Here is a 144179-nt window from a genome sequence, read left to right on the forward strand (position 1 = left end):
TTCTTCTCCTTCACCTAAAATGTCACAGGGAAAACCACATATACTCATGGACTACGCATTATGTTTCCCAAATGGGGCAAATGGTAGCTCCCTGGGGCCATTTCAGGTTGGGGAAAAGAGTACAAGGAGGAAGGTCTAGGCCATCTCTACCTGCAGACCCCAGTCCTGATCTGAATGGCACAAGATACACCTGGGGAGGTTAGAACTCCAGAACATGTCAGTTGACTAGACCCAGGAGCATCCTTGGGGGAAAGTAATATGAGATCAGGACCAGATTAACAATTAGGCCAAGTAGGCATTGGCCTATGGATCCCCACACCTTTATGGGCCCCGAGCCGTTTTTCCCCCCTGTTTGCAGCCCTCTCAGCCTGCACATGCAGCCAGCAACTGAATCGCTCTATGCCCAACTTGCCTGGTGCAGCTACTGCTGGCATTGTCAAGTTTGCCTCTCTGCTTTCCCCTGCAGCTTTGTCAAAGGGACTTTTGAGAAGGTGCCTGCAGGCTGTAAAGTAATTCTGGCTGGCTTAGTGTCAGGGTGTGACCTAATATGCAAATGAGTTCCTGCTGGGCTTTTTCTACAAAAAGCCTTGTGCAAAACAATGGTGATGTCAGGGTGTGTGGTCTAATATGCAAATGAGTTCCTGCTGGGCTTTTTCTACAAAAAAGGCCTGATTGTACCTAATTTACCCCATTATTTCCCAATGTTTTTTTTTGGGGGGGGGGAATACAGAATAAATCCATTTGGGCAATTACCTTGTAACATTACATGCCAGATCAAGGCATGTAATGTTATTGACACTGTTGTGTGTTTCACTGTGAAATGTTACTTCATCAGAATAATCTCTTGGTCCCGTTCAGTCCAGATTTTGCACAAAGCCTTCTCTGGAGTGGGAGGAAGACAAGTGGGCAAAGGACATGTCGTGAATGCCACAAGGTTGTTTTATATTGCATAAATACTAGATGTAGAAATGCTTCCAAAATTTTTCCTTGTCCAAATTTCTCCCTTCATTTTTTTTTCAAGATCTACATTACCTGGATTTGTTTCTCCACAAGAATTGACACATTAGATATCTACCATAGCACTAGGCTGTATTTGCCTTTTTTTCCCCCTTTACATACTGTCACTCTCAGTTTCTTGCATTCCTTGATGGTTGATCCCTGTATATTCTAGAAGCACATGTGTTATGTTGATAAAAAACTGCTAAAAAGTTTTTTAGCAATTATTTTGGGATACTGTTTTTACCCATATGCTGGAGAGCATCTGTAAACCAATGTGCAACAAAAATTCTGAAGCAATCATAAATACATAGCCTCACATCTCTTTTTTTAAAAAAAACTTTCCCAATGTACTTTAACTGGGTGGTACTCTAAAAAAAATAATACAATCTAGATGGATCACTAAAATTACCTTATAGCCTTTCATAGTCACTACCACATCCTTCCGATATTAACTCTATTGCTCCCCTTATTTCAAATTCTTTTTATTATACCCTAGAATGTAATGGACCATAATAGATATCATCTTTATTGATCTGTAATTCAATTGCACTTTAGCGATATATAACTTCCTTGCTTTATCTCTTGGGTAGCAAGACAGCAACTTAGCTCCACATCATCAAACCCAAATATTCAGAAAAATAGAGTAAGCAGGGAGGATCTAGTTATTTTTCAAATCTTGATGCCAGTCCTTCGGACAAAAATATTATAACATGATTGTCATGAAATAGCCTTCTACATCTTCCTATACATCCAAAAACCAAAGCGCTTGCTCTCTTCCTCCCCCCTTCCCACCTCTATGAAATTATACTCCTTTTTGTTTCTTGTACATTATTATGGGAAAATGTCCCTACAGTCTATGGGCACTTAAACTAACCCTGCAATAATTACTAGGAAAGGTAATATTTATTTTATTATTTTTATTTTATGATTTATTTTTTCAGCCTGGCAACTCCAGGTTCAGATCCCCATTCTGAAGTTCTGTGTGACCTGAGGCTAGTCACTCTTTCTCAACCTACCTCACAGGGTTGCTGTAAAAATCAAAGGAGAAAGATCTACACTGCCCGAAGCTTCTTGGAGGAAGGGAAGGATTAAAATGTACTAAATAGGCAATCGAAATAATCCCGCCAATTATAGGCCCATAAGTCTTTTAAATATAATAAGTAAGATCTATACAAGACATCTTTTAGAAAAACTAGAAATATGGATGGAACAAGAAGAAATTATTCCCCTGGAACAGGCTGGATTTAGGAAAGAAAGGTCGACAATCGAGCACTGCCTGATATTGCAACAGTTAATTGGGAAGTACTCTGCCAGAGGTACAACTGCTCTATATGCTGCTTTTATTGATTTAAAGGCAGCATTTGATTCCATTTCAAGGCAACGATTGTGGCAAAAACTAGCGTCTTCTAATATTGATAAAAGGCTGCTATTTCTTATTCGTGGACTCCATGAAGAATTATTTCTTAGAGTGAGATGTAATATGCAGGGATTACTTACAGAACCAATAAAAACTCAGAAGGGTGTAAGACAGGGTTGCCTTTTGGCCCCCATCCTATTTAACTACTATATCAGTGATATGGTGGAACATATGACTGATACTAAATTTCACCCCCCAAAGCTGGCTCTTCGCCATCTTTCAGTACTGCTATATGCAGACGATGTGGTACTGTTATCTAGAACACCTATTGGGTTGCGGAGAGCATTAGACAGCTTTGTTAAGTACTGCGAAAATGAACGGTTGGTAATAAACTTTGAAAAAACAAAAGTGATGGCATTTGGCAAAAAAGCCAAGAAGAGGTATTGGACTATGAAAGGGAAGAAAATAGAACAAGTAACAAAATTTACTTATTTGGGAATGGTAATTCAGAATACAGGTGCCTATACTGAACATTGTAATATGAGGGTGGAGAAAGCTGAGAAAACAATGTACGCTATCCTGAGATTTTTTCGCTCTAAGGGGGCCTTCTATGTTCCGGCAGCACTGAAACTGTTCCAATACAAAGTGTTAACACAATTGCTCTATGGTATTAACCTGGGCATTTCGGCTAAAAAACTGAAGGCTCTCGAGAAAGTGCAATCTAAATTTCTTCGTAACGTTTTGCAGCTTCCGCCAGGTGTGTCAAATGCCCTTTTGCGTTTAGAAACTGGGCAAATGAGAATTGAGGCCAGAATTATGTTATCTTCGGCATATCAATGGCTAAGGATCCATAAAAACAAAAAAGGCCTCTTCCCTTTAATAACTCAGGACCCCTATAGGCCAAGGTGGCTGCAATTGGTCAGAAGCAACTTAGAAAGTATAGGATTCTCACTTGAAAACCTCTTGGCGCAGAGCTATGCCAAAGCAAAAAGTATTATCAAACAAAGAATCTGCGATATAGAGAGACAAAGGGATCTAGAACAGGCCCCCTCTTTTTTAGCAGCTACTGAGACCAAATATGTTATGAGGACGGCCAAGTACTTTTTTTATTTGGAGGTACCAGCCCACAGAAGAGCCTTTACGTTGGCTCGATGCGCAGCCATGCCCTCAAAGGTGCTAGAAGGGAAATATAGAAAAGTCCCGTATGAAGACCGACGCTGTCCTTGTGCTATGGGAGAGGTGGAGTCGATGACTCATATGTTTTTTCGATGCCCTTTCCACCAAGTACAGAGGGATAGGTTAGTTTCCCCGTTTGTAGTTAAACCAATGGCAGACGCGGACGAGGCATGTTTGGAGAAACTTTTGGTGGATGCAAGTCCAACTATCTCTAGACAGATAGCCAAATTTTGCCATTATCTTGTGAAGTTCCATACTAAGAAACAAGAAACTGCATGTCTTGTATGATCTCTTGGAATTTTAGTTTATAAATGTTTTTATATACTCTGATTTAAAGGATTTATATAAATTGGAACTGACTTGAATTTTAAAATTGGTTAAATTATATTTTAGTTATCTTGGATTGTATAGGTGGGGAAATGTTTATGTATTTTATTATATTTTATGTTTTTTTAGGAGGGTATTTTATACTATCTTAGGTATTTTAGGAGGGTTTTATATGATGTGTTATAGTTTTTATATTGGTCTATGACTGTAATAAAGTTCATTCATTCATTCATACTAAATAGATTAATATCAGTACAACCCTATAAAATAGGTTAGGCTGAGATAGAATGATGACTCCAAGTTCATTCAATGCATTGAGTGGAAATTAGAACCCAAGACTTCCAGGTCCAACATTCTAACCATTACTGCACAGTGGCTTGTTCAGTTCTTAAAGAGACAATCACCCACAAGCAGCAACTGCAGACAACTAATACAGCTGCACATCTGGCTATGTAAGTGAATGTCCACATCACGGTGCATCTGTGGCTATCGTTGCATTCTCAGGATGCCTCTTTTGATGCCAAAAGAGTCATGCAACTCCTACTTTTTTTTCTTGCCACTGTATTATGTTTATTAGACCATTTTCTTGACTGCCTTTTTATGCACAGTTTTTTCTGTATTCACATTTTTTTCCTGCATTATTGGATCTGTGCTTTATGGCTGCTTTTGGTTGCTTGTATCTATTGTTGATATCTGAAGTTGGCATTTTATGACTGAACTCATCAGCCACCTTGACTACTTCTTATGGGAAATTCAGCTAATAAACATCTTAATTTAATAAATAAACAACTACGGCTGGATTGGGGCCAGTTTGCTTTTAAAGGAGGAGGTGATGCACTTGATCGGGGGCGGGGGGGAGGCTACCCACCTGCCTTTTGTCCCCTTGCCTGAAAACACATCCCGAAGTATATAGGTCACAAACAGTAAGTGGACAGTGCAATTCTTCCATTTTTTTGCTTATTCCTGACCCTACTTTTCTTCCTGCTTCCATTAAAATAATTATTTGCAGTTCTAAGAACAGATGAGGCATTCTTGTATGTCTAATATGGAGGGATCATTTGCAGGTGGTACAGAATGGGAATTGGATAGTCTATTCTTTCTCTGTCCTCCCAGGTGGATTCTACAGCCAAAGGGCTGAAATATATCTCAGAAAAATCCATTCTAGTTTCCATCTTCTAAATAAGTAATGAGATGCTTCTATTCCCTTGCTTGCATTCCTTCCATACAGGGCAGCGATTACAAGGATTGTATCCAAAGTTGTGTATAAATATGGATTTTAAATTGGATAGAATTGGAACAAAGGGCAGAGTGGGGCATGGTTCAAGATGGCTAAACAGATTCTCCCTATTCAGAGGCTAAACAGTAGTTGCTGGTGGCTTTTGAGTTCACCATTATGTGAAGTGGACCATTGGGCTCATCCAGCAATACTTTTCTTATGGTCACTGGGAAAAGGCAACTAGCTTGTAATGGGACTCTGGATTGATGTTGTGTTCATATTCATTGTTTTCTGATTCTATTGGGGGTGGGCATTATTTACCCAGCTGGCATTGCATTTACCCTATTATTATTCCCTAGGCTGCTTGCTTCTGACTCCTTCCTAGAAAGATCAGAAGTGATATGCATGAAATCAGGGTTCACATGGCAAATGGGATGACAGCCATCCCACTGTCTGGCCAATCAGAGTTGGTTGCATGCATATGGGGGCAACTGAAAGCAAGCAAGTGATAGCAGCCCTAATAGCTCACCATAGCCTGATCTCATCATAGCCCAGATGATAGGACACCTCCAAGGAAGACTAGGGCTGCTATGCAGAGGAAGGCAATGACAAACTACCTCTGCTCATCTCTTGCCTTGAAAACCCCATGAGGTGGAACTTCATGGGGTTGTCATGAGTCGGTTACAACTTGACAGTGCTATTAAATGTTTTTGCAAGGAAACATTGCTGAAATGGCAAGGCCATTTTGTGCAGTGATGAAAATGTTCATGGAAATAACTGACATAGCTTCAATTCTGCAGTGTTGTTAAATATGGAATTGTGTATGGCAAACTGCATTTACTAGCAGTTGGCAGGTTATATGAGTGGCTGGCACTTTCCCTGGAAAGATCAGCACTGTGTAAAGAGAAGACAGTTGTGCTGTCCTGATTCACGGCCTATGTTGCATTTCAGTGCAGCAAAGGAACAGGCTCTGTTCTTTTATAGCGTATGAATATGGGTGACTTTTCCTATCTTGTTTGTGCCTCTCTGATAAGTATTCTGTCTGGGCTCTGCTCTGGTTCATTAATATTTCAGCTCTTTCCCATTCTGCTGTATTCTGCCAGGAGCAGCCAAAGTTGCCAAAAAAATTCATAGTGAATTGAGGGTGGGAGGGAGAGATATCAGATGAGCACGAGTGGAGTACCAAGGGGAAGGGCAGTCCACCCCAGGTGCAGCTTGAGGAAGGCCCTTGAAAAGGGTTCCAGCTGAAGAAACATTTTTGCTTTTATTTTTACACTGCAGTTCTGGTTGCAGCCACCAGGGGCACAGGGAAGTCTGAGCTGCACACAAATTTCTACAGTCGGCTACACTTCCTGGCTTTCTCCAAGACTGAAGCAAACTTGCTTAACAACAACCAATTGCCAGCCTGCTGGCCATTTGCTCCAATAATCCAGACTTTCTCTTGTCCTTTCCTTGCACCCAACTCAGCTAGATCTTGCAAAGCAGTAGTTAGAGTGTTGCAACAAGATAAAATAACCTTTCCCACCTCTGAACATCTCTTGCCTTGAAAAACCCTTTGGGGTTGATATAAGCCAGGTATGACTTGATGGCACTTTTCACCACAACATCACTGTGAGACTTTCTGTTTTGCACAATTTTCATCACTGGTGTTCCGAATTTATTTATTTCTTTTGCAGGATTTGTGCAGCACTTCTAAGCTATTGGGGTGCAGTTGATGCAAATATTTCACTAGAACAGTAGAAGGGAAACAAGGTGACTGCAGTTACATCCTGGTTAAAACAATTTTATTGGTAACATATGGTAATAAATCTATTTCTTACATCTTTAAAAACTTCTTTTATCTACCCCATATATTACTTTCTACTCCCCCCTCCCCCCATTACTTGACCCCCGCCAGTTTTATTTACTTAAAATGCAAATATTTAAAGGTACCCTTAACTATTAAAACAAAAATTTATATTCTTCTTCTTTTTAAAACTTAATCGTTATCAAACATTGTCCAATGTCCTTTTATTTTCCACTCTTTTTCTACACATCTTCTAAACTTTTTCCACTCAGTCTTAAAAACTTCTAAATCATAGTCTCTTAATATTCTTGTTAATTTGTCCATTTCACTCCATGTCATAACTTTTATAATCCAATCCCATTTATCTGGTATTTTTTCTTGCTTCCACACTGCAGTTACATCCTGAGCTGGGAGAACTTGTGTCAGAAACTTGGGTTTCCCAACAAAAATGAAATGCAGTGGCATCCTTAATGAAGCAATGCCCCCCACCCCGAAGAAATGTTGTTGCAACTGCCTACAGTTCTATCAAGAATATTTTCACCAGTACCACAGGGCCACATATACACATCAACACTGCAGAAGAAACCCCACTTCATGCAATCAAATGTGCCTTCTAGGTGCCTTCAAGGTGCCTTCTAGGCAATTTTATCAGAAACATATGGGGGGGGGGGGCTGAACATTAGTACTGAAAGTTGCAGAAAACTATCTCTGCTCTGGTTCCAATATGAATTCTACAAATAGTCCTGGACCCCGTGAAACCAGAACTTGGAGGAGAGGAGTGCAGAGTAAATCAGGGATGCTTGATCAGACTTCTGTTCAGATTGCAGTTGTGTCCCAAATTGCAAACTACACCCAAGGGGGGAAAATGCCTTTTGGGGGTTAGAAGTCAGATCTTGGATGTTTTACACATCACATTCTTGCTTTGTTTTACTAAAGCTCTCTCCCTCCCTGATCCAGTTGCTCCCTATGCCAGGCGGGCGGGGGGGGGGGGGGGGGAGTGTGTGTGTAAAGTGCCATCAAGCCGCAGCTGACTTATGGTGACCCCAGCAAGGCGCTTTCAAGGAAACTGAGGAGTAGAGGTGGTTTGCCATTGCCTTCCTCTGCAGAGTCTTCCTTGGTGGTCTCCCTTCCAAGTTCTGAGATCTGATGAGATCAGGCTATACCATGCTGCCTTCCCTCCCTGCAAAAAAATATTAACTTAGGGGGAAAAGGCACTTACTTTCATTATCTCATTCTTACAGGATGGGGAAGACAGCTTGCTCGCTAGCATATTTCTATCATGCCTTTCTCCAAGAAACTTAGGGCAGAATCCCTGGGTCTTCTCACAACAACTCTGTGAGCAGGATAGTCTAACTGGCCCGATGTCACCCAGAGAGCTTTATTGCACAGTAGGGATTAGAACCCAGATCTCCCTAGTTCTATCCCAGCTTCATAACCACTATGCTACAGAGGTCCTCACAAGTCTCTTTCATGTTCCAGTTTTGCTTATATTGTCTCCTGGCTTGATTGACAAAGCCAAACATGTTTGCATTCATTCACTTGTTCTTGGATTTACATATTCTTGCAGTGCTAGCTGGGAACTGCAGTTTGAGCCACTGAGCTCTGAGTATGCCCCAGCATAATGAGTGCTGCTGACTGATGAATGGAACCACCCATGGAGGTGCAAAAACAGCACATGAGCTCTCAGTGTAAGCTGATCCAAGATACTTAAATGTTTTCTCACATGGGTGCCTGTGAACTGAAGTCTGATCAAGTAAGTTTGGAGAATGTGTCAACATGATTAATGCCTCCAACTCTGCAGGCACGACATCACCACACCACATTCATTCTAAGGCAGGTAATTTTAATGATACAGGACTTGCCCATGATGACTGGGGGCATACATCGTCCAAGCGAGCCAGCCACTGTGAGCGTGCCTCATCAGCCACAAAGTGGCCAGCCACCGTGCTAATTGCTGCCACTTCGCTGCAGCTGAATTTTTCCTCAGCCACAGAGACAATTCAGAAAGAATACAGGACAGAAATGGGGATTATGGAGTTGCTTTAGTATGCCCTCTGACTCCATTTAATTTCCCCTGCCAGCAACTCGTTTGGGTCTTAATCATCATTAGGGGTTTTTCTCCAGCAAACTCTTGAAAAATTGCAACAAATAGGCCGCTCGGTGGTTTGATGTTGTGGTTTTTCATCTTTACTGTCTATTGAAATAAATGATCAAAGATTTCTACTGGTTCTTTCCAAGAGACAAAGACAAGCCCCATGGAAATGCTTCTTCTCCCCTTCCCCCCAAAGTTGCTATAGATGTTATTGATCAATACCTCAATCTTGTATACCTCCCCGCAGACCCTTAGAAAGCTGAGGTCATGCATTACAGGGAATTATTTATGGATCTCATGTCAGTTACAATGTGTCGATTTCCTGGTCCTTCATCTGGGAATTGCTCTAAAAGCATAAGTGTGTGTGTGTCCATCCCAGCCTTTTGCCGTCTGTGTCCCAGTACAATCCCTCACCCTGCTGCCTCGGAGTGCATCAGCACCCGTGTGGAGATAGAGGCACCAATTAAGCAACACATGGGATGCTGCCAATAAACTGGTCATTAACAATGGATGTCCTTTGCCTACAAACAACAAGCAGCTGATCACGGAGGTTGCTAAATGCAGGACAATAGAATATGGGGAGGGATCATGATCTTCATTGCTTCTATGGAAATTTTCAAGGGGCTTAAGGTTTTAAGTAGACACTTCATAATTTCCCTATTTTGGTCCCCCTGTCTGTGTTGAGTAATGGATAATGCTGAATTTAGTCTGGGTAATCTCAAATCCTCATTCTGCCCCACCCCCCAAAAAGACATTGGAAAGTTGGGAATTGTCACCATCTTGAGGACTAAGGCAACTGAAGGGCTTTTGTGAGTATAAAAGGTAGGAGGGATGGTATCCTGGCAAAAGGAAGGGAGAGGTTCAAATGTGGTAGAAATTCAGTGAATATACTCCATTGGTTTGATAATCATTGTTTCTGACATGGGTTCTTCCAGTCAGAGTGAAAAAGCAGCCATCTCTTCCCTGATTATACTCACAATGTTCAATAGGGGAATGCCTATTCAAATGGACCCCTGCTCTTGCATCTTTGCAAATCAATGACAAATGATGATAGAGCAAAAATACCAGGAGATATACCTGGCAAGAAAAGTGAGTGCAAAAAAAAAAGGCTCACAAGATATGAAAACCAAAGGAAACAAATGAGACTATATCAGTGGGCGATTTCCCACACAGCTTACCGAGGAGCGAAGTCCCTCCTCACCGCGCAGCGTCTGCTCGGATTTCCCACCAACTGTTCCGCAGGTTCAGGAAGTGCCGCACCTTTTGCGTTGCTAACGTAAACTAGGGTTTTAGCAATTTCCATTTGAGACGCAAAAGGTGCGGCACTTCCTGAATCCGCGGAGCAGTTGGTGGGAAATCCGAGCAGACGCTGCGCGGTGAGGAGGGACTTCGCTCCTCGATAAGCTGTGTGGGAAATCATGTCTCTAATAATGATAATTTATCATCATTATTGTATGGCATTGTGTGTAGTATAGCCAGCAGATCCTAAGATTATCTGACAGCCTGAAGTTTAGATTTTTTAGTGTTATGCACCACTAGGTGGTGAGCTAGACTTGCTTTTTGGGTTGGGAGAGCTCTGAAAGAGCTGTGACTAACCCAAGGTCATCCATCTGGCTTCATGTGGAGTAATGCAGAATCAAACATGGTTCTCCAGATTAGAGTCTGTCACTCTTAACCACTACACCACACTCTAAATTCACACTCTCCAAAGGAGTGTATTAAGAATATCAGAGACAGCTGCAGAGGAGGAGGACGAGGAGATTGGATTTATACCCTGCTCGTCACTCAAAGTGGCTTACAGTCTCCTTTTCCTTCCCCTCCCCACAACAGACACCCTGTGAGGTAGGTGGGGCTGAGAGAACTTTTTAGAGAACTGCTCCTGACAGAATAGCTCTGACAAAACTTGTGAGTGACTCAAGGTCACACCAGCAGCTGCATGTGGCGGCATGGGGAATCAAATCTGGTTCTCCCAGTTAAGAGTCCACATACTTAACCACTACACCAAATTGAAGAAGGAGAAAACAGAACTGCTATGCATGGGCCAAGGGCATAATCTGTCTGCAGCACAGTGCAGAGATCTCTGCCCTGTGCTCATGAGAATCACCTTCCTCGTTACTTGCACCAGATCTATGTGGCCCCCCATTCAGTCCTCTTTTCCAGGATCTTTGTTTGACCTTGAAAGCTGAGTCATTGACTCCCAGGTAAGACTGGATGGGTGGGGGATTATAGGAAACCATACCTGGGTCTCCATTCCCAAGAATGGCTGGGCCTTCTGTTGGGTGTGCATGCCAAGCCAGAGGTGCAGGAACATGACTCTGCCATATACGAACCCTTCCACCTATGGCAGCCCAGGTAAGGATGGGCAACCACACCTGTGCTTTTTAAGGCTACACTTGATTCCTGTTGTAAAGAGCAAGCATGGCATAGTGGTTGCAGGACCCTGCTTGGATTTGGGATACTCAGGTCTGAATCTTTGCTCTGTGATGAAATCTCATTGGGAGACCTTGGTCTAGTTGTTCTCTCTCTCTCTCTCTCAGCCCAGCCTACCTCACAGGACTGTTGTTATGAGGAGTATATGGAGGAGGGGAGAACAATCTTGTAAGCCACTGAGGAGGAAAGTGGGTTACAAACATCCAAATACATAGAAAAACAAAATTAGGAAGAGACTCATGCGCTGCAGAATTGAGAAAAGCTGAGCAGACTGAAATTCCCACTTCAGCTGAACAACATATCTGCTGTATTTTTAACTCCAGAAGCAGACACCAAAAACCACTCATTTAAATGAGTTATTTGGTTGATTGTTAGATTTCTCCTGGGGGGGGGCTCCCCCTTGGGGGTGGTTCCCTACCTTGAGCATCAAAATGTCTCAGGCCCCACTCCTTGCTTCTGGCCACCTTGGTCCTAACGTTGCAACTGACAGGATATTTGTAGCCCAATTTCACTTTAGGAATAGCTCCAAATTGCCAAATGAATCCCTCCTTTCCCCACCCTAGTCATGAACCTCTAATTTCTGTGGCAATGCATTACTGGAAGAGCTGGCTTTTTCCGCATTGATTGGTTTTGGCGCCAGACTGTCTAAGGCTTTCGGGGGCTGCTAGGTTAAAGCTGTCATGGTTAATGTACGTGTCTGAATCAGGAAATGGACTGAGCTTCATAATTAGTTAGGGATAAGTGAAGTCTGTTAGGGAAACGTCAACCTGAAACCGTAATGTAATATTGAATACTGTTTTTTCTTGCATTCTGAATCAGAATCTTCCTCTTGCTCTCTCTTGTGGCTATACCATGGAATGCATGAAAAGTTTAAATAATAGCCCTGGGGGTGGCATCCATTTTTATCCAGCCCTTCTTCCCAGGGGCTCAGGATGGCATCCTGTTTTATCCTCAGAACAACTTTGTGAGGTAAGATAAGTACAGAAAGTGTGACTGGTTTCAACTTTGTGCCTACACACAATGTCATCTTTGTATAAATGTTATGTGTAATGCCAATACATTGGCAAACATATTTTTAAAAAATCATTCCTAATAGTAAGATACCCCAATTACTGACCTCAGACCAAGGGAAAGGAAGACTCATACCCTTATCAATGGCTGTAGTGTAAAAGTGGTGAATGCCCCACAACAACCCTCAGGGGCACAGGCTGATGACATCATGGTGATGCCCCACCCATCTTATGCTTCTTTTACTGCTCAGTTGGCAGTAGTCTCCTCCTACAAGCTCCTCATCATAGACCACTTCTGGCTACAGGGTCTGCTCATGAGCATATCTTCCAGCGCTTCTGCCAAGAAAGGTGCAAGTAGCTCTATAAATGGAAGAAAATCCTTGATCTTTATCAGGAAATTTATAGGAAAAATTCCATGGACAGATTTGTTTTTAGTCTGTATAATCTGTGGTTTTAAATGTCTTTTAAAAAAATTAATTCCTATAACCCTGCCTACCAAAAATCCCAGAACTACTTTATAAGACTGCATGCATGAAATATACCGCTAGTTGTACTGTACTGTGAAAAGTAACCCAACAAACAGGTTCAAATTATTTGTAAACAGCTGAACTGATGAATGAAATATTGGCTTCTTGTTCATGACTGGCAAACACAACGTGAACTGATCTGGCAGGTGTTTGAGCATCCAACAACACATTTGTCAGGACGAGCACCGCTAACAACAGGCAGATTAAAACTTTCAGTAATACGAACCATATTTACTCAAAAAGAAGACAACTCTGAATGTAAGATGACTCTCTTAAAATGTTCTACTTTAAAAAAAAAATGGAACAACATAACTCTAACTTGTATGCAAATATAAGATGACTTCTGGGTTGAGGGGAAGGGGGTGTTTGCTTGTTCGTTGTTTGATGGCATAACCATTAAAAAAACCTAATCTTGCATTTTGATTGGTAAATAGTGTCATAATGGGGAGGAGAAATAGGAGTTTTACAAGGTTGTCCCTATTTTCAGCTATCGAATGTTAGAGGTTATCTTGTCCAACTAGAGTTGGCTTTTTGTGATCCCTAATAGGCAGGAAAAACCAAGACACTTTACTGAGTCCCTGGCATCTCCAATATTTCATACATGAAAATAGTAACAGGCCTGAACACTCCCTCCCCAATTATTTCATTTTACTGACAGATCTGCTTCGTGCTGAAGAAATTAACTCTGCAATCACCATTCTTCCATGATTAAAAAGTCAGAGAGGCAAGATATAGCAGAAAAACCAAATTGATGTATACTACTAGATCACTGATTCAAAAGGGTTAGTGACAGCAGAGTCCTGCACAGTGTCTTTCTGTTCAGGTCCATGCACCTCTTTGCATGAGCCTGCACTTGACACAAAATGTGTCTATTTCCCACTCTGATGTTTAACTGCTTAGTGTATCGGGAGGGAGGTGTGGCTGGACAAATAACAATTCTAGCAGTTTACACTAGCAGAGCACCCTCAAAATATAAAACTAGGAACAAAATGATTTACCGGAAAATAGGAAACACCTCCTGGGTAACCACAGGCAGCTGAGTATGTGTTGCACTTGACCTGAGCGATGACCTCCTTTTGGCTTTTCTGTTCAGATAGCCTGAAAAGATCTGATGCAAGCCTCTGAACAAAGTAGGTTGCTATTGGTTCAGAAGGAAATGTACTACAGAAAAGAATAATGCAGTTGAAGTTTTTTAACAGGAGATGTCAGGTTTGCATCACAGATAAATAGTCAGGCCAGGGTGCACTTCTGTGGCAAAGGTACCACAATTTAGATAAGGCAGGGTTAAGCAACACAGAATTCTAAACCAGGCCTGCACAGTGGGCTAGCTGTCCATCAGCCACACTCAGCCCTGGCCACATATGGTGGGCCACTGGGTTGGGGACGGGGGTCAAGGGACCTATTTATGGCAGCTATTGCTAATTTGTTAGAGTTTGGTTTTGGACTGGATTTGTGCACAAGTAGAAGAGGATGATGTGTGGAAACAAACACACACCCCAATCACACACGGACATCAGTTGCTTAAGCAGGGAAAAACCTCCATGAGGAAGTACTCAAGGACTAAACTAGATGCATTCCTGCCACTGAAATAGCAGTCCTTTGCCTCCTTTTCTTTCCCCCAGTAACATTTAGTAATACGAAACAATGTCATGCAAATCATCACAGTATTGGGAGTTCCCCCGTCAATGGCAGTCAATGAACTGGAACAGTGGAGAGGAACTCGGAGCAGGATGACATCAAATCACATACTCTGTAGATGTTACTGGGGGAGGAGGAGGAATGCTGGAAATTTGCAGAACCAATTACACTTATTGTTATACCTGTAGAGTGATATAGTGTTATGAAACTGACACATTAAAAACATATATTGAAAAAGCCCCAGTGGTTCAGAGGAGATGGGATGGTGGCAGCAGCAGTTGGATAACAGAGGCAGGAAAACTGCTGCATGGAAAGCCCTGTTGCCACAGTGTTATGGCTGCCACAATGGCAACAGGGCAATCACACAAGGCTGATTTGGTGCATCGTATGTTGTATAGGCTTGTAGCACACTAGATACAGTGTGCATGTTCCATGTTAATTAAGCATCATGTGCAAAGGGGAAGCTCAGATTCCCTCCCCACCTGCAGAGGGTAACAGTCCAACAGGAATTTTCCTGATAACATTTATGGACCATCTGCCTCAACCATAGATGGCACTAATGGCTTAGTTCCAAGGCTGGGTGGGCTGCTGTTTGTTCTGGGAGCCCTGAATTCTCCAGATATTCCCATTTATATACAGCCAGGCGGTATATATTAACAGGAAAGACAAACTAATGTGTGTGTTTTTTCAGGAAAAGTCTGGACTTTATATAAGAACATTTTAAATATAGATATCTTTGCAAATACATACGTTCAATAGATAACAAAAATAACATTTTAAATTTCCATTCACCAAATGCACACTCACTTATATTAAAAATAACATCTCTAACGGGGGAAAAAAACAGAGCAGAAAAAAAATCATTTGGAACATTATTATTCCAGTGAAAAGGCACGATCCGGAAGGAGCTGTCCTGCATAGGCCCAGTGAAATGAGGTGCCATGCATGAGCAGCAGAAGAAAATGTACACCCCCTGTTGCATGAGTGAGGAACACAGAGATTAACACAGGGATTAATAATGAAAAGGACAAGGATGCCTTCCGCATGCATTTGCATTTCAAATACTTGACAGCTCATTCATCCCATCTGTATTTCAATGGCAAAGCATTATTTCAATGGCAACTGGCAAGGGATGGGGGGACTTCTGAGAGTACATGACTGGCCCAAGGTCACCCAGCAAGTTGCCATGAGAGACCCAGGGATTCGAACCTGGGTCTCCCAGATCCTGGCCCAACACACTAACCACTGCTAAATATGTTTCCATTTGCTATGCTTAAAATCCTTTCCAATATTTCATGCTTTTGCATCTTTAATCAAAGACGATCCCACTTCATTCAATGGAATTTTTCAAAGTAACCATGTATATGTGAAAAAATACATCAAAATATATCTGTGAAAAAATACAATACAATGTATATGTGAAAAATACGTTAAACATAAATCTTTTGTACTCCCCCCGCCCCACCTATGAAGGCTTTCCCATGACTGGATTTGTTTACCTGCCCCCCAAGATCACATCAAAAAGTGCATCTGATTCCACAACCCCTGCACAAATTTTCTACACTAAACCACACCGAAGAAGATATAAATTGCACCTTGTAATTATGCCCACAGCAATGTATTGCCATTCCATGTACCAATCAAATTATTCACAAATCAAGTATCAAGTGAAAGAGGTCTTTGGGGAGTAATGTCTTTAGTGTAAACACTCTAAATGCATAGACCACTAAAAATTAGCCTGAAAGGAATCCCAGATGATTCAAGTGCTAACAATGATGCCCTTTACCAGGCCAAGGTTGCCAGCTTGCGAGTGACTGATCTGCTCCCCAACCATCAGCAGCAGCAGAAGCTGCAGACATCTGCAAGCAAACCTTTTTCACAACATGGAGAAAAGCGTCATCACCTGCAAGTGGTTAAACCCATGTGAAACGCACAGGAGCAGGGATGGGTAAAAAGGGTGGCAAACATTGCCCACTGCAATAGTTCCTCAGCAATTGTCAAGGCACAAGAGGCTCAGAATGTGAGCTTTGCTTCAACGCTTCCTGAGAGCGTGAGAGAGGTGTCTTGGAGAAGGCTGAAGAAAGATAACTATTTCCCCCTAATTCAAGCAACTTGTATTCCTGGAGTCATGGTGAAGGGCCAGGTCACGCTCTTACTCCATAGCAAGTCCACTTGAGAAGCAGTCTGTTTCCAGTTGCATTCAGCTTAGAAAATCTCTTGGAAAACCCGTGCAAAACCTTTGGTCTGGTCCATGGTTGGCAGTGAAAGTCTACAGACTAGGCACAGGCCATTGCTAAGTTTTCAAATCTTAAAGCTTTCAGATCTTAAAACTACATGGCTCAGTTCCGCAATTCACAAAGAACTCCCGATGCACTAGGATCTCTCAGGTCATGATTCTATCACTATGGATATAACAGAGGCGGGCTGAAGAAGTTCCCTTCTGTTTTCTCCCCTCGAGAGAACTCCAGATGACAGCTAGCAAACATAAATGCTGCCATTTCTTTTGTAGGAAAAAACATTAGAACCGTAGAAAGACATTGGCCATTCTGTTTCCTTTGCAGATGGAGGAACCAAGGGAAAAGAAGAGCCTCCTTGAAATCCCAAAACAGTGTTCGGTCGGATCCTTCATACTTTAGGGTTACTTGGAGGTTTCAAAGCCTATGGGAAAAACAAAGAGGTCTCAACATCAAAACAGAAAGCAAGGGATTCTGGCAAACTAAATGTGCAATCCTAAAAAGAGTCCAAGCATGATGGGAGACTGAGTTTTATTTGAGGTCTAGTGGGGCCCAAACCAGGCAGCAAGTTCATTACTAGGGTTCCCAACCTCCAGGTGGTAGCTGGAGATTTCCTGGGATTACAACTGATCTCCAGGCCTGTCATGATCCTGGACCTAGTGAGGCCTGCAGGCTCCAGAGAAGCCTGCCTAGGAGTTACTGGGGAAAGCCTACATTTCCCAGGATCACCTCTGTGGGTGGCAAGGTTTTGAAGGGGAACTAGCCCAGAGAGGGGTGGGACCTGGGAGCAGAGCACAAAAAGGGCCAAACACAGACAGGGTGTGTTCTTTCCTGGAGAGGCTGCAGACAAAGAGGCCCTCTGTCTAGAGAGGTTGCAGACAGAGAAGGAGTGCTCTCTGGAACAGGCAGTAGGAAGATCCCTCACCCAAGGGAGGTGGTGAGTTTTGGTATTAGAGTAGGGACTGTATAGCTAAACGTCAGGGCTTTTGTTTATTTGCACTAACCTTTACTGTTTCATATTCACTACAGCACTAAATCTTTATCGCCCACTTATTGTTTTTATGGCACTAATAATAAACCATTTTTGTTGTTATACTGCCTGGATTATCAGTTCTCCTTGGTCACAGTTAAGAGGTATTTATTAATAAGGAAGACAAGGATGGTTGGGTGCTCTGGGTCCTCCCATGCAGACCCAGAGTGGTGGCAGCCTGTAGGAGGCCCAGCCAGGCCCCTGCTGTGTGACAAGCCACAGAGAATATAGCTGCTTTGGAAGGTGGGCTCTATGGCATTATACCCCACTAAAATCCCTCCCCTCCCCTCCCAAAACCCCACCTCCTCAGGCTCTACCCCCAAAAATCTCAAGGTATTTCCCAACCCATAGTGGCACAACTCCATCCATTACCCTGATCTGACCTATGTTATTTCAGAAATATAGTTACCCCACCCCCCGCCCGTTCATAAATCATGAGATTGTATGAATGTATAGGATTGCTTGAAGGAGAGTTTGTAACAGTCTCTTGAGAACTTATAATAGGGCACCATTTTTAAATACACTAAGTCCCATTAGACTCAGCAGGGCTTGTTTCTGAATTACCACTGTTCAGAAAATGCTGCCAAGGGATACAGTTTTCAGCTTTGAAGGTTTCCATGGCCTAATACCTGCATCCCACCATTCCATCCACTGCCCTCATGTTCCAAAGGTTGCCACTGAAAGTGAAACAGTGGCCAGTGGAGGGGCTGGTTAGCTCTTTCTTTTCTGTCATTTCCTCACTCAAAATCAATTCCTTCAATAGAAAAGAGTAAGCATCCACTAATAGAGCAGAACAGATATATTTATTGTATATAGCCAAAGGCTGTCACAATAAAAGATTTAAAAACATGGTGATAAAAATAGTCCAATGAAACTAAAACAACATGTAAAAGAATTTGGTGTAAGATAAGATACCAGAGCAACTTAATTTTAAATTACAGAAATAGAGTTCAATTAAACTCATCCATAATAGAACAAATTAATCATAAATAGGGATGGAATTCTAGCAGGAGCTCCTTTGCATATTAGGCCACACACCCCTGATATAATCAATCCTCCAAGAGCTTACAAAAAAGAGCCTTGTAAGCTCTTGGAGGATTGGCTATATCAGGGGTGTGTGGCCTAATATGCAAAGGAGCCCCTGCTAGAATTCCACCCCGATTATAAATATTGGTATACAATAAAACTGTAAACATCTAAGACAGTACCTTATAACGACTAACAAAATTTGTGGCAGGATCCAAGCTTTCCTGAGTCACTGCTCACTCCTTGTTGTGAGCAGAGCCTCACGAAAGCTCATATCCTGCCACAAATTTTGTTAGTCTTTTAATGTGCCACTGGACTCTTACTCTTTTCTGTTGCTACAGACAGACTAACATGGCTACCCATCTTGATCAAGAGAAAAGAAGGTTCATCACTGTTTCACCTTCAATGGCAGTTTCCAATACATGAGGGAAGTAGCTGGATTTGCGGGGGAGGCATGTTAGAACATGGAGACGTTTCAAGGTGGTTGGAGAAAGCAGTTTTGAACAGTAAACCAGCAAGAGGGAAAGGTTAGTAGCTTCTTCTCCATTCCTTCCTCTGAAAGTGTCTCCCAAGAGTGCTTGTTAATTAAAAGTCAGTTCATGCTTCTCCTGAATATCATGGAGACTGTAATCTTCTTGGGGGCAGAGATTTGCTTGGGGCAGAAGCCGCTGCTTCTGAATAAGAATGACAGGCAACTCGCAACACCATAAGCATGCCTTTAATACTGTCCTACATTTCCTCGGCAGCATCTAGCATTTGTAAATGCCAGAAACGGAGCACTCTGTTATATGGAAGTTATTTTCCATCACCAGAAAGATTATGTTACTAATTTACTTATTTTTCTCTAAAGAATCTCAACTATGTTGATAAATCCTTGCTAGTAAAAGACAAGTAACCACAGTTACAAAGAAGAACTGAGCTCCCCGCACCTCACCGTGGCATTCACAGTTGTGCAGAGGGGAGGGGGGCTTGGTCAAACCTGCCTAACCAGTTTCTCCTCTTCTGCACAGCTCTTAAAAATACAGAAGCCCAGGGTCTGTTTTGGGGCACCCCTTGGAGCTTGGAAGTGGAGGAAGAGTTCCCTTCCTGCACATGGTTTCCTTTAGGGCTTTTTTTGGAGAAAAAGCCAAGCAGAAATTCATTTGCATATTAGGCCACACCTCTGATGTCACCATTGTTTCACACAGGGCTTTTTTGTAGAAAAAGTCCAGCAAGAACTGGTTTGCATATTAGGACACACCCCCTGATGCCAAGCCAGTCAGAGCTGCGTTCCTGCTCCAAAAAAGCCCTGGTTTTCTTAATTTCATGGCAGTCTCTAGAGCAATGTTGAAGGCCCTGAAAGTTCCCTCCAACAGGCTCTTCCTGTAGGCAGGGAAAGCTAGAGTGGGTTGAGGTGCTGGCTCACTCTTCCTCACTGCTTGATGTTCTGTGAGGGACAGAGCTTCAGCCCCATCAGACATCCTCAGCAAGGAGAGGTCCTTGCCAGAGGGTGGCATCTCCTTGCCAAATAGACCTTACCGGAGGCGGAGGTGGAGGAGCCGGTTTACACTGCTTGAAGGCAGGAGAGGGAACTGGCTTAACTGCTGCTACCTGTAAAAGAAGTACCATATTTTTTTCTGGTCAGAACCCTTCACATCAAATGCTTTCAATTATTTTGGCCTAACCAGAAGTGAAACAGTCTTCGTTCCAGGACTGTACTATCCTCATTGCTCATGAGGGAAGTGATTTCTTAGAAAGCACCTTCTGTAAAGACCACACCACACATGACAAAGGGAGCTCTGACTCTCGAAAGCTTATAATCTGAAAATCTTGTAGGCCTCTGAGGTGCTACTGGATTGAATCCAGCTCTTCTACTGCAGGCCAATGTGGCTAACCTCTGAGACCCTGTGAGAAAAGCATCCATTGCAAAGGGAAGCCTTGAAAATTAGTATTGCAGGAGGTGCAGATTTTTCACTGGTGCTATTTCAAACATTATAAAAAGCGGAGGTGGAGCCCTGACCTGAATAGCCCAGGCAAGTATTTGGATGGCAGACCTTTCTTGGAATACCCGGGCTGGGATGCAGAGGCAGGCAATATCAAACCATCTCTCTGAAACATCCTAGCCCCACTAGGGTCACCAGAAGTCACCATGACTTCCAGGCACGCAAGCACACACACACACACCAGCTTTTTAAAAGTAGAGCCAGTACTCTCCTAGAAACACAGCATTGTTATGGATGAATTCTAAGAGGCGGGTATACGATAAGAAGAGCAGAACGCAATAGAAACCCTTCTTTCAACAAGGCATCTCTTTGGGAAAAGCTATTCTTGAACATAAATGCTAGACACAAGGCTTGCGAGGCACTTTCTATGGATTTCTCCTGTTCTAATCTTGTATTGTTCCAAAATTTCTCTCTGTGATATTTCACTCCTTCTAAATTCCTGTTTGAGTAGGAGAATTTCTAAAATTCATTATAGAACTGGAATATGTGCAGTTTGCTTTCCCATTTCTTCAGATTCTTTTTGTGTAGTGTTTTACACTCACTGCTCCTTTGCATTGGTATTCAAAGAATGTGGACACATCACAAGGTTGACCTTGCTTAGCTTTTTGAGATATGCAAAAGCAGGTTAGACTAGCCCAGTCAAAAAGCCACTATAACCTAGGATAGCAAAATTTTATGAGTTCCAGACTAATGGGGAAATCCCACAAAGATGAACCAATATCCTAAATTGAACTCCTAAATTGAAATTACATCCAGGGTTGCCAGCCCCCACATCCCAGCGGGGGTTTACCTGCTTTTGGGGGTGCCATGATCCTAGGCTTTGCAAACTCTATGGTTTTGAAGGCAAAAAACCCACAGTTTTGCCCCCAAACCAGAGCATCACATGCAACATCACCAATGTGATGATGTCACTTTCAGGTGACATTATCACACCAGGGATATATGCCCAGCAGAACATCCCCCAAATTCCCCCACCAGGAGAAAGGGGGTAGGGCATTCTCAGGACTATTCAAAAGTTGACTTACTGAATTGCCTGTAACAGGAGATAAAGCTGGCTTGGCAGTTGGCACAGGAGGAGGTGGAATATTTGGTTTTCTGATGGGCTGGAAGAAAAGAAAAAAGAAATGGTCTTATCCAACTACATTTGCACCAGATTTAGAAATCAAGACAGCAAACATTATCTGGGCTTAGACTCAGACTTGAAAGGCAAATCAATTTGGAGTGAAAGCTGTCAACTTCTTTAGAAGAATGAGGCTGACTTCTTCTCCCCTTATGTCCAAAGACTATGTCCACGTCCCAGACTTCACTTGGTACAGCAGCAAAGTGTATATTCATGGGTTTCTCCAATAGTGCTACCTGCACCATCATCAGGTTTGGAAAATGGTGCAGGGGGAAAACTAATGACTTGTGTCCCTTCTCCTACAATCATGATCTAAATTGGGAGCTGCATGTCACATTCTTTGTGAATAAATTTTCAGTATCCAGGATGCAATACAACATAAAATTCACTTTATTAACTATTTATATAACTTAGAAAATCAGTATTAGAAGGAACAAAACTGACTTGCTGCTTCAGCCATGACTCTGTCCCAACCATCTAGGATCTGTATTATGTTAAGTACCACCCACTTAAAGTCCTAATGTCCTCATACTGCACGTGTTAGAAATGAATAGAATCTGCACCTCACACATGACTGCTACGTGGGACACAGGATTTGGAATCTTAGCCCACGCTGTGTCCCAAGGAACCCTGGACATTGTAGCTCTGTGAGGAAGGGTTAAGGATTTCTAACTGTGAATGCTGGACTAGATCGGCCCTTGGTCTAATTCTGCAGGGCTGTTTATATATTCCTTGGTCACACACTCAGATTCTTCATGTTCTTACCACTGGACTTGAAATTGAACAATGTTCTTACCATTTTGGCATTTTGGTAGCCACTCAGACTGTGCTGGGATTCTGCACCTGGAATTTTCTAAGGAATAATAGAAAGACAAATTAGATGGGAGTTACTGAAAAGGGGAATTCAAACACACACACACACATCTTACATGTGGAATAATAATGTTAAGAAGAAGGTTTTTATTTCACCTTTTCTGTGACATGTAATCTTTTCATCTTTTAATTTGCAAGGGTTTATTATATGGCCATATTCTTCATTTTTTTGAATTTTAAGGGCAGTGTTCAGTAGTGAAAATATACTGGGTTGGCAGACAGAGAGGTTGCACATCACTTTTATATTTCATTTTGTTTATTCTGTTTTATTATATTAGCCATATTTGTTATGGTCCATGTTGTAAGTGATAAAGATTCAATGCTCTTTCTACTTACAACACAAAGTGGTGGTTTGTTTGCTTGTGGTGGAGGTGGTGGAATCAGTAAACTTGCCGGGTTGACCTGAAAACAAGGCACAACGGAAACATTTTTACTTATTTACCTAGTACTTAGTTGCTGAACTGTTTAAACAATGTGCAGTTTCTTACCTCTGGAGGAACAGGTACAGGGCTCATATGTTGTCTTCTCTTTTGCTCTGGTCCTGAGAAGCCAGCGTTTGCAGATCCATTCATGTTCTTCTGGATGCTGTCAGAAAACCACTAAATATCAGCAAGGGCTTAAGGAAGGGGCTCAGTGACAGAGCACAGGCTTGAGCTGTAGAAGGTCCTGGGTTCAAGTACTTGAAGGACTGTCATACAGAGGATGGCGCAGAATTGTTTTCTGTTGCCACATAAGGTCTGACCAAAACCAATAGGTTGAAATTAAATCAAAAGAATTTCTAGCTAAACATTAGGAAGATCCTCCTGACAGAGTGGTTACTCAGTGGAACAGGCTTCCTCGTGAGGTGGTGGGCTCTCCTTCCTTGGAGGCTTTTAAACAGAGGCTAGATGGCCATCTGACAGCAATGCCGGTTCAGTGAATTAGGCAAATCATGAGAAGGAGTTGCAGGAAGGTTTGCATCAGTGCTTAGATCTTGTGGCCCTTTCTTACACACCCAGGTAAATGCTGATTGACACCACTTTGGGGTCAGTTAGCAATTTTTCTCCAGGCCAATTTGACCAGGGATCCTGGAGGGGTTTGCATCTTCTAGGCATGCAGCAGCCACTGGGAATGTATGTTTATGTGGGAGATATTTGTGAAGTTCCTGCATTGTGCAGGGGGTTGGACTAGATGACCCTGGAGGTCCCTTCCAACTCTGTGATTCTGTTATTCAATTCCTGACATCTGAAGCTTTAAAGAATCACAAGGAGCAGAGGGAAAGTCCTTTCTCTGGTATATGGATCAGCGGCCAAAGCAGCTATCCAAGTTCTAAAAATTTCAAAGTTTGGGCCAATCCAGATATGGTGAGGAAGATACATGGGCTGTGCATCAACTTTACTGGAGTTGCAAGGATTCCAACTGTAGTTGATTTGCAATGCAAACAGGCTGGCTTCTTTTGCTAATGAAAACTGTCTCCCCCAAGCTGTTTTTTACAATACAGGGACCCAAGACCCAGTACCTTTCTCCCCTGCAAAGCTAAAGTAAGCTGAGGCTGATTTTGAGTATGGAAAAAGTTAAATCCTCCTTCCCCCTGTGCTGCTGCTACACTCACATTCGGAGCATCCCATAGCTACAGTAATGCCAAGAACTACAGAGATGGAAAGGAAGGGGAATAGTACATAGGAAGAAATAGCAGGACAGGCAAAATGGCAAAAATGCTTCCTTTCTCCCACACAGACTCCTTCTGGTTTCTCTACTCCTATAAGGTACCGAAAACTGTTCTCCAATGCATCCAGGACTAGGAACTTGCTTCCATTTTTAAATAAACACGGACCATCACATTTTTCTCCAGAATAGTTCAAATTCTCTGCCTCCCAACTTATCGCTTGAATGCACCACAGAATTCACATACATGCAAAGGGGACACTTTTTACCACTTCCTGTGGCAGATAGCTGACTCCCCTCTTGTGCTCCTTCCCTTTTCCTGAAGGAGCAGCATTTCAGGGGGCATCCATGGGAGGACATCCCTCTCATCTATGGGAATCTTTTTGGTGGATCCAAGTCTACATTTCCTGTTTGGTGCTCACTGAATGAATAACTAGACAACATGTTGGGAGATCTGCGATTGGATCCTTCAGATCCAAAAAGCAGGTGCATGGGTTCAGATCAGGCCATGGTTCAAGGAGACACCTTAACCTTTCTCCCTCCCATACATGTTTTTTCTAATTAAACCCATCACCAGTGGGGGAATAATTAGCCCCAGTGAGGGAGAAAAAAGACTGGCAAAAAGGTGTCCTGGGATTGCTGGAGCCTCCAAGTGATGCAAACACATCATAATTCATTTGACATGCCTGAGCGCAATGAAGCTTTGTCTCGTGGCTGCAAACCTAAAGGTTTTTAGAGCTCAGCATTAAATGGGCTAGTTTTTAAATAAACTAATGTGGCTGTTGCATCACCACTCTACGATGTGGCTTCCCAGACTGTTCCTGCCCCCAAAGAATATTTTGCAGATCTGACCCTTTTTTTTTTTGCTGAACGGCTTTACCTTTGGCTTTGTTTCTTCTTCATAACATGGTAACGGTACAAGACAAAACCGATGACTCCTTTGAAAGCAAGGATCACCAACACAGCAACAATGATGATGATATCTGCAAAGGTGGGAAATGACAAAGAGTTCTTAATTTGTTCAGGATAAGTTATGTGAAAAATATGTCCAGCAGCCCACCCCAGAAATTTAAACTGCATGTTTTCATGCTGGAGACAAAGAGATATAATATAAAATCAACCACTAGAGGGAGTAAAGGATATGCAGAACAGAAAACAGATCCACTATATCAGGCATCACTTGACCTGCAACACTACCAAGCAGAACCATTGAGACAGTTGGGGGAGGGGGATCATGCATGCGGTCATGAGCTTTTCGAACAAGGGTGGAATTAAAACTGGAAACTTATACTATATGAGACATCATCCTTTACTCTCTTCCAAAATGAACCATCTCTCATTCACTCAGAGGGGGATTACATCATAGTATGACTCACAAAGCATGCATCTTCAAACATAGACCTTTCCCACCAACCTGTGATAAGTGGGAATTTATCTTCTCAACAGCCATTTGTGAGCTGGTGAGAGTTCATCAGGATTGCATCCAACTGGATTGGGTACGTTTGCTTTGATTCTTGGGATGCCTTTCCTACACAACCTAATTTTTTATATATATATAATCGCCAACATGAGTTTTTTCAACAATAACAATAAAAGATGGAATAAATTATACTGGTCTTGGGTATAGAGCCAAACTATACAGGGCCAGCCCAAGGGTGTTTGGCTCTTTGGCTAAACCACAACACACACACACCCCGCCGACACACTCATTGAATAAAGAGAAAAATTAGGTCTAGAACAAACTTTTATTTTATTTACTTCACATTCAAAATTATCCATACAAACTTCAAAATTGACATTTTATTGATTTTTTTTTTCAAATTTCATTGCACCGAACACCATTGCACCGCATAAAGTAATCCACCGCAACTGACAGTTCAACTTTTTTTGAGATGTACAGTGCTTCTAGTTAGCACAACAACAGATAGCATATTAGAGAAAAGAAATTTGCTTCCATCTACTATGGTGGTGGAAAGCCAACTTATGGCAAACCTGTACGGGTTACAAGATGTTGGCCGCAGTCACACTCACCATTAAATCCATCCCTAACCCGTCGCTATTATACCCCACAGCTTTTTTACAACGAATTTCCTGATCAGACATCCCTCCATCCTTCAGTTCTAAGCAGCATTGGTCCCGTCGTTGGTTGATCAGAGGTCTCAACCGGACCTCATTTTTTGAGATGGCATTCCGCACTCGTGCAAGTGCAGTACATGGGATATTGTGCTTGTCTTTTTTTTTTTTAAAGGTGCCAGAAAAGGTGGGCGATCTGCCCCCCCCCCATTTAAACACCCAGAAAGGAAGGGGAAGTCCAGGAGTTCTCTTTGCTGTCTCTCCGCCTGGCAGGGAGACAGCAAAGGTGGGTGATCTTCCTCCCCCCCCCCATTTAAACACCCCGCCGTGGTGTTTAAATGGGGGGGGGGGAGCACAGCAACTCTCTTCGCTGTCTCTCCGCCTGGCGGGGAGATGGCAAAGGGGGGTCATCTTCCTCCCCTGGCAGGAAGACAGCAAAGGTGGGCGATCTGCCTCCCCCCCCATTTAGTAAAGGACCCCTGTGCAAGCACCAGTCGTTTTCGACTCTGGGGTGACCCTGCTTTCACAAAGTTTTCATGGCAGACCTTTTACGGGGTGGTTTGCCATTGCCTTCCCCAGTCATCTATACTTCCCCCTCCAGCAAGCTGGGTGCATATTTTACCGACCTCGGAAGATTGGAAGGCTGAGTCAACAATTGCTGGCGCAATGATATCGTTTGGAGTGGGCTCTCGCAGGAAAGCAGATGTGTGCTTGCGACAAGTCGGCTACAATGGAGCGTTCAAACATAGAAAGTACGCGCGGGAGTCGTCGGAAGCATTCTTATTCTGGATTTAATGTACTATCAAAAAAGTCCGCGTCTCAGTCATGGCAGTTCGGGAAATGAATGAGCCAACGACCATTGCCAGATGCTGATGTTTGGACAACGGCATAAAATCCGACATGCATCTGGCTTTCATCCATGCCCATCTCGTCAGTTTATGTGCGTCTGACCTTGGCCATTCAGAGGTGATTTGCCATTGCCTTTCTCTGCATAGTGACCCTGGTATTCCTTCGTGGTCTCCCATCCAAATACTAACCAGGACTGACCCTGTGCACCTTCCGAGATTTGATGAAATCAGGCTAGCCTGGGCCATCCAGGTCAGGACCCTTAAAGCCTAGCGCCCTAGGCGACCACCTAGTTTGTGTGCATCGTCAGGCTGGCCCTGATACAGTAAGAAACAAAGGCCTGTTGCCAAAAATAGCAACCCTATGAGAAGTCCTCCCTCCCCCCACAGTGTAGAACAATTCAGTCCCTCCCCTGCCGAGCGATTTGCCCACTCAATGTTTTCCCTGTTTTTGACTTTTAGCAGTATCCAATTACACGGATCAGGGAAGTATTCATGTCAGGACATACAGTAAGTAGCCCTGCATTGTTCTTGAACTCACATCTGTTTGCTGTGGGGTCGTCACAGTTTGGCGGTGCCCATCCTTCTTCACATTGGCATTGCAATTCATGGTCACAGACCTAAGAAGGCACAAATCTCACATTAGTCTTCATGATGGACACATGAAAGGGAAGCCAACAATAGGTTCTCACATCTGTTCTGAGCTTTTAAGGCCTTGCTTGAGCAAAGTGAAACTAAATCCAGAAATATTCTTCCATTGGGGCAGGAGCTTTGGCCGCCTCTTGTCAAAACACAAGAATGGCTATGGAACATCCCTGGGCATGAGTTCTTTGTTTGTCTCAAACATTCATCCATAGCTTGCATTACTCACTTAGACACAAAGCAGATTTCAAAATTTAAAACATATAATAATCAGTATAATAAGATTATATTACAAAATTAGAAAACAATGATGTTGACATGATGGCTTTCAAACATTGGGTTTCAAAGTGGCTAGCACATTTCTTGAAAACACATTAGCAAAGTAAACAATGCAGTGTTAGCAACCGTAGCACAGCAACTCAGAACTCACTGCACCAACATATCCAAACTAATCGCAACTCATATTCACTGGCCTCAGAATACGACCTCAATACAAAGGTAAATGTTACCATTCCCAAATCATGAGCAATTCATCTCTAACATTAGTACATAAAAAGCCTTTTGATGCTCATTTTTCTAAACAAATTGCATTTATCCAGTTCTGTGGTTAATAAATTGACATGTCAATGCCTCTTCTCTTATTGCTCTTGATGGCACAGGCTGAACTAATGAATACCGTGTTTCCTTATGGTACTAAGCTTGATGTTGTTTGGGGCTGGGGACTGGGATGGAGAAAGATGAAGTTATGATAAGAACAGAAGAGCCAAAAGCTGAGTCAGTGAAGCTCTATGGTCCACTGAAAAAAACTGAAAGGATAACAAATATAGGTACATAGTGCTATACAAGGGTGGCCAAATTTGCTTAACATAAGAGCCACATGGAATAAATGTCAGGTGTTTAAAAGCCACAAGACATGATCAGATGTCGGAGGGAGGGAGGGGTGGAAGGAAATTAAATGTATTTTCCAAGCTGCTGGCTGGCTTGGCTTGGAGAAGTGATTTAAAGAAAGAAAGGCAGCCAACAGGGCAGTGGGGGCTTCAAGAGCCACACAATATGTGTGAAAGAGCCACATGTGCTGTACTGATGAGGAAAAGGATCGCAGGCAAGCCTCAGGATGTTAGTAAACCTTATCAAAGATCAGCCAACATTATTATTCCTCTGATCTTGATGAATAACTAATATGTCAGTCTTTACCGCATGTCCTTGGCACTGGGCAGAACAGTTGGTGGATCTGTAGGCTCTCTCAATCTCCATGCATTGTCCCATGCTGCAGACCTGCAAGTCAAAGACCAGGTGATAAAAAAACAAAACAAAACCCAACCCTAACTTTTTAGAAAACAGCATGCCATTTCCAGAACCTAAGACCAGGGCGCTATATAAAATGTTTTTTAATTTGCATACAGCTACAAAAGCCAGCATGTGCAGAAGAACTCGGGATGAAATGTTTTCTCTTTTATAGTTCCTAACTTTCTTCTGTCCTGTATTTCAGTACCCCTAAATTCTGGCTTAAGAAAATTTCTGATTCCTGAACTAGGTTATATACAGGTTGACACAGTTTCCAGTTTTTATGTTTCCCTCCCACACATCTCATACATTATAATATGGAATTTGTATCAAACACTACAGAAAAACAAGGCTGTTATGATTATGCAAACAATTGCGTCATGATTCTTTTCGTGTGGTGTTTTATTGACAAGCACATAGAACAAATGCACATTTTGTTTGATGATAAAGCATTAAACAAAAATAATCTCAATGAGCTGTACAAATGAATACATCAAGATCACTTTTTGAGCAATTGTTAGCAATGCACATGTACACATTCATAATACAGGACACAAGACTTGAAGAAAATAAACTATACTGTGTGCTGCCCCAAATATGGAAATAAAAAACAGAACAAAAGAGTTCTAAAATTCAGAATCATTATGTAAATGGAACTAGAAAATATATTTTTAGTGTAAGGAAATGTTGCTGAAAATCAAGATCAAGACAATTCATATCATGGTATCGCCCATTACTATGTATGGATGTGAAGTTGGACAATGAATAAAGATGACCGGGGGGTGGAGGGATTGATTCATCTGAAATGTGGTGTTGGAGGAGAGTTTTATGGCTACCATGGACCACCAAAAAGACAAGTGGATTCTAGATCAAATCAAGCAAGAAATCTCCCTAGAAGCTAAAATGACTAAATTTAGGCTACCTTACTTTGGTTACTTTATAGGAGGGCAAGATTCACTGGAAAAAGAAAATAATACTAAATACAGTAGAAAAAAATGAAGAGCCAACATGAGATGGAATGACTCGATGAGAAAGCCACAGCTGTTAGCTGTAAGGCAGTTTTTGAGGTCATTCATTCATAGGGTCACCACCATAAGTTGGAAGCATCTTGACAGTACATGACATGTACACACACTTTCACAAACATTATAATAACGGCATGCCAAGCAGCAGTAGCCTCACTAGCTGCACATTTGAGGTAGGCCTTTCAGAGTGAGTCACAGATGGCGCTTTACTAACCATGCCTTCTCCACATTTGGTCCCAGGGGCAACCATTCCATTATCTTCTTCGCCTTTGCTGGGGAAACTGCCTTTACAGGAATCAAACGATACGAGGCTTCCAGTCGAAGGCATTCGGGAACCACCAGTGCAGTATAATTTGCCACACTTTAGATCTCTTGATAGGAAACAAGAAATCATCATGAGTTTGAAATAAAATAGCAAAGGAAGGTCAACATTTTCATTAGCTTGGAATTGCTTTCTACCAGATAAACCTTTATCAAGAGTTCCTAGTGGTAACTACATGGGGCTGCCCTTGTCCCAAATCCAACAACTCCATCTAGTGCAGAATGCTGCAGCCAGGTTGTTAATGGGAGTTCTTTTATGGGAGCACATTCAGCTTGTGCTGAAAGCGAATCCGATAGTGTACCAGATTCGCTTCAAGGTGCTGGTTATTACCTTTAAAGCCCTATATGGCCAGGGTCCTGCATACCGTAGGGACTGCCTTTCCCCATATATGCCCCAGCGAGCACTTCGGTCTGGAACCCAAGACCAGTTGATGGTCCCCAGCATCAAATAAGCTAGGCTTGCGTCAACAAGAGCCAGGGCCTTTTTCCATCGCTGCTCCTAGCTGGTGGAATGAGTTGCCGGAGGAGGTGAGGACCCTGCGAGAGCTCACACAGTTCCGCAGGGCCTGCAAAACGGCACTCTTCCACCATGCTTTTTCATAATGACATCTACAGCGATGGATTGAGCCCAGAAACACCACCAGTGGCTTGTCTGGGACCTCCAGAGGTTTAAAAATTAACCAGTCTGATTACCACCACTAATATCTTGTTGTCTGAATACATTGAATTAGCACTAGATGTTTTAAATGTTTTACATGTTTTAACATTTTTATATTTAATGATGTTTGTATTTACTGTTAAATGGCTGGGCATGCTGTTGCTGACCCTCGTGTTGTTAGCCGCCCTGAGCCTGCTTTGGCAGGGAGGGCGAGATATAAATTAAATTAAATTAATAAAAAGAAAGAAAGAAAGAAAGAAAGAAAGAAAGAAAGAAAGAAAGAAAGAAAGAAAGAAAGAAAGAAAGAAAGAAAGAAAGAAAGAAAGAAAGAAAGAAAGAAAGAAAGAAAAAGACTCCCATTGCTTACTTTTTTCCACACGGTATATATGTGCCATTTGCTTTCTTGCAGTGTCCATAATACACCCCATTCTGGTTTATATTGTAACAAGAATCTGCAGCTACTGTGGCCCCTAGGAGGAAAAAAATTCCATTATCAAGGAATAGAATTATAACTGTATGAACAGTATTTATTTAGTGAAACATGTTTATCACTGTGCTCTCCAATAGGCATCCAAAGCAGCTTGCATAAATCACATAACACAGTTGATAAAACCCATACTAATTATTGTCTGTGATAACACTGAGAACTCCTGGATCTAACTCTATGCTTCCTACAGGAATTTCCTTGATCTCTGGTTTTTACTATAGAGTTTCAGGAAAACTGCTTTGTTTATTTGATGAATTTATATGCTCCAGAGCCCTGCTTGAAGCAGCTGACAAGTAAAAACAGTACCATAAAATATCATAACTTGTCAATACAAAAGGGGAAAAAAAACAAGCTATTAAAAACCAGCTAAGGGCATACATATAGTATAAAATAACCACTGAGCATCCTAAAATTATCCATAAAATAGCAAAAAAAAAAAAGATATACAATGAAGAGTTGGATTTATACCCCACCCTTCACTGGGAGTCTCAGAGTGGCTTACAATAACCTTTCCCTTCCCCTCCCCACAACAGACACCCTGAGAAGTAAGTGGGGCTGAGAGATCTCTCCCATAACTGCTCTTGAGCAGAATAGCTATGAGAGAACTTGTGGCTGACACAATGTCACACCAGCAGCTAGATGTGGAGGAGTGGGGAATCAAACCCAGTTCTCCAGATTAGAGTCTGCTGCTCTTAATCAGTAGCTCTCTAATCCCCTTAGTTAAAACTAGCTCCTTTTATCTCTCTAATCCTCTTAGTTAAAATTTTGGGTAAAAATAAATGCTTTTGGGCTAGCACCTAAAAGACAGTATGTTAGGCACCAGGCAAGCCTCAATGTGGAGAGCATTCCAAAGGCAACCACTGAAAAAGGCTAGCTGCTACCCACTCACCTCTGAGGGTGGGGGCATAGAGAGCAAGGCTCAGGAGATAGGTCTTCATGATAGTTCTAAACTGCTTTTAAAATTCAAAGCGGCAACTTTAGAAATCTCTCACCTGCTCCCCAAAGAGCAGTGCATTGGTTCTGCAAGATAGGACACTGCCCTATGTAGCAGTAACCTTGGTTGTTTCTGCAGGGGTATCCATTCACACGGAAGCGATCAGCTGGACATTGATGAGAGAGGCCTGTGCACAATTCTGGCAGATCACAGTCATGCTTAGCTGCCCGGCATACTGCTCCTGCTCTTCTGATCTGTTGGACAAAGAGAAAGGTCCTCCATTCCCTCATAGTTTGTTACATTTATCTCTAGATGTTAAACAGAGATTAACATTCAAAGCTTCTGATGTCAGGTCAAGTAAAGAAAGATCAGCATCCCAGTACTGTGGCTTGGGAAATTCCTAGGGGAGGTGCCTGGGGTGGGTGGACTTTGTACAGGGGAGGGAGTTCAATAAGGATATAATGCATAGAGTCCATCCTCTGAAGCAGCCATTTCCTCTAAGGATCAGTTCTAGCTCTGGGAAAACTCCAGGGCCCTTGGTCCCAATCTCTCCTCCCCCCAAGAAACTGAGAAGCAGGAGAAAAAATATCCAGAAAATGGCCTCCACAGTGACCCTCTAGGAATTTACTTGTCTCTATAGTTTACCACAGAGACTAGGGAAATTTCTAGAGCATCACCCAGAAGCGATATCACATCCTTTCTAAACTCCATCTTTCCCAGACACTGCCCTCAAAATTTCCCCTGCATTTGCTGAGGCTATACTGGCAACTCTAGAGCCATTTCTTCATCTATATATCGTTTATAAGTGGCTATATATCGTTGAAATGTGGGATCCATTCCTGATGATGAAAGGCATAGACTGAAGGGACCCTTTTTTTTCATGAACATCAGTCCCTGCTGTGCTGCAGTGATGTCATAGATGTATGCTAGGACCTGATCTAAAAAAAAATTGGACCACAAACAGGCTGAGGTCCTGTTCAAAATGCACAGGTAAGGATTTCCCAACTCCAGGTTCTGTGGAATCCCCTGCAGCCTCTGTTACAGGGAAGTCCACATGGTGTCAGTACAAGTTCATTACAGCTCCTAAAGATTATATTGTATTCTGCATCAGTATAACAGTACACAGCAACATATTCGTTTTTGTTGAATCAGAAGAGAAGATTAACAATTGTGTTTCACAGTACTTTTGATTACAATAAGTCTCAGAGATATTTAAAAATTCTCATCTGTCTTCATTTCCTAAACAACAGGATAGAGATGGGTTCTAGATAGTGTTGATTGCAAGTTCTAGCATGGGAGGGAATTCCTGAGTTCATTATGAGTTGAATCAAACCTTATTTGAAAACCAGGGTCTTTTCGTAATGGGTTCGCTGCCAACCAGCTCTCTTTTCCCTAGAGAACCTATCTTTTCAATGATTGGAAAGAACTAGAGGGAGGCTAGAAGGTCATAGAAGAGTCTTGCAGGTATCATTCTTAAGGTGTGGGCACTCCTGAGCATGCCCAGAAGGATGTATGACCTTTATAGTTTCCAGCACTTTCCTCTCTATGAGAAAGCCCAAGCCAGTGATGATACAAAGTCAAGACTTACCTGGCAATTTTCACAACACTCCCCATATCCACACTTAGCACCTGGTTTCAGTTTACATGTAGCAGCATCACAGCAGCTGTTTGAACATTCCTTAAAAGCAGAAACAGTAAGATCATCAATGCAGCACAGTGCTTTTGCCTGGCCTCTTCCAGTTAGAGTTCCTTTTGGAGATTAGTGTATACAGAAAAATGTATTGCTACAGCATACTTCATCTTACATGATTCATTAGCACAAATCATTTACAAGTTTGTTTAAATATTTATAGTCTCACCACGATTCAATGCAGTTAAACAATGTAAACTGATAACAGTCCCCCATACTAGAATGAGAGCGTGCATGTATAAAATGTTGTTAGATGATTTAGGACTCTTGATAAACAGCTAGCATAAGGGCTTTATTGTAGGGAAAAACCAGCAGGAACTCATTTGCATATCAGGCCACACCCCTTGATGTCACCATTGTTTCACATAGGGCTTTTTGTAGAAAAAGCCCAGCAGGAATTCATTTACACATTAGGCCACACCCCCTGACACCAAGCCAGCTGGAACTGCGTTCCTGTGCATTCCTGCTCACAAAAAGCCCTGGCTAGCACAGATGCCATCTGCGATGTGCATGTTCACCCAATAATGAACTGTAATTTGGTCACCAGGTACAAACATCAACACTGATGTTTCTTTTTGAAAGAGTTTTTAAATCTGCTGAAATTGCAAAATGGAATTTCAAGCCTGTACAAAATGCACCATCCATTTCACTTCATTATTTTGTCTATATTAAGGCTTGAACTAATGGCAGGTTAGCCTAGAGATGCTTCAGAGGGAAAAGCTGTGCAGACCTTGAACTTGTCTGACCAAGGTTTGTAGCTCCAGAGCCCATGCACTAATGATTTACTCAAAGGCTGTATTACTTTTTCTGACTTCTCTCTCCCTTTCTGTTATTAACTTGACCACTTATGGTGAGCCAAAGAAAAGTTGTTCAGTATAAAATACATTTTACCCATTGCACATACATTTCACACTGAAGCTTTCAGAAGGTACTTGTTTCCCTCTCTCTAACCAATGTGAAGAATGTGGAATGGTATAGCTTGATTTCATCAGATCCTGGAGGCTAACCAGGGGTGGTACTTGGAAGGAAGACCATCAAGGAAGACTCTGCAGAGGGAGGCAATGGCAAACCACCACTGCTTCTCCCTTGTTTTGAAAGCTCCTTGTTGGGACCACCAAGTTGCTTGCCACTGCTGGCGTTTGTATACATATCCAACAAGAAGACCCCCCCCCCCCCAAGCCTTATTGTGAAATACATGCTGTTCTTGTTTTGGTTAACTACAAATGAGGGGGGGGGGGACTAGGGAAGAAAAAAAATCAACCAGACAAAATACCTAAACTATCAGAGTTTGATCAGACAAACAGAGCTTCTTGTTACACAAGCATCAACTGCAATTTGGATCCTTGAAATGAACGAAAAATAAACCAAAACTAACCACATATTCTGCATAGACAGCCAGTGTATGGTGTAGTGTTCAAACTGCATAGAAACTGCAACAGCAAACACTCCGCAATTACTTCACTCCATCTAGAAGACCCAGCTTGCCACAGAAGCTTGCTGGGTGACTTGAGGCCAGTAACCATTTTCTTTGCCTAGCTTACCTCACAAAGCTGTGGTGAGGACAGAATGGAGAAGAGGAGAACAATGTAACCCATTTTGGGCCCACACTGGGAGAGATAGGCAGAGTATAAATGGAGCAAATAAAATAAAAATATGTGTAGTTTATCATTTTGCACTGTAGACTAATGTAGAGCTTTCAGGGAAGTGATGTATAATTCATAACATCTGTCAGCATTATGACTGAGATATGTTCATATTGTGAACAACTGAATTTCATCAGCATCATTATGTTTTATTGCTGAGCTCACCATGATGTCAGCCATGAGAACTTGCTCCATCTCTGCCCAAAAGTAATAAAAATTCATATCTCAGAATTAAGATTTTGGACCTCTTTAAGAATTTGAATTTAATAATTTGGGTTGCATATTCAACTCCACTTTAGCTCAAAAGCATACATATATGCTGTGCAACAGCAAACACTCCACAATGACTTCCCACTTCAGGAATTAGAAGATTCTAGAAGAATATCACCTTGGTACATCCCTTTCGTAGCAAATGTTTACAGCAACATACCTCAGGAGAGCCACAGTCACATTCCTCTCCCTCCTCCACAAAGTCATTTCCACAAACTGGTGTTGCAATGATGTCTTTTGGCAATGGCATGTTGGTTATACATGCTGGTGTCCGATCCATAATGTATTTCTGAAAATCCTGGAGGCTACAGGAGCTGAAATCCCGGGGAGTTTGGTAGCTGGTAAGATGAACAAATATATAGTATGTTAACTACTCGAGGCAGCAAAACAGCATAGGTAGAGCTGAAATCCAAGAGAATATGTTTGGTGAATCAGCCCAACGCATTCATCATCTTAACTGAATTAAAAAAAAAAACACTGCATGTTTAGGTTGAAGCCCTGCAAGGTTTATTTCTGAGTCATGAATATTTTTTGCTAGCTCCTTCTTATGTCTGTGTGATACAAACATTCAGCCTCTCCATGTGTCACACCTCTTCTTATGTGCTACTACTTGGAATTTTATTATGAAAACTCTGTTTCGTGAAAGGCAGAATCCAAGATGGCGGACTGGTTTCTTTAGGCTTAGCCCAAAGATTCAGCGCTCAGCCCATATTAATGAGAATCCATAATGCAGAGTTTTCTGATGCAATTTTTTCATGAACTTTCAGAAACTCCTTTAGAATGCAATACTAAAAACAATTTCTTAAGAGTAAGCTCCACTGAAGAGACCTGAGTAACATTAGTTTGCTCCCTTAACCAGTTAGCCAATGTTATTCAGCAGATCCCTTTGAACTGTTGTTCAGGTTTAACAGTGTTACCTGATGAACCTGGTGACCAGTGTTTGTTCCCTAGAAAGCTGAACATAACAAGAGAGGACAAATCCAAGATGGCAGCATATTGGTTTCTTTCATTTCATCTAGCAGCTCCCTAGTGTATTTGAATCAGTAAGAATCTATGGGCAATCTAAGAGCCATAAAAAAGATAACAACTGATTTGCACAATGTGCATCAATATAATGCCATAACACAAATATAGACATTTTAAAATAAAAAATGCAAATTTGAGCATTTTTTTTGCAGTTTCACATACTACAGAATTGTTGGGAGAGCCAGTTTGGTGTAGTGGTTAAGTGTGCGGACTCTTATCTGGGAGAACCGGGTTTGATTCCCCACTCCTCCACTTGCACCTGCTGGAATGGCCTTGGGTTAGCCATAGCTCTGGCAGGGGTTGTCCTTGAAAGGGCAGCTGCTGGGAGAGCCCTCTCCAGCCCCACCCACCTCACAGGGTGTCTGTTGTGGGGGAGGAAGGTAAAGGAGACTGTGAGCTGCTCTGAGACTCTTCGGAGTGGAGGGCGGGATATAAATCCAATATCTTCTTCTTCTAAATAAAATGTGTTGGAGTAAATGAAATAATGGGTAAGGTCTGATCCTTAGAATCACCTGAACAGCTTCTAGGGATGCTTCTGAAATTATCCTCATCTGAATTTCTCCCCAGATTTTGAATGGTTTTGTTCCCAAGGCTGTTCCAGCACTTCTGCCCTTTCAGAGCAGGGAGAAAGACTGTGGTTTGCCTTGGCTGGTGTGAAGGGAAAATGGATCACCTGGACACTTCCTGTATGTATAGCATCAGGCTGGCATGGAGGAAAATGTTTTGTTCCCAAAGTGGAGGTGATACATCAGGAATCTTCCACCAATTCATTTTTTATTTCCAAATTTTGGACAAAGTTCTCTGCATGCATTCTTTTTAGAAGCTTTCAGTTCTTTCATGTTTTCACTCCTCTGCATGACCAAACAAATTTACCTTGCTTGATTTTTCCTATTACAAGCAAAGCAAGCTTCTGATAGAATCACCTCAGTGCCTGTTGTTAAAGTTAGTTCCAAGTGGCTTAGGTCACTGCAGCTTGCAGTTGCTTTGCCCACTGCAAGAATTAAATTGTCCTGATTGGTGACTGAAGCCTGTATCCCACAGAATGGTGACTGAAGCATGTAACTTCCCCCAGAGTCAAGGTCATGAAAGTAAAGTGGCCTGCTTGAATTGCAAAGCACAGCTCATCCCCTCTTTTCACCTGATTGGTCCCTGTGCAAATAGGAAAGGTACACAGAGACACTACACAGTAGGTTTCAATTCAAACATGTCAAACATTTTTTTCCCCTTTTATCTAAGCATCCTTTAAAATTGGAGATGGCAGATGAATGACAAAATGCAAGGTGCTGTGATAAGGAAAGAAAGCTGTGTAATCATGCAAATTCATTTGGATGCAACAGGAATAGCTCAAACTATCAGCTCTCTGATTGTGTCCAGCAAGCAAGAGCTGATGCAAACTTGATGGTTTCTCAAGCATGGCTAATTGCTTTATTGCAGTGTTTTATTCTGTGCACACATGGCATAATAAAAACATATGGACTGGAGAAAATATGCTACTGTATTTTGGGCAACTGAACTAATGTAAACCAAATTATTTATATTATTGTTGCATTATATTACAGTGGGAAACATTAGCTACAAAAGCCCATCCAAATTAAATTCTATTGTTTATCAGATTTGCAACAAAACCAAAGCAATTGGAATGAACCTTGGTCACCCAGTGAAACTTGAGCAAAAAGTACAAAGAACCTGCAAAATGCCAAAGGCTAGAAGAAATGAGTTTCTCAAAAGATCAGACAAACTTGTGCCAGAAACCACAGTACCTGTTTCTTCTGAAAGCAAATGTTCTGTTAGCAAGACCTTCTATGTGAAATACCAAAAAATTTAGAACTACATACCACAAGTTCAGTTTAATCAATCATGCCTTGAGTTTTGAGAACATTATGTAACTTTTGCAGAAGCATTCTCAAGGAACAGGCTTTCTGGATTCGACATGTCCTAAAACAGGAAGCTGTGGCCACTGTGTGTTTGCCACAGAGCACACAAGACCATTAAGAAGTTACATGTTGCACAAAGGCTGTAGGAGTCTTGCATAAAAGATCACAGAAATTTCTAGTCCTTTGGTGATCAGACAACCAAGAGCTAGAGCAACTAACATTATGCTGTTAGTTGGTTTCACTGAGGACCGTTTTAGATGAGGAGGGAACAGGTGAACAGTCTCCCAGCACAAAATGTTTTCATAGCGTAGCTTGGCATTCCTGATTGTATTCCCAATGCATAGCAGTGGAAAAACAAACACAAAACTAAATGAATTACATTTTCCCATTCTTTCTCATTCGTTTTGGTTTTTCCCCATCTGCTTCTATAGTAGGAACAACACAATGAAACAAATGGGGCTGGTTTTCTACCTGTTTTCCAAACAAATACATTCAAACCTTTTTCTTTTTTTTTTATAAATAATTTTTATTCAACACCACAGAAAGACGAACATAAAATAGAGTTGTATAAGGTTCCAGCCCAGATGGACACCCCAATTATTGGGAGCTATGCAGTGGACAAAGGTCCATAACCTACTCCCTGCAGAAGCCAGAGCTTGCTACATTATTTATTTATTTATCTATTTATCTATTTATTTATTTTTATTTTATTAGATTTATATCCTGCCCTCCCCATAGTGGGCTTTACTACCAAGGGCAGAGGTGTTAGGATTCTGGAAAATCTACACCTGGATCTCCCAAATGTTTTCTCTTGGAACCAGGGGAGAGGTGAAGATTCAGACTGGAACAACAGTGCAGGCTCTTCCCCCAGACAATGTTCTCGGCCTCAAGTGCCTCTGAAAAGCTACTGCCTGCCCTTCTGGGGGAATCATATAAGTTACCTTCATGTTGCCCAAGGGAAAGTGTTTAAAGTCAGAATTACATGTTTGGGGAGGAGGAGGATTAAACCTGCCTGCCATGCTTTGGCTCTGATCAAAATAACTCGGAAACTACTACCTACCAACAAAAGACATATCTCCAAGAATCTCATTTAGTCTGACCCTGGTAATAAAGTTAAATCACTTTTATCCATTACAAAAATAACAAGGCCTCATCTGGGCAGGAGCCGTGTACTATGCAGTGCTTGATTAATCCAGCCCCATATTAGAAAACAAGCAAATTTTTGGCAGACTCCTTTTTGCATGTACTCTCACCTGAGCTGTGCTGCCATAATACAAGAGCCTGAACTGCACGTACAGAAACTGCTGTCATGATTCATGCCAAAGTTATGGCCCATTTCATGGGCCATAGTGGCACCAATCGCAATTGGGTTTGTGTTGTGATCCTGTGGAAAGGAGAACAGTGAAACTATTGTTAGACTCCTGGGAAACAGAAAAGGGCTGTTATTTATCAATGACACATACCCACAAGAGATAATGTCCTGGCCCAAGTTTAGCTGTTTGTATTTGACAAGGTTCCATGCCTCTCTCGGATGAAATCATCCAGTCAAGGGGAATGAAAGGGAACAGGTAATAAACAGCCGAATAAATGCATTGGAGGAAGATCAGTCACATTTCTTTCCAAGGAAGTTTCATTATGAGGAAGACCTGCTGCAGCTACCAAGTGCCAGTGCTGAGGCCATCCAAGGGAGGCATGGCTGTAATCAACCACCCCCTGAATAGTTTCTGGACCCAGGGCTTATGGAAAACCCACTTCCTAGAAGCGTTTGTGTGACATTTTAACTTGAATTTTGTACTGGATGTCAAGTTTGCTTTTTGGCTTAAAAATGAGCTAAAAATTCCTTCTCTTGTGAACCTGAGACCTGCATCAGAGACCATTCTCTGGGTCTCCCCCATCAACAGAGGTAAGCTGGGTGGTGACCAAAGAAAGGCCCTTTTCTATTGTTGATCCACAGCCTTGGAATGCCTTCTTGCAGGAGATCCCCTTATCAATGGCACTGGAGCAGCTGTCAAAGAATCTTTCTGTGTGCTTTGGGAGACTCTGATTCTGAGTCCTCCATCATTGTGTTTTAGGATTACCTTTGAGTTGATTACCTACTGCCTTGTCTCTGTTCTGTCATATTTTAACTTGATAATTGGTTATTTGGTCATCATGATAAAATGGAATTTGGCCAGGTTGATTCTCTAGTGTAGGGCTCCCCAAAGTGTTGTCGTGGCACCCATTGACACCTTTCCTGGTGTCTACCAAGAGTTTTATAGAAAGTGGGAGGGGCCAGGTGGGGCTTTTGCCCAGCAGAGTTTTTGATAGGCTGTGCAATTATTTAAAACACTCGAATTGGCAGCAGCTGCCACCACAGCACAAGAATCTTCACTGTGTGACTGGCTCCTATTTCTGTGGCCACCATTTGGTGGCTGCACAAACCACCGTAGGCTCAAAAAAACTGGGGTGCCCTACACTAGCATCTTTAAACAACTTATGGGAAAGGCAGGATATAAATCAGTTAAATATATCAATTAAAAATATAATAAAGAACCAAATGTAGCCCACCAAATAAAGAACCAACTATAGCCCAACAAGTTATATGTAGTAGCCATGGTTCGATAAACCTCATACTTTGCCTGACAATCTGAGATTGCAAGAGAAAAGTTTGTCAAGCACCTGCCAAACACCAGAGTACAGGGCTGGTAAGCTGCATTTGTCTTGACATATCACAAATTTTGCCAGACTGATCAAGATTCAAGAGACAACCATGCAATGCCAGAATTCAGAGCAAAGGAAAATGCTACACAGCCAATTGCAAAATTACTATAGCATATATATCTTTGAACTGAATTTACAAAACTCAATAATGTGCTGCATTTATATATGTCTTTTTAATATGTTGACATTTTCCAGTCCATGAGCCATGAGGAAAAGCAAGATATAAACACTTTGATAAAATAAACCAGCCAAAGGAATCTAGTTCTCAGTGACACTGAGCATATCCACATCACAGATTAATTCTAAGTCAACATCACCTCAAAGGGGATGGTATTCTTCAAAGAATTTGAGAATTCAGGTTTTGTGAGGAAGAGATGATTGATAATTATATTACATTCTCATGCCTAATGGGGCACACATGCTTGTCCACCAACACACAAACTAAATTTCCTGTGGTTTTATGGGAAGATGGAGTCATGGCAGTCCAATTGCTTTAGGCATGTAATACAGATGTGCCTTTTTATTCAACTTCCTTGAGCACTAGTCTGCAAGAATTGGTTTGTCTACTTCCAAAATCAAAACCAACCTGAACAACCCCTGAGGAGTGGGCATCACTGCACATGGTTCCCACATAGGCCAGCCCTACTGTTGGTCCATCGAAGTCAATCCCCCTGGAAGGAAAAAAGGGGTATAAATCAGATTGGGGGGACCTGTAAAAGCCATCTCAATTATTACATTACTTGTAAAACCTAGGAGTGCCTGAGGAGTGCAGACATGGGGAGGGGAGGATGCTCAGTGGGGTAATGCCATTGAGTCCACCCTCCAAAGCAGTCACTTCTCCAGGGACCTAATCTCTGCAGTCTGGAGAGCAACAGCAATTCCTGGAGATCTCGAGGCCTCACCTGGAGATCGGCAATCCTAGGTTTCTAGTGGTCCCTTGTTTCATCATGAGACACATAGCAGCATTCTGCAGTTGGCTGCATCCACCCCCTGTGACTGCCATGAGACATACGTGAGTAACTGGGCATTGTCATTCCTCTTCCGCTTCAGCAGAACTGACTTCCTCCACTCTGAAAATCGGTCTAAAGTGGTTCCAGCAGAAACATCCACAACAATCTTGTCCCCATCAGACCAGATTTCTAAGCCAATCAATGCTACATGAATGTTTAAGGCTTTGTAAACCTGTGGGAGCACAGAACATGAAAACACTCTGTGGTTTTTTGTATCTGTTCGTTTTTGCTTAGATGCAGATGAAATTGCACATGTTTTAAAATAATGATGTAAAATGTCTGCCTGAATTGCTGCATTGCCTGGCTATACCTCTTTTGGAAACTTAGCCTGAGAGATGCCTCTTTAAGTCCAAGCACAGAGTTTTTGTAACAATTTTGAGATCTCTCTGGTATTCAAAAAGCATACAAAGATAGCTGCTCTGACCTGGATAGCCCAGGCTAGCCCAATCTCATCAGATCTTGGAAGCTAAGCAGGGTCTTAGCAGTATTTGGATGGGAGACTTCCAAAGAATAGCAGGGTTGTGATGCAGAGGCAGGCAATGGCAACCACCTCTGAACATCTCTTGCCTTGAAAACTCTATGAACACACTATAAGTCAGCTGTGACTTGATGGCACTTTCCACTATCACAAAGACAGCTAGATCCAGCTTTGTTCTACTGTTTGTGTAGGCTGAGTTCCCACCAACGTGGTCAGCCTGTATCTTTGCCACACCACTTCAGAATGCAGGTAGCAATTCATATTATGGAATGTCCCTCCAAAGGGGGGTGGGAATCAGCATGCCAAAGAGAAAGCTAGGCTAGAACCTTTCTTCCTGGCATCCTGGCTTTCTGTGTGGTGGGATAATTTTTGTTTGTCTGGATGAGCATCAAATTATGAGAGCCCCTACTTGCCATCTGAGAGTATGGTCAAGACACAGATCTTATGTTTCTGCTGTGCCAATGTGTGGTTTAAGAAGTGATACTGGTGACCATTAAAATCAATTTGCTAGTGCAGTTTGTTGGCACTTACAGGATCCTAAGTAGCAGGCTGTGAAAGGCCTCCATCTAACTTTTCAGAGAACTTCAGTCATTCAGCTTGGATGGCAGTGGGCTATACAGCCCACTGTATTTTATTCAGTACTGCTAACTCCTGTTTACATACCAATAAAAACCAATCTTTGTTTGTTGTAAGTGTGGATAATGTTGCCTTCACCCATAGCTGATGTTCATTGAACGGTCATCTGTGTAGACAAAGGAACTGCACATACACAAGTTGCTCTGCAGTACTCATCTCAGAATACACAAAGTCCACAACAATGAACTTTAAAGACTTCTTGAGTATCTCTCCTTTTAACACACAGATGGCCAACTGACTTGCCAGATCCAGCACCTAAGCATTAGTCTTACCAAATGCAATAATAATAATAATAATAATAATAGAATAAACAAAAAGTCATCTTACCATGTTTATATAATTGACTATTTCAAATACTCTTGTCCTTACACCAGTAATATTGCGGCTATATTTCCTAAACTGCAAAAACAAGCATCAAGAGATGCCAAGAGAGAGAGAGAAAATTAGGCGTATAAGGGAATCACATTGAGCAGCCTGAAGCTCCTCCCAAATTCTTTTTGATTGGATATCCAGATTTAGGCATAATATTTTTCAGGGTGCTATTTGTGCAGCACTTTTCATTGCCTGGAATTAGGGCACATGAAGCTTATACCCAGAATTAAACTTTGTTGGTTTTAAAGGTGCCACTGGACTCAGACTTTGTTCTGTTGCTTCAGACCAACACAGCTACCCACCTGAATACTTCCAGATTCTCCCCAGGAGTGGTGTAGCATGTCAGCAGCATCGCTAATGCTGTACATGCAGCCTACCATGAATTAATCTCATTTTAATTTAGTATTAAAAACTTAAAAAAAAAAACTTCTCTAGGACATGTGGATTTGCAATATCTGAACCAATACCTGAATCAGGGAGAAATCTTGGAGTTACATACTTCTACCATTTTGGGTAGAAGTATGTACACTTTTACATACTTCTACCATTCCAACTGAAATGTACACTTCTGAAACATAAGGTCATTAGATCCACTGTTGCCTTCCGCGGCAGCAGAAAACATCTTGAAGTTAAATTCCTCTACCATTTGGGTTGAGCATGAATCTCAGTCACCTCATGGTTAATCTGAATTTTACCTTCTTCATATACCAGCTAAGCTAAATAGCAAGTCTACTGTGATTAATATGATCATGATTAATATAAGACCACCAGCAAGTGACACTTGCAATGGAAAAGGGTCAAATGGCTCCAGTCCTCTAGATGAGTCCTTCTTCCAATGAACCCTAGAATTCTAAAGTTGAAAGGGGCTATACTGAACATCGAGTCCAATCTCCTGCTCAACACATGAAATCCAAAGCTAAGGTATTTCCAACAGATGGCTACCCAGCCTCTGCTTGAAGGCTGGTAGTCAAGGACAGCCCTTCTCCCACATCATTGCATCCATTGGCCAACAGTTCTTCCCAGCAACACGTTTCTCATCATGTTCAACTGAAATGTACACTTCTGAAACATAAGTTCATTAGATCCACTGTTGCCTTCTGTGGTAGCAGAAAACATCTATTTACCCTCTTCCAGGTGACAGCCCTTCAAGAATTCAAAAAGCATGATCATGAATCCATCCCCTGCCCTGCCCAATCTTCTCTAGGCTAAACTGTTCCTTCAACATCTGCTTTTGTTTTCCAAATGTTTGTTTGGGGAGGGATGGTGGCTCAGTGGTAGAGCATCTGCTTGGGAAGCAGAAGGTTCCAGGTTCAATCCCTGGCATCTCCAAAAAAGGGTCCAGGCAAATAGGTGTGAAAAACCTCAGCTTGAGACCCTGGAGAGCCACTGCCAGTCTGAGAAGACAATACTGACTTTGATGGACCAAAGGTATGATTCAGCATAAGGCAGCTTCATATGTTCATAAATGCCTCAACCATCTTTGTTGCCCTCTTCTGAACCTATTCCAGTTTATCTACATATGTCTTAAAGCACAGCACCCAGAATTGCACACAGTACACCAGGTGAGGTCCAACCACTACCCTGTATTACTTTTCATGACTTGGATCCTTCTATCAAGGCAGCCAAAAAGCACATTAGCCTTTTATTTGCAGCCATATTACATTGGCAACTCAAGTTCAGCTTGTGATGAATAGCAATCCTGAGATGTTTTTTACATGTACCACTGCCAAGCCAGGTATGAAAGGAGTCCTTTCACTAGGAGAAGTCATCTTCCAATGGAAGGGAACCGTTGGATTCAGCCCAATGAATGGAGCTACCAATTTGTTCCAGAAGATTAGGATGCTGATTCTGCCACATAGATCTCTGGACGGGACTGTGCATTTATTTAGCTGCATTTTAAAATTTATTCTGATTTAGATACCTCTTATTGCAGGATATATTGCACAGAAAAATCAAGATATATTGATCCTGTGTGACCTTTCCAAAACTGTTCTAAACCTCCCAAGGCTTTTGTGAGTTTACATAGTATGTTTGTACAAAAGAAAACCAGATTCATGGTCCCAATGGAGTCTGCTTCAAAGGTCACAGCAGACAGAGACCTAGGCTTCTTCTGAAAAAAGAAACAGCTGACTTTGTGAAAATTATTTTAAAGGAAATTGATTTAGGGGCAGATGACATTTCCAATTTATGCAATCATTTAAGGGGTAGTCATTTCCTTTTGACAACTCTGACCACAGAGCCAACCCACAGCCATATATAGCTACATTCTTATATTGGGAGGAAAAACTGCTGAAAACTGTGCACTTATCATGTGACAGAAACTAGTAACTAATCCAACTGGTTTCATGAATGACTATAATCAAGTATTAGCAATGGCTTTCTAGTGAAATGCATAACCAAATAAGGAGTTTGTATTGAATTTAAAAATTGTAAATATGACCCTTACAGCGCAATTGTAATATATATATATATATACACCCTCCTAAATCCATTGAATTCAATAGAAAGGTGTGACTCTGCTTCAGATTGCATTATTAGCATCCAGTCTTGGCATTCTGGAAATTTACCCTCCTTTTCCCCCAGTCATCAGTTAACACAGCATCAGCCAAACAGATCATTAATCTAAAAAAAAACATATAGTACATACACTTCTTTCTTTTCTTATGGAAGATAGGCACAATCAAAGCTGTTTGATGAGGGAAAATAGTGGGTGTGCTGAAGTCTCCCAGAGAACTCAGTTGTACTTTTAAAATGCTGAACTCTGGTGGAGACATGCACTATGGAATTAAACTATGGAATTACAGAAAGCTAGTACGAGGTAGTGGTTAGAGTGTCAGATTTAAGAGACCAGAGTTCAAATCCCTATTCAGCCACAAAGCTCAGTGGGTGACTCTGGGCCAATCACATTCCCAGGGTTACTATGGAGGGATCGAGAGCCATCTGCGTTGCTCTGTGGTCCTCACAAAATGGTGGGATAAACATGGCTAGAGATAATTCACTACCACAAGAGAGAGGTGATGGCTGCTAACTTTTTAACATATAAATTCAGGTGGGTAGCTGTGTTGGTTTGAAGCGGCAGAACAAAATTCAAGTACAGTGGCACTTTTAAGACCAACAAAGTTTTTTCCAAGGTATAAGCTTCTTTGTGCACACACACTTCTTCAGATACATTGAAACAGAAGTTACTAATCCATTACATATAGGTACATGATGAGCAGTAAATTAGCATACAACATAATAAAGATGTTTAATAGATTCAAGGACCAAAATACCAAGCTTAGTTTATATGGTTACCTTTTGCTTGGGTTTAATTCCAAGGGAAAACATAGTGATGCAAATAAATATATCAAAATTGGAGATTGTTGGGCAGATACACCCTTCTTAACTGTGGAGTGCTGAGAGTAATTAACTGAGACCCTGCCATTACACTCCATCCATCTCCTCTCAAGCATAAAAGCAACCTTACAACATCCTGATCTTTGAAGTGGGGTGACTGGCTGTGCAGTGTATTTTCTCTCTCTCCAGAGAAATATATTCCAATACACCATTCCAAATTACATTACATTTTATTATTCGTTACATTCTATTACAATATGCTATTCTAATTTACTATTCCAAATAAGAAATAAAATAAAATAAAATAAAATAAAATAGGATGTAAAGCCCTTCTGAGTGACTGGTGAGAATACAGATGTAAGGACTGAATGAGGTTAACATATGTAGTAAGATAAGAAACCAATATCCCTGTCCTCTACAGTGGAATCCCCAGGACTTAACAGGGATATTAGTTTCTTAGACAAAGTTTCTGAGACGAAGAACAATATAGAAACATAATAAATAAATAATCCCAGAAGCTAAAAAGCAGCCAAAGATGTCAATCACATTGATGTTTGACTTGTGAGGTTGCCAAAGTGCTGCCAGAAACAGAATCTGTGACTAAATGGTCTGATCTAGCCCGAGAATTATTATGTTCAGATACCCTCCCATTAAAAATGGCAGCCTGTAAAGAATTATAAAAGAAAACCACTCAATAGAATACTTACCACTGTGTTGTCCACAGCTATGTAAAGTTCAACATACTTTCTGGCCTGCAAATATGCTTGTTTCTAAAGAAAAATATAAAGTAATGACTTTTGACAGGTATGGTGATGCACCACCCACCCACCCCTAAGCTAATGAGGAATGCTGGATCATCAGATAATCAAAAGATAATCAAAAGTTTTACAACCTAGGCAAAGCACATGAACATGGAACCACTGAATTGTTCCATTTATAAGGCTAGAGGGTGTTAAAGGTATAAAATCTAAAGAATGTTAGTTTCCACTTCTCATTGCTGAATGAATAATTAAACGGTGAACAGGAAATGGTGGCTAGCAAGATTTTTCCCCACTAACATTCTGCTGAAATATGACGGTTTAAGGAATATTTTTTTTCTGTGAGTCACTTGGTGCACATGTAAAATATTGTCATGTTTATATATTGCAAACTGGAGTCATTTATGCAAATACATAGAGGTCTCAGAGTCCCCTGCATATGTACACAAGCATTATACTGTTTCTCATGGTAAAGCAGGAAGTGATACTTTGCTTGAGGAAGCATTGTCTGAAAGAAAATTTATTCCGTCGTTTTCTGTGGCAGCTCTTCTCAGCCATTGTTTCCCCCTCACTGTTGCTGTTTTGGTACCATTTTTTCTCCTACTTTCTCCTTCCTAGATTGATCCCAGCTAATCAGAAATCACATAGTCAATATGATGACATCCCACAGCCACACTGCCAATGAGATCCAGCTACCTGAAGGTGTCACTAAGAGTAAACAAGCTAGTTGAGGAATATATAGTTCCAATATAGTTCCTATATTGTTTGGACCACACTCTGAATGTACAAATATACTCTTACCCTCTTTTCAACACAGTGTCACAAATATTACTGGAAAAAGTTTGAGATGCTGACAAAAATGTTTACAAATGGATTCTAAGTACTAGCCTGTTGTTCCTGCTGTATGGAAACAGCCAAGTATGCCCACCTCCTATGAACATATAAGTGCCTTATACCTATCAAAGAGTTCAGGTTTTCACGGCTGGTAACATCATTAGGGTTTGTAGAATCTTTCAAGATCAAGTGCCGTGTTCTACTGGAGAAAGTTTTCCTTCCAGACGTTTCGTTCTCAGCTGCGGAGAACATCCTCAGTGGCGTTGCAGCCGGAGCAGGCGCTCTGACCTTCTTGGCACTGAGTGGGGCCAGGGCTGCTGGAGAGCTGCTATTTCTAAGCTGGAGGGGGTGTGATGAAAGGGCAATTGGTTTGTGGATGTGCCCATTGTTTGGTGGGGCTTCCTGGAAGGGTAGTGATAAGGAAACTGGCTGTTGAATGTGACCATTGTTCTGTGTTAATTGCTGGGAGGGTTGGAAGGGGTTTGAAGATAAGGAAGATGGTTGTTGACTGTGCTGATTGTTCTGTGGAATTTGCTGGTTGTTCTGAGACTTTCTGCAATTTATAGTCTGTAGGGTGTTTTGCAGAGCTGGGTACCAAGATTGGTGGATGAAAATGCCTTCTTCCTTTCTGTTAAAATTGTGCTGGTGTTTGTAAATCTCAATAGCCATCCTCATATCCAGTTCACCATGGAGAAAGAAAACAATGGTCAACTTGCCTTTCTTGACGTCCTCATTACCAGGAAAGATGACGGAAAACTTGGCCACGCTGTATTCAGGAAACCCACACACACCGATCGCTATCTAAATAAGAATTCCAATCATCATCCTCGCCAAAAACGTACAGTTGTAAAAACCCTCATTCACCGTGCATCACGCATCTGTGAACCAAGCCAACTCCCACAGGAACTACACCACCTCAAACAGTCACTGCAGGCCAATGGATACTCCCAACAAGAAATTAGAAGAGCCCTCCATCCCAGGAGACCATCCACACCAAATCCCGAGCCACACACAAATGTGGGTACAGCCTTCCTGCCCTACATAAAATCTGTCACCGACCGCATTGGCAAAATTCTCAAACGCCATAATGTTGACACAGTCTTCAAGCCCACACAACAGATCCTCCACATGCTGCGCTCGGCCAAAGGTATGAGAGATCCACTTTCAACCCCTGGAGTCTACAAAATACCCTGCTCCTGTGGTGCAGTCTACATTGGCACTACCCAACGCAATATCAACACCCGTCTCACCGAACACAAGAGACACTGTCGCTTGTTTCATCCAGAAAAATCAGCTGTAGCTGAACATGCACTTCAAGAAGGAGACCACATCATCCACTTTGAAAGAACTGAAGTCCTTTCTACGGTCTCACATTATCATATCCGCCTGAACAGAGAAGCTATTGAGATTTACAAACACCAGCACAATTTTAACAGAAAGGAAGAAGGCATTTTCATCCACCAATCTTGGTACCCAGCTCTGCAAAACACCCTACAGACTATAAATTGCAGAAAGTCTCAGAACAACCAGCAAATTCCACAGAACAATCAGCACAGTCAACAACCATCTTCCTTATCTTCAAACCCCTTCCAACCCTCCCAGCAATTAACACAGAACAATGGTCACATTCAACAGCCAGTTTCCTTATCACTACCCTTCCAGGAAGCCCCACCAAACAATGGGCACATCCACAAACCAATTGCCCTTTCATCACACCCTCTCCAGCCTAGAAATAGCAGCTCTCCAGCAGCCCTGGCCCCACTCAATGCACAGCAGCCAAGAAGGTCAGAGCGCCTGCTTCGGCTGCAACGCCACTGAGGATGTTCTCTGCAGCTGAGAACGAAACATCTGGAAGGAAAACTTTCTCCAGTAGAACACGGCACTTGATCCCGAAAGATTCTACAAACCCTAATGCCTTATACCTGTTCAGACCTTTGTTCCACTGAGTACAGTACTGCCTAGTCTGACAAGCAGACATTCTCTAATGCACGGGTGTCAAACATGCAGCCAAGGGTCCTATCAGGTCCACAAGCAAATCAAAAGTAGGTTTGCAACTTACAGGTACACACCTGAACAACACCTGAACAGCATAAGATTGCTACAGTACAGACATTATCTCCAGTTTTTGATGCAGTAATTCAGAACAAGAGGTGTCAGTTATCAGAGACTGTGAAATAAAGAAAATATTGCAAGAGTGCTAATGTTTTAAGCATATTTTAAGATTTTTTTTTAAAAAAAATCTTTGTCTGTTTCTGCTACCTGGCATTACATTTCATGACACACATGGTTCGTCCTGACAAGGTCTCATTTATGTCAGATCCAGCCCTCATAACAAATTAGTTTGACACCCCTGCTATGTGTCATGCAAAAGCTCTTTCTTGCTCTGCTGCCTGAAAGCCTTTTGAAATGGTGTTGCCAAGATTAAACCTTGGGTTTTTGTATGTGTCCTCCCCGGTTTATTGCCTCCTTGCCTAAATTGTAGAATTTATGAAGGCATGTAATTAAAGACTGGGGGAAACATGACATAGAATTAGATGGACCTTTGGGTACATCTACTGGGGCTTTCTTCATTTTCTAACAAAACTTCCTTGGGTGAAAATACCTGATTATTTCAAGGACTGCTACCTTTTTAACTTATTAATCAGTCAATTGTTTACATATATTTTTATATCCTTGTATAGGTACTTCTTTTAGAAGAAGAAGAAGAAGAAGAAGATATTGGATTTATATCCCACCCTCCACCTAATGTCAGAGTCTCAGAGCAGCTCACAATCTCCTTGATCTTCCACCCCCACAACAGACACCCTGTGAGGTGGGTGGGGCTGAGAGGTCTCTCACAGCAGCTGCCCTTTCAAGGACAACTCCTAACAGAGCTATAGATGACCCAAGGCCATATCAGCAGGTTAAAGTGGAGGAGTGGGGAATCAAACCTGGTTCTCCCAGATAAGAGTTAACCACTGCACCAAACTGGCTCTCTTTTGGGAAAAGAGAAGAGGAAAAAATTGTGAAGGAATGGTGGCCACTGATCACATACTTGGAAGGAGTCAAACACATATGAGGATAACTATATTCTGCTTTTAAAAATTGACTGTTGGATCAGATTCTAAAATTTGATATGTACAGTAATATACAGATGCTGGAAGGGAGGCTGGCAGGACAACCTTCTCCTTTTTGTCTAAAAATAAATCTATGGGGATCATGTAGGTCCACCACAGGCAGACTCCCCAAAGTGAAGAAATTCTCGAGAGAATATTTCCCATTCCACCTGCTGTACATGCATTTTTAAGGAAATGAAGATGATGATACTGGATTTATATCCCACCCTATACTCTGAATCTTAGAGTCTCAAAGCAGTCACAATCTCCTTTACCTTCCCCCCCTCCCCACAACAAACACCCTGTGAGGTGGGTGGGGTTGAGAGAGCTCTTACAGCAGCTGCCCTTTCAAGGACAACTCCTACAAGAGCTATGGCTGACCCAAGGCCATCCCAGCAGGTGCAAGTGGAGGAGTGGGGAATCAAACCTGGTTCTCCCAGATAAGAGTCCGCACACCTAACCACTACAGCAAACTGAGACACCTGTGTGCACCAGCCCTGTCCATGAGATTAAAGTCATATTGAAGCTCAGAGATTGGGGAGGGCTAGAAAAGGGCACAGGTGGTGTACACAGGCTTTCAGTTTTCTGTAATTCCCATTCTCACACAGCATGGAGGGAGTGAAAATGGGATTATATTATGCTTTATGGGGATACCCCCATATTCATGGGTTATGCCTTCAGGGGATTTGATGAAGCCCATAGTTTTATTTAAATAAAAAAGAAAATAAATGGCAGCTTCAGTATTTTCTTGTGTCTCCTTAGTTTATATTCCCCATTTTAATGGTGTTGTACAAAGGCAAGGCTTTCAAGCTGCTTTAAATTAACACCAAACCAAGACAGGTTTTTTGTTTAAAAAATCACTTAGGGTTTGATCAATCATAATTTCTCCCAATTCCAAAAAATATAATTTGGAAACAATGTCAAGATTACAATGCAGTAATTGCTCTCAAACCGTTTTCCAAGTTTGAAGCTGTGGGGTGAGACTTACCTCCGCACTGGTACTCATCCTGGAGGTCTTTTTGAGGGGGTCTTCTGATTCCCACGTAGTCTTGGTGACCCCACAGATCTTGGGGGTCTCATCATTTTTGAGACTTTCATATTTGTAGACTGCATGTGCTTCACTGTCTAAGGGCTCAATTAGATACCTCTTGCCGCGGCTCTTGAAATATCCTCTGTAAAGCATTTGAACAACATTTCATTATAAGATGATCAGGAAAGATTCCCATTTCTATTTCATTGATCTATCACTCAATTAAACTAATTAAGCATAATTAAATCAATTTAATTGCCCTCTCAATAATACATCATGCAGAAAAAAGGAAAAGAGTTTACAATGTAAAGATTATCTGATTCACGCATTGTAATAAAAAGTCACAATGGTTTTAGCAAAGCACATGTTGTATGTGTAACTTTGTATTTTTACATTCCAGTAGATTAGGCATGTTGCCAGTTTTCTAACAAATGAGTTATCTGTTCTTCTACCTTCTGATTCATATTACAGCTGCTGATCTGACTGTTGACACAACATCCTACACTCCTCATGGACACTGGGAAGGACCCACCAATAGCACATGATACATCAATGTGAAACTGCCTTACATCAAGTTATCCCCTCAGTCCAATTACCTCAGGATTGCATACTCAAAAGTGGCAGCACCTCTGTAGGTTGATAGATAAAGGCTTCTACTTTCCTAGTGCCTGCTACCTGAGATACTTTTAAACTGGAGTTAAACTGGAAACCAAAGAAGTTCTGCATGCAATGCTTATGTGTATCACCAAGCCATGGTCCCAGGTCTATGACAGGCCATGTAATTCCTGGTTTCTTGCATGCAGGAGGTTCCCGCATGCAGGAGGTTCCCATTCAATATTTAGAACCTCCAGGTTAAAGTATCTACAGCAGCAGGGAAAGGTCATCTGCTAGTCAAAGACATCAGTCTTTGGCTGCATCGACCAATGGTCTGGCTCACCCTAAAGCACCTTCATGTTCCCTTACTGATTTTTAGTCATCAAGCCATTTTTTTCTTCTCTTCTAAATCACTTTTATCCTCTACCTCTTTTGACCTTCAAAACCATTTGGCCTTCTCCATGACTTTTTTCACTTGTTCCACATCCTTGAAGATATACGTTATTAAGTCATTACAGCAGCAGAAGTATATGATTTTTCAGATTCTCAGGAGTGTGCCTTGCTCTGTTTGTTTTCTAGAATCTAAATGTCACGCATTCCTATGTCTCACTTAGCTTAAAGCAAGTTCCTAGAAATCACAGGTCTGAAGATAAACCTGAAAACTTATAGGCAATTTCTGCAATTTATTTTATTTATTTATTTTTCTGCATAAGGCTTCAGTGGCCAGGGATAGAATGAGCATCTCCCTTGTATTAATGCATGTGCTTTCCTCCTGCCTTCTAGTCATGTTCCTTATTTGTAAGCTCCCACCTTCTTACGTACAAAGTGTATGCCAATTCTACTGCTTTTTTGTCACCCCAGTCCACAGAACATATAATGTGCAGTTGGCAAACCTCATTTCAAAACCCAGAAATAAAATCACAACCAGGTCTGAAGCAATCAAATTTACAGATTACATCTTTCCCAACTCCTAAAGCAAGAGTAATATCAAATGCTGTAACTTCTTCAGGTTGGCCTTTCTGGGGAACTTTTAAGGTGTTAATTGAAAACTTTGTTGTTTAGGTTCTGTTTTGTTTTGTAACGGCCAATGGCTATACACAATTAATTTTTGACTGACTGACTGAACTCCTAAATTGGCCCTGTGGTTTAGCACTATCAAAGCTGGGTTTTAGGAGCCCAGTTATGCTTCAGACCCGGAGGTCACATTCTCCAACCCTGCAGGCTAAGGGGTCTGCTCAACAGTCAGAGAACAGCAGAAAGCCCAGGCACGTTTGAAGACTCATTCTCCTTGTGGATCATAGGAGTTCAACATCTTCCAATGTCTGGATCTGGGAACTATAGTCTACCATTCATTGGCATAGATCCTTGGCCTCATATAATAAGGTTAATGATTGAAGACCTGGATCTTTGGCAATATAGAGGCAGCAAAGCTGGGAGATACTCTCAAAATCATCTAAAATTGCTCTCCTGGAGTTGCTGCTGTGTATGGACTGTTTTAAATTTATATCCCAATAAATCTGGTTCTTTTGCGCTAACAACCCATACAAAACAATGAAAATATTTTCCAGAAGTCCTTTGACGCATCTTACCTTAAGCCATGGCACAAGCTGATGCTCACAGTTGAGCCACTATCATTTGGGATGTGACCTTCATAATAGCAGTGATCCTATATGATGACAGAGATGCACAATGTTAGACTGGAATTGATTGCTATTGAGGGAGCATCAGTGCAGTTCCATTCTACTATGTAATACTATTGGCTGATACTTTTTCAGATTCATCCCTAGTCTTTCTCTACCATTGGTCTAGCCATCTCTCTTTTATATGCCATTTTCACACTATTTTATGCCATTTATGTAAATAGACATCACTTTAATACTGAATCACAGAATGTGGGTTGGGAAAACAATCTCAATTTCATCATACTAAAGTCCACCACTCTGAACACAGGTCTCAACATCCTTGTCTACCCTCTACCCTCTCACATACACACACACACTTTTAAATCAGAACTTACTGTAACTAAAACACATGCTAGATTTCTACCTTTGACTCATGTGCTTAAGCACCATTCTCCCCTTGTACACACTAACAATGCAATCCTAGGAAGAGTTACAATCTTCTAAATGGGCTTAGAATGGTGCATTTCAGAATTCACATTAAATACTGGCTTCTCAGATACCCTTGCCTGAAAATATGGGAGCATTCATTCAGTTGAAGTAGGGTCCAGCACAGCAGACTCATTTCACTTTCCATATTTGGGGAACCAGCTTTAATTCCTCCCCCACCCCTAAGTTCAGATGCACAGAGACAAAAAAAAAAAAAGCTAAAGAGAGAAATATTCCCATCTCTTCTACCTTCTCTCTCTCTAAAGCTGCAAGTTCTGGCATACCAAAACCACCTTAACTTTCAACATTGGAGCCAGAGAACTAGAGTTGCCAGGTCTGTGTTAGAAAATACCTGCAGACTTTAGGAGTAGATCTGAGAGTGGGTGGGGTTTGGGGAGGGGAGGGGCCTCAGCATGGTACATTGCCTTTGGTGCAAAGTTTGTAAAGGCAAGAAGGCTAACTAACCTGATCTCAAGGACATTGTAAGCAACACAAAGCCACATAGAAACTGGCAAATCCAGATGGTACAGGTCTCTCTCCACATATCTGGACCTTTGTGTTTGCCCATTAAACCTTGGCTGCAATAAAAATTTCCACTCTTTTCATAACAAGCTATACCTAAAGAAGGCTGTTTCTGCTCAAAATGTTAAATCTCTGATTGTTTCCACTGACTTTTCACTATGCAAAACCAAACAATGGTGAGTAAAAAACAAAAAAAGAATAAGAAAGTAATTAAATGTTCCACTATCCATGTGAAAGCCACAAATTTGTGGAAAAGTATCCCAGAGAGGCAGCAGACTTGAAGAATGGCATCTCCAGAACCACACAACTGCCTCAAGCAACGTCTGGGTGCCCAATAAAACCAGCATAGTATGATGGCTAAAAGACTGAGCTGCAAAATAGAAAGTCTCAGGTTCAAATTTTGCATTAACTCATTGTGCCTCAGGTTAGGTCAGAGGTGAGTGAGGGGTCTCAGGCAATAGGTCTTCCAGAGGTGAATCTCCCTCCTTCCCTGGACGCACAGACCCCTCCTGGAGTCCTGACATTTTATTTATTAGATTTTTTTAGATGCTACTCACTCAAAGAGCTTTGCAGCAACTTACAGTATTAAAACCAATATGGTAAAAACAACAACAAAATAACAAATATAAAATATTAACATTAACTTGACTTGAACCACATCCTGGCACTGGGATAGTGCTGAAAGTACTGCTGTCAGCTGCTTATCCAGCAGGAGGAAGAGCTAAGTGTCATCAGCTTATTGATGGCACTCAGCTTCAAAACTCCTGACAATCTCAGCAAGAGGGTGCACAGATATGTTAATTGGAGAGTGGATCAAACCCTGTAGGACCATGCAATTCAGGTCTCATCAGGAAGACCTTCCTGATAGCAACCCTCGGAAAGCATCCCAGGAGAGGCAGGGTGGTTGATTAGAACCAAATGGTCAGCTGTATTGAAGGCTGCTGATAGATCCAGAAGGATCAACATCATTGGCATGCCTTTATCCAGATGTAAATGGAGATGATCAACAAAAGCAAGCAGTGGTATCCCAGACCCCTATTAAAAAGGGTCCAGGGCAGATGTCTCATCCAGGAAAACCTGCTCAACCACTGATCACTCAATTACTTTCCTTAGGAAAAAATGGATTAGACACTGGCAATAATTGGTCAGCTCCTTTTTATCTAAGGAGGGTCCCAATTTTGCCATGGCCACCATGAAGCCTGAGGCTGCACCAAGTAAATAAGTCTCTGCATGGATGTTAAAGTCTTTCAAGCTTAGCAGAACACAGTGTCCACTCAGGCACTGCTTCTGAAAGGACTCCCACCCTTTCCCCGACACCCCAAGACAGGCCAACACATTCAAGGTCAGCAATGTTTATTTATTTTATTATTTATTTGATTTGATTTATATCCCGCCCTCCCCACCGAAGCAGGCTCAGGGCTGCTCATAACATAAAACTCCACAGTAGTAGAACAATACATCCTATAAAATAGTACATTCAATAAAATTATACATTCAGTAATTAAAATAAGCATTTCATTTCATTTGATGCTAAGATCTAAGTATTGCATCATTCCATTTTCAGTGCGACGGCATTCCATCTACGATGTAGGCTCCATGTTAATTAAAGGGCAGCTGGAAGAGGATGGTTTTGCAGGCTCTGCAGAACTGGCCAAGATTCCACAAGGTCTGCACTTCCTCTGGCAGTTGGTTCCACCAGTGGGGGGCAGCAATCGAAAAGGCCCTTTCCCTGGTGACTTTCAGTTTGACCTCCTTTGGCCCGGGGATTACCAACAGGTTTTGAGAACTAGATCGGAGTACCCTCTGGGTAATATATGGGGAGGGACGGTGGCTCAGTGGTAGAGCATCTGCTTGGTAAGCAGAAGGTCCCAGGTTCAATCCAGGCAAAAAGGGTCCAGGCAAAAAGGTGTGAAAAACCTCAGCTTGAGTCCCTGGAGAGCCGCTGCCAGTCTGAGTAGACAATACTGACTTTGATGGACCAAGGATCTGATTCAGTATAAGGCAGCTTCATATGTCCCTAAGGTAGACAGGTCCTCGACCATATAGGGCTTTAAAGGTAATAACCAGCACCTTGTAATGAATCCGGTACACTATTGGCAGCCAGTGCAGTTCCCACAGCCCTGGCTATATGTGCTCCCACTTAGGGAGCCCCGATAACAGCCTGGCCGCCATGTTCTGCACTAGCCGTAGTTGGTACAAGGATCCTCTGGAAGGGAATACAGTCTCAGATGAGGATTGCCTCTGCAAACCACCCACTTTATCCACCTTATTTGATGTTGTTGAAGGATCAAGTATCCTGGGGGAGTAAGCTGGGCACCTCATCCTCACCCACCCAGGTCTCAGTTAAAGTTTGCCAGGTCAACATATCCCTTCAGGATAGTCTTACTAACTTGGCATCAAGGCTAAAGAAAAGAGAATTAACTGGGCCTGCACACCATCATTCCTTGGGACAGAGATTGGAAGAGGGTCCTAGCATTTCCATATCTCGCCACCCTTCATGAAACAAATCTTCTCGCACCACCATCTTAAAAGAATAGCCTAGCCAGCAGGACGCATCATGGGCAGCTAGGAAGCCCTGGACACCCATTTGTCTTTTTTCTAATTCAAATACATGCTGGCAGCAGTCTTTTTGCTAACTAAAGGATATTTAGTTTAACATGACTGTTTGGTTTTTGATCATGTGGAAATGTCCAAGCAGGAACTGCTGACCCCAATTAAGACAGTGGTAAAACAGTGTGGTAAGAAATAGGGAAAAGACACAGTGCAATTCTTGCTTAATTAGTGGCAGGTTAAAAAACATGGGAATTTCCCAAAGAGTTATAAAACCTAATTCATAGACTGCATGAGTTGGAACTGTTCATTTCCCATGTTTCATGTGGCCAGATTTTTTTTTAGCATGGAATTTGTTAATGCTAATCAAAATGTATATATGTATGTATGTATTTGTTCATTCATTCATTCAAGGGAAATGCTGCCTCTTCAGAGACCTTCTTCAATTTAAAAGCTGGGCTTTCTTTTATGGTTCATAAGCATTCCAGTCAAAATTGCAGTGATCTTTTTCCCAACTAAAATAATGAACTCTGATGGTAATGCATGCTCAGGGAGCATAAGAGAGAAAGCAAGAGGCACAAAGCGGGAAAATAAACCATCACAGGAGCACTTATACTGTCATTATAGAAATTTTAAAATAAAATAATGGTGCAATCTAGTCAAAATTAAGCATTTGACCAAGTTCTACTGATTTTAATGATAAACCAGGAAACAAATCTAAGACCAGAATGCAGCATCAACCTTAACCACGAAGTTCCTCTTAAACAGGACCATATTCAGCTTGTAGTGGAACACTGGAAAGGAAGGGTCCACACAGACCTCTGCTGAAGAAGCATTCCTCAGATGGGGCTCAGCTATTGAAAACGCCCTCATGGTTGCCTAACTGTATCTCTAATCATGGGGGCTCACAGATTAAAGGACCACTAGTGATGACCCGGGTTTTGGGAAGCTCTATATGGGTGAAGGTGATCCTTGAGATGTTGTAATCCGATGTGGTTCTAAAGGTAAAAAACAACAGCACTTTGAATAAACTAACAGGCAACCACTCCAGTTGAAATAAAACAGGAGTAACAAACTCCTGTCCTGATCTCGTCAGATCTCCAACGCTAAACAGATCTTGGTCCTTGTCAATATTTGGAAGGGAGACAATCAAGGAATACCAGGATTGTTATGCAGAACATCTCTTCCCTTGAAAACCCCATGGGATTGCCATAACTCAGCTATATCTTGACAGAGAAAGAAAGAAAGAAAGAAGAAAGAAAGAAAGAAAGAAAGAAAGAAAGAAAGAAAGAAAGAAAGAAAGAAAGAAAGAAAGAAAGAAAGAAAGAAAGAAAGAAAGAAAGAAAGAAAGAAAGAAAGAGGGAGGGAGGGAGGGAGGAAGGGAGGAAGGGAGGAAGGGAGGAAGGAAGGAAGGAAGGAAGGAAGGAAGGAAGGAAGGAAGGAAGGAAGGAAGGAAGGAAGGAAGGAAGGAAGGAAGGAAGGAAGGAAGGAAGGAAGGAAGGAAGGAAGGAAGGAAGGAACCTACCTCCTGGTAACTTCTACTTGAAACCTTGCATCTGTATTATGAGCCAATTGCAGGTTTCCAAACTCTTCAAATTCAGCCTCCTGTAGCATAGGTTGTAATAGTCTGATCTGAATGTAGTTAATTTGACTTGATAATGTTCTTATACATTTTAAAGGGGCTTGTGTATTACTTTAGGGAAGATAATGGCTGAAACACCACACTATGACTATAGACACAGGCTGAAAACAGAATCTGTTTGTCAGCATGCTAGAAAAAGAAGAATCAGTGGAGATCTGCAGCTAATTTAAAAAAGGAACTTGACACAGTGGCTGCCTTTGTATTATAACTGCGTAACTGATTTTTATGGGTAAAGGAAACCATCTGGAATAACCCGCAAAGCATCTGCTGTGGGGGATGCCCACAGGGGCTGAATATCTAATTTTAGAATGTCACAATGGTTTCAGCAGCAATATCTAGGCATAATCGGTTCCCTGGTCTTTCTTATAGGAATTTTAACTGCAAGTAGACATGGTAAATGGCAGCCTCTGAACAGCTAATGTTTCTTTTGACAAAGGAAGATTTCTTTTAGCTAGCCAGTTTATGTCAATTACTGAGCCTGCAGCTTGAGAAAGGATTATGAAATAATGCAGAAGTTACACACCATGGCCCTGATTCAGTATCCAGTAGTTGCACTTACGTCTCTTTGAAATCAATAGTACTAAGTGTATCTTAAGCCATTTGTCCCATTAACTTCAGTGGGGCATAGCTTCTCTGGACTGGGACCAAGGAGACTGATATGCAATTAATCATCCCATCTCAAATTTGACACAGGGCAATAGCTTTCAGGGTGCCCTGTCTATTGAGTCATGAACCCCTACAGAGCTGCCATTCTTTTTTGTTGCTATTCTGGAAAGGCCTGCTTTGTAAAGAGCAAGTGTTCCCTGCGTCCTCCTTGTCCTTGCAAATGGCAAAGCAAGGTCACTCAGAGGTAGGCTTGCCAATCCCCAGGTCCCAGCCAGCTGGGGGAAGCCCCCCCCCCCCCAGCTGCCATGTGCTTTTCCACCTTGGAAGACTTAGAAGACTTGGGAAGGGCTTGCTTCTTGAAAGATGTGCATACCTTTAAAACTCTGGAACTAGGCTGAATGGGGGCAGGGCAAGCCTGGGGGCAGGGCAAGCCTGCAGAACAGCATAATTGTTGGGAGAAAGGGAAGGAATTAGGCAAGCAACCAGCTCCCTCTATTTATTTTGCAGCCATTTCAGAAGTCTTTGCATAGTAAAACAGAGAGAACGTCTGTTTTTCCTGTGTTAGTCTGAAGAACTTGGTTGAGTGTACAGCATTCAACAACTCCCATGGTGAGTAAATTGCCCCAGTGAGACAATAAACTGTGTGTTTCCAAACTGTGTTTATTTTGGCTGCTGTGGGGGGGGGAGGGAGGAAGTGGAAGTGCAGCCAACTGATTGGAAAACAAGGAAATGAAGACTGAATTCAAGGGAACTGCACTGCTGTATTTTTTTTTTTGTTTCTTTATCTTAGGGAATGAGAAAGTATCCCAGCCCCACCCCCTAAGTCCCCAGGTATTTTCTGAGTTAGACTTGGCAACCCTATTCAGAGATAACCTTTAGCACAGGCAGAGTCATAAAGCCTCTTGCCTTCTCACTATCACCCCCACCCACACACACACACACACACCTGACCATCTACCTCACTCCTGCCAATCAGGCCTTCAATATCCCATCTCTCTTCTTTCCCCTCACACACACATACACTCCCTGTCTAACTGATTACTCTGCTAGTAGTGAAGCAGGACTCATTCTAGCATCTCTCCAACCAAAAAACAGGAGCTTGCCCCAGAGGGCTTTATGATGCTGTAGGTATCTCTGAGACAATCTTCCATTTGTTGGTAGGGGAGACAACTGGGGAAAAGCAAAAGATCCTGTAAACGTGGCTCTCCTCCAAGTACCCATCAGGAAATGGGAGATTGTCACAGGTGTTTATGTAATGTTGCAAAGACTGTGACAGGAGAACTCCCATTTTCTGGTGAGGGTGGATGAGCCAAACTTCTCTTATTGGCTATGTGAACATTGATGAGCAGGGCTTTTTTGTAGAAAAAGCCCAGCAGGAGCTCCCCTGTGCATTCCCCAGTGTGCCCGCTGCAGTGGGCACGTTGGAGAAGGCTGAAGCCATTGGGGTGTGTTTAAAGAGGCCTCCCTGCTCATCTTTAAAGATGCCCCCAACAAAGCCCTGCTGAAGAGTCATGTGGGCTTTGGTAAGTGTCCTACCCTGCTGATTCCAGTACTGATAACAACAAGTAAGTGTCTGCCCCAGAGACCTTAGATCCTATATGTAATTTGACAGTAAGGTGAGGACAAGGGTTTATAATGACAAAGCTAAAGCAAGAATGGGCGCAAGAACAAAAGACAACTGAGTTTGGATCAAGATGCCCTTTCATGTTGTAAGCTGATTAACTGCCTTCCACATCTTCCTGGAGTTGCAGTCACATGCAGGTGCACATATGCACACTTGCAGTACATCAATCTATGTCAATAATGTCTCTGCAATGCAGAATTCAAAAGCTGACACTGCTGCTGAGCAAACACAGGGTGCTAACAAAGGTTAAAGTGTCCTCCCCCCCCATCAAATCCATTTGCAGTGAATTCATACAGAATACAGTGCAGCTAATCACACCACAGTTGTGGCATGCAAAGACTTGCCCTCAAATAAAGCTGAATCAGAGTTGCTCTAAGCCAGCGTGGGACTGAATGTATGCTAGAACGAAACACCACCTGCAGTACTTTGAGGCCAAGGGACATTATTTACATTCAGTTTCAATTTGTTGTTACACCTCATAACCCGTTGTTATGTAGAAGAACAGATTATCAATGAGGAGGGAATGTGGCTGACAGAGAGCCATCTGAGGGAAACTGTCCAGTTATTAGGGAAGGGCAGGAGATCAAAGGGGAGGGAGTGTACAACGTTCCCTTCAACTAAAACAAGCAGTTCTTCTCATCAGACTAGTCTCCCTGGAGGTCAGCAATATCTCTGTAGCTCACGACCCAGGGAAGAAATTTTCAGATGCGATTCATCCACACAATGATACCCTGATTAGCAAGGCATGAAACAGAGACTCCATATTCATCCACAGTTTCCACTTCACGATTCTTTTAAAGCCCCTCAGAAGGCCTTACGCACACATACACAATACACCCAAAGCTATAATTAAGGCAGTAACCATAGAACAAAAGTAATATCAAAGGCACAACTATACCACTCTATCAATCAGAGTGGAGAATTTCACATTTCAGGAACAATTTTAGGGTTGCCAAGTTTAACTTGGCTCTGAGCGAGGTGTTGTTCTGCACACACAAAGTGCATGCAGCATGATGACATCACCCAGAAGTGACGTTATTGTGCCAGGCACATCATGCACATGATACTCTAGCAATCTGGCAAAACAAATCTCTATGGTACCACAGAGTTTTTACCTGATTGCTAGAGTGTTACACACGTGATGTGCCCGGCCCGATAATGTCAATTCTGGGTGATGCCATTACACCAGGCATGTCACGGCACACTGGAGCTCTTCAGAGGCGGGGATTCCCCACCGGCCTGTTAAGGGGGGGAGGGGTTGGAGACCCTGAAATCAGGGAAACCCTGCCCCTTGCAGAAACTTGAAAAGCCTAAACAATTTGGAGGTAAAATGTGCACGAGGATGTGTGGTAAAATATTTGGCCTTTCTGTAGGAATGTATTTGAATTTCTGAGCCCTCTAATTTCAGCCCTCAACCCCCCCACTTTCATTTTGCTTTCTCACTTGTGTGAATCAAGTCAGTAATTATTTTCCACTTATTTTCAGTTCTTTCCACCCAAACTGATCCCACGTAAATTGTGTTCCAAAACCCCAAAATTATTCTTATATGTATGAGACAAAAAGTGTGTGTTAAAAAGATGCAACATGCAAACATAACACAAAGAAACCTACACATTGAAGCAAAACAGAAAACAATCACTCATACCTACATATCAGCTGCAAATGTGCAACAAAGTGTGCGCTAAAAGAACAATTTGGATCCAGGCAGGGGTTTTTTTCTGGAAAAAGAGGTGCCAGAACACTCTAGAGGGAAATGAAGGAGTAACACATGTGTCCCCCGCATTAACTTTTAAACGTTTTTTGAGAATCTTGTTTCCACAAAGAGGTTTCAGAACTCTGTTCCACTACGTTCCCCCAGAAAAAAAGTCCCTGATCCAGGAAATGATCCAGGGTATGGAACATATGATACAAAGAAGAAATTGGAATGAGTGTTTTGATATTGAAACTTCAAGGACAAGAAATGCAGACACCATTTTTAATACACACACATATGACTTCCTTTAGGATAGAAAATTTTCTGAACTTTACCTCAGTTTGAGGGCTGGTTGTGATTTCTGTGCCGTTGTGGGAGTAATGAGTCTCAGTGTAGTCTTTGGAAAAAAGATCCCTGGAAAGAATACAATGGTTTTGTTATTCAAGGCAAAATTAATCTGAACCAAAGATAATTACACGCTATGCCTGCAGTCATCCTTTGCCAATGATACTGTACCTCTGTTTTTAGAATCAGAAAAATAAAGGAAAGGGGTATGAATATAAGTTTCTGCATGATATACAATGAAGCAAAAAGAGAAGCAAGTAACAAATTTTTAAAAACACTCTGATACCTCGTGGGCTTGTTACTTAGTGGTTTATCACTAGAAATAATTGTAGTATTTTAAGGTCAACATGTATGATATAACGTTTATATGAGCAGTGAGGTCATTCTGAAATTGCTCTCATCACATTCAGACTGAACACACCTGATCTTCTTCATGGCTCAGCTCAAGGTGAGGGGTGTCTTCTGCAAACTTCAAGAAGAACCACTGGTTGCCTAACTCTCATAACATCATTAAGAAACCTACTTCTCACAATCCCCAGAACAGTTTGTTTTGCTTTTTACCAAATCCTCTTCTTAAAAAGCTTGATAGTGACAAATGTAGAGATAAATATAGGAATGTTCGGGTGATTCTTTTCAATAAAAATGAAAAGCTGCAAAAGCCAACCTGACTAAAACACTGCGGGTCTGAACCAACTACTTCCTGATTCCTAACCCCTGTATTAACCAAACTTCACTCGGCCAGGCTGTTAATCTTGCAGCTGACTCCCTTTTGACTACAACAGCGCAAGCTGGCCAGACAAGGCAAGCTTGTTTGTATCCAAGACATCATTTCAAGGCAGGCCCGTTCTTTGAATCTGAATTACTTAATAAATTACTTAATAAAACGTGATGCCCTGGCCAATCCAAGGGACCAAGAAAGCCTGTTGAGCTGGTTAGTTATTATATGGATACTGGCCAAGCAGCAATTGTACTTCTCATTATCTTATTTATATCTTAGTTTACAGTTCATGTTAGCAGATTATAAATGCTCCGCTGTGAGGGACTATCTAGGCAACTGGTAATGCTGCTTTTTTGCAAGGCCCTGAATAAGGAGATAGAGTTAATGTGGATACATTTTGTACAACTTTCCAATCACCACATTTTTATATTGGCCCTTTCAACAAAGACGGCATATATTATTTCCCCTCTTTCCATTTTATCATCAAAACAACCCAATGAGGTAAGTTAGGTGAGAAGACTTGTAAAAAGGTCTTGAGATAATTTTTGAAGTATTTTCCTGTCATGGTTTTCCAAAATAATGTGGGAACTCTTAGAACAGCAAATGCAATATCATGTTTAAGTAGGGTTGCCAGCTCTGGGTTGGAAAATACCTGGAGATTTGGGGGAGTGGAGCATGGGGAAAAGAACTGAAGAAAGGGTTTGGAGGGAGAGGAACTTTGGGAGGTTATAATGTGAACTGGCAGAGACTGAACAAGAGAGAGATCTTGGAGTCGTGGTAGATAACTCACTGAAAATGTCAAGACAGAGTGCGATTGCAATAAAAAAGACCAACACCATGCTGGGAATTATTAGGAAGGGAATTGAAAACAAATCAGCCAGTATCATAATGCCCCTGTATAAATCGATGGTGTGGTCTCATTTGCAATACTGTGTACAATTCTGGTCACCACACCTCAAAAAGGATATTACAGCATTGGAAAAAGTGCAGAAAAGGGCAACTAGAATGATTAAAGGTTTGGAACACTTTCCCTATGAAGAAAGGTTAAAATGCTTGGGGCTCTTTAGCTTGGAGAAACGTTGACTGCGGGGTGACATGATAGAGGTTTACAAGATTATACTTTTCTCCCTTTCTCACAATACAAGAACTCGTAGGCACTCAGTGAAATTGCTGAGCAGTCAGGTTAAAATGGATAGAAGGAAGTACTTCTTCACCCAAAGGGTGATTAACATGTGGAATTCACTGCCACAGGAGGTGGTGGTGGCTACAAGCATAGACAGCTTCAAGAGGGGGTTAGATAAAAATATGGAGCAGAGGTCCATCAGTGGCTATTAGCCACAGTGTGTGTGTGTGCGTGTGTGTGTATTTATTTATTTATTTGGCCACTGTGTGACAGAGTGTTGGACTGGATGGGCCATTGGCCTGATCCAACATGGCTTCTCTTATGTTCTTATGTTATACGAGCCATCCTTCAGAGGAGTAATTTTCTCCATGGGAAGTGATCTCTGTAGTCCGGTGACCAACCAGAATTCTGAGAAATCTCCAGCCACCACGGGGAGGGAATGCAATAAGAGATAGAATGTGAGGGGAAAGCCACTGGCTGCTACAAACACCAATTACTAAGAAATTACAACATTCATAAATGATTTTGTAATCTAATTTGTATTGCAAAAATTTAATCTATCATCATACTGCTATCAAAATATAGCAAATCTAATATAAATAAGTAGGCTACTAATCACCTATAAAGTTTACAGAAAGCATTTACAGGAAGAAAATATGTCCTTATATGAAATAATCTTCAGCCATCTTCAAAGGCCATTCGTTGTTTGCAAGCCAATGTGTGAACTTATGAGTAAATGTCACCTTCAAAGAAGGAATAAATCAGACTCAATAGCCTTCCAGAAAAATTTCCACAGTCTTTCCAAATGAGATAATTACATTCCACTTATATGTAACAAGTAAGTAGTAAGTAAGTAAAAAAATTTATTTGTATCCCGCCCTCCCCGCCTAGGCAGGCTCAAGAAAAGGGAGGCAACAGAAATCTCCATAGTTCTGGCCAACAAACCCATCAACCTGATCATTTGTTTCCCCAGGATGGGATCTTGATATACTGAAGCCATCAATTCACAAAAAGCATCAGCTACCCACACACTCAAACTGGTAACAAAACTTAAATGTCACCATCTATTAAAAAAAAATACAATCAATCATGCATTTGGAGATTTCTATTGTCCCCTATTTGGCGAATACATCATTAAAATATTCTGTCAGTTGTTAATACTGCCAATCTTCAGTTCTTTTCTTAGGAAGTGTCCAGAAATTAAATTTCAGAGCAGGTAGCAAATGTTCCTTATCTCTGTATCAGATACATGTAAGTGAAAGGATGCACATGAATAGGAAAAGTGTCATATAATGGGAGCCCTAAAACATCATGTGGTGCATAGGTGTCATTTTATACACTGAAGCTGCTGAGGTATGTTTTCATTCATTAGTAACGTATCATAGGACAGTTACATTTCTCTTAAATATGTTTACCACATTTGCTTTTTTGGATTATGATTCAGTCATGGGCAGGCTGGTGCAGAGTTAATAAAAAGAATTATTCTATTAAAATGAAATGCTATTAAAATGAAAGCCTATTTACAGTAACATTACCAGTAGAAAAGAGATATTAGCATAGGAATGAGCTTAACAAGCATAATTTCTGCCAGTAAAAATTTGGGATGCTCTTGGAACTTACTTATTTTTTTCTAGGTGAAGGACCACTTTTGTTCCGTTCACTTTAATCTCATACTGTACAGCATCTTCATACTTGACCTATATTTAAGAGTATTAATGTCAATGAGTAATGGTTGCTTACATGTGTAAAAAAAAAAGTAAATCAAAATAATTACTACATATTTTGAACAAGTTAACTCCTGTGCAGATGTCACAATTGAACAGACTGAAAGAATGCACTTGGAAAAGGGAAGAGGATTGGACCTGTTGTCTCCCATCTGCATCCAGCATAATTTCTGATCTCTGGTGTAACATTTAGGGTGCTGGACTGGGTCTGGGTCTAACCAGGGTTTACATTTCCACTTTAGCCATCAAGCTCACTGGACAGCCCTGGACTAGACACTGTGTTTCACCCACCATACCTCACAGGGTTCTTATCGGGATCAAATGGAGAGCCAGTCATGTACAGTGTTGTGAGATCCTTGGAGGAAGGATGGTATAAAATATGGTAGTTAGAATGTAAATATATACGCTCATGGACTCTGCCACTTCATCAGGCTCCTACAAAAAGAAGCATCCCCAATTCCATGGGCAGTCTACAAGTGCCAAGCCAGCAGGAATACTTCTCTAACTCCTCCTTCAAACACATTCAATAAATCTGATTATAAAGTAGAGTTGCCAGGCCTCCCCTGCCTGCCAGTGGGGGGGGTGGGGGGGTAGGGCTGCCAGATCCAGGTTGGGAAACTCCTGGAGATATGGGGATGGAGCCTGGGGAGGACACAGACATCAGTGGGGTATAATGCCATAGAGTCCACCCTTCAAACCATCCATTTTCTCCAGGGAAACTGATCTCTGTATTCTGCACATGAGCTATAATTCTGGGGGATCCCAAGGTCCCAGGCTGGCATCCCTAGCATTATGCCTTGCTGAGTCACTTACCTCCCAAAACCCTGCTTTCTCTGGCTCCACCCCCAAGTCTTTAGGAATTTCCCAACCCAGAGATGGCAATGCTAAATAACAGCACAAATGGTAATACTTCCAAACACCACCAGGAATTGTACTACATGGCATCTATGATGTAGTGTGTGTGTGTGTAGTCACAACGGTGTGGTTTTTATATATATCATGTATCTAAGATATTTATATGTCTGCCATTCTTCTGACAAATTCAGAAGCCAAGAAAGGAAATAATAATAAAAATGCTATTAAAACTGTATTAAAATCACATAATTAAAACATTTAAACAATAAAAGACATTGAAGTTACATTAAAATCACCCCTCTAAAATGTACTCTGTGCACTGCCAGAAAATATTCCCTTTGGCCCAGACTCAGACTTTGGGCTGCCAGTTGACCACCTGCAGTGTGGAACCCTCAGGACTTGCATGCTTTCAGTCACTGTCAAGCGACTGAGTTGTTGGAAAAAACTGGGGGAAGGATGCTGAAATCATGGATGCATCGAAACAAGCCCAGAGGCAAACAACCACAAAGTCTGTATCCTACTTGGACAAGGACTGCCTTTATTAAGTTTTTATTGAGACTTTGAAATATTGGAAGTGGTAGCTCGATGTATAGTGCTCAAATTGAAGGTGTTTAGGGAGTCAGCATATGTAAGACATTCTAAGTTCTGTCATTGAGTGTTACAAATACTATGCAGCTTTTTTGTGGTTATTTGCCTCTGGGCTTGTTTTGATGCTTTTGTGTACAACCTTCCTGTTATTTCTGAAATCATGGATGCAGGAATACTACTTTCTATTGCTGCAATTGAGGATAGGAATTTCTTCAATCTCTATGACCTTTACTATAGAGGTTAGGCGAATTCTTTGGTTTTAAACAATTTATTGGTAGCATATGGTTACAAAGCTTATCTATTCCTTAATTTTTTCTTTTTTCACATTAACCCATATGACATTTCCATCCCCCCTCCCTCCAATGTTGACTTCCCCGAGGTTATAAGTTCAAATCCATACTAAAGGCACTTCTGACTGCTCAAAGTTCCATATATATATTCTTACAACTAAAAAAATGTCCAATATTTCTTTACTTTCCAAGTTTTCTCCATATATCCTTTAAATTTTCTCCACTCCCTTTTGAATATCTCTAAATCATAGTCTCTTAGTGTTCTGGTTAATTTGTCCATTTCACACCACGATAAAACTTTCATGGTCCATTCCCATTTCTCTGGTATTTTTTCTTGCTTCCAAAGCTGCGCGTACAAAGTCCTAGCAGCTGATAACAGGTACCAAATTAAAGTCCTGTCTTCTTTTGGGTATTTTTCTAATTGTAATCCAAGTAAAAACGTCTCTGCAATTTTCTTAAAATCATAGCCCAAAATTTTGGTGATTTCTTGTTGTATCATCTTCCAGAATTCTTTCGCTCTTTCACATGTCCACCACATATGGAAGAAAGAACCTTTATGTTTTTTACATTTCCAACATCTATCCGACATTTTCTTACTTATCTTAGCCAATTTTTTCGGAGTCATATACCACCTATACATCATTTTAAAACAGTTCTCCTTAATGCTTTGACAAGTTGATATCTTCATTGAGTTCTTCCAGAGGTGCTCCCATGTTTCCATTTGTATTTCTCTATTCACATTAATTGCCCATTTGACCATTTGAGACTTTACTACTTCTTCTTCTGTAGACCATTTCAATAATAACTTATATACTTTTGATATCAATTTTTCATTGTCACCTAACAGGACTCTTTCCAGTTCTGTTTGTTCTCGTCTAATCCCCTCTGATTTTATGTCATTTTCCATCAAACTTTTAATTTGTTGCATTTGAAACCAGTCATAATTGTTATTTAGCTCTTCTGAGGTTTTTAATTCAATTTTGTCTCCTTGAATCTTAAGCAGTTGGTTATATGACATTTCTCTTTTTTCTTCAGAATCGGCTGTTATTTTTATTACTTCTGCTGGCACTATCCATAATGGTTTTCTCTCGTCCCCGTATTTCTTGTATTTTATCCAAGTATTTAGTAATGTATTTCTGACATAGTGGTGAGAGAAAAAACCATCCATTTTATTCTTCCCATAGTACATGTATGCATGCCAGCCGAATCTATTTCCGTGAGCTTCTAACCACAGAGGTTTTTTGTCTAACAGCATTATCCAATCTTTTATCCATGTCAAACAAACTGCATCGTGGTATAGTCTTAGATCGGGAAGTTGAAAACCTCCTCTCTCTTTGGCATCCGTTAAGATCTTCATCTTAATCCTTGGTTTCTTTCCGGCCCAAATGAAATCAGAGATTTTCCTTTGCCATTTGTTGAATTGTTTTGCTTCTTTTACAATCGGGATGGTTTGAAACAAATACATTATCCTTGGCAAAATATTCATTTTGATTGCAGCTATCCTGCCCAGTAAGGACAAGTTGAGTTTATTCCATTTCATCAAATCTTTGTCCATCTTACACCACAGTTTTTCATAATTGTTTTTGTATAAATCAATGTTCTTCATTGTTATCTCTATTCCAAGGTACCTAACTTTGGTTGTGACTTCACAACCTGTCACCTTTTGTAGTTCTTTTGTTTTATTTGGTTGCATGTTTTTACAGAGGAATTTCGATTTCTCCTTATTTATGTATAATCCTGCTAGTTCTCCGTACTCTTTTATCTTAGCTAACAGCAGTGGTGACACTTGAACCGGATTCTCCATTATGAACACTATATCATCTGCAAAAGCTTTATATTTATAAGAGAATCTTCTAATTTTTAGACCTTCTATTTTTTCATCTTTTTGAATTTGTTGTAACAAAATTTCAAGAGTCATTATAAACAACAATGGTGATAGCGGGCATCCTTGCCTTGTTCCTTTACTCACTTTCAATTCTTTGGTAAGGTCTGCATTTATACACAATTTTGCATGCTGATCTGTATATATTGCTCTTGTCATTTTTATAAATTGTTCCCCTAAATTAATTTTTTCCATTACCGCAAACATAAAGTCCCAATTTAAGTTGTCGAAGGCTTTCTCTGCGTCAACAAAAAATAAGGCCACTTCTTTTTCCGGGTGCTTTTCATAGTATTCCACAACATTAATAACAGCTCTTACATTGTCCCTTATTTGTCTTTTAGGAAGAAATCCCGCTTGGTCTTTGTTTATAAAGTTGGTCAGGTATTGTTTCAGTCGCTCTGCTAAAATTCTTGTATAGATCTTATAGTCATTATTCAACAATGAGATTGGTCTATAATTTTTTACATTTGTGCTATCTTTATCTTCCTTTGGAATCAGAGAGATTACAGCTTCCCTCCAGGTCTTTGGGATTTTCCCTTCTTCTCTTATCGTGTTTAACAACTTCAACAGTTTGGGTGTTAATTCATCCTTAAGAGATTTGTAAAATTTTGACGTGAATCCATCTGGCCCTGGAGCTTTACCCTCTTGCATTGCTTTTATTGCTGCTTCTATTTCAATTTTCTCTATTGGGTCATTTAATATCTTTTTCATATGTTCCGTCAAAGGTGCCACCTGAATGTTTCGTAGATACTCTTCCACTTTTTCTTTACTTACATTCACACCCTTGAATAAATTTGCATAGTATTTAAAGAATTCTCTTTTAATTCCTTCTTGATCCACTACTGTTTTCCCATTTGCCATGATTTTATTTATAGTCTTATTTTCTTTCCTTTTTTTTAATTGCCAGGCCAGGTATTTACCAGGTTTGTTTGCACTTTCAAACGATTTCTGTTTCAAATTTTTTAAATTCCATTCTAGTTCTTTATTCAGCAAATGTTTCACTTGGGATTGTAATATCGTAATTTCTTTTATTAATTTTTTCTTCCCTGGTCTTTTTTTTAAGTCCTTTTCTTTTTTATCTATTTCATTTTGCAGTGCTGACAGCCTTTCTTCTCTTGCTCTTTTGTCTTTATTATTCAATGTGATTAATATACCCCTCATTACTGCTTTATAAGTGTCCCATACTGTTGGATATTCCATATCATCCGTTTCATTTATTTGGAAGAATGCTGCAGTCTCCTTTTCTAAGAATGATACAGTGTCTTTATTTTGTAGTAAATCCTCATTAATTCTCCATCTTCTTGATTTTCTTTGCAATTTTGTTGACCAGCATATTGGATTATGGTCCGCCCAAACCTTTGGAAGAATCTCAATTTTTTTTGTTATGAGGCCCAAGCTTTGGGAACCCCACAACATGTCAATTCTGGAAAAAGAATTATGCCTTGCTGAGAAAAATGTATAGTCTCTTACCTCAGGGTTGAACTTTCTCCAAATGTCTTCTAGATTTTCCTGTTTAATCAACTCAAAGAAAGAATTGGGCAGCTTCCCTTCTTTATCATTCTTCTTTGGACTTGATCTGTCAAGGTTGTTTTGTATTGTCCCATTAAAATCGCCCATCATCAATACCTGGTCATAAGTCTCTTCGTCCATTTGTCTATTTATGTCTTTAAAGAATTTGTCTTTCGCTCCATTGGGTGCATAGAGTCCTAGTAGTAACGTTTTTTTCGCCTCTATCGTCACCTCAACAGCAATATATCTTCCTTCTTTGTCTTTAAAGATTAATTTTGGGTCAAGTTGTTCTTTAATGTAAAAAACCACCCCTCTTTTCTTTTGCTCTGCTAGTGAAAAAAATTCCAACCCCAAATTTCTATTCCACAAAAATTTACTGTCCTTGCGTTGTATATGAACTTCCTGTAAACAAATTATATTACATTTTTGCTTTTTAATCCAATGAAATGTTCTCCTTCTTTTCTGTGGTGAATTTAGTCCATTTATATTCCAAGATAGTAATTTGTACTCCATTATGATGTTGGTTCTTTATTTTCTTCAAAAAAGCTATGCATCTCTTGTTCGCTTCTTATTGTAATCCTTTTGCCATTTTGTTCAAATCCAAGACCCTCTGGTATTATCCATCTATATCTTGTGCCCTCTGCACGCAACTGATCGGTTAGCTTCTTGTACTTTTTCCTATCGCTGATCACTTCTCTTGGTAGCTCTTTCATTATTTTAACTCTGCTCCCTTCTATTGCCCAGGCTTTTTGGTACCCTTTCCTCAAAATTTTCTCTGCCACCTCTTTTGATCTTAATCTTATGACGATGTCTCTTGGCAGACCTTTATTTTTCGCATAAACTGAGTTGACTCTGTAGGCACCCTCCAACATACTCTTAAATCTGTCAGGGTCTTCTTCTATGTACTCAGTGATGATATCCACCATATAGCCTTTTAAGTCTGTATCTTCTTTTTCAGGTACCCCTCTTAGACGCACTTGTGACTCCAGCAACTTACAGTCGTGTATTATGACCTTTTCTTGAATTTTTAGCAAGGCAGAGGCCTGTGTATCCACTTTCATCTCTACCTCTTTCACTTTATTTTGAGTCTCTTCCTTAAAATTCTCTATCTCCTTCTTAAGGTCTCCAACTTCTTTTTTAATATCTTTTTTTATTGCCAAATGCAATTTGTCCATAGCTTTTAACATTTTTGCCTCCAGAGCGTCAAATTGAGACTGCATCTTATCAAATGATTGGGCTCTTGCACGTGTTGTTCTTTCTACTGACATATAAAAAATCACCAAACCTTAAAAAAATCCCCACATAAAATTTAGCATCCAATCCAATAGCTTAGAGCCAGTTCTTTCAGATGAGACTAGTTTCGTTTTTCTCCCTTCTTCCTGAGCAAAGATATTGAATTTTAACAATTTTGACAGTTTTTCTCCCTTTTAAAATGGCAATCGTTATTTCTCTATGGTACAGTTCCAGCCTAGAGAGGTCTCTCTTCGTCTTTCTTGATCTGAGTCTTGGACTCAATTCCTTCCTAGTTCAAAGGTCGGATGTCACAGCTCTTGTTGTCCTTATAGGCTCTGATTTATTGTCCAGCCCCTTTTAGTTTCACTTCCTGTCACAGCTTAGACTGATCTCGTGTCTAGTCTCGCAGTTTTTTGAGCTACATGAAGAAACCGCAACCACAAAAATCCACAACAATATGTCTTTTCTCCAAAATATCTTTGAAGGCAATTGTTTTTACGACGTTCAATTTTCACAAGCTGAATTATTTTCCTGCTATGCCCCCCCTCAGCTCAGTTCATTCTAGGTTCTACAGTTTATGGGCATATATACACGGCAACTCTCTTTTCTTTCTTCTGCGTCACCAGCCTCCCATTGCCAACTTTCACTCCAGCCAAACAGGAAGTCAAAACCGAGGTTAGGCGAATTCTTAAGAGTTTCACTGATGTGGTGACATTTCTTCCTGGTGATCACCTGGAAGTGACATCACCATGTCAGCAACACTCTCCCTCTTCATATTCCACCCTATAAAAGTTCCCTGGAGATTGCCAGCACAGGTATGATTGCCAGTTCTGGGCTGGGAAATTCCTAGAGATTTTGGGGGGGAGCCTGACAAGTGTGGGGTTTGTAGAGGGGACAGACCTCTGAGGGTGTAATGCTATTACTGTCCAAAGACCACTCTCCAAAGCAGCCATTTTCTCTAGGGGAACTGATATCTGTAGTCTAGAGATTAGTTGTAGTTCAGGAAGATGTCCAGGCTTCACCTGGAGGTTATCATCCACAGACACAGGATGGGCAACATCTTTCATACTGTCCCAAAAACTCTGAAGAATAGTTCTGGCCAGAAAGCTAGGAAGGCAAAAGCAACCCTTGACCTCTTCTGGGGTGCTGCTCCACAGGCATGGAGCAGCCACCTAGAAAGTCCAAGCCCTGCCATTGCAGACCACACCTTAACCGGAGGGTCACAGACAGCAGACTTTGCTGGAGTGGAATGAGATGCCTCATGAGAATATGCAGACATGAGTGATCCTTTAGGCATCTGGGCTCCAGATCATGAAGAATTTTAAAGATAGGCCCCAGTGCCTTGAACTGGACTCAGAAATAAATAAGCAGCTAGTGAAAGGGCTAGCCCCCCAAAACAGATGGGCTGCTGAAATTGGCACCAACTGAAATTTCCAAATATCCTCAAGTAGAGTCGCAAATCCTATAAACCTAAAAATTACATAACCTAAAAATTATGCAACTCCAGGATCAGATGACTCCCCCCTGGAGAGCCAGTTTGGTGTAGTGGTTAAGTGTGCGGACTCTTATCTGGGAGAACCGGGTTTGATTCCCCACTCCTCCACTTGCACCTGCTAGCATGGCCTTGGGTCAGCCAGAGCTCTGGCAGAGGTTGTCCTTGAAAGGGCAGCTGCTGTGAGAGCCCTCTCCAGCCCCACCCACCTCACAGGGTGTCTGTTGTGGGGGAGGAAGGTAAAGGAGATTGTGAGCCGCTCTGAGACTCTTTGGAGTGGAGGGCGGGATATAAATCCAATATCTTCTTCTTCTTCCCTGCCCCCCCACCCACCATGAACATCACTGTGGTGGAAATGCAATTGCAGCAGCAGGGGGATCAACCCCTGGGTGTGTGATAAGCCTATCCTTAAGGGCAGCCCTTGTTGAAGAAATGAACAATTCACCAAAAACTCCACCGTCCTCAGGCTTCACCCTCAAAATCTCCAAGAATATCCCTACCTTGCACTGGCAGCCCTCTGCTTTGAGTATGAGTCCCAAACTCAGGGCCAGTACTTAGCAACCATAATGGCTACCCTAAAATCCAGAGAAGCAGCTGATGAAAAACTATAAACCCTGTTGGGTATACAAAGTGGCTACTAAATTAGTCTCCTGGACTGTAGCCCAACAGCCTGAGTGTACACTTTCAGGAAGGAGATCAGTCTTTGATCTCAGTGATTTTGTTTTTAAAGGTTTATATTTAAAAATCGGGTCTCACGTGCACCTTGACCACACCTGTCAAAAATAAAGTGAGGAGATGGGAAGAAAAGACAGCCTTTTCTTACCTTTTGGTGAGAGTTCTGGCTTCCTTCTACATCTCTTTTCTGCAATGTATGGATTTTTTGTGGATATACTACTTCATAGACCTTTACCCCGGGTAGTTTCTTCATTGAGCTTCCTTTTTAAAGAAAAAAAATTAAATGAATTGTTTGCTTTGTTATGAAAGTCTGCATTTGCTACATGCAACAGTGCTCAGTCTATTTGTAATTCAATCAGAAATAAGGTAGGGATCCTATTTCAAAAGGATGCCTAAGTACGAAGGCTTTGGTATAGTTTCCCTGAAGGTGGGGGCTCAGTGGCTTTCATGGTGGCTGCTGAACTCATCCTCCTGCTCAGGATGGCTGAAGGAAAGTCTAGCAGCTTGAATGCAGCCAGTGAAAGCAAGCCAAATCCCCATTTTGCAGCTGTTTGATAGGACACCAAACTTCCCAGGTCCAGCATTCTCAGTTGATCATAATTCACACCTGCCAGTGCCTCAACCATTCCATGAAATGGAAGCGCTTTGGAGATGGTGCTCAGAAAATCTGACTGATCATATGTCAGCTCAGTTCCAAGATTGGTTCACTCAGTGTCTCCTGTGCTATGAAGGTCAGCTTCATGCAGTTTCCAACCTCCATGGGAGACCTAAAGATCTCCCAGTATTACAACTGATTTCCAGACTACAGAGCTCAGTTCCCTGAGAGAAAGTGGCTGCTTTGGAGAGTGGACTCTATGGCATCATGATTATACCACATTTTCTGCCCCTCCCCACACTCTGCCCTCCCAAGGCTCCACACTGAAAGATCCAGAATTTCCCAACCTAGCGCTGGCAACCCTGACCCCACGACCTGATGGGAAAGCACTAGAATTGGCAGATACGGGTACAACAACAACTTTGGACCTTTACACTTTGCACTTTCAACCATCATTTTTTTCCTTACTTTCCCTTCTCAGAGCTAACAAGTCAACCTTGTGTTTTCTTGCTCCATTCCCATCTTCCCCATCTAGAGCAAATGGAAGCTCCCTGGGCAATGCTGGATTTATTATAAGGGGCCTCTCGGTGCAATCCTTTGCAACTGGGTTTTCCTGTTTCACACAGGAAAATTCAGTTGCAAACAACTGCTAAAGTGCACTGCAATCTCCTGCTATTACAACTGATATACACATTACAGAGATTGGAAGGTGTAACCTATGGCATTTTTCCCAAGTCTCCCCCCCCCACCCCACCTTCTCAAACCCTGCCCTCCTCAGGCTTCACCCTCAAAATCTCCAGGTATTTCCCAACCCAGGGCTGTCAACACCTAACCCTGCCACCTGGGATGGATTTACTCACTTCTATGATTTGTCCAGCACCTTACACAATGTTATCAGGGCCAGCCCTGCCACTAGGCAAACTAGGAGATTGCCTAGGGCACCAGCCTTCTGAAGGTACCAAATTGAGTGCCCACCATAAGAACATAAGAGAAGCCATGTTGGATCAGGCCAATGGCCCATCCAGTCCAACACTCTGTGTCACACAGTGGCCAAAAAAATTATATATATACACACACACACACACACTGTGGCTAATAGCCACTGATGGACCTCTGATCCATATTTTTATCTACCCCCTCTTGAAGGTGGCTATGCTTGTGGCCGCCACCACCTCCTGTGGCAAGTGAATTCCACATGTTAATCACCCTTTGGGTGAAGAAGTACTTCCTTTTATCCGTTTTAACCTGACTGCTCAGCAATTTCATCGAATGCCCACGAGTTCTTGTATTGTGAGAAAGGGAGAAAAGTACTTCTTTCTCTACTTTCTCCATCCCATGCATTATCTTGTAAACCTCTATCATGTCACCCCGCAGTCGACGTTTCTCCAAGCTAAAGAGCCCCAAGCGTTTTAACTTTGCAACTCATTGACATTATCAGTGCACGGGGGGGGGGGGGGGGGTGGGCACAAGAAGCCTTCCTTAGGGTACCAGACAGTCTAGGGACAGCCCTGAATGTTATCAAAGTAGATGTTTGTGTTAGCTTTTGTTGTGTTTGGACCCTGGGATATTGTCATTGTTGACAGTTGGATCAGAGCTCTGAGATCCTTAAAACTTTCCTGACTTTTACAATTGGAAGTTGAGCTCTGGCTAAGGTAAGCAAGAGACTTGTAAAGTTAATGATCTCCACACTCTGTCACTCAAATCATGTCCTTGAATTCCTTGTGGCTACTTCTAGCTATATTAAGTTATCTCACAGTAATTACCATTAGCCTGCAGGCAATCTCAGATTGTGCCTTCAAAAGAATTTTAACTCATTCTTCCATAGAAGAATGATCTGTTCTAACTGCTCATTCTGCTAGTTTTTGTCAATATTTCATTACTGATCTTCTTACTAAAACAAGTCTGTGGCTCTTAACGATTAATAGATTCATTGTAGCTTTTGAAGCCTACTTCCCCAGTTGCAGATTTAGGGCCAAATAAAAGAATATTTAGGAAACAGAATCTCCAGCATATTTCTGATAGCCAAACAGCAGCAACAGGATGATTTGGATCAAGGGGGTGGGGTGGGTGAAGGAGCGATTATTAGCCTTTCCCACCTCCTTCTCACCTTGTTCATTCTTCCTCCCAAGGTACTTTTTGTCTTGTTGAATGAAATATAAAGGTTACCTTATATTGCTCCTGTGTTTCCCCCCAATAGTGAAGATAGCAACTCGGGGAGAAGAGTACATTCAAGATAGATGAAGTGTCATGTGAGAAGGATTAGTCCAGGGATGTCAAACATGAAGCCTGGGGGCCAAATCAGCCCCCCAGAAGGCTGTTATCAGGCTCCCAAGCAACTGGCTGTCATCTGCTTCCTTCTCCCTCGCTCTTGCCTCCTTCTGCATCATAGTTTGCTTTGCCAGACTTGCTCAATTGCACAGCAGAGCTACAGCAAAGCCTCTATTTTCTCCATTGGCTGAGGCTCCTCCATTGGGGAGGAGAGGGAAAGGATAGCTAGCTTTGCCAGGCTTTCTCAATTGCACAGCACAGTTACTGAGCCAAGCCTCATTTCCTTCTATTGGCTGAGGCTCTTGTTCCTCGTGTTCCCCTGGGGAAGGTGGGAAAAAGCCAGAGCTTCCTTTGCCCAGTTCCCTGGATCACACAAGAGAGATACAAAGAAAGTCTCTTTAAGACCAACATGTGCTAATATTTTAAGCATGTTTTAAGTTTTTTTTAAATCTTTAATTGTGCTTGTCTGTGTGCTTTATAAAGTTTATATCTCTGCTACCTGGCATTACATTTTATGACACACATAGCCCAGCCAGACAAGGACTCATTTATGTCAGATCTGGCCCTCATAACAAATGAGTTTGACACCACAGGATTAGTCCCTTTCTTGTTATGTCATGGCTTCAGCCCAAGTCTACCTCTCCCCTTCCAAGCATGTCATCTAGTTTAGTCCTAATCCAACTACTTTCCCGGACTTTACTTTGTTTCTGCATTGTCTTACTACAAAATTATTTAACAACTTCTACTACAAAATTATTTAACAACTTCTTACCTACAGATGCAAAGATCTTTTGACCACTATGAGTTTTTAAAATAAATAAATAAATAATGGATTATAAATTTAAATAAATAATAGCTGGGCTCTAAAAGTCCTGACCTAGATAGCTCAGGCTAGTCTGATCTCATCAGATCTCAGAATCTAAGCAGGGTTTGGCCCAACTTAGTATTTGAATAGGAGACCACCAAAGAATACCAGGGTTGCTTTCAGGCAAAGACAATCCTGCTACGTACTCCCCCCGATCAAGTCACAGCTGACGAATGGTGACCCCTTAGGGTTTTCAAGGTGGTCTGGGGGTGGTTTGCCTTACCTGCCTCTGTATACTAACCCTGGTATCCCTTGGTGGTCTCCCATCCTATTATTCCTTGGTGGTCTCACATCCAAAACCATCAGGGCTGAACCTGCTGAGCTTTTGAAATCTGCTAGCCTGGGCTATCCAGACCAGGGTCTGCAACACCTCCTACTTACAATACCTGTTACTTAATATCTTTTATCTAGAGATGCAAGGAATTGGAACTGTGAGCAGCTTCTACATGCACATCCACACAAGACCACCGGCATGGATTCATCCAGCCCAGTACTGTCTCTCTAACTTTTCTTTCTTACTTTTATCATCTTATTTACTTGAAATCTTTCTTACTTTTATCATCTTATTTACTTGAGTGCAACTGTTACCCAGCCTGAGGAAGAATTCTGCAAAACTAGAAAGCTATTTCACAATTTAGTTACTTCTAGTTGATATTACACTACCGCTGCTTTTTGATAATCCATTTATGTGATTCACAATAACAAGTAGTCAGTACAAGAAACCAATAAAATGCACTCGTATGCAACATATATTACAAAAACCTAAACCTAGAAAGGAAGGACAGCATTTCATTAATTCCTTTTTTTTGCAATTTTAAAAAAATAGGCACTAGAATATCATTATATCAGCATGTCATTGTAACAAAAGGTGTAGCAGGTTCTCTGAATTCCCAGCTTAAAGTAATTCTCAGTCAATCAATAGTTTATTACGATCCAAGATCAGAAGTCAAGAAAGTCATATCTTTCCTTGTAAAGATATGCCTTTTTTCCCCTTACCCCTCTGCAAGGGAAGGTGCTAGTACATTGTGTGTGTGTTTTAAATGAAAGCTGAGGATTTAGGGAACCCACAACACCTATTATTACAATGGTATATAAACATAACAGTATTCTAATGCTAATTTTTTAAAGAAATGAATCCCCTGTGGCAGAGGAAGGAAATGGTTGCCAAAGGGACAGGGTCAAGGAAAATAGTTGCCATGTGGACCAGAAAATCTGAATTTTTATACCCATACAGCAGCCATTCAGGTTTTACTGGGACCTTTCCCAAAACTTTGAAGCAAAGCAGGTTTGAGAACTATCAAAGAAAAGCCAGGGCAGGGCCATCCCATCCATTAGGCAGTCCTAGGCGTGCCCTTGGGGCACTGAGTTGGGCCCTCCCCCCCACCCACACCTCCTCAGTGAGGCAAATGGGTGAGTGCAGTGCACAGCACCAGAATGCACATGCACTTCCAGGAAATGGGGCAGGGTCTCGTCTCAGGCACCAGGTGCCCTGAAGCTGGCCGTGAGCCATGGGAACCACTGGGGGTAAAGGAATGCTCCAAGATGCTATTGGAAAACAGTAGGGGGAAGGTTCCCAAAAGCATCGAACTCAGGGCAGAAAACCCATGCAGAAATGGCCAACATTGTCACCACAATAGCTGATCTGTGATAGTTTAACATTACTTAGGTGAGACAGGGCTGATCCTTGGCCATTCATTGGCTGGTAGGATTGGCAGTCCCCGGGTCCCAGTGGGGGTTTCCCTGCTTTTGGGGACTTTGGGAACCCCACCCTCAAACAGGGACATCGTTTCATGACATCCCCAATGCAATGATCTCACTTCAGTGTGATATAATCACACCAAGGACATCATGAAGCAACACTTTGTTTTTTGGGCAAACTCCATGGTTTTGAAGGCAAAAACTCATGGGCCATTTTCGCACTAGCGTTTACTCCGGCGTAGCACCCCATTTACCTCCGGATCTTTTCCTGGTTTTCCCACCTGTTGCTCCGGCGCTGCGGTTTGCTCCGGCGCTGCAGGGGTTTCACGCCGGAGTATCTAGATCCACCTCCTTCCGGAGTTTTTGAAAACCTCCGGATCCACTTCGGATCCACTCCGCGGAGTTTTCTGTGGGAAATCCATCCACGCCGGATTGACTGCTGTGTGGGCGGCACCCTCTCCCTTTCCGTCCTCCCACCCCATCCACCCCCTTGGCCAATCATCAGCCTTTCGCGGCGCTTCCCCAAAGTGCCGGCACGGCCATTTTTTTTTTAAACTTCACAGTTTTGCGTAATAGCGATATTTCAAAATTAACAAATAGAAAAAAAAAACCCTCCTGGAATAGCCTCAATTGCCACTTCAATTGGTTTCGTTAGAATTTTTTATTATTATTATTGACTTTAGTTGCGTTATTTCGCTGTTGCGTTTTCTCGATAATGCGAAAACGACCATTGTTGGGGGGGGGGGGAATCTAGTGCCGGTGCGGGCCAAAGCGTTCATGTGTGTGTGTTTTAAAAAGGGAATGCCTCCCTCAGCTGTGCCACCAGGATTTCTGGACCTGCACAAAATCGCCATGTATAAAATGGGAAGTTGGAGTCCTGCATTCTTCTCCCTGGCTACATTCCGCTCGGTTAGAAAATAGACGCGACCTCGCTCTTCACACGCGCCACAGAAGGGGAAGGAGAGAATGGGGCGGGGGGGGGGGGAGCTCTGGCAGCAGGAATCAGTCAGGTCCCCGTTGCAAGCGCCAGCCGGGGAGGGGAAAGAGAGCGGAGGAAATCCCAGCTTCGCCACCCGGGAGGGAGCTGCCACACACACACACACACACACAAACCCTTCGCAACTTCAGAATTTGGGGGGGGGGGAATCTAGTGCTAGGATTCTCCACTGTGAATGCTTCTGTTAATACATAAAGGGCTGTGGAGGATTCTACAGCTGCAGCCAATCCATAAGCAGCAGCAGCACACGTGATGCGGTTTGTCCACGAAAAGAAGGGGAGGGAACAGCTCGATGTTATGTTAGTACGTCCTTACGCAACCAGACTTGTGCTTAAAAAAAAAATGATTGACAGGGCATCGAACTCAAGTTGATGCCAGTGGGAAAACGATTTGAGCCGGGGCTTCAGGGAAGGCGACTCCGCAAAGAGTCACTAGTGGGAAAACGAGAAAAATGATCCGGACATAATTGCGCCGCGGAATAAGGGGACCAAACGCTAAGTGCGAAAACGACCATGGAGTTTTGCCCCAAAACCACAACACTGCATCATGTGACATCGCCAATGTAATGACATCATTTCCAAGTGACATCATTACATTGGGGACGTGGCATGCAACATCCTGCCCACTCCTGGAATACCCCCAAATCCCTCCACTGGAACAGCAAGGGGACCTGGCAACCCTGGTGGCTGGGTCCCTGCCACACTCAGAGAGAGAGATGATAATAACATGGCTATCTTTAAAAGAGGGGACCAATGAGGACAGTACTGAGGCTGTGAAAGAGGGAACCAGTAAGAGAGAGAGGAACAAGGTGCTGATAACCTCCTTCCTCCTAACTGTGAGTCAGCAGTTGATGTCTATTGGTGATGTCAGGAGGCAAGCCTCCAACCTTCCCATGACTGTTTCCTCAGAAGTCATAACTGGGGCCACAAGGGAGAAAGCCTTGCCCTATGTTTCTGGCAGTCTAATATTCAAAAGAGGCAGATGGATCAAGGCTTTCACAGATGAAGATAATAATAGAGTAGGCATTCTATAAAGTACCCCAAGGATCAAGCTATATAAAACATTAAAGGCAAAAAATGGCCTCTGTTATACTTTTCCTTTGAAGAAAGACATGGCAGAACTCAGGCTGATGGCAACATTTTAATTCTATTACACAAGGAGCAGCTCAGTACAAAGAGAAGGCTGCTCATCTGTGAACAGGGTTACTACCTTCCAGGTAGCAAATGGAGATCTCCCACTACTAAAATCAATCTCCAGATGACCAAGATCAGTTCCCCTGAAGAAAATGGCTGCTTTGCAGGATGCATTCTGTGGCATAATAGACTGTTGACATCCCTCTCAAACTGTGCTCTCCCCAGACTTCACCCCCAAAATCTCCATTTATTTCTCAACCCAGAGCCAGAAACCTAATTGTTAATGGTCTTAGTAGCCAGCTTGGTGTAGTGGTTAAATGTGTGGACTCTTATCTGGGAGAACCGGGTTTGATTCCCTGCTCCTCCACTTGCACCTGCTAGCATGGCCTTGGGTCAGCCATAGAGGTTGTCCTTGAAAGGGCAGCTGCTGGGAGAGCCCTCTCCAGCCTCACCCACCTTGCAGGGTGTCTGTTGTGGGGGAGGAAGGTAAAGGAGATTGTGAGCCGCTCTGAGACTCTTCGGAGTGGAGGGCAGGATATAAATCCAATATCTTCTTCTTCTTCTAAAAGTTTGCTGGTAGAGAGGTATAAGAGAAGGGGGACAGTGCCATTTGTTTAATCCTCTCCCTACCTAAAGACATGCTACTAGACAGGGCTTTCTCTGAGGTGATAGGTTCCCCAAACACAGCCTGTTTTCTTCCTCATACTGTAGTCTTCTGACAGAAGAAAAGCTAAAGTGAGAGGGAAGCTTCCTCCTTGGAGACAAGGAATGACCCACTGTAAAGAAACCGCTACTCTGCCTAAAGACATGCTACTAGACAGGGCTTTCTTTGAGGTGAAAGTTCATAGGTTCCCCAGACACAGCCTGTTTTCTTCCTCATACTGTAGACTTCTGACAGAAGAAAAGATAAGGTGAGAGGGAAGCTTCCTCCTTGGAGACAAAGAATGACCCACTGTAAAAAAACCACTACTCTGGGTACAGAGTTAGGTACTTTTTTTCTCACTTCAAAGAATGATGGTAGAGAAATCAGCTGGCCTCCCTCATTGTTGTTGGGCCTCGAGCCTCTTTGTGCTGGATGCCTCTAGTTGTCCACCTGTGATGGATTGTTGGGGTGCCATCTGATATAGTAAACTGATTGTGAGGTTTTAATTTGTAGTAGTGGATTTTCAATTGTAATATGTTGTTTTTATTGTATATTTAACTGGTGGAAGCCACCCTGAGCCCTGCTCAGCAGGGAAAGGAGCAAGATATAAGCTGAATAAATAAATAATATAAATATATCCTGCTTAACCTCCCCATCCCATTCTGTGCAGTCCAACTCACTTGTACCTCACAAGGTACACTGATTTCTCAGCATTACTTCTTTCACTGTATTAAAATACTTACGAAAATTTTGTGGTATCACAAAGTCCACTTATACTCATAACAACAGCATACATACACACACACACACACAAGATTTCAAAGTAGATACTGAATACTGAGGGGTGAGTGTTTGTATATTTAGAATATCTGTCTCTCAATTATAAAAAATAATAAATGAGATGAATTAAAAACAAATAATAAAACAGTAAAATGTAGTTAAAATTGAGAAATGCAGATGACACCACATGGACGGTTTAAGAACAGTGAAGACCTGAAACAACTACTGATTAAGGTTAAAGCAGAAGGTGTCAAACCAGGATTACAGCTGCACAACAAGAAGACAAAAGTAATGACTACTAAGGAATTATACGAGTTTAAGGTTGATGATGAAGAAGTTGAAATGGTTAAAGTTTTTCTATTTTTTGGCTTCATCGACCTAACGGGGCAATACAACCAAGAAATCAAAAGAAGACTGAGGCTAGGAAGAGCAGCCAGGCAGGAACTAGAAAAGTTCCTTAAGTGTAAGGAAGTTTCACTGGACACCAAGATCAAGATCATTCATACTATGATATCCCCTAATGTATGGATTTGAAAGCTGGACAATGAAGAAAGTTAATAGGAAGAAAACTGATTCATTTGATATGTGGTATAGTTTTGTGGATACCATGGACCACCAAAAAGATAAATGAATTCTAGATCAAATCAAGCCAGAATTCTCTCTAGAATCTAAAATGACTAAAATGAGAATGAGACTCACCAAAAAACCCAACAATGCTAGGGAAAGTTGAAGGCAGTAGGAAAGGAGGAAGACCCAGTATGAGATAGATTAACTCAATAAGGAAGCCACGGCCTTCAATGTGCAAGATCTGAGCAAGGCTGTTAATGATAGGACATTTTAGAGATCATTCATAGTCACCGTAAGTCAGAAACAATTTGGATGGCACATAACACACAACAGCAGGTCAACAGCAAAACATCCATATAAAAGACATTCAAGACTGCTGCCTTGCTGACAGAGAGCCCTGTTCTTGTTCCAGATCTCCTTCATAAGTTATTTTTAACCACACAACTCATTTTTATCCATGTAACAGCAATAAAAAGATCAAAAACGATATGAGAAGCTGTCAGTTAATCATAAACTCAGCTACAGAAAGGCATTAAAACAGATGAACATAGTGATGATGTAGGATAAAACCAAACAAAGCATCTCCAAAGTAAGGTAGTTCCAAAAGTTTCTGAAAAGCCAAAAGAGAACAAGATGAACTTCCTGGAGTGGAAGATTGCACAGAAGGAGGCCACAACCAAAAGAGCCCTGTTCCACATATCCAGCAACCCCAACTTTGCCAATACAGGCACAGAGAGAAAGATACACAGTGAATTACAGAGAGCTCCTACATGGCCAGAGGCAGTGTTCTGTTGTTTCCCTTTGTTATAGAACCATTGCATCATTTGACCTGTGTGTAGGTGTGGGCATGATAGGAATACCACTTTTGATGGAGGTTACCAGATCATGAAAAGGAAATTTCTCTGCCTCCAGCTTTGGTGAAAAATGGGATTGGCCACTAATAGGTTTACTGAGAGTTGAGTTACGGGTGAGTAAAGGCTGGCTTAGAAAGGAGTTGAGCCCGGGGGCTGGCTGAACAGGGAATGATGAATCATCTCTTTGTATAGTATTAATATTAAGTGAAATTGTGTTGTATACTCTTTTAGATTAATACACCCCTTCCACAGTCCTGTTCTAACAATGGCAGCAGAAAAGTCCCACATTCCCTGTGAGTTTGTACATGACCCAAGGTTTAAACACTTCCTAGCTGATTCACTAGATCACATTGAAAAGTACCGTTTAAGGAGGAGAGCAGCTGTCCTATTACCTTAATGCTGAATTACTGCTGGGTATGCAAAGAAGTAATCACAAGAAAGGGTTTTAACAAAGCTGACTGTTTTTGTTGCCTGAACTATAGTTTTTGTGGCATTCTAGGATAGAGCCCCATGGTGCAGAGTGGTAAAGCTGCAGTACTGCAGTCCAAACTCTCTGCTCACAACCTGAGTTCGATCATGGTGGAAGCTGGGTTCAGATAGCTGGCTCAGCCTTCCATCCTTCTGAGGTCAGTAAAATGAGTACCCAGCTTGCGGGGGGGAAAGTGTAGATGACAGGGAAGGCAATGGCAAACCACGCCGTAAAATGTCTGCTGTGAAAATGTGATGCAATGTCACCCCAGAGTTGGAAATGACTGGTGCTTGCACAGGGGACTGCCTTTACTTTTTTTACCTTTAAGATAGTCTGAGTTTTTGTTCAATCTTACTAGCTTATATATATATGCATAAATAGATTGTTCCAGTATTTGGGATGCTCATTGTTTGCTTGCTCTAGGCTTGCTAATCCCCAGTCAGGGGCAGGGGATCCCCCAGTTTGGAGGCCCCCCCCTGCTTCAGGGTCATCAGAAAGCATGAGGGGGGGGGGAATGTCAGTTGGGACTCCATTATACTCTATGGAGACTAATTACCAAGGGGTATAATGGGGCGGAGGGGCTGTTTTTTGAGGTGTAGGCACAAAGTTTTCAGCTTAGCATCTGGTGCCTCTCCTCTAATCCTCCCCTCAAGTTTCAAAAAGATTGGACCGGATTGCCAGAACCAAATGGACAGACTGCATATGGATCAGTGCAGATGGTTGTTTCTCTCCTTTATAGGGTTGCCAGGTCTGGGTTGGAAAATACCTGGAGACTTTGGGGGTGGAATGAGGAGAGGATGGGTTTTGAAGAGGGGAGGGGCATCATCATGGTACAATGCCATAGAGTCGCCCCTTCAAAGCAGCCATTTTCTCCAGGAGAGCTGATCTCTGACAGTTAGAGATCAGTTGTAAAAGCGGGAGATCTCTAGGCCCCGCCAGGAGGCTGGCAACCCTGCCTTTGTACATCCAGACTGATTCACAGCCTATAGGTTTCAGGCTTGCTAAGCTTGGCAATCTTTGTTTGCCCTTTTCCTTAACATGACAAAATGGTTGCTAGATTTCCGAGAACTGGAAGTTACTTTCCCATTTCACAATTCTGGCAAAGCAGGTCTATCTATACTTCCCCTCCCCTCCCCTTAAACCCACCCTTCCTCTCAAGAGGTTATCCACCAGCCGCCCTGAGCCATTCGTGGGAAGGGCGGGATATAAATCTCGAAATCTCGAATAAATCTCGAATAAATAAAAGCCAGGTTTCTGTAGTGGTTTTTTGGAGGGATGGGAGACGTACAGTTTCTTCATTCAGAATTGTGGCTCAGCTTAGGACTGTACTTTTCTGGGTAGGTCATACATACACATGCCTGCCAGGTAGATATGTCATTCATGAATGTATTACTCTAGGAGGCACATGTATATTTACAACTCCCCAGACATAACACCAGCTTGGGGCTATGCAATGTGATTAATGACTACTTTACAACCACACCCTTGCACTGGAACAGATATGCAGTGAAATTCAGCTCCTGCTTGAAGAAAACTAATTAGAGGGCAGATGGGTTCACACTATTAGTCAGCAAATAGGAATGCAGATAACTATGCAGTAACATTCTCCCATTGGCCCTTGTGTGACTCCTCCACAGGAACTGTTTTAACTTGTAGAAAGAGTTGATCAGTTTGGTCTTCTGCTGTTCAGAAGAAGAGTTGCTGATCCCCAGTTGGAGGCAGGGGATCCCCCGCATCATGGTCATCAGAAAGCAGACGGGAGGGAAATGTCTGCTGGGCACTCCATTTTACCCTATGGAGACTGATTCCCATAATGGAGAATTGATCCATGGGAATCTGGGGCTCTGGGGGGGATGCTTCTTGAGATAGAGGCACTAAATTTTCAGCATAGCATCTAGTGCCTCTCTTCAAAACACTCCCCAAGTTTCAAAAGGATTAGATCTGGGGTTCAATTCTATGAGCCCCAAAAGAAGACAATCCTATCGTTCATGATTCCAAATGGATGGAAGGCATTTAAAAGGCATGTCCCTTTAAATGTGATTGTCAGAACTCCCTTCAGAGTTCAATCGTGTTTGTCACACCCTTGCTCCCAGCTCCACCTCCAAAGTCTTCTGGCTCCAAATATTTCTTGAGTCGGATTTGGCAACCCCATTCAGTATTTAGTAATGGACTGTTTCAGCTGTCCAAGTGTGCAAGGTATGAACTCCAACAGGTCTTAAACTTATTTCACTTTCATGGAATTGTAATGTTATGAAAATAAGGAGAGTTTTATTACAGAGCCCCAAGCTCTCTCACAAAACTACAGTCCCCCAGTATTTCTTGAGGGTGGCCATGACAGTTTCCAGCGGCCAATTGGTCATTTCTGTCTGACCTCCTCCACTGTCCTGAGCTGGCTGCTTCTGACATGACAGATAAGCAGTATCATGAGATACATTCTGGGTCCTGAGGAAGTGATGGCATGTGAATTGGCCATAACGCACACTGCAACAAACATTAACAATGTAAAGAACTTTCAGTCATGGGTGCTCCTTTAGATTCAGTGGGAATTGGGGCAGAATTCCCAGCAAGACTGAACACCTCATTTCTGGATATAGTCAACACTGAACCAGGGGGGAAGCGTGTTTTAACAGTCAGTGGTTACGATCCCGACATCGCTTTCCTGGGAGTAAGTCTGCTAAATGAAATAGGACTTACTTCTGAGTAGACCTGCTTAGAATTGCTCCCTGTGTTGCTCATAATACTAGCAATGAAGGTCAAATGCTCATCGTTTTATTCATGCAAGGGCAAGTGTATTTCTGAGGTGCATAGCTAGCACCTGGGTTCATCCAATTGTTTACAACAGTTTATAAAACTAGTGAGTTGCCCAGAAATATAGCTGTTCTTAAGGAAAGGTCACATGGGCTAAAGAACAGCGGTGCCGTAACTCCTCACTGTCCCTAAACAGTGCTTGGGCTTTGTCTATTTTAAAAGTTATTATTATAATAATAAGCAAATTCAACTTAGCTTATGTTTTTAGTAATAAGCAAACACCAAAAACATATTTAAATGCGCAAATATTCATTATTTCAGAGAAATCCAATGAACGAGAGCTTTTGTTGAGCAGGAACACCCAGGAGCACAGTTCCAGTTGGCTTGGCCAGGGGTCCAACTCAAAAAAAGTTCTCTGGCAGAAGGAAAGCACTAGGCAGCCACATGCTCCCAGACCACACGCTCCGTCCTCTCTGCCACCTCCAGCCTCCAATGGGCTTGCGAAGAGAGCAAGAGACACAGAGCCGCCCATAAGTGCCCCCTTCCAGGAGAAGCTGGACCTGCTGCTGCCCACTCCACCACATGTGGGTCTCTCTCTCCAGCCGTTGGGTGTTTGTGTGTGTGAAACAAAGTCTCTCATTCGGCTGTGTGAGAACACACATCCATGAAATGCAGCTGATACCATTGTAATGTTCTGTGTCAATATGCAGAAAGTAACTTACTGAAAGGATGATGTCACTTCTGATAACATCAGTGGGTGCAGCCTAATATTAAAATGAGTCCCTGCTGGACTTTTTCTACAAAAAAACCTCCTGCAATGGACCATTACAAAGAAACACTATTTTAGTTCTTCCTTCTCTATTGCATATAAGAGGATTGAGGAACATTGATTAGGAGGGGCCATTTGTGAATGGCCACTCCAGTGCTGATATAACAGATTCCAATAGGCTTTCTTCCAGGTCAGAATGTATGAGTAAAGCTGGCACATTACAGATCCTTCTGTTTGTGGGTGTACACAACCTATTTTGGGAATGCTAGTTTGAAAGTGAATGATTCAATAATAATAACTAAGCATGCCGTCTGCTGACACAAGATATGATCTGCAGAGTGCAAGGACTCATTGCTTCACAAAAACTACTGTAAAAACATAAGAACATAAGAGAAGCCATGTTGGATCAGGCCAATGGCCCATCCAGTCTTGTGTCACACAGTGGCCATTATATTTATCCATCATATATATATATATATATATATATATATATATATATATATATATATATATATATATATATATATATATATTCACACACATACTGTGGCTAATAGCCACTGATGACCTCTGCTCCATATTTTTATCCAATCCCCTCTTGAAGCTGGCTATGCTTGTAGCCTCCACCACCTCCTGTGGCAGTGAATTCCACATGTTAATCACCCTTTGGGTGAAGAAGTACTTCCTTTTATCCGTTTTAACCTGACTGCGCAACAATTTCATTGAATGCCCACGAGTTCTTATATTGTGAGAAAGGGAGAAAAGTACTTCTTTCTCTCCTTTCTCCATCCCATGCATAAACTTGTAAACCTCTATCGTGTCACCCCGCAGTTGACGTTTCTCCAAGCTAAAGAGCCCCAAGCGTTTTAACCTTTCTTCATAGGGAAAGTGTTCCAAATCTTTAATCATTCTAGTATATATTTTATCTGTGCTTCTAGGATTGTAGTTTTAAATAGCCTCCAAGCTTCCCCAAGGGTTTTGACTGTATTTACTTTTCCTTTCAGTTTCCTCTTCACATGCCTCCGCATCTCAGAAAATTTACCCCTTTTAAAGTTAAACGTGGTTGTGCTGATCTTTTGGGGCAACTCCCTATTTATACAAATGGTGAAATCAATAATGTTATGGTCACTGCTTCCAAGCGGTGCAATCACTTTTACATCTCTCACCAAGTCTTGGGCATTATTTAGGACCAAATCCAGGATCACCCCACCCCTGGTAGGTTCTGTGACCATCTGCTGCATAGCACAGTCATTGACAGCATCTAGAAACTCAATCTCTTTCTCTCGACCTGAACACATATTGACCCAATCAATCTGCGGGTAGCTAAAATCACCTATTACGACACAGTTTTTATGTTTAGCCGCTATCTTTAATCCTTCCATCATATTATAATTGTCCTCTATCTTTTGATTTGGTGGGCGATAACAAACTCCCATAGTTAAATTTCCTTTTGGGCCCTCTATTTCGATCCAAAGCATTTCTAGAAGGGAATCTAATTCTCTGACCTCAGTCTTACTGGACTGTATACCCTCTCTGACATACAGAGCCACCCCACCTCCAACCCTTCTCTCCCTATCCTTCCAATATAACTTATATCCAGGAATCACTCAGTGTCCCACTGATTCTCCTCATTCCACCAAGTTTCTGAAATTCCCACAATGTCTATGTTTTCCCCCAACACTAAACATTCCAACTCACCAATTTTACTTTGAACAATTCTAACATTTGTATACAAACATCTATAATTTCCCAGGCAAGTTAGGCCCGCAACCTTCCTCCTGCTGCCTCGAGACTTTGAAGAAGAAGAAGAAGAAGATATTGGATTTATATCCCGCCCTCCACTCCGAAGAGTCTCAGAGCGGCTCACAATCTCCTTTACCTTCCTCCCCCACAACAAACACCCTGTGAGGTGGGTGGGGCTGGAGAGGGCTCTCACAGGAGCTGCCCTTTCAAGGACAACCTCTGCCAGAGCTATGGCTGACCCAAGGCCATTCCAGCAGGTGCAAGTGGAGGAGTGGGGAATCAAACCCGGTTCTCCCAGATAAGAGTCCACACACTTAACCACTACACCAAACTGGCTCTCCAGACAGTCCATACTGTTTGTCACCATCTCAGAGGGTTGTACATGGAAGTTATGTTAGTGGCATTTGAACTGTTATTGCTGCTGGCTTCTGCCTGGCAACCCCTAGCAACTCTGTCTGGCAACCCCTAGCAATGTGACTGTCTCCTATGGGCTCTCTCATATAGCAGTAGGTTAGGCTGAGAGAGAGCAACTGACCCAAGATCACCTAGCGAGCTTCTATGGTAGAGTCAGAAATTGAAACTGGTCTCCCAGACAGTCTAACCACTACAATTTGCTGGCAAACAGCAGCTCCCTGGGGCCATTTCAGATTGGGAAAATAGTATGACTGAATCTCCTATCCTCACACACAGCAGTCCCCCACATGTCTGGGGATTAAGTTCCAAGCACAGTACTTGGCAAGACATGATAGAAACTGGGAAAACTGAAATGTAATATATAGATAGGCCATGGTATAACACAATGTGTGATCTGATATCATTTCCGTGTGTGTCTCCATAGTCTAGCTTCACACAACTACCATCAGTGTGGATGTGGGAAAACTATGCAAAGATATTGCACCACATATTGTGTTATATTATGCATTGCTGGGAAGAGAGGAAAAAGAAATGCAAAGACATAGCTGTACGTTTTTTGTGACATCCAGTTCCGCCTAAAAGTTTGTGATGCAATGCTACAATCTTCTCACTTTCACAGATTAGCAGCCACTCCAGAGGATGCAAGATTTTGAGGTTCTCGTCTCTTTTTCTAGCTGAGAAGTTGCTAAGAAGCAACTACTTTGGGTTTCTCTGCCTCTACTGTGGACCTCTTGGGAGGTTCTGGTTTCTAATTGATTTTGTAAAAGCTCCAGTCCTAATCATGCATCTACTGTTTTGCCACATGGAGAAAAGGATGGAGTCCACATAGCAAGGCTGCCTGTGGATGGTTTGTTGTATGGAGACAGTCAACCACTTAAAGCTTCCATATGGCAACCATAACAGTGAGTTCCAGCATGCTGTTGCCCGTGAGCATTTGTGAGGCCTTTGCTGTTGTGTGCCCCTCCCAGGAAATCCACCTCTGAAAAGACTCAACCACAAGTTATCATCCCAGAGCTTTAAGAAGCCAGTGAAGGCATTCTTTCCCCCAGGTCTTTTAATGGTTGTTTCCAAGGTTTTTAATAGTTATTGTTTAATATGTTAGTTATACTGATCCTTATCAAATGCTTGCAACATTCATCAAGAAATTATGGACTGGATGGGTAGGTTATACATGTAAAAATAAATTTAAAAATCAGTTTTGCCTTCATCAGATTGAATGCAAACCATGAGGTTGGCTCTGCCTCTGATCGTGCTCTTCAACTCACAGAAGAAGTCCTTTTGTTCATACAAGGATGAATGCTGCCACAAACAGAAGGGCTCCTCCCATGAGTGGAAGGGCATCTTTGGATCCAATCCAAAGAAATTAAGAGAAATTACTCCCTGGTGCTGTGTTTATGGTCCAAATCTTTTCATTGTTGAACTGAACCTGGTTAAATATTTGTTACATTAAACAATGACAGACATCGCTCAGGTCCTTCTCCTCCCCTCCCCCCGTTTCTTTTGTTATTTCAGAAAATGAGAGTTAGAACAATGACTTCAGACAATCACATTATAAGAAGTCATCTTGCTGAGAAAATGCATATTGGCAGCTTTGAATACTCTCGTATTCTTTATAAATTCTCCATTGTGTTGTTATTACTAACCTCCTGAAGATACTGGAAATGACTCTTCCTTACCTAGTGGTCTCAGTTAAACATCAACTGGGCCGGTTGGGCTAAGGTGCATAAGCAAGCAGTTACACCAGGCTTTGGTTTTTTACAGTGTTTTGTTCTTTTTTTCCTTGCAGCATGCTTAACTTTATATTGCTGCTCAGTGCTACATCCTTCAGAAGAAGGAAGGAAGGAAGGAAGGAAGGAAGGAAGGAAGGAAGGAAGGAAGGAAGGAAGGAAGGAAGGAAGGAAGGAAGGAAGGAAGGAATAACTGCAAGAGATAAGAAGTGTTTTTCATAATGTATCCCCTTTCAAGGCCCAAGCCTCAAGCTCAAAGGTGCCCTCAAGTTCAGACATATTACCTTTTGCGGCACTTGGTAAGATTGTGCAGCTGGAAGATGCCTGGGTCTCTGTGGATCTCTGAGAGGGCCTGTTCCCTTCTATCACTTGCAAACCACTAACAGTTCATGGCAATTTCAAACCAGGTCATGCATGTGCATGCACATGTAAACATATAGTATGAAGACTGGGGCAGGGGTGGGGCACAGGAAATTTCTCCTGCATCATCCCAGTGGAAGTGAATGAACACGGTGCTAGCAGATGATAATACAAACACTTCCTTGGAAGCCAGTTCTCAAACTCCAACATCATGGGGGCAAAATTCCATCATACAGTCTGCCTTAAGGAGGAATGGTACACCAACAACCACTGTTTGCACCGTTTCCCAGCCTTATCCAACAACTGAACTGAATAATGAGCAGGGAGAGGGAGGCTTAACCTTGTGCCATTTTCTCCATCCAGATTTCAGTGACCCACCTAGAACTGCTCTTTGCACCATATATATGGGCACCTGCATGATTTCTCCTGTGGGGCAAACAGCAACTCTTAATGGGACAAGCACTGGGAAAAGGCCAAAAGATAAAGAGTTAAGACTGGTCTCCCTGCAGCTCTGCCTTGATCCAAATCAGCTGCTGGATCATGCTGGGAAATGGTGTGTACAGTGGCCATTTGTGTACACAGTTCCTCATCTGGGCCAGAATATGTGGGGGGGGATTATAAGGGGTGTGGGATGTAACCCTTCCCTCCATAAATCATTTTCCACACAGTCCTCTACAAGTGGCAGAGAGAGAAGGATAAAATCCCCCTCAGCCCACAGCCCAGATTCAAATCAGGGTCCCATGCTGTTAATACTTTTACAAAATTTGCAAGAGCAATGTCCATTTTGGAGGTTAGATTTGATTCCCTTCCCTTCCAAGAGCTGATCATTTGGACTTAAACATTTTCATACTTGGGAATTTGTCTATTCTCTTTTATCAAGGTCCATAGGATTTACTCTCACATAACTTTGGAGCTGCGGTATGACTGAGTTGAGTTTTTTAAGAACACACACACATCAAGATTCAAACCACACATGATAATCCGATAATCCCCCTTAGTCTCTTTCCCTCCCCCAACCCAGCTGTCCAGACCACAGTCCTCAATGGGACACTAGAAGGGGAGAGAGCAAGGGATATCCTAACAATTTCTTCCCTGCTAGTTACCAGCTTCAACTCTGTTCCCTGCCAGCAAATTTGTGCCTCATCAAAACAAAAAAAATAGGCAATACGTATGTTTCCTTCCATAGTTAACAATGGTTAACAATGGCTAAGATCACAATCATATTGTGCCTTGGGGAAAAGGACCCATCCAAATAGTGATTAACTGTGTTTTTCTCCTGGCAAAAAAAATTGTAATGTTTGGATTAAAATAGGCGATTGCAAAACATCTTAAATGAAGCATGATTCATTCAATACGGAAAATTACATTAGAATTCACTTGCTGCGTAAATACCATTGATTTCTGTGGGGACTCAACTGTATCTAACCAATTTTCTAACTTCACATATGACTCGTTTCCCTTTCTGATGTTCTTCTGCTATGCCGTAGCTACTGACACCACTTTCCTTTTTGATCGGTCATCACCAAATTATTTAAATCTTTCATTTAGCCTGACAAGCCTAGGACCATTTTAATACCAACATTCTGAAAATAGTTTTTAAAGGCATCCATTCAGCAACATGAAGTAACTGTGGCATTTGCTCGTTAATCATTACACAACTAACAAAAGCTATAGAAACTGATCTGAAGCTGCTTTTCCCAGGTGCTGATAGAAGTTAAGGGGGGGAATATAACCCTTACCTTGATGCTGAAGGAGAAGCAAGCAGGTAGTAACAAAGAGGGCTTTAATCATTTTGGGGAGAGGGAAACAGCAGCGTAGCCCTCTGGTCTGAGAATGTTAGTGCCAACTTGAGCCGGTCTTCGCTTCGATTGTGAGAGGTGAAGAAGGAGTCTTTCGGCTTTATTCTTGTTCCTGCGTGAGGAAGTGTTTACCAAAGGTGTTGCACAACTTTTTAAGTTGCAACAGTGCCACTGCCGGCAGAACTTCAAGCTGATTTAGGGAGCGCCACTTGAAGTATGACATAGGGATGGCTTCTTTTGAGACATTGCCCAAAGTGAAAATGAAGGTGACTGGTTGGTTTGACTGCATTGAAGTGTAAGGAGGGGGAGGCTGGGTGTTTGTAAAAGAGAGGATTTCATTTGGATGGCTTTTTTCACTGTGGGGAGCTTTGAAATCTATATTAAAAAGAGGAAACAACACAGATTCTTGCTTCATTCTGACAGCACCATGTGCCTTCATGAAAGTGCAAGTCTCCAGATGCTTTCAGCACCGTTAGGAACAAGTGCTGGTTGAGTCTCTACTTATTCAGTAATGTATATATATATATTAAGTAATGTGGCTCCTTAAGGCAAATTATGTATGAGAGAATGATGGAGTTCTGTGTCTAGATTACCTAATGTATCATTTGGACATCCTAAAAAGCATCAGGCTGGAAAGCAGCTATATGGATCAGGGCTAAGGATAGGGTTGCCAGGTCCAACTCAGAAAATATCTGGAAACTTTGGGGGTGGAGCCTAGAGACTTTAGAGGTGGAGCCAGGAGACTTTCCCATTCTCTAAAATAAATAAATAAAAATATAGCAGTGCAGTTTCCCTGAATACAGTCTTCCTTGTCCTCCAGCAGCTAAACTTCCACTAAATGAAAGTGAACATACACTCACAAAGCAGTCAAAATAAACATGGTTAGCAAGCACACACTTTTGTGATCCCCCTGAGACTATTTACTCACATTGCTGAATATAACCATCTGCTGTATTTCAACCAACTTCTTCAGACTAATAGGAAAATGAAAGAACAGCCTAAGGGGTGGAGTTTTTCTCCTGATAAACAGAGGTACTGAAAGCAACCTGGCTCTGTCTGCTTGCCCCACCCCACCCCCCTTGCAGGTTTCCTGCTGAGATTTAAAGACACATACACACTCAGAAATAAAAACAGTTCCAGCCTCTTCTAAACTTGCTGAGGTTTGAAGGCAAATGGTGGCTGTTAGGGTGCAGCTTCCCTCCCCGCACTGGCCAGCTGGCTGGCAGCAGGGAAGAGCTTGAAAAACCATGAGATCCCCCGCCTGGACCTGGGGACTGGCAAGCCTAGTTAAGGAGCTGGCAAAGAAAGATGTTATTTCTTCCACACCATTTCACCAATCATAAATGATCCTTGACTCCAGCTGCTTCAAGTTCCAGAAGGGAAAAAAAAGACAGGCACAATATAAGTCACTGTCTTTTTTTCTACCCAGGCTTAAAGCAGCACCAGAGGAAAGTCATTTCTGTCAGGAAATGGCACAAGAGAAACAATTTGCTTCACTCTGCCCCAGTGGCGTGGCCTTGATCTATACCATGCTCGCCTCTTTGCTTTTTTAGGGATGAATCACAACAGTCCCAATCACATGTAGTCGGGCCCTAAAAAACCAGATTGTTTACAGTGCAGCCTTAAGCAGAGGGCCTGCTTTCTGAGTCCGTTTGCTTTCCTGGTCTTAGGAGGGAGTAGCTCTGCAAAGGATTGCACTGTTACTGCAATGCAGCATAAACTTGCACAGACCAGAGCTCACTTGTCCAGCTTCTGACAGTGTAGTTCTCAACACATTTTTAAGACACCACAAGGCACTGTGGTTTTGGCTGTCTTTTGTGGCCCTCTTGCCAAAAAATGCCAGACTGGTAACAGTGTTAGCCTGCTGTAGCAATGCAAAACAGAAGTCCAGTGGCACCTAAAAGATTAACACCATTTATTCCAGCATAAATTTTCATGAGTCAGTGCTCACTGGAGTCCTTCAGGTGCCACTGGGCTTTTCTTTCTCCTCCCCTTCATCTTGAAATAGGTTGTTTGTTACTCAGAGTGAGTGTGAGTTTCAGTTTCTGTTGATTTACAGTTAGTAGATCCAAAGGAAGGGGAAGGTTCTGAGTGAGTCATGAAGACAAAGATGAATAATGTAAGCAAGGTTGCCCACATTCCCTTTCCAGCTGCAGTGGCAGCTGTTTGGATAAGGCTCATAACTGGCTGTGTGAGAGAACAAACAGTATCCTAACAAAGGCAATGGAGGGTATTGGGGGGGGGGGAGAGAAACATAGCTTAAAATGCTTTTTAAAAAATAAACATTTGAAGAATGAAAAATGATCTAGCTTCTGCAGGTTTATAACTTGGTAAAAAATTTCATATACAGGGTGTTAGGAAGGACCCTGCTTTCCCCAAGATTCAGAAGAGCTTCTGTCAATCAGAGGAGAACATACCAAGTTAGATGGACCAAGGCTATGGCAAGGATAGGGTCTGGAAACTAGGGGTGTGCATTCAGGTTTACCCAAACAAAAAATATACCACCACCACCCCTTCAAAAAAAAAAACACTTTAGCAATATTTCCCAGGTATATTTTGGCTTACCAAATCTATGTGGGATTTTTTTGGGAGGACAGGAAAAATTCCCCCCAAAATCCCAGATATATTTGAGAATTATCAGCAAAATGGGCTGATTGGTTCTTGGCAGGCTCTGTTGGGCAATCCAATTTAAACCAAGCTGCCTAGCAAAGCCTGTGGGGAGAGTTCTTCCCACAGGATCGGCTATTTAGAGAGCTCTTTGGGGGCCATCTGGGTTAAAAGGACTGCCCAAAAGAGTCCCAGTTTAGCCACCTTTCAGCTGTTTATTGACTTTTCCACTTTTCAGTGTAAGAGAGAGACTGCTCTGAGTTAAATTTTCTGACAAACATTGCCTTGGTAGCAATGCTATGATGTGCCCTTCTGAGCAGTGCCAATAACGTTGGCCACTGACCAACAAGGCCAGGGCTACTGGCAGGGGAGGCTGAGTGAAGGAGGAATTTGGACACCTGCTGCCTCAGCTAAAAGCCCAAAGAACGTACAGGTATATTATATTATAATATTAAACAATTATTTTCTAACTACTACTCTTAAGATTTGGGACAAATGGCATTCTAAATTGTCTCCATGAATTTCTCCAGTACAGTTCTTCCTAAGACAAGAATGTTTTTCTTCTGGGAAGAGACCAAAATTCCTTTTCATTCTGGAGAATAAACAATCTACAAAGGCTAAACAATATATCAAAACTTACAAAACCAGTTCCCACCTATCCCTTGATTTCAGTACATCCAGGTTTAACACTGGTAAAACTCCTCAGACATAAAGCAGCATCTTACAGGAGAATTTACATAGTTTGAGGAAATGGGTTCTTCTGCCTTGCCAAAGCGATTTCCTTTCCTTACTAAACATGAGGAAAACACATTTGCCATGCAACATCTAGTTCTGTCCTCAAAATGGAAAAAGATTTGCATGAGCAAGCAGATTCTACAATTTGGCCCTCTGTGTGGACAAATCCTCCTTTACTTTTCCACAGATTAATATTAGCTCTATGCAAGATTGTTATCAGTACAAAACCCATTTGTCTCTTCTCCTTAGATATATTGGAACACAGCTAATCACTAGATCAGAATTAAGACAGCTGTTCCAAAGATGAAGGGGAAAAGTCAGCAAGCACCACTTCGTATCATTCCTTCTAATAGAACTTGATGACTTTGTGCTATTAGCAGGGAAAGGGGACAGTGAAAGAGGGCAAACAACAAACGAAGAAGGGCTTACCAGCCAAGAGCTGGCAATTGGTTGGAGGCTCAGGGGGCAGGCAAATATAAGCCACTATTGCTCTGATGGCATAACATCACTTCTGGTGTGAACCCAGAAGTGACATCATCATGTAGGAGCAGTGCCCTAGGATTCCCTCAGTAAAATCCTGATGCTTAGCCACAATGTGATGATGTCAGTTCCAGGTTCACACAGGAAGCAACATTGCATACTTCTGGTGGAGGCAATTTTTCCCTGCATTTTACCCCTGTGACTATGTTGGGTGGCACCAGGGACTGGAGGCTGCCGATGAATACACACATGAACATACATGAAGTGGTCTTATACTGAAGCAGACCATAGGTCCATCAAAGTCAGTATTGTCTACTCAGATTGGCAGCAGCTCTTCAGGGTCTCAGATGGAAGTCTTTCACTTCACCTACTATCTATTAGCTGGAGATGCTGGGGATTGAACTTGCGACTTTCTGCATGCCAAGCAGATGCTCTACCACTGACCCAACCCCCCCCCCCCACCTCCACAAATTATAGCAGGAAACAGCCCTATGGTGTATGCAGCAAAATGTTAGTTTGTAGATTTAAAAGAAAACTCCAAAAATATGGTCCAACAGGGAGCACTGTCACCGCTTTCTGGGTATCAGGAAGCACTACTAGAGTATCATATGAAGATGGGAGGAAGGCAAGGTAAAGGGAGGAGAAATTAGCCTGCTCTGCAGAATTTGGGTGGGGGAGAGAGTTGGGTCAGGGGATGCATATTATGAGATGTGTATCCCCTGACTCATTAACCCAGTCTACAGTGTGCTGGATTGCTGAGGGCTTGGTGGGACAGGACATTACCCATCTAGCCCCTGAGTTTAATGGTATTCGATGACTGCAAAAATGGGGTGGGGTGAGGGGATTTCCTAAGTGTTTATTTTCCTTCCAAAATGATTTTATGTGTGTTCCATCTCTTACTATAGGACAGAGACAGTGTTGGTCGCCCTCATGGATGATCTCCGGCGACATCTGGATCGAGGCGGTGTGGCAGTATTGCTGTTGTTAGACCTATCGGCTGCGTTCGATATGGTTGATCACCGGCTGCTGACCCGCCGCCTCGTCGACGCAGGGATTCAGGGGTTAGCCTTGCAGTGGCTTTCCTCTTTCCTTGAGGGTCATGGACAAAGGGTGGCAATTGGGGGAGAGCTGTCCCGGAGACACCTACTTAATCGTAGGGTGCCTCAGGGGGCAGTTCTCTCTCCGATGTTATTTAACATCTGCATGCGCCCCCCTGCCCAGATTGCCCGGAGATATGGGCTGGGTTGTCACCAGTATGAGGATGACACCCAGCTCTATCTATTGATGGGCGGCCGAACTGGCGATGTCCCTGCAAATTTGGACCAGGCGTTGCAAGCTGTGGCAGATTGGATTAAGTCGAGTGGGCTGAAATTGAATCCAGCGAAGACAGAGGTCCTTTGCCTAGGTCGCGGCGGTCCAGAGGGAGGGATCTCCCTTCCAGCTTTTGATGGTGTGCCACTGGTACCAGTGCGCAGGGTCAGGAGCTTGGGAGTGCTACTGGAGTCTTCCTTGACAATGGAGGCCCAGATAGCAGCCACGGCCAAATCCGCCTTTTTTCATCTTAGGCGGGCGAGGCAGTTGGCTGCCTTCCTGGAACGCGGTGACCTGGCAACAGTGATCCATGCAACGGTCACCTCGAGGTTAGACTACTGTAATGCCCTCTACATGGGGCTGCCCCTGTGCCAAACTCGGAAACTGCAGCTAGTGCAGAATGCAGCAGCCAGACTGTTAATGGGCCTACCTCGGTGGGAACATGTGTGGCCTAGGCTGCGGGAACTGCACATGCTGCCAATTGTATACCGAGTTCGTTACAAGGTGCTGGTTATTAACTTTAAAGCCCTATATGGCCGAGGACCTGCCTACCTTAGGGACTGCCTCTCTCCATATGTTCCCCAGAGAGCACTGCAATCTAGTTCACAAAATCTTCTGGAAGTACCTGGGCCAAAGGAGGCCAAATTAAAAACAACTAGAGAACAGGCCTTCTCTATAAAGGCTCCCCAATGGTGGAACCAGCTGCCGGAAGAGGTGCGGGCCCTACAGGATCTTAATCAATTCTGTAGGGCGTGCAAAACCGCCCTCTTCCAACTAGCCTTCTGAGATGGAACCTGGCATAAGCATCACGCCATCTTTAACACAACTGAGATAGTAGCACCACTAAATTATATTGTTTTAGACTGTTTTTAGATTATTTAATGTTTAATTGTGAATTGCATTTAATTGTATTATCCTGTTTTTATTGTTATAACATGGCTTATGCCATGTCCTGTAAGCCACCCTGAGCCTGCCTTGGTGGGGAGGGCAGGGTATAAATAAAAAAATTATTTATTTAAATTTATTTATTTACTTCAATTAATTAAACCTGAGTGAGGCCACAGGTGAGAAGAAGAAGAAGAAGAAGAAGAAGAAGAAGATATTGGATTTATATCCCGCCCTCCACTCCGAAGAGTCTCAGAGCGGCTCACAATCTCCTTTACCTTCCTCCCCCACAACAGACACCCTGTGAGGTGGGTGGGGCTGGAGAGAGCTCTCACAGCAGCTGCCCTTTCAAGGACAACCTCTGCCAGAGCAATGGCTGACCCAAGGCCATTCCAGCAGGTGCAAATGGAGGAGTGGGGAATCAAACCCGGTTCTCCCAGATAAGAGTCCGCACACTTAACCACTACACCAAACTGGCTCTCAAGCTGAAGGGAAAGACCCAAAGGGCTCTCAGCCCTTGGCTTGAGGCCTGTGGCTTTTATGGACCAACCTAGTAGATATTACCTGACCTGGATAGTCCAGGCTAGCCTTATTTCGTCAGATCTTGGAAGCCAAGCAGTGACAGCCCTGGTTAGTATTTGGATGGGAGAGCTCCAAGGAATATCAGGGGCATGGAGGGAAGCAATGGCAAACCACTTCTGAACATCTCTTGCCTTGAAAACCTTACAGCAGGGGTGTCAAACATTTTTATTTTATTTATCAGATTTATATCCCACCCTCCCCCGACAGGCTCAGGACGGCTAACAAGAGTTTAAAAACATTAGCAAACATATTAAAATTAGCTCTAAAAAACATTTCCATATTAGATCCAAAATTAGATCTATAAAAACACTTCCAAACATGCAGCCCAGGTGCCAAATCAGGCCCCTGGAGGGCTACTATCATGCCCCCGAGCAACTGGCTGTCTACTTCCTTCTCCCTCTCTCTTGCTTTCTTCTGCATCATAGCTTGCTTTGCCAGTCTTGCTCCATCACACAGGAGTTACAGAGCATAGCCTCTATTTTCTCCATTAGCTGAGGCTCCTCCCTTGGGGAGGGATAGCTTGCTTTGTCAGGCTTTCTCAATAGCACAGCAGAACTACTGAGCCAAGCCTCTCTTACTTGTATGGGTTGAGGCTCCTCCCCCTCCTGGTCCCCTAGGGAAGGAAGGGAAGAGTCAGAGCTTCCTTTGCCCAGTTCCCTTCCTCCCACAAAGAAACCACCTTTAAAACCAACGAGTACTAATGTTTTAAGGGTTTTTTTTAAAATCGTTAATTGTATTTGTAAAGTTTCTATCTCTGCTATCTACGCTTAAATAGGTATGCACATGGCCCGGCCCAACAAGGTCTCATTTATGTCAGATTTGGCCCTCATAACAAATGAGTTCGACACTCCTGCCCTACAGGGTCATCATAAGCCAGCTGGGACTTGACAGCACTTCCCATCACCACAGTGGATATCAGCCTAACCCAGGAAGTCAGTCAGCCAATTTATTTATACGGCACCAAGCCAACCCAGTACATTTTGTGTATCTTTCAGTTTTGTGTTCTCTTTAAACTGCATTTTGCTTAAATTTATTTATATTGCATTGTTTTTTGTAAGCTCCTTGGTTCCCCATTAAGGAGAACAGGGGACTAAGAAATATGCTAAAAAAATAAATTTGAAAGTACACTACTGGTTAATTAGAGTTAAAATATAATATAAACTGTATAAGAATCTGATTTAACGTTTCAGACAACAACTCAACTGTTGCTTGTCTACTACAGGAACATTTGTGGAGCCAAGACATATGCAAAGATAAGCAGGGACCAACACAAGACATTTATGTCGATGTAGTTATATATTGTTTAGTCTATCAGTGCCCTTCCTGTTTTCAAGCCCCAAAGTTCTGAGCCACTGCTCACCGTAAATTATGTTGTCAAGGGCACTGACCCAGTCTTTGTACAGAAGCATCTGAAGAAGTGAGCAGTGACTCATGAAAGCTCATTCCCTACTACAAATTGTGTTCATCTTTAAGGTGCTGCAGGACTCTTGCTGCAGACAGACTGACATGGCTACTCATCTGGATCTATTGCCAAGAGTTAGCTTGGACTGTAGGAGGGATACAGATGCCTAATAAAAACATAACATTTGTTATTCTAAATGGATACAATTTTTGAAATATAGTGTTGTCATGTAAAATTATGCAGGAAGAGGGGAGGGGAGGGAGGGAAAGGAAGACTAAAAATGAACAGATTCACTCAAATCAACTTGAAGTTGCATCCCATTGCAGATGCAACACTGAATTGCTCCTGAGATTCAAAACTCCGTGAAGCTTGCCACTGTCTCTGTTGGAGGTACAGATATTGTTTTCCCTCATTAAACACCTTTAGGAAATGATTGCACTATTACATGTGGATGCCTTGAAACAATCCACCTGCAATCCACACTGTACTGGGATGCACAAAGAAAAGGTGATGAAGAAGCTACATTATCAAGATTAAGGCGTTTAGTTGGTCAGCGGAAAGTGTTCTCTAACAGGAAGGAAGGATGTGATGTTTTCTCTTCAAGTGGTTCCTGGCAACTGAAAGAGCACTGTAAGTGATGTCATGAGCGTTTTCCCAGTCTTTCTACAGAAGTATTTCTACATATACCATCCTGTCTATACCAGGGGTGGCCAAACTTGCTTAATGTAAGAGCCACATAGAATAAACATCAGATGTCTGAGAGCTGCAAGAAATGAACAAATATCACACACAGTTTGGTGTAGTGGTTAAGTGTGCAGACTCTTATCTGGGAGAACCGGGTTTGATTCCCCACTCCTCTACTTACAGCTACTGGAATGGCCTTAGGTCAGCCATAGCTCTTGCAGAGGTTGTCCTTGAAAGGGAAGCTGCTGTGAGAGCTCTCTCAGCTCCACCCACCTCACAGGGTGCCTGTTGTGGGGGAAGAAGATAAAGGAGATTGTAAGCTGCACTGAGACTCTGATTCAGAGAGAAGGGCAGGGTATAAATCTGCAGTCTTCTTCTTTATTAAAACTCATAATATTTTCTTTGCACAGAAAGATAAAATACACATGTATGCACTGTACAACATGACAATGCTAGAAAAAGACTTTAAAAAAAACAAAAGCTAGGAATAACAGTCCCTATAAGACCAGCATAGGAAATGGTTAGGAAATTATTTTTTTGCACCAATGGGAGAAGGAAACACACATCTACCATATAAATCACCACTGACCACCATTTGCATCATTATGCATGTCTCTTTGCCTTTACACTAAGGTTAGTAAATACAGCTCCTACAAGAGCTATGAGTTCTGTAATGGAAGAAAGGCAGGATGTGAGCAATGTTGCGTGGCAGCCCTTCTCAGGATGCTGGGGTTAGGAGGAACTTGCACGGCAGTGTTTTGTCCAATCCCCAGAATAGGGGCAAAATCAAGAATTTTCCTCTCCTTCTCAATTAAGCTGGGATTTTGGCACTCAGCCCCCTCCAATCTTTCAATTGTGTCCCTGCTCTGGGATATGCTGAGAATTCACTCCCACATGGAAGTTTTCCATTGCACCTCAGGGGCTTGTGATTGATGTGAAAGCTGCAGTGAACAAATGTCTTAATCAGAAACCCCAATTCTCCAGGCTGAGAGGAAGTGTTCTGCCCCATACATACATACGGCAATTTTTTCTGCTCCATTACAGGATGTCATGACTGGAATGTAAATCCTTGGGATGCAACAGAGAAATTTCCCATGAGGAAGGATCAGAACAACACCTTTCAGGCCAGAGAACAGTTGAGAAGCCGCATTCACACCCACCCCCCTAAAAACATTATGGGTAGGGTTGCTGGATATTACCATCAACCTGGCAAGAGAAAATGGGAGGTGCAAGGAAAATTTCAACATTAAACTGAAATACTATATCACTAAAAGTGCAAAACCAAAAGTGATGCTAGGGGTTTCCCTAGTTACAAGACATTATAGAGCCTGGTAACATCATGAGTGATATCATGGCAGCCCATTTAGCTCCAGTCAAGATTTGTTATTGCTCACTTAACTAGAGTTGCCAGGTACTTACAGGGTCCTAGGAAAGCCCTGTGGAGCCAGAGAAAAGGGAGGAGGTCTTCCTCCCTTTCTACTGGCAAAAGTGGGGTGGCATAGGAATGGAAACTCCTTTTCTCTCTCACAGCTCCAAGTAAATTAGCTCTTTTTAAAGTGAGTCACCCCTATGTCTGTCTGCCTGAGAGTCTGGTTGCACACCCATACATATCATTGTAGCTTGGTCCTTACTGCCCTTTTCGCTGGAGAGTGTAAGTCTTGAGACTGGTGCCCTTCTGCATGCAATGCATGCATGCCAGCAATGAACCATTTTCTTTCCCCCTGCACAGAAGATTATTCTTTTATACATCCACTTCAGAACTACTACTTTCATTTAGAGACTTGGGAGTGTCCTCCTTTTATGATATTACCTTTCTACCATCTAGGGGTCCCCACCCCCTTCAAAAATTATGCTAGTGCCATGACAGCATCAAAACAAGTGCACAATTTCAAAAGTCATTATCTGCCTCTAAGAGAAGTATTGTTAAGAGCAGGTTCAATCATGACTTTTCAGTTGTATCTGTGTAAATGTAGCACATGGAGCTGACTTGCTTATAGGTGTGGGGTTGTACCAAATAGTCTCCCACTTTAATGCCCCAAAAATGTCCAAAACAGTACTTTCAGGGTAAGAGGTGAAGCAAGTGCTACCATTCTACCATGGAGGAAATGAAATAGTCCTAAGTCAATAGACCTAAACAGAGGAGATCTCTTCCCCAGTCTTGTTCCACACATTCACCTCCCAACAGAAAGCAGGATCTTTTTTTTAATCACTGCCACAAGTAGGAGCATGTCAAGATCCTTATCTTTTAGTCCTTCTGCTAACCAAGAATCATTCTTTGAGTACTTTCATTCACTGAAGGATCACAAGCATTTCCACAGCCGCCTACTTCAACATAACCTGAATTTAGGGATAAGTCTTGGGAATCTTAATCGGTTACAATAAATCTAACCCAGGTAGCAGTCTCTCTACCTTCTTTTTCAGTTGTGGACGAAGGCTTGGTGGGGGCAGACTGTCCACAGTAAAACATCAGTTTCGTAACAAAAGCATCTTCACTTGTAAATAAAAACATTCATTCCATAAAGGGGGGGAGGGACTAATGAGCAAGGAAAAAAAAAAGCTCCTAATAATTACTGAGCAAGGGAATAAAATTTAAAATGGAAGAAATGGCATCCTCTTCTCCTAAGTCTAAACATATCGCCCTCTAATGCTGAGTTTAACAGAGATCCAGAATACACTTAAAGTTACCAGATGCCAATTTTCAACTTTTGGTGCTGTCTTTGCTTCTCTCTTTACCTGAGCTAGGTCACATCTCCTCTCTTTCTAGCTCCCCCTCAACCAGGGAAGAGCCAAAAATGGCAGTCTTCTCTTCAGAATCCTAAAATCTCTGGGGACACTCTCCTGCAGATCCTGACAGTTCTAAACAAAGGACTTCCCCCTCCTTACATGTACCATCACAGCCCTTCCCTAGTCTAGTGGCTCCAGAAGGTTCCAAGAAATTCATTGATTACATGACATTTTATTCCAGTATCTTAATGGCTTCAATACTAACCCTTAACATACAAATTGCTGTTCTCCTAGCCCAGCAGACCTCTTTCTGCAGATGTATCTGATCGTCATCGAAGTGAAAATCTGTGATAGGTATTTGCCATCACAATCTATGAAAGCCAAGAATATTGCCCAGAGGGATCATCCCAACTAGTTTTAGCTGACGATATTATCTTTCATTGCACATTAGTACAATGTTATTATCCATTGAAGGTGTCCAATCAAAATTCCTATGGAAAATTCTGGGATTCCCAAAGTGCGTACCATATGCAGTTTTGTGTTTAGAAACAGGGACGAATCTTGTGGAAACACAAGCATGGCTAATGTCACTTAAATACTGGCTTCGGCTACATTTCCACTCTGACTCAGCCTTTTATATCAACTGCTCTCAGAATCTAATTTGTCAAATTGGCTAGTATTTATTGAGAGGAAAATAAAATCTATGGGCATTGATCTAGATTCACTTCTAATGCTATCCTTAAAAGCTTTTTTGAAACTTAAGCTCAGAATTCTAGATATTGAAATGCAAACATTATATAGCCTGGCCAACAAGTCCTGCTCCCCGCTGAATTTCAAACTTCCTCTTTCAGTAGGGAAATTAGCATCGTATTTCTCCTCTCTGCAAGCTCCACAGCAACGGCGTGCATTCTCATTAACGAGATGTAATGCATTACCATCTGCTATCCTACTTGGTAGATTTAACAGGATTGAGTACTCTAATAGACACTGTCTTTGTAATTCCAAGTGTATTGAAACTATTTCCCATGTACTACTGAACTGTCCTCTTTATGATGATATTCGTTGTATATACTTGAAAGATATCTTAGCAGATATGTTGGGCTGTGCTGATTCAGGCAAAGTCCACAAACTTTTAAATGATACTTGCGCTGAGGTAACTTTAATGGTGGCTAGATTTCTCCAACAGGCCATGGAAATACGACAGAGGATGGTTCTGGAATGACCACATTTTATCTTTTAATTATTTAATTTGGCTAAACTCGACTCATATATATTTTACTTGTTTTATGTATTTTAGCTCCCTATGTACTTTATAATCTAGGATTTTATATTATTTATATTGCTATTTTACTGCTAAATCTGTTTTATGCCAATAAAGGCTTGCTATTTGCCACTGCCATTTCACAATTTCACATTAGTACAACAAATTCCAACGTCTAACTGACAATACAGGCTGTGTTTGTGTTCTTTTAGGCACCCCTTCATTCATCCTAATGTCTGATAGCAGAAGCACTGTGTCATTTGAGGTGTTATTGGATGTGTGTGTGGAGACTATAACATTTCTTTCCTCCTTGGTGCACATGTCTTGGCATGCTTGCCTTGTGGGAAACTACTTGCTCTGTAGTCAGTTGTCTACACAGCATATCTCCTCTCTGTGTGTGGCATGCTGCACTTCATACGTGAGGGGTGTGAACTGTAGATGTCATACTGAATCAGGTGGCAGCCGGTGGCTGGTGCCCCCCCCCCCAAAACAGGCATACTAAACATCTTATCATCACCTCTGTCAACCCGTTCAAGCCTTTTTTATCATTTGAACCTGCAAAAGTATTCCCACCTGCCTACCACCAGTTCCATCTGCCAATTTCTTTGCATGTTTTTGGAAGCATATTCCAAATTCTTTTTGACAAGCTCTACACAGGGATGTCCCACCTTTTACAGATGATCAGTCACAAGCTGGGGCCTTGTTTCAGATCCAAGAAGTATTTTCTTGATATCCTTCCAACGCTATTCTTAGGCTGATGTCTCAGAGTAACATTCTGTGCCCAAAAATAATGCCTCAATGTGACCTTTTCTTAAAGATCACAGATAATTCCAATGTCATTTAAAAATCAATATATGCAAAATCCATGCAGGCCTGGCCACTGTCATGACCATGCTGGCCTAATAATTTTTTTTTTTTGTAATTTAAAATGAAAACAAGCTGTCCTTTGCAAAGTTAAATGAATAACAAAACACAAACTTGAAAGGCAACTTGGGGCACGGATAAACCAAAGCAGACCTGGAAACCACAAAAAGGAACATGTTGCAACATAGAGCTTTGATGCGATGGAATGCTGTTTAGATATCACTCTCTTACCTAGAACAAGATATTAGCAAAACTTAAATGAAAAGTCTTTGAAAGCGCAAAAAAATACTTCACTTTGCACTCTATCAAAACAATCTATGAATTTGTATTTTTCTCCCCAATAGAATTGTTTGTTGGTCCCTATCTGACTTCTCAATCCTTTATCCTGGTCAAGTGTGCAGGGGTCTCCAAATTACCCAAAAGTATGCCAGTTTTTGGTCAAAAACAGGAAGGTCAGGAAAAGGGAAGAACTGAGGCAGCAATCTGCTGAGCTAAGAGATGGCCATTGCACCACAATGATATCATAAATTGGTGCTGGAACAGAGCCAAGAGGGAGGGCTAATTACACATTCAGTCACCCCAGCAAAAGAAGCAATCGGCACCAGCTGTAAAGTGATGGCACCCCAACCAGATGTGAAGCCATTGCTGAAGCCACTGGATTAGGCTTGCCAGCCTCCAGGTGAGGCCTGGAGATCTCCTGCTTTTACAACTGATCTCCAGGCTACAGAGATTGGTTTCCCTGGAGAAAACAACTGTTTTGGAGGGTGGACTGCATGGCATTGCATCATACTGAGGTCTCTTCTCTCCCCAAACTTTGCCCTCTCCAGGCTCTACCCCCAAACTCTCCAGGTATTTGCCAACACAGGACGGGCAAATAAATTTAAATATATTTAAATACATTTAAAACTACTAATCTGCAATAAAACGATAGCATCCAAACTAATTTCATTATAGTTCAGGTGATCCAGCAAATTACAAGCTTTCTCAACAGACTATCTCCAGCTCTTGAGGGACCAAGTAACAGGGATGCCAATCCCCAGTTGAGGGCAGGGGATCCCCCGGTTTGGAGGCCCTCTCCCTGCTTCAAGGTCATCAGAAAGCAAGGGGGAGGGAAATGTCTGCTGGGCATTCTACTATTCCCTATGGAGACCAATTCCCATAGGGTATAATGGAGAATTGATCCATGGGTATCTGAGGCTCTATGGAGGCTATTTTTTTAGTTAGAGGCACCAAATTTTCAGCATAGCATCCAGAGCCTCTCCTCAAAACAACCACCAAGTTTCAAATGGATTGGACCAGGAGGACCAATTTTATGAGCCCCAAAAGAAGGTGCCCCTATCCTTCATTATTTCCAAATGGAGGGAAGGCATTTAAAAGGTATGCAGTCTCTTTAAATGTGATTGCCAGAACTTACTTCAGAGTTCAGTTGTGTTTGTCACACCCTTGCTCCTGGCTCCACCCCCAAAGTTCCCAGATATTTCTTGAGTTGTACTTGGCAACCCTACCAAGTAACCACAACGCTGACTTCAACAGCCCATAACACACGAAGCTGTCTTATACTGAATCAGACCATTGGTCCATTGTTGTCAGCGGGGCTCATTTTGTAGCAGGAGCTCCTTTGCATATTAGGCCACACACCCCTGATGTAGCCAGTCCTCCCAAGAGCTTACAGGGCTCTTAGTTCAGTGCCTACTGTAAGCTCTTGGAGAATTGGCTCCAGCAGGAGGGTGTGGCCTAATATGCAAAGGAGGTCCTGCTACAAAATGAGCCCTGGTTGTCTGTATTGTCTACTCAGACTGGCAGTGGCTTTCTGAGGTCTCAGGCAGAGGTCTTTCACATCACCTACTATCTTATCTTTTCAACTGGAGACACTCGGGGTTGAACCAGGGACCATCTGCATGCAAAGCAGAGGCTCCTCCACAGAACCACAGCCCCTGTCTCTCCGGCTGATTTGCCCTCTGGAGCCAAATTTTGTCCCCCCCCCAATCCCCATGTCACCGTTAGATCTACAGCCTTTTCGGAACAGCATGCCACAGGTGATGTGTAGAGCACCTTCTCTGGCAAAATGCTGCAAACTCCAGTTTTATTTGGGCAAGTGTTTTTGACAACTGGGCAAAATTGTCAGGCTGTAGATAATTTTTGATACTAATATTTGCATCTGTGTTGGAAATCATCTTTGAGTCTAGGTAAAAGTGGGACCCAAATTATGAAAAACAAATCAATAAAATAATGAATAAATCAGTAAATAATAGTTACAGTAAACTGGGAGGTAGAAAACCAACTTCCCAGGAAGTGTAACAGAGGTGATGATAAGGAACTGGGCAATGATCCTTGACAAGAGCACAGGCGTGTAAGTTAGCAAGAGGGTTTCTGCTTTCAGCTCTTAAATACCAGAGGGCATGGCATTTTTTCTCATGCCCAGTTCCTCCAATTTTACTTTATTCTTGCTAATCCATGTCCGACCTCTACTGAGCAAGGTGCTGGGAAAGCTACTTGAGCCAGCAATAGTGGACGCTGATTCACCCTTCAGAAAGCCAAGCAAACATTTCCATTTTCCCACACCCACCTTGGACACCTGCTTTCCTTCTTACATGTGCCAAGTCACAGGCTCTCCATCCCCAGCATTATCAGTAGGGAGTGATGCACTCCACACCGGTCTGCTCTAGAGTCAGTTAGGGCAGCAGTGAACTTTCATAAATGAATATTTTCAGTGCAAAAACAAAAACCTGAAAACAGTGAAAATATGCCTTTTCATTGATTCCATCATATTTGCAGGCCTTCCAGACAGCAGCTCCATTAATGATTAATAACTGTTGATGGACCATTCTTCCACAAATAAAACCGTCTAAACTATTAACCATCCCTACCCCTACCCCAGTGGCAGTCAATTCCACAAATGAATTAACACCTTGAGCAGGACACTGAAAAGGCAGCACAGGAATGTTTAAATAAGTAGTTGACCAAAGAATTGTTTCCTTTCCTTCTATCTGCCCTAAAAAAGACAGGTAGGTTGGATGAGTGGGTGACTGACCTAAGATTGCATTGTGAGCTGCAGGGCTGAATAAGGATATTAAACCAGATCTCCCCAGTCTTAAAATGACACTATACAACACTATTTGCCAGATCTGACCTAAGTCCAGAGAGTATAATGCACAAAAATTGCCATTTATCCCTTGCAGAGGGAAAATCTGGAAATGTCCTTCTGAAACTTCACATCTGGTCCTGCTGGAGAGCTTTGTGTGGGTACAGGTGCTACGTGCTGCTGTCCCCAGTAGTGCTTGCATCATCAGTGGAAAGAACAAAGGACAAGGCTTCTTTATAAGATGCTGTCAGTTGTACCTGAAGACTTCAGGAAGGTCCTAGCAGCATAAGTGGATGATGTCATACAGCTTTGGGAAAGAATTTCTTCTTCTCCAAACCACAGAATTCCACAACTAGTGGGGGCTCTTTACCTCACTATTTTCTTACATGTGGCATAAAGTATAAATGTGCTTAAAAATAAATATGTAAAGTAAGAAAGTATCTATATGGGAAATGCACTCACTACTGTCTTGGTGGGCAGTGCCGATTTGTATCAACAGCAACTTCAAATACTAAGGGTATGTACAAATCAAGGACCTCTGTATTTTCCCGGTGCAGAGATGAATTTCATGGTTACAGTCACACATCTCACCAAATGAGAGAAATGTGTGGAGTCACAATTATTCCACAAGGCTGGATGCAGAACTAATTTCCACTGAGGGAAGGATATTTTCATCAGCAGAATGGGCCTGAAATGCCCCATGAAATGCTGCTCCTTTGGGGACAAGGGACCACCCAAGAACAGTAATTTCCACGAACTTTCCAACCTGGAATTGGCACCCCTGGGGCCATAGCTTCATGCTAGACAGTCGCAAGATCAGTCACTGGGATTTCCAGTTAAACGGATCAAGTAACAACTGATATAAAAGAGTTCTTCCTGAGCCCCTGGAGACCCAAGTATAGTATTAAAAAGTACTAGATTCAATTTCAATTTCCAGTTAAAGCAGCTGATGTGAAAGACTGGCCCTTTTCAGACAGCCTATCTATTCCATACTAGTAACTGGCTACTGAGAGGGTTTTTCTGTCATTTCAGACAGGCCCATTTTAGTAACTGGATGCTAGTGGAATTTATTTATCTTTGTACACAGTCCCACTTCTGTCCTGTTTGGGGAGGGTGCCTGTGCCATTCCTGATTAAAACTGCTTTCTTCCTGTTTCATATCCTTCCTTCAGCTTTGGAATTGCTATGGTGTACTGTATAAAATGCCTTGCAATTATGGTTTTTTTCACATCCTTTTTCTTCCTGCATGCAATTTTTCTTTTTTAAAAAACATTCTATTGGGAACACAATGGCACTGAAACAGGATCATGGAGGCCAATGATGGCAGTATTGCACTGATTTATGGTCCAGTTTCAGCACCACAGTGCTCCTAATAAAACATCCCAAAAAAACCTCTGTGGAAGTCTGTACACAGGGTGGAAAGGAGAGGGAAAAGAAAATGGTGCAGTTTGAAATGACACAGCACTTCAGATATGGTTCATTGCTGGAATGAAGATTGCTGTGTGAAACACACACACACCCTGTCACCATCCCTGTTTACTCGATGATGGGCCAATAACCAATACCATCTGGTTTAGAAAGGTAATGTAAAAAGGCTCTTTATGTGTTCATGTATCTGTGTACATTTGCACATGTATAAAACAAAGCTGAAGGCAAAATACAGACTTCACGGGGGGCGGGGGTGATGATGCGTGCCAAAGTCACACGTGGGTATTGTTGGAAGAGGCATTGTCTCATGTGTGCAAGAGAAAAGGTGAAATTCCTCTTCTAATATGCACCCTGTCATATGGTTTTTGTAACCATTCGTTGTGGTGGTTTTAAAATCTAATTGATTGGACAGGGGATCAAGTTTTTAAATTAATTGAAAGGTTTGTCACCAAAGCCTATGACCTGTTAATCAAGTAAATGTTGCAGCCCTATAAGCAATGGATTCCTTTGTTAGTGTTATTGAGATTTGCAGGAAGAACAGCATAGGAAATCAGTCTATCATATAGGATGCCCAGCAAACCTGAAACTGCTTTCTACACTTGCTTAGAGTTGGGTGGGAAGGTAAATAGTGAGACAAGGAGCCAAGAAATCCAGAGTTCAGATCTCTGCTCAGTCATCATGACTTTTGTCTAAAGATGCACAAATACGTATGTCCTTTACCCTGCCCCCCTCCTTTTTGGTACATGGTCTTTATGAATTGTTTTCTTTTCTGTTGCTGACATTTCAAATCTTTCGTCTTAAAAAAATATTTCTTCTTCTGCCATTTTATTCCATTTGAGCACACAAAGCTGCCTTCTACTGAGCCAGACTGCTGATCTGTCAAGGTCAGCCTTCCCTACTTTGCCTGAAGAGTCTCTTTTATGTGATCTTCTCCTGGATCCTTTCTGCTGAAGAAACAACAAACTCCAATATGGCTGCCGCCTCATCATCACCTTTATCAAACAGCAATTTTCTCACTTCTCAGGAGTTCCAGTCTACTCTACAATCATTCAGGAGAGGCATTTTAGATGACATCCAAGAAATTTTGAGACCCATAACAGTTAGATGCAATGCAATCATCCCTTAATGATGTCTCTCAGACAGCAGAAACTGCCATGCAAAACAGCCTGGCGAATCGAGAAGGTCTCCAAATGCTAGAAAAGAAAGATAAATGGTCTACTGAAAGAATACTTACTCTGGAAAATAAGGTTTGTGAGCATAATGTGAAATGCTGCGGTTTTGGTGATAAAGAGGAAGGAAACACCCCTCATAACTTTCCTAGAGACCTGGTTAATGGGTGTGCTGCAACTGCAAGACCTTCCTCCCCCCGCCATGCAGCGGGCTTACCTCTTGGGATGGTGAGTGTGTGTTACTTTGAAGAAGTTGGCAGCAACTCGTGAGTAGAGATGCCAATCCCTCACTTCAGAATCGCCAGAAACGGGAATGGGGGGAGGGAAATGTCTGCTGGGCACTTCATTATTCCCTATGTGGAGATCGATTCTCATAGTGTATAATGGGGAATTGATCTGGAGGTATCGGGGGCTCTGGGGGGGCTGTTTATTGAGGTAGAGGCACCAAATTTTCAGTATATCATCTAGTGCCTCTCCCCAAAATACCCTCCAAGTTTCGAAATGATTGGACCAAGGGGTTCAATTCTATGAGCCCCAAAAGAAGGTGCCCCTATCCTTCATTATTTCCTATGGAAGGAAGGCATTTAAAAAGGTGTGTTGTCCCTTTAAATGTGATGGCCAGAACTCCCTTGGAGTTCAATTATGCTTGTCATGCCCTTGCTCTTGGCTCCGTCCCAATGTCTCCTGGCTTCACCCCTAAAATCTCCTGGCTCCACCCCCAAAGTCCCCAGATATTTCTTGAATTGGACTTGGCAACCTTATAAAAAGGGGATGAAAGAATTCTGTAATTGTTCTGGACTCTTTACAGGAAATAAGAGGTTAAAATATAATAAGGCTATTAGTAAGTTAGCAGTATTATGTTACAGGGAACTAACTCCAAAACAACTGAAGGAGGAAGAGAAAGAGGAACAAACAAAACTTAACATAAAGTCTGAGAAAACATGTCTATTGCCTGAAATTTTTTTAAAAAACCAGGCATTCCACAAAAGCAGCACCATAACTAAGGTCATCTTCCTCAGCTCAGAATGTGGAGGCAAAAACAATACAATATTTTTCACAGAGCTTACCTGGCAGGCAGGTTCATACAGGAGAAGGCAGTGAAGTATCTGAGACCTGAGCCATGTTTCTTGTAATAACCAGCATTTTGAGTTGGGCCCAGAAGTGAATCAGCAATCTATGTAGAACCTTTACTTTCTGTGTCTAATAGAACTTTTCCTCCTCTTTTTGACAACTGGACTGCTCCAGGCCAGCCTTGAAGGGCCCCAGGGGCCAGCTATAAGAGGCCAGAGTATCTGAGAAGAGCTGATCCCAGCGCAACTCCAACTAGGACCCTTCTGGTGTGCATGCTGTCATTTCTGGTGGGAAGCCATTCCTTCCTATAGAACATTATTACAGACTCCTGCACAAGCTCAAGCCCAGCCAATGCCCAAGTAGCCCTCTGACAATTCACCTTCTTGAGTCTGTATCTGTTTCATTGACAGTTACATGGAAGCAAACACTGTGCTCTTTCAAAATAGGATTCCTTCCTACCGCCTAGTCATAGTTTAGACATGTATGGCAACCTAGGTGCAATCCAATTGTCTTTTTGCTCCTAGCTTTGATTCCAGATGACAACCTGGGGTATTTGTAGTACAGGTTTGAACTTTTCAGTCTTTTAGGACAGCATTTTAGACTGTCTCCTGGGAAAATGTGGAGCTCCTTGGAAGCTTATTAAGAGTTTATCAAGGCAAAGATCCATTATGGTGCCACACAATCTAAAATCACTGGTGCCCAATCTTTCTTTTTAATGTGCATGCACACAGGGATATTGACTATGTTCTCTGACAAATTCTTAGCAAAAATGGTATGATGGTGAAGCTCCACGCACCTGGCCAGAGCTCCAATGGAAATGGGACCTGCACCATGAGTAGTCAGCCCAGACTTCAAACTGGAGCCCCCACTTTGAGGAGAAGCTTGTAGGGAGAGAAGCCAGGAGGGTTGGGGGTGTTAAGGAACTCCATGGGGTAGAGGGCCGCATCATCCGTTTGCACCACTGCTTGGGGTGGCTGTCCAGTAGCAGGCTATAGAGAGGCTCAGGCAGAGGTTTTGAAGTGGGGGAGCTGCATCTTGCCATTGCTGCAACACATGCCAACAGGCTCCTCCTTCCACTTGAGGGCAATGCAGTACTTTCATTTGTGTGCCATGGTACCCAAAGCTAGAGTGCTGTCTGCCTCATAAGGCACATTAAGATCACATGCCATGCCTATGTGAGCCTTGGCCTTCCAGGGAAGTGATCACCTCTGTACTCATGTTCCAGAATTGCTTTGTTCATATCAAGACTGCCGCTCTGTGCCCTTGGGGTGATCTTGCTGGTATTTGGCCACTGCTTCTTGGCATGCTGCAGGAGTACTATACACATATTTCTTTGCTGCATCCCTAAGTTGCTTCCTCCTTTTAGTGTCAGTATATTTGGCACGACATCTGCCAGGAGCCTTCTTGGGAGCAGTAAGATGTGAGAGGTGTGAGGGGGGGTTGGATTGAGGGAGGGGTGATATGGTGGACAGTTGTTCAAGCTCATGAGGGAGACACACATTGAAAGAGCTTCTAGAAAGGTCATGCACCATATCTCCATGAGCATTTATGAAGTCATTTGCCATACTGAATGTTATGGAAAATCTTGAATCACTGATGTTATTACACAGAAGACAGAAGTTCCCTGAAGAGCAACTGTATTCAACTGTCTGCAGTGCCCTTTAAGTGATTTTTACCACAGAATACAGAACTGAACAGCTGAGCAATCAGGGGAGGGGGTACTTCAGCTGTCTACAGTCTCCACTAACTGATTGCCACCTCAAAACACAGAGCTCCACACCTGACCAATCAGAGAGGGGGTGGGGGTGGAAGCAGCCAGCAGGCTGCCAGGCATACTCCAAAGCTTTACCCCGTTGGGAAAGCACATTTTACTCCATTTCACCCTCTTAGGGGTCAGATTTCTAAAGATCCCTTCTTAGTGGGTGTTGATGTCATGGAAGAAATGCACTCCCCGAAAGTTGGGTTTCTAGGTCCAGGAGTTTAGGCTGGACATTGATGATCTGTCAGGACACTTGTTTTCTGGAGGGGGGTTGTAGAAAAAGCCCAGCAGGAGCTCATTTGCATATTAGGCCACACCCGCTGACACCAAGCCAGCCGAACTGTGTTCCTGTGCGTTCCTGCTCAAAAAAAAGCCTTGCTTGTTTTTATAAAGATAGATGAATTGTTACAGTTATCATTCAGCAGGATTTAGCTCTCCCCAAATCTCTAGAATATCAATCTGGGACTGAAGTGGTAGAGATGTCTCATGTCTAGTGCACATACAAACATGCTTAGAGAATTGCCATTTAATGCACTACATGTATATTTTGAATTTCTGGGAATATGGAGTAAATGGATATAGTATACAACAAGTGGAACACAGCCTTCAGCAATGGGTAAATATGGCAGGTCTTTAGCAATAATCTTTTGCCTGAAAAAAAAGGATGTTACAAGCATGTGAAACATTGGAGCATGTGCTTTACACTAACAGTTGAGAAGTATGAAACTTATTCACTATGCTGAATCCAATACTGATAGTCAGTAAGTCTCAGTTTGATCCTTTATCATAACGTTCCATTACACATAAAGGGTATCTGAAACAAGCTAAGACATGAAAGAGAAGTGAATAAACTCATTCCTGGAACACAATTCCAAGGATTCCTCATATTACACACAAAATCCACTTGGCATGCCACCCCTTTTGTTTTTGGCAACAGATCAAATGCAACAATTATTAAACAATTATCAAGTTATCATCAGTTATGGACACCTCCTTCTCCAAGGACACAAACCTACTAATAAATAAGGTTACTGTATGATGACAGTGCTGAAATCACCACCTTTAGTAGTTAGTGCTTCTTACTGTCTCACACAGAGACAGTCGGCTGGAGGTTTTGGTAGATCTTTGGGCATGAACCACACTGCTGTTGCTCTGCCCCTGTGGTCACCCCAAGTGGTTACCCTTGATGAGTGAAGACAGGCTGTTTTGCATTCCATTTATATCTGCCAGGACCAAAACCAGAACAAAATCATGGGGTGCTTTGAGCTCTCCTCCTACCAAGAGGTGGAAGATTGCCCCCAAAGGCTTCTGTTAGGTTTCAGGGGCCTGTTGAATGGCCTCCCAGTTCCCCGTCAGAGTGATATCTGGAGGCGATAGCTCAGCACAAGGATCATTAGACTGGCCCAGTACTTCCAGCTGACAATGCAGGTGCCCTGTCATGCCATTCCCTGAAACCAGCCCTGGACACACACACTCAGATCCAAAATTGTTCTGGTCAGAAGAATGCACCAACATGGTGAGTTAAGAGACAGGCTGATTCTGGTCTTGTTTTATTCAGAATGTAGTGTAAGGATGTTTTGTTTTTAAAAAAAATCTGACTTGGTTTTAACTGTATGTCTTTTTCCTGACTTGATTTTAACTGTATGTTTTTATTATTGTTTTAATGTGTCTAGGCTCTGAATGATTATAAATTGCCTGATTTTACTGCAAAGTGCTTTGAGAAACAAAGAAAAGAGGTAGAGAAATATAGTAAAAAATAAAGACATGGTGCAATCTCCTCCCTTGAGGGAACTTTTTCTCCATCTCCCAAAATCGTAGAACTTTGGGGCATCCAATGAAGTTAATGGGCAGTATATTCAGAATGAACAAAAGGGAATACTTCTTTACTCAACATGTGATTAAAATATGGAATTTACTAGCGGAGGATATAGCACTGGCCACAGACACAGATGGCTTTAAAAGGGGATTAGACAGATTCATGGAGGATGGGTCTATCAATGGCTACAAACCCTGGTGTGTAAAGGAAACCTTGAATACCAGCATCATGAGGCAACATCAGGGGAAGAGCTTCTATGCCATGTTATAGATGAGCCACTGCTCTGAAGCAGCAAGGCTCTTCTTACTCCCTTCTCACTTCAGCTCTGACAGTTTTTCTGCTGTCAATGCTGAGTGCAGGTTTGAAATGACTGAACTGCCTGAAAGTCCCTATTTCCATTCCATTTCTCTGCTATGCGATACAATTTATTTTTGCAATATTGTCTGTCTCCTCCTATCAGATTCTCCCTATAAAATGTAAAGTTTTTCCAGTGTTCTTTACAGATTAAATAGCCTAGGGACAGCCCCCCATGTAGACCAAACAGTCTGCACAATAGGGTCAACCAGGGCTAAGATATAGGTTTCTGCACCCCAGAGGTTTGCAGGAAAATCTGCCTCATCGCAATAGAAAGCTATTACTTAAAACAACAAGTAATGCAACACTCTTCACTCCTTGCAGAAAATGGCAAATCTAAACAATTTAAGAGAACATAAGTGAATATTAAAAAGATTGCATTCCAGCTTATCCATAGTGTGGCGAGTGAGGTCACCTTGGGTCTCCTGCCAAGGGCTCACAAATACCTGAAGCTATCGCTGAGCTTCACCTTACATGTTATTGTATGAAATAAGTACACTGCAAAAGTGATACACATCTCACATTCAAAGAACAGCTGACATGACATGGATTTTGTAAAAGAAGTTAATCGTTCTGAGATTAAAGGCAGTATGTTCCTTTCTGGCATTACCTTATATATTTTCCTGTTACCAAATGACAGTTTGAGATTATAGTGTTTGCATATCAATACCAACTTTCCTCTTCCTGCATTCACAGTCATCGTATCATGCAGCACATGACAACAGCAAATTATATATGAGATATACACAAGGCCTTTTTTTGAGCAGGAACACACAGGAATGCAGTTCCAGCTGGCTTGGTGTCACGGGGTGTGGCCTAATAGGCAAATGAGTTCCTGCTGGGTTTTTTCTACAAAAAAAGCCCTGTGTGAAACAATGGTGATGTCAGGGGATGTAGCCTAATATACAAATGAGTTCCTGCTGGGCTTTTTCCTACAGCAAAAGTCCGTATACACACACTGGAAGGTATTCTAGGCTTACCAGTGGATGCAAATACAAAATAATTGGACCTATCTTGATTCTAAGCAGATTTGCTATGTGACAGTAGGCACAAACATAAAACCCTGTTTCCGAAAGCCAGTTCTCATGAAATTATGACTAAAAGCTGTTACCCAGAATATTAAGGGTGTGCCTGACAAAACATGGTAGAGTCATTATTATATCTCCCAGCAGATTTAAACAAAACATTAAAAGCAGCCATGTGGGATCTCAATTTGAATAGAGGCCATGATGTGGGGGACAGGTATTTCCCTCATGCCATTTTTATAGTAAAACAAGGCATGCAGTCAGTGTGTTTAGAAGAGTCTAACTCTGCTTAGGACTGCACTGTAAATCAGCTTCTGTTGATACTACTAGTAAAAAAAAAAGATAGATGGGGTGATATTTCTATTAAGAAAACAATATGGGGCTCAGGCTTAAAAGCATTCACTTATATCCAGGACACAACAGAAATGACACCCCACCTCCCGCAGCAGCTTTTGAACCTTAAAAATTGTTAGAAGATCCAGTGATGGATGTCCCCTCATCTTTATCTAGTTGTGCTTTGTGGGCCAAATGATGTGTCCACGAGACTCCACATTAGGATCTCAAGTTCAACACACAGCATTCCCGCTCGGGATTGTACTGTTGGATTGGCTAGTATAGTTATATGGATGACATCATACTCTTGTCACTCATTCTGGTCAATGTGTATGTGGACTTTCAGTGTTCCATCAAGATTGGCTGATGTCATTTCATAGTTAACTTGCTAGGAAGGGAATCTCTCTTGGAGGTCAAAGCACAGTGACTTGCTTTGTTTGACTTCCTTATGTTAACTACCAGAAATCAAGATAGGTCCTGCAAGGATGATAATGTTAATGCCTTCTTTCTTGATTGCCAGCAGAATTATATATTTAGCCCTGTCAAGATGCGGCATTCAGTAGAAAGGCAGTGTAGTGTACATAAAAGGAAACTTGTTAAACCTCAAATAGGGCAATCGAATAGTTTTAATCTCAGGGAAGAGGATTATTTCACATAATAAGGTAGTGAAGGATAACAAATAGACATACATTTTAGGGTGATAGCTATAAATATATAAATAGCTATAAATAAATTGAATTGCTATTCTGATGTGCTCTGTAGCAACAAATAAAGTAGTGCTCTTTGCTACTTGGCTTTGCTTGGGGGTAGTTTTTTAAGAGGGGGGGGACTGAGAAGAGTAAGAAGAAGTAGAAGCCAGGGGGACTAAATGATGCCAAACAACGAGGGCCTTTTTTGAGCAGGAACGCACAGGAACACAGTTCTGGCTGGCTTGGTGTGAAGAGTGTGTGGCCTAATCTGCAAATGAGTTCATGCTGGGCTTTTTCCACAAAAAAAGCCCTGGGAATATGTTTGCTAAATATTGGAATGTGGAAGATTTGACTGTTATTGACCATATTACTTTCAAATCATATATCAAAAGTAGAGAATATTCAGCATACCCATATCCTTTACTATAGGAATGAGAGAAAGTATCTTTGCAGTGTTGAAACTGACCAACACTCATGGCTGGCTTCAGGGAATGGCATCCTTGGACAGCTGCTGAAGGCTCACTGATGTGGGAGGACACATCATTGACCACTGACAATATGCCTGAGTTGGGGAACTATCCTTGCTGGATGTTCCTGGGCAGAAGCAAAGGTAATTTGTGTCTCCTTTCTGAGCTATGCATCCTTTTTTACACATACAAAACTCACTCAAAAGAATGCTAAAAATTGCATGTTTCATTGGGAAAATCCAATACAAGGAAACAGAAAACAGTTTGAAAATAAAAGATCACAGGTTTTAAGTCATACAAGAAAGAATTTTTGAGCCAAAGAAATGCAAAATTTGGCGGCATTCCTATTTTCAGCTTCCTTAAATTTCTGGAAACTCTTGGCCCTAGCTAGATTATGTTTATCTAGATGATGCTTTTCCCATAGGAATAATGCATAGAAGCAATACTTATCCTTATTGGCCCTCCTCAGTCACCTGAAAGTACCTTGAAGCCATAGCCTTTAAATTAGCCACCTGCTTGCTCTTTTGCTCATTGTAGAGAACACTCTCCCAGGAACATCTGTACCTGAACACTGTGTTTGTTTACTTCCCACACTGTCCCTTAATTTAGTGCATCCTCTTAAAATTTCTAGGTTGCATTACTAGAGACTGACAGCCCACACCCAGTGCAGCGAACCAGAACTAAATAAAAGATGACATCTCTGTTACCTAACTGTCCTCTCGGCTTGGCCTCATAAATGGCTCACATCCTCTTTTGCTTTTTATGTAAACACTTGCACCTAGCACTGCCCTACCGTTACCCTGCCCTAGTGCTCAAATGCCTGCCCTCAGCTCCCCCTCACTAGCTCTTTCCTTCTGCTTTTTCAAGCGCGATGAGAGGCATAAAAATGATGCATGTATTCTTGCTTCTCATTTGTCTCCCTCTATCAGGCTCTTCTTTTTTACCTGCTCTCAGTCCAGACACTGAAGCTCTCTTCTTGGGTCCCTTCTGTCCTTCTATCTGCTCTGAATGTGGAAACATCTTGGGCTAGAAATGGTCCTAGCTGGTTACCACTTCACAAAAGCATGAACTACATATATGACAAAAACTGGTATAGTAGTTAGTGACTGCTCAGTAACTGAGCTCTAACTCCACTGATATGGATCATTCTCCCATTTCCTTCCTCTCAGCAGTTCCTTCTGACCCTGGAAATGTTGAAGCACCCATGTGTGGCCTAAAAAGCTCAGTTTAGATGGGATGTACTAAGGAAAGGGAAGGAACTGAATTATCCCTCTTTCCTCTTCTGCAAGCACCAGATCTTCTGACACAACAGGCAGACAAGGGATTTCACTCCTTCCCCTTCCTCTGTTCAGCCTCTGACCTATCTGGTTAATAGTTCACATGGATCCTATGATCCTGCAACTCAACTTTCCCAAAGTAAGAAAAGAGTGGTGGGGATGAAATCTACAAACATAAAATGCTTTCTGAAGATAGATGGCTGAATCCAGCCTTAGAAGTCCAGCCTTAGAGGTTAAATCCTCTTCTAGCTCACATTACACAAACCACGCAGCCTAAGTTGTTCATCGGCAATAGAAGAAAACTAATATTAATCAGTATCTCAGTGTTTTCCTTGCCAAGATTATAAGAACATGCATGTCCTTTGAACATTTGAAAACACCATACAAAATAGACTACTGTACTTATTCATGACATTTCACACACATTATCATGCTGTAATTACCTCGAGTGTTATCATACCCATATTGCAAAGGGGGGGTGGGCACTGAGAATTACTTGTCTAGGCCCACCTACTGAGTCCATGGCAGAAGCAAGATATTAATCAAAGGGCTCTCAAATCACAGTTCCAGCTCTTAGCCAATAAGCTAAACCTGTCTCATTTGTGCTTCAGTACAGTCCTGCACAGTAGATTAGGCTGAATGTGTATAATATGTCCACTGTAACTTAATGGCAGAGTAAGGATATGAATCCATCTATCTTCAGTCCAAATGCAACATGGCTTCCTTGTCCACACCAGCTATATATGTGTATAATTTGTCCACTGTAACTATTGCGCTTAGCACTGAATTTGCCCCACACTGCCCAGCATGGCAGAATTCCATTGGTAATTGATTGTTTTAGGGTCCTCCATAAAGCTGGCCTGTGAAATATCATGGAGGACCAAGGTCTGTTAACTCTGTTATTCTTTCCCCCTCCCCCTTCTTACTTTATTGCTTGCAAAGTAGAAGTAGAGAGAAACGAAACTAACTTGAGAAAAAGTAATCAGCACCTTCCCATACATTCCTGTTAGGGAGTGTGGCACATCTGGGGAAAGCAAGGACAGAGTCCTGATAACGCCATGAGAATGTAGACATTTATGATAGTTTATGTGTGAGAGCACATCCCTCACCCCCACCTTTTGGAATTCTTTTGAAGTATGCCTTAAAAGTATTGTATCAACGTATCTTTAGCATCGCTCTCAAGAATCTGTTACACTGAAAGTATCGGTCTATCAATAAACGAAGTTTTGTATCAAACCTGACTCGTCATTGAAACCGCATGCTTGACACACACATGTCATATTTAATGAGGATGTGAGATATTTTTATTGAAAGTTTTTTTTTATTGCAGCTTTAATTGTTTGATCTGATGTTTAGAATTCAGGAGTGTATCATGTTTGAGAGACTTTAAGTCTATACTGAGGAACATTCACAGAATAGTTAAGAGACGGTTCCTTGACTGATTGAAAAACTCATGGGAGAAATAGTTTGGCTCGAGAGGTACTGTCCATCTTTCAGTGGTGCAACTCATTCAAGGGTCAGCAATATGGCAGTGCTAGATTTCTGTCACACACAGGAACAGACGTATCTCTGTGCTTCTGTTTAATCAAGATCAGGGCTTTTTTTGAGCAGGAACACAGTTCCGGCTGGCTTGGTGTCAGAGGGTGTGGCCTAATATGCAAATAAATCCCTGCTGGGCTTTTTCTGCAAAAAGCCCTATGTGCAACAATAGTTATGTCAGGGGGTGTGGCCTAATACGCAAATGAGTCCCTGCTGGCCTTTTTCTACCAGAAAAGCCCTGATCAAGATAGAGCTACTTGAGTTAGGGCAATAGTGGAGTGTGTAATCCAAAGCAAAGATGGCATTTGTAGGACATAGGAAGGTTGTTTCATCTAGAGAATAGGATGTGTGAGCAGAAGACAGAGAAGGCTCCTGTTTCATATCTATTTATATCAGTACTTGTTCATATTTTTGTCATCTGGATCAGTGTCCTGATTTGGTATTTGCTGTTGGGTTTTTTAAAAGACTCAATTCAAATGTGTAAACATTTTGTACTGCATTTATCTATCTGATGCATTTCTACCCTTCTCTTCTTTCAAGAAGCTCAGGGCGGCATATGTGGATCTCTCCTCCATAGTGTAAGAGGACATATACAACACACTGAACTATAGCTAAAACATGTGATAGATAGATGTATCTTTCTCCATCTAAGAAGACCATGTCAAGAAACTTGCTCGAAACCAAAGCAAGAAATATAGGATCTATATTGCATTTTTATCCCATCCTTCTTCTAAGGTGGCACTATATAGTTCTCACCTTCCTCCATTTTGCTCTCTCAACAGTCCTCTGAGTGAGAGTGATTGGCCCAAGGTCTCCCAGGGAGCTTCATAGTAGAGTATAAGGATTTGAAGTCCCAGGTATTAGTCCAACTGGCTAACTACTAGGCGACAGCAGCTGGAGACAGAAGTCATAATTTCAACTTTTCAGTAAAGCTATATTGATTTATAACTACTAATCCCTCCACACACACATATTCACAACAAAACATGTCAGATTTTCATCAAAATATTGTGCTCTACCAGCTCATTCCCTCACTTTCTGTCAAATGTCCCCTGAGGGCCTTGGTAAAGTTTAAATTAGTAGAAGTTCAGAAGAACTGTTCACACGGTTGGCATATTGTTTTAAATCTAACCAACAACATTACTGCAATGTCAAGAAATGTTTTCATCAAGGGATAACAAGTCCTAACTATGAAGAAGTAAGATTTTAAGAATGTAAGCATCTAAAAAGGTACACATTTTAAATGACTTATGGTTGGATCTGGCCATTTTTTCACTCAATCTCAACAAATTCCTCTACTTACTACAGCTTCTGTTCCACATGGCTTTTGTCCATGCAGGTTCCATTATAGCCAACATTACCATTTGGGGCCATAGTGAACCTCTTGTCTTACCCAATTAGCAGCTAATTATCATTTTTTCTTATGGCATGATGGGTGGCCAACTCAAACCAGTTGAAGCATATTTTACATCTTTCTTTGTGAGCATGAGATACCTTCCATATCTGAACTGAAAGCAATAACATGCCTACATCAGTTCAGAAACTAAATTCACGTGCACCTCCCTAGGAGAAAGGACTATTCAAAGCGTTAGCATATCAGAACATGTACGATTCTAATAAAGAACATAACACAGTTGAGCACATGCAAAGCACATTTGCCTGATCATTGAGCAAGCAGACAATGCTGAAGAATCACACAGGAAAGGTTAATGACTATTATGATCATTTTCACAATAACCTTTCACACAGGAAAGGTTAATGTTGAGGATAGTTGAAGGCATAAAAATTGGAAAGAGGGAATATAAAAATGGAGGGGATGGAGGGAGCAGGATGGCCTGAAGATTTTTAAAAGTCTACCTGCATCCTTTCTCCATTTGTATTCTTCACAACTGGAATGACTTAGATCACTTTGGATGAAATCACAGAGGACACTCCAATGTAATCTAGATGGACACCAATGTAATCTAGCACCAATGGAATGTACAGCATGCCCAGCAGCACCAGTGCAATCACAGAGTGCCCAGCAGAACCCAGTGCCAATAGGACTGATGTCAAGCACAGAATCACAATCCAAGTGGGGAAGATGGAAGCTCAGGAGAACCAATGTAATGTACTAGTGCCCAGCAGAACCACTGCAACGTACAGGGTGCCCAGCAGAACCCATTTGGGGCCATAGTGAACCTCTTGTCATTGCAAGTTTAAAAGGACTAATCTTAAAGCAGAGTCATGAATTCAAGCAACAAGGTGGGATTTTGCAAGCTCTGTGCAAGAAAATGGGAAGTCAACACAAAGGAAGACTGGCAAAGAGGGGGGCTCTCTTGAAACTGACAACAGGGTTTTCAAGGCTGGAGAATTCTGCCCCCCTGTTGCTTTGAAGTTTGGTAAACATTTTATCTGAGCAGAAACAGTCTTATTGAAATGTATCAATTCACCAACCAGCAGGAACCTCTAGAAACTGTTTGAAAGTTTGTGGAAAGTTTATGCCAGTTGTCCTGCCATGAATTTGCCAAAATTCATCACAGACTTTAGTTTGTGAGTCAGTTTGTGCCCATCCCTTAAAAAAAAATGCATTCTGATCTTGCAACCAGCCAGAAGTGAGGAAACCCAGTCATGCCCATAGAAAACTGACCAGTTGGCAGCCCATCCTCCAAACTCATTTGCCTATTCTGAAAACTGATCTAAACCACATTATTTTCTGCTGCACCACTGCCTTATATAACATTAAATCTTTGATATCATTGTCAGAAACCTGTTTTTTTTTTTTTTCAACTCACGGTCAGCTCTAGAACAGCCAAGATTTCCAATAAAGGAACAGTCATCCTAATCCTAGAAGAATGGCTGGGATAATCCACCACCACAAATCCCATCTTTGTTAAATAGTTGTAATGAATCCAGTGTGACCTATAGAGTTTCCCATGGTGCACACTGAGAAATAATATCAAGATTATGGGCACATTTTAAAAAGAACTTAGTGATAGCCACTTCCATAAACATAACTATTTTTAAAAACAGAGACCTGTGATAGACAAGCAAAAAATCCATGTGATATTTCTGTTTGGGGGCTGTGCCATATTTGACTACCAATCAACTGTCCAATGCTCCTGCACTTAAAATATTCCTCAGAGATACAAAAGAACATTTTCTAGGGGTAGGATTATGAACCCCAGTTTTGGAAATAGGAGGCACTGCTTGAGGGTGAGTTGGAGGGGAAAGGGAGCTTGATGGGTATTTGATATCATTCTAGGACTTCCATGACTCCTAGAGTCTATGCTATGCCTTAGAGTCATCCTTCTGATACTGACATTTCCTTCAGGAGAGCCCATTGCCGAAGATCAGTTGTAATTCTGGAAGAAATAATAATAATAATAATAATAAATTTTATTTGTACCCCGCCCTCCCCTGCCGAAGCAGGGGTTCTCCTGAGCTTCCATCTTTATTTGTACCCCGCCCTCCACCTTGAGGTTGGCAACCATATTTACAAGCAAAGTATGCAAGTAATGACCTTCCATTCTCTCCAGCATCTGGAACTCAGACACATGCACCACCTATTCACAGAGGTTCCATTTAGTTATCCTAGGCAATAACTGTTAACATACATTCCAACATTTCACAGGCAAAACAAGACACATGCCTGTAACCCCTCAATTCTCATAACAAGCAGCACTGCCTACTTGTTGCCCTCTCCTTTTACACTGATGAACCCTCTGCACTGCATGTTTTAAATTGTATTTGTTGACTTTGCAATCCTCACCTTTGTTTCATGACCAGAAAGCCTCAAAGGGGATTATTTGATTGGTTAAAAAAAAATTACAACAACTACACTTGTCTGAGGATATGATGGCATCACACCTCACCATTTGCAGGGTGTGACCCGTGAAATGGCAGACTGTGTATTGTATGATGCTTTAGTGTTCACATGTGTGCATTTGTAGTGTAGGCAGGATACAGCTGAAGATTTAACTTCAATACTGAGAATAACAACTGCAGCATCTTACAATAAAAGTGTTAATAACACATCCTTTAAAATATAGGGACAGAGATTTTCCAATGGAAAAAGAGAGAGCCTCTTCCTGCTAATACAAATAGTTGTTAATAAACTTTTCCTCCACAGATGTGTGTGTTTAATCTAAGCAAAGGTAATTTTTTTCTGGGGTTTAACAATAAGCCTGTGGTCTGCAACTGCTTTTCGGTTGGCAACCAGTTTTGTCCACTGGTGATGTCATAGCACAGATCTTTTTATTTTTGTGTGTGTTTTCCTTTAACGGCCTCATAAAACCAAGATGAATGAGTGTGTGCAGAACATAAAAAACAAAAGAGAAGTTTAATAGATAAAGGCTATTTCAGTTCACTTATTCACTCGGAAATGATCACAGTCCTAATGCAAGACCCTTGAGTCATTTGACTTCTGACTTGAGATCACAGGAGTATCTCTAAGAGGAGTATTGGTACACAAAAAGTTATGATTATGTATTTTTTAACCAAAAGGCAGAGGATATACCAGTGCAAATAGTTTGTGTTTGTGTGTTCAAAAGTGCATGTGTGTATAGAATAGCAGGATCACACCTTGTGATCCTGCCATCTACCTCCTTTCCTTTTTCTCCAACTGCTACAACCCAATAACTACAAAAGGCACCATATTTAGGAAGAATTCCTAAATTCAGAAATACTTTGTTCTCAAGTAAGGGTGTACTAAACTGTGTTTAAACCTTAGCATATAAATAAATTCACATTATGTTCAAAATTAACATTATATCAAAACAAAAAAAAGATCACATTCCCAGGTTTGGAACACCAACCTGGGCTCTCATACGTCTGAGTACTTTTAGACGGAAATACTATATATGTTAACTCTTACTTGTTCATCTCACTTCGGATGAGACCAGATCAATTCACTTTTTATTACCAGTCAATTCAGAATTTGCTCTTTGAAAGCCTTTCTGATTGTTTAGAGGTGGCTTGCTGACATTTCATCAGTTCTGTATCTGCAGTCACAGGTTTGGTCAGGGAGGCTCACATATCACTTTTTGGTGAGATTTTATTAACCCTGTACATCCCCTAATTAGGAATTTCTATGCTATGTCTCACCTTCTTGGTTACTTAATCTGTTGTCCGGTGCTGAGATTTCTTCCCCAGATTTGGTTTCAGTCTGTTGCTGAATCTGATATTTTCATACTGGCTAAGGACTTTGTGTAGTCTAAAATCAAAATAGATTTATCTCTGTAGGTGTAGAATGAACAAACATGAAAAAAGAAATGAAACAAAGAATGTTCACTGATAGCTGCATTTCTCAGTGATCACATTCACAACAGGTTCTTCATCAACAGCGTGAACCGGACTTCAGCCTGCACTTTCACTTTGCTCTGCATTTAACAATAAGTAGTAATCTTTAGCCTTGGTCCTCTTACATGCTTCATGTAGGCTGTCCTACCTTTTTCATTTTTAAAAGAAGTAAAAAAGGTAAAGGTAGTCACCTGTGCAAGCACCAGTTGTTTCCGACTCTGGGGTGATGTTGCTTTCAGAACATTTTCACGGCAGACTTTTTACAAGGTGGTTTGCCATTTCCTTCCCCAGTCATCTACACTTTCCCCCCAGCAAGCTGGGTACGCATTTTATTGACCTCGGAAGGATGGAAGGCTGAATCAACCTGAGCCAGCTACCTGAAACCAACTTCCGCTGGGATCGAACTCAGGTCGTTAGCAGAGAGTTCAGACTGTAATACTGCAGCTTTACCACTCTACGCCTTTATCTGTCATTTTATTAAGCAAAACATACAAAAATCTGGCCCTCTGCCTAAAGAGCTCAGAAAGTCAAATATGGCTCACCCTTCTCCATTTTATCCTTATAACACCTCTGAGAAGTAGGTAAGACTAAGAAAAAGTGACTGACCCAAGATCTCCCAATGTGTGTCACAGCAGGATGGGGTTAGGGTTAAGATTAGTAGGGTTAGTTAGGCATTTGTATTCAGATGCCTCCAGCTCCTGTTTCATTACAGTAACCTGTACACTACATTGGCAAGCAACTTGACTATATAGTTTGTGTAAAGGTTGTCAGACCTTCTTTTGAAGTGAGCTTTTAACCTGTGAAGGGGTGTCTCAATGCTTCAGAGAAGAGACATACCTTCCCTTCCCTCACTGCATGCGACCACTGCAGTTTGGGGAGGGGAGATAAGGTATGGAACCAAATAAATTTGCCAATACCAAATGTTTCTTGAATCCCAATATCATTCCAATATCGGGATTCAGGAATATTGGTATATAATGATATTTTTTGGCTTTGGTATACCCGAACTCCAAAAAATACCATTTTTTGTGTATCCCCAAAAGGACTGCATCTGCTCACCCTGTAAGTTACCTGCCTCAACATGCATGTCTCCACCATAGGTGAAGGCAATGCATCCTCTCTCTTCCCTGGCTGCTGATCAAGAAGCAACTAGAAGCAGCTACAGATGGCGCTGACATTTGCTTGTGTCTACCTGCATCACTGCCTTATATCTTCGGCCATGATATGTGGCTGGATTTGGTCCAGTGGACTCCATAAATTACCCACCCACATCTGCCACGAAGAAAAGTAAGAGGGAATAATCTTAATTAATTAGTTTTTGTTTCTCTTTGCAGCTTTGCAAAGGTTACCCTACCCTCAATTGTACCCTCTCCTGTCAGATCCCCATGAAGCACTGAATACATTTAGAAGGATCAGTTCCCATTGTGATTAACAAATGAAAGAAGAGGGGGAAATCATCTTACATTGACTCTTTTGCAAAAAGACTGCTCAATAGCCAATCTCAGTGTTGATTGGGGCACTTTGCTGAAATGAGGAGACAGTTTAAAATTAAATCAATACAAAATGTTGATATTTAAAAGGTAATGTTTATGGACCTTTTATTTTAAAAATTATTTTTTCTATTCCTGTGTAATTTTTTATATTTATTTATCTATGGGAAAGTTATATTAAAAATCAGTATGAACCCTCCACTTTCTTTCTCTGGAGAGCCAGTTTGGTGTAGTGGTTAAGTGTGCGGACTCTTACCTGGGAGAACCAGGTTTGATTCCCCACTCTTCCATTTGCAGCTGCTGAATGGCCTTGGGTCAGCCATAACTCTAATAGAGCTGTCCTTGAAAGGACAGCTTCTGTGAGAGCTCTCTCAGCCCTCTGAACTGGCCAACAATGACTACCTCTGGCACTAGCCCTGTGATAATTCCTCCCTTGTTTGTTGTGAGGCAGGAAGGTAAAGGATCTTCATCATCATCTCTGCAGGGTTCACAAACACAGAACACATCTCCTGTCCCTAGTTAGATTTATGGAAGAAAGTTTCATCAAAACTTAATAGCCTTTATAGCAAAATAGCACTTGTAGAGCTAACCCAACAATATAGGCAAACAAGGCAGTGACCTGAAGCATCAAGCTATCTGGGGTGCCAAGTTAGACAGAAGTGAATTTTTATGCTTATTTTGACAATATTTATTTTAATGCCAAATACATAAAAGTTCATTCTCTTTTTTTCCTCTGTATTGGATGTAATAGGCGAGCAGGACAAAACTCACAGTTTGCCCGTATCACCAAAAATGCTTTGGCCAGCCATAAGAACCTGCATTTTTCCAGATTCCAGGAAACACAGTGGTGGTGGTGGGGATGCTATTGACTTCATATCTTGCTTACAGGCTTGCCAGATGCACCTGTCTGGCCACTGCTGGAGAAAGGATGTTGGACCAGATAAGCTGCATCCACATACAGTTGGCTATTGTATTATCATTGCACTATGATAATAATTCACAACTGGATTGTCCTGTGTGAACAAAGCCAATCCAGTCATAAATAACTGTGGTGGTATCAAACAAGGCGTGGATGCAAGTCTGACCCAGAAGGTTCTTATGTCCTTAGCTACTCAGCAGTCTCCTGCCAATGTTCAGGGACATCCAATGGAGAGATGGAACTAGACTTCACCTACTGACTCCTTCATTATGTGAGGAAAACCTCTGTGCTCTGTTTCAGGGATTAGTTTCTTCCAGTTTGTTTCTTTCTTTATTTTATTCGATTTTTAGCCCGCCCTTCCCATAGAACAGGCTCAGGGCAGGTCACATCATAAAAACAGTCAAAAGTAAAAACAATAAAAGACTAGTTTAAAACAGGCTAAGTGAACCACTAGTTCACTAAGTGAAGTTCACTAGTTCACTAAGTGAAGACTAGTTTAAAATAGGCTAAGTGAACCACCACCACCTCATCATGCATCAGTGGTTCAAGGAAATGCAAAAGAATGGCAAGTGAATCTCTTTCCACTTAACATGGATTTGTATTTGCAGTTCTCAAACATGAAGAAGGTGTGGGGGGACAGAATGAATGGACACAAGGGCACGTAGTTTGGAGTGATTATTCCTACCACCAAGCATTAAGTAACAGCTAGAAATAACTAAGCAGCTGTAAAACCAGTTTTAAAAGCAGGATCAGAGTATATCCTGAAAGCTCACCATTCATTAGGAATAAACAGCCCAGCACTTCTGTGAACAGGAAGTGTATGAACAGGAGGATGTTCCTCAAGTTCACCTGTATACACAAATATGCACTCAACCAACAGCCCCAAAACACTGCCAGCTGTACTACTGCTGTGCCATCACATCCAGAACATTCAAAGTATTTCTCCAGTGTTGGAAGGGAACAGCCTTCTGAGAACAAAAACATAACATCAAGAACAAAATGTCCTGAAATGGCAGGGGCACTGCTGCTGCAGGAAGAGATGGCTGTACTCAGATTCTCCAGATTTACTTCTTAAGGGTTACTTTAGAACCTTGCATATTACAGTAAGGACTGCCAGTTTCTGTATTCTCAGGAACCATTCTCCAGCCACTAATCTGAGTGTCAACCTGTGCCCCTCATATATATTCATATTCTATTGTAAACTTGACACCACTGAGTAACAAGCACAACTGATATTGCATCCCATGAAACAATTCAGTTCAGAAGTGGTGGGAAAGACTGTGGGCCATTAAATGTCCTGTTGAAAAAAAAATCCCCAAATATTCCTCTTTGTACTCCTTCTTTTGCTGTCCTCAGACATATAGATCCCTGTCTCTACTTTTTATGTGATATTTTGGTTTGTCTCCCACTGCATGAAGCAACTTAATTAAGGATCATATAATGAGTGATGCCATGCTGCAATAGCCAATTAGAACTAGCTACATACCATCCTCACTGATGATTAACAGTAGTCCTGTAAATATCTCCTTGTGTGCAAAAACGGTGCCAACATGCAGTATCAAGTAGGCTATCTCCATCTTCTTTACATGTATGCAGTGCAATATGAACACACTGCTTGCATGCGGCAGACTGTATACACATAGGCTCTGCTCCCATGATCAGGAACAATGGTTCTGAACTTCTGACTTCTGACCTTGCTCAGCTAAACTCTGTATAAAAAACGCCATATCATTCTCCACTAGTAAAAGAATTTAATTGCTGTGGTCAGGTCAAGCACTAGGTGAATTCTCTGGTCAGTATTTGCTTCATATTGTATATTTTAACTGCCTTGCTTCATGTCCAATGCATAGTTTAGTCATCTTATAATGTATTGTTACAACCTGGTATGTATTTATAAAACTAATTTTGATCTTGCCTTTTAAAATGTATACTATTTTTAATAATTTGTAATTGTTTATCATTTTATTATTTGTATTTAATGAAAAATATGTTTTTATATATCCTTCTGTCAAAGCCTGAATGACAAAATGTGTAGGAGTTATGTATGATAATAAACCTATCATCTGGCATTTTCCCCCTCCCCCCTTTCTTCTGCAGGCACATTGCTGGGTGCAGCCCAGTTTTTCTTCATCCTTGGTCTCTTTGATAAAACATATAGTAATTTATCATAGGACAAATGAGTGAAGGAACACAAGGCCTACCAAAGTCCTTCAAAGCACTTCCTCTAGGCAGCTTATCTACAGACATGTCAGTCAGTCAGTCATACAGTCATACAGTCAGTCATACAGACATGAATAAAACCTGAACTGGAACCATTCCAGATTCTAGTACCCTGGGACCAATATGAAACATTAAATGGGTTCCTGAACTTTACATTAGTTGTCAAAGTTAACTCAATAGCAAACATTCAATAAAGTGGTATTAGAAACACAAGTGGGGAAAAATTCAACTAGGCTTGCCAGCCCCCAGGTCACAATGGGAGATCCCCCAGTTTTGCAGGCTCCTCCCCTACCGCCAGCCAGCTGGCCAGTGTGGGGAAGCCTCACCCAACAGCCAGGATGTGCCTTTAAACCTCCACAGGCTTAAAAGAACCTTGCAACTACTTGTGTTTTGGATTGTGTGTGTGCCTTTAAATCTCAGCTGGAGGAAAGCTACATGGGTGGGGTGAGCAAGCAGAGCCACGTGGCTATTCCTTAGGGTGGCCAGACCGTCCCGGTCTCCCGGGACTTTCCCGGTTCTGGCCACCAATTCCCGGCTCCCGGGCTGCCTATATCGGAACCATTAGAAAGTCCCGGTATAGCCAGCAGGGAGCCGGCGGGCCGCGCGCGCGGGCTGGGAAGGCGGGGAGTGAGGCAGCCAGCGTCCCTGCGCGTGCGCACGGCAGTGTGCGCACGCGCAGGACGCTGGCTGCCTCACTCCCCGCCTTCCCCGCCCGCGCGCGGGTGTCCGGCGGCGGGTGGTGGAGGCCGCGGAGAGGCCGGCGCTGGTCCCTGGAGGCCTCCAGAGGCCAGCGCCGGCAGCAGAGAGGCCAGCGCTGGTCCCTGGAGGCCTCCAGAGGCCAGCGTCGGCAGCGGAGAGGCCAGCGCTGGTCCCTGGAGGCCTCCAGAGGCAGCGCCGGCAGCGGAGAGGCCGGCGCTGGTCCTGGAGGCCTCCAGAGGCCAGCGGAGGCAGCGTGGAGAGGCCGGCGCTGGTCCCTGGAGGCCTCCAGAGACCAGCGCCGGCCTCTCGCCGCCTTCCCGGCCTCCGCAGCCCGCCGCCAGCCCGCCAGCAGCCCAGAGGAGAGGCCGCCACCGCCCTGGATCAAGGTAAGCCGAAAGCGGGGGGGGGGGCGGCTGGCGGAGGGGGGGCGGCTGGCCTTCCTTCTTTCCTTCCCTCCCTCCTTCCTTCCTCCCTCCCTCCTTCCTTTCTTCCTTCCTTCCTTCCTTCCCTCCCTCCTCCCTTCCTTCCTTCCTTCCCTCCTTCCTTCCCTCCCTCCCTCCTTCCTTCCTTCCCTCCCTCCCTCCTTCCTTCCTTTCCTTCCTTACCTCCCTCCGCGCAGCGCGGCGGCCTCTGCTCCGCTCGCTGTGGCTGCTTTTCCGAGATGGGCTCAGCCTGAGCCCATCTCGGAGAAGCAGCACAGCGAGCAGAGAAGCCCCGAATCTGGGTCTTCTAGGACCCTGAGCAGCAACGCTGGAGGAGCAGGAGCAGGCCCCGCCCCACCACTCCCTGCAGGGGCAGAGAGGCGGCCTGCGTGGGCCTGCTTCACTTCTCCGCCCAGGCCCAGCCTGCTTCGCCGTGTCCTTGGGGATGGACAGCTGCAAGCACATCATGGAAACTTCATGGTGGGGTAAGTGGGAGTCATGGGGAGGAGAAGAGGGGGTGGATGGGTCATCCCTCCGGTCCCTCTGTCTTTTTGCTTTGTTTCCATCCATGTCACCCACCTCACTCACTCGCTCTAGCGAGAGCAGATGTTGCTGGACGGAAGGGAGAGCCTGGGAGTCCAGGCACTATATGCGGGGGGCGGGGGGGAGGTCGGGAACGTTCCCCTCCCTCCCTCCCTCCCTCCTTCCTTCCTTCCTTCCTTCCTTCCTTCCTTCCTTCCTTCCTTCCTTCCTTCCTTCCTTCCTTCCCTCCCTCCCTTCCCTCCCTTCATTCCCTCCCTCCCCCCTTCCTTCCCTCCCTCCTTCCTTCCTCCCTTCCCCTCCCTCCCTCCCTCCCTTTCTTCTTTCTTCCTTCCTTCCCTCCCTCCCTCCCTCCTCCTTCCTTCCTTCCTTCCTTCCTTCCTTCCTTCCTTCCTTCCTTCCTTCCTTCCTTCTTCCTTCCCTCCCTTCCTTCCCTCCCTCCCTTCCTTTCTTCCTTCCCTCCCTCCTCCCTCCCTCCCTCCTCCCTTCCTTCCTTCCCTCCCTCCCTCCCTCCCTCCCTCCTTCCTTCCTTCCTCCCTCCCTTCCCCTCCCTCCCTCCCTCCCTTCCTTTCTTCCTTCCTTCCCCTCCCTCCCTTCCCTCCCTTCCCTCCTTCCTTCCTTCCTTCCTTCCTTCTTCCTTCCTTCCTTCCTTCCTTCCTTCCTTCCTTCCTTCCTTCCTTCCTTCCTTCCTTCCTTCCCTCCCTCCCTCCCTCCCTCCCTCCCTCCTCCCTTCCTGACTGAATGGGCCACTGGCCTGATCCAACAGGGCTTCTCTTATGTGACACAGAGTGTTGGACTGGATGGGCCACTGGCCTGATCCAACAGGGCTTCTCTTATGTTCTTATGTGACGCAGAGTGTTGGACTGGATGGGTCACTGGCCTGATCCAACAGGGCTTCTCTTATGTTCTTATGTGACAATACTGACTTTGGTGGACCCAAGCACTGATTCAGTGTAAGGGAGCTTTGTGTTTGTGACTGGAGTAGACAATACTGACTTTGGTGGACCCAAACACTGATTCAGTGTAAGGGAGCTTTGTGTTTGTGACTGGAGTGGACAATACTGACTTTGGTGGACCCAAGCACTGATTCAGTGTAAGGAGCTTTGTGTTTGTGACTGGAGTGGACAATACTGATTTTGGTGGACCCAAGCACTGATTCAGTGTAAGGGAGCTTTGTGTTTGTGTCTTCTGGTGCAATTTGTTCTCAGATCCTGTATTTACTTCATCAGTATATGGGATAAGGCACTTCTCAACTGTGCTGCATAATGCAGCCTATTTATTTTGTCCTGTTTGCTCTGTTGGCTCTATCTGCGCCACCTTCATCACTTTCGGGGTGTGGATCCCCCAGTGGGGTGGTCTCGCGACTCCCTCCGCCGGCTGTTTCTGATAGCCCTGTGCCCCCTCTTTCATTTGATATGTGTCCCGTGCGGATGCCACCCTCCCGCTGGGAGATGCCGCAAAATGAGCCCCCTTGAGGCTTATGGCGGCAGGGCTCGGGGGAAGCGAGCTAGACTGCTGTTCTTTTGAGGTGTTATAGAGTGTTTCGAGCCCGTCCCTGTGGCATCGGTCCCATCGTTGTGGGGCCCAGGGGGCCGGCGCAGCGGCATGCCGAAGCAGCCTGTCACTAATAACACAGGTCGAGATGCAGGACAGGAACCCGGAAGTGACCGACAGGCTGCTTCAGCGTGCCGCTGCGCCGGCCCCCTGGGCCCCACAACGATGAGACCGATGCCACAGGGACGGGCTCGAAACACTCTATAACACCTCAAAAGAACAGCAGTCTAGCTCGCTTCCCCCGAGCCCTGCCGCCATAAGCCTCAAGGGGGCTCATTTTGCGGCATCTCCCGGCGGGAGGGTGGCATCCGCACGGGACACATATCAAATGAAAGAGGGGGCGCAGGGCTATCAGAAACAGCCGGCGGAGGGAGTCGCGAGACCACCCCACTGGGGGATCCACACCCCGAAAGTGATGAAGGTGGCGCAGATAGAGCCAACAGAGTAAACAGGACAAAATAAATAGGCTGCATTATGCAGCACAGTTGAGAAAGTGCCTTATCCCATATACTGATGAAGTATATACAGGATTTGAGAACAAAATTGTTTCCGGCGGTGATATTTGGGGGATTTTTGGGGACGTCACAGGAAGTGCTGTGAAGTCACTTCCTGTTTCCGGCAGTGGCATTTGGGGGAAATGATGTCATTTGGGGGAAGTGATGTCACAGGAAGTGATGTCACTTCCCGTTTGCGGCAGGTGACGCGGGGGAAATGATGTCACAGGAAGTGATGTCACTTCCTGTTTCCGGCGTGTGGCATGACATCACCGGAAGTGACGTCACCGGAAGTGACGTCACTTCCTGTGTCCGGCGGCGGGCGCGCTCCGCGCGCAGCCCCTACCTTCCCCCCCCCCCCCCCCAAGGTGTTCCTGGCTGGCCTTCAGACATTATGGTCACCCTACTATTCCTGGTGAGTGTGTAATCATGTGAAAAAGGAAGAGAAGCCAGTACAGTCCCTCTGTTTTGCATTGGTTTCAGAGGTTGTGGGTATAGTAAAATTGAGTTAACTTGAACCTGATTATGGAATGGAGGAAAACTCCACGCCTTAGGCTTCTCTCTTACATTTTCCTGTTAGTATTAAGATGCTGGTTGAAATACAACAGATGGTTACATTCAGAAACTCCCATGAGTATATTGCCCCAATGAAATCACAAAAGTGTGTGCTTGCAAACTGTTTATTTTGGCTGCTCTGTGTGTGTGTGTGTGTGTGTGTTCACTTTCACTTAGTGGAAGTGCAGCTGCTGGGGAATGAGGAAATGAAGACTGTATTCAGGGGCACTGCACTGCTGTGTTTTTATTTATTTCAGGGAATGGGAAAGTCTCCTGGTTCCACCCCCAAAGTCCCCAGATATTTTCTGAGTTGGACCTGGCAACCCTAATTTCAACTCAGATCGTCAAATAAATTGACTGGGGGGGTGGGGATGATGAAGGCCACCAATATACTAAAGGAACCATCATGAATCAGTCCAAAACTACAAAAGCCAACACATGTTTAAGGATACTGTAATGTATTTAATAACTAATCATTAACATAAACCTTCAGAAAACCATAGGCATAAGAATGCTGCCATCTGTAGAATGGAGAGATTTTGAGGATAATGTCAGCAACAGGGAAGTAGTGGCCCTGAATGGTTCCCTCTGAAGGAGAAAGAGTGAAGGGACTGGGGGAGACAACTGGCGCATTTGCTGAGGGGCCATCTGTTTGAGCAGCTCCCATTTTGTGTGATAGTTCCTGTGGAAGAGCTGTCCACATCCTGATGTGGACCATTCTTTACTATCATCTTGCTACAATCACCACTGACAGGAACTCCTAAGAGGAAAAAGATCCCTGACCACACTCCAGATCAACACTCTATCCATGGAGAAAATATTTTCCATTTGTCATAACCCAAACAGACAGTGTCTTTTATCTTTAGGGAGCTAGGACCATTGTTTCATTTTTCTCAATATACACCAGTTAAAATTCCAAAAGACCATAACCTTTCTCACCATTAAACGAAGCTTTCCCCCCTTTCTTTAGAAATTATGGTTTGGATTTGTAACTGGGGCAATCAACAGCCTTGTGAGCAATGCTCCCTCTAAGCTGTGGAGACTTGTGAGCAAAAATTCAACTTTGAAAGTTATTGGCATTAAAGTTGTGAGTGAGCGATTTGGTTACTGCATAAATTAGTTTGCTCTGGAGCCATCCTTCCTGAGCTAAGACAAAAATGTGTGAGCTGGAGGCTAAAAAACTGTAAGCTAGCTCACACTAACTCAGCTTTAGAGAGAACATTGCTTGTGACCACCCCTTCACACCAAGCCCCTGCCATACTGGCTGCCACAAAGGGATATGTACAAATAAGAAAAGTATAAAATATCAGTCAATCATTCTGATACTTTCCGTGTTTATATGACTTTGAGATTAAGGCTAGAGATTGGCAATTGTTTCCAAGCAAGTTGTAAATGATCTGACAGCAAGCTCATGACACATTGCGTACACAGGAATTCTTTTGTCTTATTGTTACCTTTGGTCAAACAACATGAAACCCTGTAAGATTTGTTTACACAAAGCTAAAGAAAGACAAATACACACAGTGAATACTTCTTCACATCTCCTTCTACTCTGCAATAACTGTCTCTAAACTTACTCTGTGATTGTATATATGAAAGCAATTGATCTCACTTTGTATTTCTTGTTATTAATACAGCTGTTATGAAATCCGTTTGATCAGAAAATTAGTACATGTTGCCTCAGATCCTAATTTGCCATTCTATCAATGCAATAGTCAATAGTAGTTCCACCAGAGGCATTTCTCTTGTTGGACCAGAGGAAGGCAATTTCTGCTGATTTTCCCCTCCTACAGCAGAATTTTATTTTGCTGCCAACAATTATGATCCCTCCACATGCTGCATGCCATGCATATACTTCTTTCTCTGATCTAAAACTTCAGCATAATTTGAAAGCAAATAGACCATTTCATCTAAGGAAATGCTGACATTTATAAGAATAAGCAAGTGAGATAAGCTTGGCTGAGAAGATCTCATCAGATCCCAGCTCAATATGTTTTCACATCCTAGGGTAAAAATAATGAACCCCTTTGAGCCTACTGACTGATAGATTGTGATGAGCTAAAGAAACCAGGATTCCAGAGCCCAGACTGGCCCAGAACCTCCAACACATTAGAGGAGGGGAAAATTAAAATATGCTGTTGTTTCTTTTCTGTGTCCGTGTGTGTTGCTTGTGTGTGTGTGTGTGCACCCCCCCCCCCCCAGGAAACAACCTCCATGCATGTACCCATTTGCTCCATCCTTGCATAGATTCTTGTTTGCTTTGTATTCTTTAGAATCTGTACCCTAAATCTGTAGCCTGTAAATACTCAAGAGATGGTTTGATAGTGATAGTGTAATAAAGCTTTTGTTTACTTAAGGAATTAAAAGACTGTACTGATTCCTACCTACTTGCCTGACCGCTCTCACATTACCAAATAGTCCTATTTGATGTTCCTTCTGACATCAAACTGGAGAGAGGTGGGTGAACCAAGAGGTGGTGGGAGCTACTGGAGGAGAAAGTACACCTCTAAGTTCTTAGGATAATTGGAGAGCAGTGGAGTATTTCCACATGGAAGGTTGGTTTCTTGGGACATAATAATGAGAGAGAGAGAGAGAGAGAGAGAGAGAGAGAGAGAGAGAGAGAGAGAGAGAGAGAGAGAGAGAGCTGCACTTCTCTTGCTGGCTGGCTATTCCAGCTATAGAGAAAAAAAGAAAGCCAGGAAGGGCTGGTGCAGGGTTGCTGTAATGATGCCATGAAGTCAAATGCTTATTGCAGTCACTCTAAATGTGAAAA

The 144179-nt window shown here is 42.4% G+C and overlaps 1 protein-coding gene across 1 annotated transcript; it reads right to left on the reverse strand.

Annotated features, from left to right (window-relative positions):
• Window positions 1–23016: 23016 nt before the first annotated feature.
• On the reverse strand, window positions 23017–97879 carry LOC132580143 (zinc metalloproteinase-disintegrin-like NaMP). The gene is made up of 21 exons (XM_060250810.1): window positions 97631–97879; window positions 77410–77522; window positions 68634–68710; window positions 65163–65241; window positions 55672–55748; window positions 53447–53630; window positions 48479–48541; window positions 44391–44462; window positions 42952–43121; window positions 42526–42610; window positions 40493–40623; window positions 36500–36677; window positions 34325–34414; window positions 32795–32990; window positions 31683–31785; window positions 30551–30707; window positions 29222–29302; window positions 27927–28005; window positions 25348–25450; window positions 23312–23408; window positions 23017–23225 (listed from the first exon to the last, which is right to left on the reverse strand). The coding sequence occupies exons 1-21, from the start codon at window positions 97680–97682 to the stop codon at window positions 23064–23066; spliced, it is 2349 nt and encodes a 782-aa protein (XP_060106793.1). The 5' UTR covers window positions 97683–97879; the 3' UTR covers window positions 23017–23063.
• Window positions 97880–144179: the final 46300 nt, after the last annotated feature.

Source organism: Heteronotia binoei, chromosome 12 (genome assembly GCF_032191835.1).
Source record: "Heteronotia binoei isolate CCM8104 ecotype False Entrance Well chromosome 12, APGP_CSIRO_Hbin_v1, whole genome shotgun sequence".
Classification (NCBI taxonomy): domain Eukaryota; kingdom Metazoa; phylum Chordata; class Lepidosauria; order Squamata; family Gekkonidae; genus Heteronotia; species Heteronotia binoei.

What these genes read in the sequence shown, in the direction of transcription:
- LOC132580143 (XM_060250810.1), bottom strand. Translation starts at nt 97,682, where the DNA reads ATGATTAAAGCCCTCTTTGTTACTACCTGCTTGCTTCTCCTTCAGCAT. An exon ending in GTGACTGTGGCTCTCCTGAG is followed by an intron (nt 34,415 to 36,499) that starts GTATGTTGCTGT and finishes TCTGCTTTTAAG; the next exon opens with GAATGTTCAAACAGCTGCTG. An exon ending in CGACCCCACAGCAAACAGAT is followed by an intron (nt 25,451 to 27,926) that starts GTGAGTTCAAGA and finishes CCACCTTTGCAG; the next exon opens with ATATCATCATCATTGTTGCT.